General features: G+C 39.6%; 2 protein-coding genes across 6 annotated transcripts in view; one reads left to right on the top strand and one right to left on the bottom strand.

Moving 5' to 3' along the window:
• LOC118022777 (WD repeat-containing protein 87-like) overlaps nt 1–17,209 on the top strand; it is a 22,921-nt gene extending 5,712 nt beyond the window's left edge. Inside the window, exons 2-10 of the mRNA XM_035023578.1 lie at nt 6,350–6,517; nt 6,928–9,788; nt 10,292–10,627; nt 10,843–12,079; nt 12,797–13,117; nt 13,637–13,913; nt 14,181–14,723; nt 15,474–16,152; nt 16,438–17,209. Coding sequence (XP_034879469.1) covers nt 6,350–6,517; nt 6,928–9,788; nt 10,292–10,627; nt 10,843–12,079; nt 12,797–13,117; nt 13,637–13,913; nt 14,181–14,723; nt 15,474–16,152; nt 16,438–17,209 — 7,194 coding nt within the window. The remainder of the gene's footprint in view (nt 1–6,349; nt 6,518–6,927; nt 9,789–10,291; nt 10,628–10,842; nt 12,080–12,796; nt 13,118–13,636; nt 13,914–14,180; nt 14,724–15,473; nt 16,153–16,437) is intronic.
• A 24,583-nt stretch (nt 17,210–41,792) lies between these two features.
• Nucleotides 41,793–109,820, bottom strand: LOC118022795 (zinc finger protein 573). Of its 5 annotated transcripts, XM_035023607.1 has the most exons (7): nt 108,816–109,820; nt 99,819–99,900; nt 90,811–90,899; nt 89,398–89,530; nt 88,195–88,293; nt 68,304–69,974; nt 41,793–43,335 (listed from the first exon to the last, which is right to left on the bottom strand). In XM_035023607.1, exons 1-7 carry the CDS (start codon nt 108,945–108,947, stop codon nt 41,873–41,875), a joined length of 3,669 nt encoding a protein of 1,222 aa, XP_034879498.1. In that variant the 5' UTR covers nt 108,948–109,820; the 3' UTR covers nt 41,793–41,872. The 5 variants fall into 5 exon arrangements, with proteins under 5 accessions (XP_034879498.1, XP_034879493.1, XP_034879494.1 ...); XM_035023602.1 differs by lacking the exon at nt 41,793–43,335 and having other exon boundaries at nt 67,858–69,974; nt 88,195–88,290; nt 108,816–109,429; XM_035023603.1 differs by lacking the exons at nt 41,793–43,335; nt 89,398–89,530; nt 99,819–99,900; nt 108,816–109,820 and having other exon boundaries at nt 67,858–69,974; nt 88,195–88,290; nt 90,811–90,897.
• Between the last annotated feature and the right edge of the window lie 4,236 nt (nt 109,821–114,056).

Consider the following 114,056-nt stretch of genomic DNA (forward strand, 5'->3'; position numbering starts at 1 on the left):
ACAGCGAGAGAGGGAACACAAGCAGGGGGAGTGGGAGAGGGAGAAGCAGGCTCCCCGCAGAGCAGGGAGCCTGATGCAGGACTCTATCCCAGGACCCTGGGATCATGACCTGAGCCGAAGGCAGTCGCTTAACCAACTGAGCCATCCAGGCGCCCCTGTTAGCCTATTTTTAATTGAGGTTATTTGTCTTTTTATTGTTCAGTTGTAACAGTTCTTCACATACTCTAGGTAGTGTACCCTTACCAAAGAGATGATTTGCAAATATTTTCTCCCATTTTTAGGTTGTCTTTTTACTTTTTTTTATTGTAAGGAAAATGTATAGCAAAACATCTGGAAGGTAGTGGGGGTGGAAGATCTGGAAAAACTTAATCACCAAACAAGCTGCCTAAACATGGCTTCCTGCTGTGGAGGAGAGATTTGGCCCTTATCTTTCCCACATTTCCTGATTCAAAGAAACCTGCTCTTAGCAGGGCTGGGCCTACGGATTTTCCAGACTGTTCTCTTCTTGGTAATTTGGGAAAGGTTGTACAGTTCTCAGGCTTTCAAGATACAAAAGACAGTATGGAGAAGGAAAGGATGTTACAGCCCTTTGGTCTGGTGTCATCCCCAGCCCCAACTCTCAGTATTTGTTGATGCCAAAGAGATGACCCCATGGAATTGGGGCAAATTAGGCAGCAGTACATTGAGCAATGAGGCTGTGTTGATGAGGAAATGAGCAATATCACACTTGCTGTAGAAGCTGACCAGGATGTAGGAGAGATGCTGAGGAATTTGTGGGAAGAGGTAAATTGGAGCCTGTAGTCCATCTGTTCCCAGCATGTCAGTAGCTGAGCCTTTCCTTGGTCGGGGTCTCAAAGGATGACCCTTTCACTATATGTAAGAAGACATAGATAGCCTGCTGGCTTCAGAAGCCCTTCTGACTTGAGGTGTGGCACTTGTTTCTACACCTGTGGTCTCCAGGAAGCAGCTACCTGTCTTTTTTTACTTTTTTGATAGTGTCTTTTGATCTACAAATTTTTTGATGAAGTCCAATTTATCTTTATTGTTTCTTTTGGTTGTTTGTGGTTTAAAGGTCATCTCTATGAAACCATTGTTTACTCCAAGGTCAGATTTATACCTATGTTTTCTTCTAAAAGGTTTCAGAGGGGCACCTGGGTGGCTCAGTCATTAAGCGTCTGCCTTTGGCTCAGGTCATTGATCCCAGGGTCCTGGGATCGAGCCCCGCATCGGGCTCTCTGCTCCGCGGAAAGTCTGCTTCTCCCTCTCCCACTCCCCTTGCTTGTGTTCCCTCTCTCGCTGTGTATCTCTCTCTATCAAATAAATAAATAAAATCTTAAAAAAATAAAAGGTTTTAGAGTTTTAGTTCTTACCTTTAGGTACTCTGGGGCTAATTTTTGTATATGGTGTGAGATAGGGATCCAAATTCATTTTTTTCCATTTCTGCCTATTCACCTTTGATCTTATTCTGATGTTTCACTCTTTCCTGAATTCTTGCATTTTTGCTTTGTGACCTTCCATCTTAGAGGCAATTAATTTTTTCCCATTCATGACAAAATACTTAGTTATAAGTTTTATCTAATCCATTGTAGCAGTTTTCTACTGAATGCTCTTCATATATTCATTTTTTGTTTACTCTTTTCCTTCATAGTTCTTTTTGGATTAATATAGTACTATTTCCTTTTTTTTTTTTTTTGCACATCATTGTCTGAGTTAGAACATTAGCAGCTCTGCTTCCTCTACTTTTGCCCCCCAGTTTCTTCCAGTTGTAGTTACAAGTAGGAGTATAGATTCTCACCTGGTGGTGGGTCTCTCACCTTTAGGAAATTTTATTTTCTTGGTGTTTTTTTAGATGTGCCTCTGTTTGTCCCTCTTTCTGCTCATAATTCTCTCCATAGTTTCTTATTTCCAATTCTTTTGTCATAATTGCCACTGATTTCACTGCTTTTCTCAGCCCTTACATGTAATTTGTTATCTATAGATTATACTTATCTCCTGGTTCTACTGAAGTTGTGTTTGCAAAGATCTTTTCGTTCTCCTTATTGCTTTTAGGTGATTTTCAGAACAGAAGGCCTTGGAAATAATGATACTTTAACGTTTCTAGGTTTTTACATTTTAGATTTGTCCTTATTAACAGCATGCAACTATATTTTATTCATTTAAAAGATCTAACTGAAAATTTGTCTTCTAATGGGTTTAGTCTGTATTTGTTATTATCATGACATATTTAGACTTGTTTCTCTCATTCTATTTCTATTTATCATACCTCTTTTTTTCTTGTTATGTTTCATCATAGAAGGAAATACATATTGTATTTCCTTTATTCTTATGTATACATATGTATGTATATGTATTTCCTTTATTCTTATCCCTTCCTTCAACTGGCTAAATCATACATTCTGTTTGTTTCTTTCTTTTTGGTAGTTTCCTTAGAATTTTTTTCAATTTTAAAATCTAATTTGCTTTATTAAGCAAGTCATGAATTGAGCAGCATCCCTTCTAGCAAGTAGAGGGTAGATTTCTTCCTTAGCACTTTTTTTCTAAGTAAGCTCAACAACCAATGTGGGGCTTGAACTCACAACCTTGAGATCAAGAGCTGCATGCTCTACTGACTGAGCCTGCCAGGGGCCCCTATCCCTTAGCCTCTTTTTTGTTTTGAGAGAGAGGGAGAGAGTGCAGTGGGAAGGGACAGAGGGAGAAGGAGAGAAAGAATCTCAAGAAGGTTCCATGCTCAGTGTAGAGCCCAGAGCCTGACATGGGGCTTGATCTCACGACCCTGACATGACCTGAGCCAAAATCAAGAGTCCAATACTTAACCTACTGAGCCACCCAGGTGCCCCTAGGATTTTTTTTAAGAGACTGTGCATGCACACAAGCAAGTGGGGGAGGGGCAAAAAGAGAGAGAGAGAATCCCAAGCAGGCTCCACACCCAGTGCAGAGCCTGAGGTGGGGCTCGATCTCATGGCCCTGAGATCATGACCTGAGCCAAAATGAAGTCAGGCATTTAACTGACTGAGCCATCCAAGTGACCCAACCCCTAGAATTTTTAATATACACATATAACAGGATATTAAATGTGAATTTCAGTATGCTGGGAATTTCATTAGAGAACAACAAATGTCAGATAAATTATGCAGAGCATGCTAAGAGTGTGGAAGAGATTTTTGTGACCCTTAGCTCATTGGCATCTCAGGTCTAGATTTTATATGATGATTTCTTTAGAGAGAATTGGTATGCTCTGTGGTGTATCTCCTTCCCTCTTGCTCCTTTTCCTTCTCTCTCTCCCCCCACCCCAATAAATAAAAAATCTTAAAAAAAAAAAAAAAGAAGTTCCCTTTTACTCCTTCTCAGGAATCTCCCAATCTCTCAGCCCCAGGTAATGACTGATTTGCTCTGTCCCTATGGGTTAGATGACTCTTTTCTAGAATTTTATAAAATTGGAATCATATAGTATGTGCTCTTTGGTGTCTGGCTTCTCCTCACTATAATGTTTTTGAGATTCATCCATGTTTTTGCAAGTGTCAGTAGTTCATTGTCACTCCGATCTTTCTGAAATAAGAGAGTTTCTTCTGTTTCTAATACGCTCTCTTTTCCTGTTGTTCCCTCTCTCAGTTCCCTTGATTTCCAGTCTAACATCAGATGTTGTGATTAAGTCATTTTTACCTTCCACAGGTTCTGTAATCCATGATGTCTATAAAGAACTGGAACATTACAAAGATGTCACCTTCACCGAGACTTATTCCTCAGTGGAAGGACTTGAAATTCCTCATAAATAATACCCTGAAGGATATAAAGGTGATGTGTATAAGAGATATGCACATAGTGGGCTTGTACTAAATATCCCTGCCAAGGCAGCCTGTGGCATGGGTAACATGTGAGCATGTTCTTTGGAAGAGCCCTCCCATACCCATAAACAACTCTTCCTTCTAGATTCAGATGGTAACAATTATAATTAAAAGACATTCTGCTGCAAAAAACCCCAAAAAACAAAACAAAACAAAAAAACCAAAACAGAAAACGGACTCACATGGATTAAACAAGCAGGAGGTGCCTTTGTCTTACATGTTGTCAAGGACCCATGTTCTTTTTCTTTCTTTTCACACCATCCTTAATATTTTAGTTTATCAGGGTGCCTGGGTGGCTCAGTCATTGAGCGTCTGCCTTTGGCTCAGGTCATGATCTCAGCCCGCATCGGGCTCCTTGCTCTGCGGGAAGCCTGCTTCTCCCTCTCCCGCTCCCCCTGCTTGTGTTCCCTCTCTCGCTGTCTCTCTCTCTGTCAAAAAAAAAAAAAAAAAAATCTTTAAAAAAAATTTAAAAAAATATTTTAGTTTATCATCTTAAGGTTACAAGATAGTTCCTGCACTTCCAGGTACCAGCTTTATTGCAAGTAGGTAGAAGAGAGGAAAAGGCCAGAAAGTACAGAGCTGTGCCAGCCTTGGAGTACCACAGTGCCACTCTATATTGCCAGAATCTCTCGGTCCATGATCATCCTAAACAAGATCTGAGTTTTATTGGGATGGAAGGAGGGGGATGAGGAAGGAGGGGGATTGATATAGAGTTGGCAATAGTACTTCCAGGCACAGATACATGGCTTGGGTTTAAGATAGTCTTAGTCTTTTATTTTATTTTTTATTTTTTATTTTTTTATTATTTTTTTATTTTTAGAGATTTTATTTATTTATTTGAGAAAGAGAATGAGAGAGAGCACATGAGAGTGGGGAGGGTCAGAGGGAGAAGCAGACTCCCCGCCGAGCAGGGAGCCCGATGCGGGACTCGATCCAGGGACTCCAGGATCATGACCTGAGCCGAAGACAGTCGCTTAACCAACTGAGCCACCCAGGCGCCCTAGTCTTAGTCTTTTAGAGTCTTCCTGAGAAAAGCATTGATACTGTTGAGTAAGTGAGCGAACTGTGTGTGCATAAAGTCTGGAAAGGAGAAGAGGAATGATGATTAATGGAATAAAGGGTATGTAAATGACTTTTCAGATTCAATGAAGAGGGATGGGAGATTAAGAGCTCAGATACCAGTGTCCTTTCTCTCAACTCTGCTGCCGTCACTGAACCAGCAATGACAGTGGAAGTTCTCTGTATTCTGTATTCTCTCAGTATACACAAAGATCTGAATATGAGAAATAGAAAGAGAAGAGAGATTGTAACTTGCAGATAATGGCCTCAGTATAGTCTCAAATCCTTTGTGGATGCAGAGAAACTCGGAGAGTTAGAGTCATGGAGCACTGTTCAAGACACAGTGTAGCACAAGCATCTGCTGAGATGAGGGACCTCAAAAGTAGATTTTACGAGCCTCAGTTTTGGCTAATTAGTATGAGGAAGTTCATGTATTTACATCCTAGATATATACTATGTCACAAGAAGATAGTGTGTGTTGTACATATTCTACTGTGTATCATGTTAAAAGGCATATATCTCCCTTAATACAACACACACACACACACACACACACACACACACACACACACCCCCCCACTGGGTCAGAACACAGAATGTTAGAGCTGAAGCACAGTTAACTCCATGTTGTGAATAGCACACATTTTCCTTGGATGCAAATAAGAATAGTGAAAGGTGCATGCCAAAGGGTCTAGCTCTAATGCCCACATGGTGGGCATTCTATGTCTGTGAAGTATGAGTTTCCCATAGGCAGTCATAGGCAGTGTATCATGAAGTGTGATGGTGACAGGACTGGTCCTTTGTCTATAGGCAGGAGCTTTGAAGAGTTGTTCCAACTGTGACAGGTGGGAGATATTTGCCAAGGTTGGATTCCTCTGTCATACTCATATAGGATTGTATTCCTTTCTTTTGAAGTACTTATTTGTTTTGTACAGACAGACATTTGTTAGTTGTTTATATAATGCCTGTTTCCCCCACTGGACTCTTATCTTCTGAAAACTAAGGCCATGTCTCTTTTACTCAGCATCATATCCCTATGTTCCCATAGAACATATCAGCCTTTCTCAAATTTTCCTCATCTAAACCATGGAAAACAAAATTATTTGAGGGGCTATTTTCTTACTTCTCTTAAGGATGGTACATAACTAGTAGCATTCTAGATGCATAGGGGAGAAATTAATGCCTTATGTAAAATTGATACTTTAGGATATTAGGGCTTACTTCTTATGGAAACTTGGTTGAGAAAGGCTGGGAGGTACTTTGAATTAAGATGTGGGTGAGGGTGAGGGAGAGATGACTCCCCCAAATAGTACTTTCCAGTAGTAGGGTGAATAAATGTTGGTTAGCTAAAAAACAACAGATGTCCACTAATCCTCAATAAATATTTACCAAATGAATGAGTGAGTGGGTACTCAGGCCTTTTAGCTCAGGCCACTCTTCTCTCTCAGGCTGATGAAAAACCAAAGAATGATGTGATTGTATTGAGTGACTGGCCTAAGACTCTATACCAGGAGCCTCACCATCCCCAGAGCAAGCCTTTCATCTCTTTCTATGCCATCGATGTCAACTATTTTGTGTCCTTAAACTGGGTGGAACCACATTCAAAACAAATACAGGTAAAGCTACCTCATTTTTTTTTCCTTCTTAATTCACTTTACAAGCATCATACCTCAACTGCCCTCATATCAGGATGATGAGATTGATTCTGAGTTAGCTCATTTTAATATCCATCTCCATAACCCAGTCTGACCTGGATGCAGTGATCTTTTTTCACCTCTAGTCATCAGGTCCAGAGAATTCATATTCCCCAGAAAGCAGACTGAAGGCCAAAGAAAGAGCCTTAATCCTTGTGTTTCTATTACATACCCGAATCCCAGTACCAGGAAACTCCCCAAATCAAGCTGTTCAGTCTTTCCTTAGTCTTACAGGAGGGAACAGGTATCTAAACATTCAACCCTTCCTACCCCTCACTCTTGGGAGATAATCTGCCTCCATGGTCAGGTTTTCATTTCTCATCCTCTTCCAGGCAGTACTTTGGGTACAGAAGAAAGATACAGAAATGGGAGGAATGATAGAGAAGATGAAGTTTCCTGTGATGGATCAAGTGCCACCCATTGAAGCAATGGTCCACACAGGTTCCTACCACATGTTAATTGCTTACTGTGGTGACATGTGCCTGCGGCTCTTCAGAGATCACCATCAAGCATTCATATCTCTGGGCACAGTGCCCTGTCGTTTCTCCATCAGCTGCCTCTGCTATGACTCAGAAGCTGAGATACTGCTCTCTGGTACCCCGGGGGCTGTGGTTACCTGGCTTATCTTACCAAACGGCAGGGGCCTCCAGATGGCACAAACAGTGCTCATGTCTGATCATGAGTTTGTACAGGGCTTTTCCCTGAACGGCCCCCAGGGCTCCCTCCTGGCTCTTTGTGAGAATAAGGTAAGGGTCTTCACCCACCAGGGTCAGGGCCAGCTCAAAGAGGTAAAAAAGTTCACTCCCACAGCCAGTGGCTCTTCTATCACCTGTTCCTTCACTTGTGTCTCTCAGGGCTATTTCTATGCTGGAAACAAGGATGGAGAGATCCATGCTTGGGATCTAGACCAGGGTAACTTCCTCCACAGCTTCCAAGCCCATTCTTCATCAGTGATATGTGTTTACAGCCGGCCAGAGACCTACACCTTACTAACAGCAGGCCGAGAAGGCATTATAAGGGAATGGAATCTTGCCTTTGGGAACTTGCTGCGGCAGCTGGATATTGATGAGGATTTGCAGCAACTGCAGTTTATTGATAACACCACTTTTTTCTGCCAGACTACCCACACTTTCTCATTGCACCACCTACCATATTTTTATAGCCTCTTCAATGTCTGTGGTTCTGCTCCTGAGCAGGTGCAGCGGGTCTGCTGTGGCCGTAATTGGACTCGGATCCTGTGTGCTACTAAGGATGGTTTATTGCGCTTCTTGTCTCCAGTAACAGGAGATCTCCTGGTTATCACCTGGCCTCTACTTGTCATGGATAAGGCCGTAGCTTGGGCCTATGACTCAGACAAAGAAGAGCTCTTTGTGGCAACAGGCAGTTCAGAGGTGCTGGTGTTTGATGCAACGCGCTCTCCTTGCATGGCCAAGTATCTGGTATGCACTTCAGTAAACTCTGGGGATAAAGTAAGGTGCCTGGCCTATGGGCAGTCCCATTTGGGTATGGGCCTAGTAGGATTGATGTTCTGTGGGCATGACAGTGGCATTGTGAGAATCCTCTCCCACTATAGCTGTGCTCGAATAGAAAAGACTGTTCACTCTGGGGCAGTTTTGGCACTGTCTACCCTAGAAGGTCCTCAGGAAATCTCCTTACTCTGTTCCTATGGCATGGATAATACTATACACCTGACAGAAGCTGTGCTTCAGAAAAACAAGGTAATCCTGCAGCCCATAAGCAAAATTCTCTGTGCTTGCCCCCTAACACACGTGATCCTCTTGCCAGGTTCTGTGGGTGCCATCACTGAGAACCACTGCTGGCGTCTCTGGCACTACCAAGATTTTCTGAAATCTTCAGAATCAAAACAAAGGTCTGTTAGAGACAAAGAGACAAAATGCCTGCACCAGTGTGACATCACTTCATTTGATGTCTGCTCTTCCCTGAAACTTTTTGTCACAGGGGGCACTGATGGCTCAGTCCGGATCTGGGATTTCCATGGTAGACTCATAACTGAGTTGGATTCAGCATTGCATTTTGGCCCACTCTGCTTTGCCAATAATCGGGGTGACCTGCTTTTGACTTTCAACCAGAGTCTTTACCTGGTATCCTGCTTAAAATTGCTCCCTCCTGCTCAGCTGATTCACCTAGCTATCCTAAGCAGTGCAGACGATATACAAGAAGTCCCTAAACCCTTCCTGCCTAGCTTCTTCTTTTCTTTTGAAAGAGTATTTGTACCCAAATTTGTCTACCTTGGACAAGGGCTGCAGCAATTACAGGGACTAGAGGCCCTTGTTAACAAACGGGTCATTGCCTTTGACAATACTGTGCCGCATGTTGTAGAGGAAGAGAGACATATGTCCACTCTGATTCATGTGGAACCCAAATCACACTTTTGGGAGGATAAGAATATTGCTTTTGACCCCAAGCATAATCATCCCCAACACTTGGTTCCTGCTCAGTTACAGCTTGCTGGCTGGGATGGATTGAACCCCTACCATATATTATGTTGCTCCTTTGGTAAAGGGCGGCAATGGCCCTTTGCTCCTGATGGCTACATCCCCAACTCAGTTATCCGTGCCCGCCTTTGGCCTGATGGCACCCCAATCTTCTTACGCTATGATCTGTACCAAGATAAAGACTGGGACATGACCAAACTCATCAGATGCCAGACACTGTCACCTATGCCTGTACTAGAAGAGAACATCTCAATGAGAAGAGAGAGGGATAAATCCAAGAAGTGGAAACGAACTTTCTATGATGTTCTAGTAAGCATAATGAACCGAAATTGGACAGGAAGAACATTTGATGAAGGAATTATAAATAATTTAATCGAGGCCATCCTCAACCTCACAATTTACTGTTCTATAGATCAATACAAGACATATATTAGTGTCCTGGCACAAATTTTTGCCACTTACCAGGTATCTCCAAGATTGTGCTCTGAGGCTGCCTGTCGCCTAATGGAAGATACAGTTCATCCCAATCCATGCATCCGTGAGCTAGCCTGGGAGGGGTTGGAGAGGCTAGGTGTCCTGAGCCATCTCTTTGCTGTGCCACTGGCTATGGGATTGATGGACAGTGATGAAAATGTGAGGGCTAAGGCCTTATACCTTATGATAAGAGTCACAGGCATCCAAACTAAGACTATGCTGGTAGGCCTGCTGAAGAAACGAGACACGTTTCAAGAAATGCAGTAAGTTGGGTAGTGGCTTTCCCCCTTCTGTTTCTTCTAGTTCCTAACCTTTTTCTCTTATTCTCTTTTTATACAACTTATTCCCTTTTTACACAACTGTCTTTCTATTCTTCCCCCCACACACACTATGTTCTTTTTTTTCTATTTGCTTTTTTTCTCCGGTACCTACCCCTCTTCTTCTAACCATTGATTAGCCTGCCCTTCCGTCACTTCTTCACTTCCTTAAGACTCCTCAAGACTCAAGTCCACAAATCTTCCAACCAAAAAAGCATCTTGTATCTGGCAATTCTATTCCTTGCTATATTTGATTATTTCTTTTTACCCATCCTTTACTTCAGACTACTCTGTCCTAATGGCTACTTTATCCCTGTCTCTTCAATTGTAATTTCTCCTTCTCCTCCTCCCTGTCTCTCTCCTTTCCTTCACTCCTCCTTCTCCTCCTTCATCAAATCTTGTTTTATCACTGGCTTGGTGTCATCCTTCTTTCCTCTTGACTTTTGTAGGCAGGAATTTATTGGAGAAACCTCTCTGGACCAGCTGCTGGGGATCCAAGCTAAAGATATCCAGTGCCTGCTTACTCAGGTGGAGCAGCAGCTAAATGAAAACCTGACTTTGTCATATAGAGACCAACAACCTACTTTTTTTTTAGACATATCAATGGCTGGTAAACCTGAGACCCTTGTCAAACAAATAGTCATACCTGAAGAGATCACCAAACCAAAGAAAAGAAAGACATATGTTCAAGCAAAAAGAAGAGAGTTTAGTATGTATGGGGTAATATATGGGGTATATTTGGGTCCCACCTCAGGGTACCAAAAGACAGGGTCAGTAAGGCCAGGGTATCCAAAATGATACCAGTGGGAACATAATTACATAAAGAGATTCTTTTCCACAGAAAATAACCTTCCTGGGAAAGAAACACATATACCACAACAAATACCAATGTCTTATTTCTTTAGGATATGAAAGCTGGGATAAAATGGCAAGCATTTCTGTACCATAAAGCCTCAGTCCCCTTTGCCTTTGTACCTTTTATGGCTGTTCATTGGACTAGATATTACAAAGGATATCACTCAGAACTTTTTTTTCTTTACTATTTTTCTCCCAATATCTCTGCAGTTAAAAAGGACCTGAGAGTTTCCAGAAAGCTAAGACAGACAGAGTTTATAAAATTTAGCTCTATGTTGGTGCCTTCAAAGGATGAAGATGAACAAAGAGAGGCCAGGCAATCAGAGCAGATTGACACCAGGGATGTTACCTTAGAGCCTAAACTGCGATTAAGTACTTTCAGCCCAGCCAAATCTCAAGAGGATGCTGAGTCAGAGGAGGTTGTGATGGAAGCCACAGAAGGGAGAGGCCACATGGAGGTGACAGAGGTTATGAAGGCCATAGATCAAGGTGGCATGAAAGATTATGGAGAGGTGTCCCCTCAGGTGGAAAGACACGAAGGAGAAGGAGGAGGCCACATGGAGGTCACAGAGGTTATGAAGGCCATAGATCAATGTGGCATGAAAGATTATGGAGAGGTGTTCCCTCAGGTGGAAAGACACGAAGGAGAAGGAGGAGGCCACATGGAGGTCACAGAGGTTATGAAGGCCATAGGTCAACGTGGCATGAAAGATTATGGAGAGGTGTTCCCTCAGGTGGAAAGACACGAAGGAGAAGGAGGAAGCCACATGGAGGTCATAGAGGTTATGAAGGCCATAGATCAACGTGGCATGAAAGATTATGGAGAGGTGTTCCCTCAGGTGGAAAGACAAGAACTTATGAGTAGGCTTTGGAAAAGGGCACTGGAAAAAAGCCATGAAAAAGTAGCTGCGAAGTTGAAACAGGAAAAAGACTTGAAGGATATTTCAAAGACAACTGCAGAAGAGCCCGAGAAAAAAGTCATGCAGATTACTGAGCAAGAAAAATATACAAGGAAGAAACATGGAAAGAGTGACCGAGGTTTGGCTGGTATGCCTGGACGCGTGGGTAGATCAGATACCAGGTCTTGGCGGGATGACATTTGCTATCTTGTCACCTCAAGGATAGCAAATTCCCATCCAGGAATGTTAAGAGATCTGGGTCAAGAATTGGTGGACTTGGCTCAGGTGATGCTTGGTCCCCAAGAGCCCAACTGGGAACTCTTCCAAGAGATCTGCCCCCTTCTAAAGGACTCATCAGAATTGGATGAACAAGTGGTAGAAGAACCATCCATTATAACTGAAAAGGTGGATATAGAGGTTGTGGAGGAAGAAGGGACAGAATTGAGAGGACAAAGGGGCAAAAAAGCATTAAAGAAGGACAAGGCATTTTCTCAAATGAAGAAAACGAAAGTTGCTTTCTTAGATAAACTAGCCTTAGAGAAAAGGAAATTTAAAAAAGAAGAAAGGAAACTGGCCAAGCAAGAAGGGAAAACATCTGAGGAAGAAAGGAAACTGAGTATGCCAAAGAAGAAATTAATGCAGGGAAAGGAGAAACTGACCCATCAGGAAGAAAAAATAGCTTGGGAAGAAAAAATAGTGGCTTCCCCACAAGAGAAATTAACCCAGGAAGAGTGGAAGTTAGTCTTAGGAGAAAAGAAAGAGACCAGAAAAGGGGGGAAACTAAAGGAAAGAAAAAGAGTGACCTGGAAGGAGGGGAGGAGAGCAGGGGTAAGTGGGACTTGGAGAAGGGGTAAGTGGGACTTGGAGAAGATTATGATGGCCCATGGAGAAGGCATGTGGCCCCAGGAAGAGGGGTTGCCTCTCTGGGGAGAGAGGCAATTGTCCCAGGAAGAGGAAGAGCTGGGTGAGGAAGAGGAGGAACTGGGTGAGAAAGAAGAGGAGCTGGGTGAGGAAGAGAAGGAGCTGGGTGAGGAAGAGAAGGAGCTGGGTGAGAAAGAGAAGCAGCTGGGAGAGGAAGAGGAGGAGCTGGGTGAGAAAGAGGAGCAGCTGGGTGAGGAAGAGGAGGAGCTGGGTGAGAAAGAGAAGCAGCTGGGAGAGGAAGAGGAGGAGCTGGGTGAGAAAGAGGAGGAACCTTGTGAGGAAGAGGAGGAACTGGGTGAGAAAGAGGAGGAGCTGAGAGTGGAAGAGGAGGAGCCGGTTGAGGAAGAGAAGAAGCCAGGTGTGGAAGAAGAGAAACTGGCCTGGGATGCAGAGGAACTAATCCTGCACTTAAAGAAACAAGTTAAAGGGAGGAAGAAAAAGTCCCACAAAAAGAAGAAACACATCCAGGGTATAGAGAAACATGTTGAGGAAGAGATCCAGGAAAGGGGGAAATTGGCCCAGGAAGAGGAACATTTGTCTAGTGAAGAGGAAGGACTGTCTGTGGAAGAAGGAAAACAGGCATCAGAAAGGGGCAGCTTGGTAGAGCAAGAAATTAAATTGACTCCAGAAAAGAAGAAATGGTTAGGAAAGGAGATAAAAGAGGCCTATAAAAAGAAACAAATCCAAGAAAAGAAAAAACAAATTGGGAAACAAGAGAAAGAACACCAGACTAAGAAAGAAGAGAAAGAAGCCAAGGACAGATGGTTAGCCTGGAAAAGAAAGAAACTGGGCCTAGAAGAAGAGGAAAAGCTTGTGGAAAAGGAGAGAAGGGCCCAGAAAGAGGAGGAAACAACCAAGAAAAAGAGGCAATGGGCCTGGGAAAAAAAGAAAGCTGACTTAGGAGAGGAGGAACAGGCTAGGGAAATGGAGAAGTGGTCACAGGAAGAAAAGAAACAGGCCTGGAAAGAAAAGAGACAGGATCAGAAAGAGGAGAAAATGGCTCAAAAAGTGGAGAAACAGACTGAGGGGGAAAAAAAACGGGCCAGAGAAAAAATGAAACTGATCCCAGAAGAGGAAAAAAAGATAGAGGAAATTGAGACAGTGTTCCCCCCAAAAGAGAAACAAGCTAAGAAAGAGGAGAAATGGGTTGGGAAAGATAAGAAATCCATTGATGAAAAAGAACAGATCCATGAAAAAGAGCAACTAGCCCTAAAAGAGCAGAAACAGGCCCAGGAAGAGAGAATATGGCATCAGAAAGAGGAAAAAGAGAGCGATCAAAGAAAACAATGGGCCTGGGAAAAAGAGAAGTTGTCTGTAGAAGAGGAGGAACACGCTGGTGAAATGCAGAAAACGTCCCAGGAGAAAGCACTGACAAAAAGACTGACCCAGAAAGACAGTAAACTGGCCAAGGAAGAGAGGTGTATTGATAAGAAAGAAAAGGCAATAGCCAGGGAGGGAATTGGCATAACTAAGACAAAGAAAAAAACTGAGGAAGAGAAAGAAATTATGAAAGAAGAGGAATTGTCCCAGGAAGAGAGGGAACTGGCCTATGACATTAGGACCAAGGAGATGGGTGTTGCCAAGAAAAAAAGGAAACGAACCAAAGAGGAGAGAATACAGGCAATGAGGAAACTGAATATGGAGAAAGGGATTCGTTCCAAAGAAAAAGAGGCTAGTTCCAGGTTAAAAGATATAAGGAAGAGAGAGAGTTACTTGTTGAGGATCCTACCTAAAATAGTTAGAGAAAGAAGTATAGTACCACTGGAAGAAACAGAAATACCTGAGGAAGAAAGATCATCTATGATGGGGAAGAGTGGAATGGATGGCCAGAGGTGGGAAGTTTTTAAGGAAGAGAGAGAAATAATGAAACAAGAGAAGGAGCTGGATCAGGAAGAGAGAAAAGTAGAAGATGACAGACTGGCCACCAAAGAGAAAACACTGACTGATAGAGACAGCTTGGAGGAGAACCAAAGGTTATTAGAGAAGGTCCAGGGAAAGATACTATTAGATAAAGTCCAGGTAGAAAGTATATTAAAGGAAGTCCAGGAACAAAATCTGTTAGGAAAAAAGCAGCTAAAGAAACTTCTAAGGAGAATTGAGAAGAATAAATCAGAAAAAACTCAGCTAAAGTACTTATTAGAGAATATCAGAGATATCCTGTTTGAAGGCTTATCTGAGAGTTTGATTGAGGAGGAAATAAAAGAAGGTCCAACAACGAAGGGGAAAGAGGAGGAGGGCATCACTGAGGAAGGAGAAGAGGAAGAAATTTTGCCCAGGAGAGAGAAAGGGAAATATTTGATTAGGAAGAAGAAAAAGAAGGCAAGCCTGAGTGAAGAGGAATTGGAGGAGAACTTGGATAAGAAGCATAAGAAAGAGAGTTCAACCCAAAGAAGGAAAAAGGAAAAGAGGTTGACTCAAGAGAAAGAGAGGCTGAGTAAGAAGAAAAAGGAGAGCCCACATGAGGAGGAGGAGAGCTTGACTGAGGAGGAGGAGGAGGAGAGCCTGAGTGAGGACAAGGAGGAGAGCCTGAGTGAGGAGGAGGAGAGCCTGAGAGAGGAGGAGGAGAAGAGCCTGAGTGAGGAGGAGGAGAGCCTAACTGAGGAGGAGGAGAAGAGCCTGAGTGAGGAGGAAGAGGAGGAAATGGAGAAGATAGAGAAAAGAGAGGAGGAGGAGGAGGAAAAGGAGGAAAGGCAGAAGGACGAGGAGAGCAGACTTATGGAGGTGATACGCTCAGAAGAGAGAGAGTTGAAAACAGAGCTCTCCAAGGAAGAAGTGAGCTTATCGAAGCTAGCAATAGAAGATGAGGCTCTTGCTGAGAAAAGGGAAGGTACAATTAGAAGGGAAATTCCTTTTAAGAAAGAAAGATTGCTTGATGGAAAGCGAGATCCCACACGTACGGATAAGGTCATGTGGCCAACAGTTCTGAAGAGCCCTTTCAAAACACCACTCCCAGTAGCCTTGGAAAAAGAGAGAATGCCCCTGGAAGTGTTGAGAGTTCATCTGGATTTGGAAGGACAGGAAAATCAACTTCTTGGAGCATACCCTATGACAAGTTCTTGGGGAAGACAAGAGGATATGCTCTTGGAGAAAGCGAGGGGTTTGAGAATAGGCTTAGAGACCCAGATTCCAGAAGGCCTCCACAGGCCAGAGTCCCACTTCTCAGATATTATCATGAAATCACAGAAACCTGAACGTTGGCCCAAAGGTGACAGGTGGAAGTGGTTCTTTAAGTACCATGATTCTCCAGTGAGAAAAACTGAAGGCCAGGTCCCAGGGCCAGCCCCAGCCCCAGCCCCATCCCTTACTCCTATACCAGCTGAAAGGCCATGCTACTCAGAAGCAAGCTTCTCAGATGAGGACTGGATTAACAATGCCTTAATAAGACTGGAAGCAGGAGAGCAGCTTTCCAGGGACAGTTTCCATAGACTGCACCAGCTCCTCAGAGACTTCACTTCAAAGGGATACATGAAATGGATGCATCTGTGCAATCTTAAAGCCATTGCTAAACACCTAAGGCAGAACCTCGAGGTAAGTCACACAGACATATCGCAACAACATAAGAATGCTTTGAGTCCAGTGCACTTAAAAGTGATCCCTCCAATTAGGAGAAAAGAAAAAGAGAGCCGGCTAGAGCCATTCCCTATTGTTGAACCAGTGTTACCATCAGCTACCAGGAGGTCTCAAACCCCAGAAGCTCTCAATTGGCATCTCTTAGCTGAGTCCTACAGGAAGAAGCAGGCACAACAATTATCCTCTGCTGTTAAGGAGATACCGCACCTTTATCCAATCGGAAAAGATGCTCCTCCAACTGTCTATCCCTCTGTTGATAAAAAATCCCTGGACTTAATATTCCAGAAGGACTTCCAGGCCTTGAGGGATAAGGGAGAGCTCCTCAAATTTCACAAGGCAAAGAGGGACACACTGTCCATACCTTCACCGGTGTTACCATCAACCACCAAGAGGATTCGAGTCCCAAAGGCTATAAATTGGCATCTTTTAGGAGAACCTTACAGGAGTGCACGGGTAAGGCAACTATCCAATGCTCTCAAAGAGATGGAAATGAAACATTTCTATCCTGCTGCAAGAGAGATTTTCACAGGTGCCCATGCCTCTGTGGACAAACAAACTCTAGCACTGATGTTTCAGAAGGATCTGAGGGCTTTTAAGGGAAAAGACAGACCCCTCACATTGCCCAAGTTGAAGAAGGCACAGCCCATCTCTAAAAAAAAGGAAGAGGTGCCTCAATGGGAGACATTTGTGGCACTGTACCATGTTTTGCAGATGATGCAACAACAATATGCAAAAGACAGCACTGCTTGGATGGAACAGTTTTACCAACTCATGGATCTGTACAAATTTAAGTCCCCTCAAATCCAGAGGCTTCTACTAGAGTTGCTGCAGAAAGAGGAACTCCAACCCCAAGAGATCATGTACAAAAAGGCCCTGAAAACTCAGGAGCTGGTACCTGGTGAACGGTTGTTCTGTGGCTTGTTTTGGGGTCATTCCCATGCCCCTGCAAGTCCTCTCAAGTTCCATAACATTGTACCTTTGCCTGGGAAGAGCAGGGTGCATACTATCCAACCTGTGGGTATCGCCCAGTATGGATTCCTAGAACTTGCCTGGAAAAACCTACCACAAGTCAATTCTTACTTTATTGACAAGCCGCCCAACATCCCTACTCCTACTCTATGATTTGGCCTAACATTAGGACTTTGGGGTCTTGGTGGGAAATAAATCTGGCAATGGATTTTAAGCCTCCTTCCCTTTTCCCCACTTCAAGGTGCGGCTAGACAAGGACTTGTACTCATTTAGTTCCAGAAACTTGCTACCTTGTGCTGAATAAAATGACATTTCTCATTTGTAACAATATTTTGGCTTATTTCTCTTCCTCCCCAAGCCTAGAATCCCCATGAGAAGACAGATAACCTTTGTCCTAACAGGGCCAATTGCTTTTTCAGTCAGTGGGGTACGTCCTTTGGATGGTAGGGGCCAGCATTTGATCTTTTTTTTTTTTGATCAACTTTTGATAGAAAAGTCTGTCCATGGGCTCTTTTCTTTGGTTTGTATTTCCTTCCTCAAAGGTTCCTAGGGGGAGAATGGTACAGTGGGGCTTTTATTTATTTAGCATTAATCTGAGAGGAAGCAGAGAAGACCCATAATTTTGCCCCTTCACAAACTTTGATCTAAAATTCCTGGACGTCTCTAAACCTCAGTGTTCTCATCTACATAATGCGAAAATAGAATGAAATAATGATGGAATGCCAATTTTGAATTTGGAAGAACTCTCATTCCAGTTCTTTTTTCTGCCATTTATTAGCTCTTTAATCTTAGCTTTTGGTTTCCTCAAAGTAAAATGGTGATAATGATGCCTACCTCAGTGAAACACTTAACACAATTCCTGGAATATAGTTCTCTTTTTCTAATGGGTAGCTATTTTAATGGGAGATGTAGCTATCTTAAGTGTGTAGATGAAAATAGGAGGTCTAGGATTCAAATAGGATTTGAATCCCTGCCTTTAAAAAAAAATTTTTTTTTAATTTGTTTATTTCAGAGACAGAGACAGACAGAGATAGTAACAGAGATCAAGAGTGAGTGGGGAGGAGAGGGAGAAGCAAGCTCCCTACTGAGCAGGGAGCCCAACATGGGGCTCAATCCCAGGACCTGAGCCAAAGGCAGACACTTGACCGACTGAGCCACCCAAGCGCCCCGAATCCCTGCCTTTCAATTTGACATGTAATCTTGAGCCAGTGATTTCACCTCTCTAAGCCTCAGGTTTTGTTTTTTTGTTTTTGTTTTTTTTAAATTTTTCAATTGTTTACTTTATTCTAATTCTCAGTTTTATCATGTGCAAATGAGGCTCATTGAGAGGCCCAAATGAGATTCTGAGTATGCCTATTTTAGTGTACTGGGAACATAGGAAAGGAACTGAAGGCTAGAGGAGGGGCCTGGGACCTCAAGGGAGTTTGAGGGTACCTTGGGAGAGGGAACAGAGCTCAAGGAGAGAGTCTGCAAGAGCAAGGGAGAAGCTAGAGCTTGAAGGAGGTGTTTGGAAGCCCAAGAGAAGATCTTGGGCATCAGAAATCAGACTCCTGAGGGAGGTGACAAATTCTGAGGAAAAAGTTTTGGTAGCCCAGGAGATCAGAAGCTTGGGAATATGGAGAAGAAACTCTGGAGCAGGAGACAGATTTCAGGGGAGAGGTCTGAGAGCCAAAGGGAATAGATGGAGTTGACAATGTACAGAAGCTAATAAGTTCTGGGAAAGACCCCATGCTCAGCAAAGGCATAAGAGAGAAGAGCAGAAGAAGCAGATTTTGTGGTTAGAGGAGCCAGGGAGCCCTTGAAAGGAGGAGCCAGAGCTTAGGCGAGATGCCTGGAAGCTTAAGAGAAAAGCCAAAGTGCAAGGCAGAAGGGTTTAGGAGAAAAGGGAAGAACCATAACTTTGAGAAGCTGCAAGCTTCCAGGGAAGGAGCAAGAACACAGAGAAGCAGTCTGCAAGGTCAGAATAAGTTGAGTAAGTCTAAAGATTTAAAACATACACCTATATGAGTTAATTCCCTCATGTAAAATAATAAGAAAAAATATATATACACATACACATACACATACACATATAAAGTCTTTGCCTCTGGTTCCTGCTAATATTTGGTCTTGGACCTGTTTGTGACACAGAACTCCTAAATCCCTTGGAATCTCCTGGGAGATAGGAGTGTCTTTTGTTCTAATATGGTGACTGTTGGTGGACTCCTAGAAAGGGCTGGTCACTAGAAAGACCAAGCCATGTATAAAAGCTTGGAACATTCAGCCACGTCTCCCATCCTCTAAATAAGGGCTGGAGAAAGAGTTAATGATCCATCATGCCTACATGATGAAGCCTCCATAAAAAAATTCCCAAAAGTATGGGGCTCAGGGAGATTACCAGGTTGGTGAACACATTTATATGCCAGAGGCTGGTGCACCCCAACTCCATGGGACAGAAGCTCCTGCACTTAGGACCCTTACACACCTCACCCTATGTATCTCTTTATCTGACTGTTCATATGAATGCTTTAAAATATCCTTTGTAATAAACCAGCAATAGTAAGTAAACTGTTTTCTTTTGTTGTGTGAGCTGTTCTAGCAAATTATTGAATCTGAGGAGGGGATTGTGGGAGCCTGCAAATTCTATCGAAGTCAGACAGTTCTGGGTAACCTGGGTACCAACTACCTCTGATTAGGGTCTGAAGTGGAGGGCAGTCTTCTGGGACTGAGCCCTTAACCTGTGGGATCTGTGCTGACTCTAGTTAGTGTCATAATTGAATTGAATTACAGGACACCAAATTCATATTTGAGAATTGGTCTGTGTGGGGAAAAAAACCCCACACATCTAATGTCAAACATGTTGTCAGTGTGAGTAAAGAAAAACATATTGAGTTTTTCCTATACAACACCCCCCCCATAAAATATCTCCTCAAATATTCTATTTCCAGAAGAGGGAAAAACAAGATGAAAGGTATTAAATGTTTAGTTTAAAGAGCTGGAAAGGGCCATATGGAAATACTTTACCTTAGCCTGGGTGGTTGTTACAGGGGTGTATACAATTGTTAAAATTTGGTGAAGAAACTGAGCTTGACTTATTTTTATCAACAGATACAATTTAAAAAATTATTTTAAAATGTGGTAAATGATACATAACAAAATTTGCTATTTTGGCCATTTTTAAGTGTACAGTTTAGTGCATTAAGTACATTCACATTGTTGTGCAACCATCAACAGCATCTGTCCAGAGAAGATTTTTCATCTCGCAAAACTAAAACTCTGTTCCCATTATATAATAACTTCCCATTTTCTCTACTCCCCAACTCCTGGCACCTACCATTCTACTTTTTGTCTCTATGAATCTAAGTACCTCATATGAGTGGAAACTTAAAGTATTTGTCCTTTTGTGGCTTATTTCACTTAGCATAGTGTCTATGTCTTCAGGGTTCATCTGTTGTAGCATGTGTCAGAATGTACTTCCTTTTTAAGATGGAATAATATTCCATTGTATGTATATACCACATCTTATCTATCCATTTATCTGTTGATGGGCACTTGGGTTGCTTCCACCTTTTGGCTTTTATGAGTAATGCTGCTATGAACATGGGTGTATAAATATCTCTTCAAAATCTTATTTTTTTTTTTTTGGTATATGCTCAGAAGTGGAATTGCTGGCTCATATGGTACTTCTACTTTTATTTATTTAAAGGAATTGTCAATTGGTATAATCTTAAAAATACCATTAGGGTTCATTCTAGTGATCGTTTTCTGACTTTATGCAGTAATCTAAATGTATTTCACAAACTTTGAAATAAAGTATAAGGCTCCTTATGTGTATTTTGTTTTTATTGTTTCATTGAGGTGTAATTAACATGCAATAAAAGGTACAGATATTAAACTTTCAGTTCACCAAGTTTTGACAATTGTATACACCCCTATAACAACCACCCAGGCTAAGGTACAGTATTTCCACATAGCCCTTTCCAGTTTTGTGTCCATTTCCAGTCATTTCTCCAACTCCCTCCTTCAAGGTAACCACTCTTATTGCCTTTAGTTTTTCCTGTTCTTACACTTCATATAAATGGATTCATAAAGTATGTAGACTCCTGTTTGGGGCTTATTTTGCTCAATACGTTTGAGATGCATCTATATTGCGCATATCAGTAGTTTGTTCTTTAATTATTGTATGAACATACCATGATTTGTTTATTCTCATGTTGATGGATATTTGAATTATCTCCAGGTAGAGGTATTATGAGTGAGGCTGTTATGAACATTCTTGGACAATACTGTGGATATGTTTTCATTTCTCTTGGGTACACACTTCAGGATGGAATTTAGGTTGTTTTTTTTTTTTTTTTTTAAGATTTTATTCATTTATTTGAGAGTGAGAGCATGAGAGGGGGGAGGGTCAGAGGGAGAAGCAAACTCCCACTGAGCAGGGAGCCCAATGTGGGGCTCAATCCCGGAACTCCAGGATCATGACCTGAGCCAAAGGCAGCCACTTAACCGACTGAGCCACCCATGCACCCCAAGGAATTTAGGTTCTTAAGAATATTTTCCCAAAGGGCACCTGGGTGGTTCAGTTGATTAAGCATCAGACTCTTGATTGCGGCTCAGGTCATGATCTCAGGGTCTTGGGATCGAGCCCTGAGTCGGGTTCTGCACTCAGTGTGGAATCTGCTTCTCTCCCTCTCCCTCTGCTCTTCCCCTCGCTCTTTCTCTCAAATAAACAAATAAATCTTAAAAAAAAAAAAAAGGAATATTTTCCCAAAGAGGTTGTATCACTTTATACTCCCACAGGCCATATATGAGCATTCCAGTTGGGCTATATACTTGCCAACATTTCATGTGGTCACATTCTTTTATTTCTAGTGGGCATAGATAATTTTAGTGGGCACAGGTATTTCATTGTGACTTAATGCTGATAAATTGTGTTGACCCCTTTTTCTAGTGCTTATTGACCATTTATGTATCATTTATGAAGTGTCCAAGTCATTTGTCCCCCACTCCCTTTAAATTGGGTTTATTTTTATTTAAAGATGTTCTTGTCTATTGCCAGTGTTTTTTGATGAGCAGATATTTTATATTTTGATGAAGTTCAACATATCATTTTTTCCACTTTTTTTTTTTAAAGATTTTATTTATTTGATAGAGAGAGACATAGCGAGAGAGGGAACACAAGCAGGGGGGCTGGTAGAGGGAGAAGCAGACTCCCCGCTGAGCAAGAAGCCGGATGTGGGACTCCATCCTGGGACTCTGGGATCATGACCTGAGCTGAAGGCAGATTCTTAATGACTGAGCCACACAGGCACCCTCATTTCTCCTTTTATGGTTAGTGCATATGGTTAGTGTGTCCTGTTCAAGAAAACTTTCCTTTCTCCAACCAAAGTGATGTCCATCTATGTTTTCTTCTAGACACTTTATGGTTCAGGGTTTAACATTTAGGTCTTTGATCTATCTCAAATTAATTTTTGTGTATGGTGGAAGTAGACACCAAGTTTCAATCTTTTTTCCATAGAAATAGCTAAATTGTTCCAAATAACATTTGCTAAAACTTTCCTTTCTCATTGAATTGCACTGGTTCTGTCAAAAATTGACTATTTATTTCAGGGCTCTGTATTCTGTCCCATTGATATATATTTGTCTGTCCTTACATCAGTGGCACATTACCTTGATTACTGTAGAGAGTGGTAAGATCCAGTAATGTCCTCCAATTTTGCTTTTCATTTAAATAATATTTTGTCTCTTCTAGATCCTTTGCATTTCCATATAAATTTTCAAATCAACTAGTAATTTCTTCAAGGAAGGCTGCTCGAAGTTTTGAAAGGGGCTGCATTAATTTTATGGATCTATTTAGAAAGAATGGACATTTTAAGAATATCAAACCTACCAATGAACATGGCATCTCTCCACTTGTTTAGGTCTCCCTTAATTTATCCTAACAATAGTCAGTTAGTTTTCAAAATAGGGATCATGCACACCTTTTAGGCAGGTTTAAGCCCAAGAATTTGATGATTCTGATGTCATGGTAAATGGTATTGTTCATTTCATTTGCCAATTGTTTGTTGGGAGAATACAGAAATTCAATAGAATTTTGTATACTAACCTTATATCCTGTGAAGTTGATAAACTCACTAATATTTTAAAAATATTCCATAGAGTTCTCTTCAAATGCAAACATGTTATTTGCAAATAAAAGTTTTATATCCATAAGCAGAGAATACCTGCTATCAGTCAAGGCAGAGAGACCAATTTGGAGATTTGTCTTATACCCTTGTCCTATCAGTTTTGTTTACTTAGCTATTTAGCTTTTTAAGATCTAAATCCTTCAATTTGTAATTGCTTTAAAAACATTCTACTTCATCTTTTCTCGTATTTATTCTTTTTATTACAGTGTCACACTGATTAGGACCTTTAATACAATGCTGAATACAAGTGGTGAGAACAGGCATCCTTACCTTATTCCCAACCTTAAGGGGAAGTGTTCCAAAGTTCACCATTAAATATGATGTTAGCTGTATGTTTTTCCTACATTCTTTTTATCAAGCTGAGGAAATGCATGCTATTTTTAGTGTGCTGAAAACTTCTATTATGAGCATGCTGAATTTTTGTTGGTAAACTTTAACAGAAAAGTTGTGAAGATCGCATAGATTGTTGCCATAAATCCCACACCAGGTTTCCCCTACTGTTATCTTACATTATTATGGTACACTTGTCACAATTAATGAACCAATGCTGACACATTATAAAGTATTAATCTGATAACTTTATTCAGATTTAGTTTTTTACTTAATGTCCTTTTTTCTGTTCTAGGATCCCATCTAGTACACCATGTTACATTTAGTTGTCATATTCCCATAGGTTCTTCTGGCTGTGACAGTTTATCAAACTTTCCTTGCTTCTCATGACATTGGAAGTTTTGAGGTATACTAGTTAGGAATTTTGTAGAATGTCCCTCAAATGAGACTGATCTTTTTCTCATAATCATGGGTTAATGGGTTTTTGGGAGGAAGACCATGGAAGCAAAGCACCATTTTCACCAAATCATATCAAGTATAATACTACAAACATAAATTTTCACTGATGAAGTTAACTTGATCACCTAGCTGAGGTAGCATGTCAGATTTCTCCGTTGTAGGGCACCTGGGTGGCTCAGTTGGTTAAGCGACTGCCTTTGGCTCAGGTCATGATCCCGGAGTCCCTGGATCGAGTCCCGCATCGGGCTCCCTGCTCGGCAGGGAGTCTGCTTCTCCCTCTGACCCTCCCCCCTCTCATGTGCTCTCTCTCATTCTCTCTCTCACAAATAAATAAATAAAAGAATCTTTAAAAAAAAAAAAGTTACTCTTTTTTCCCCTTTCCATACTGTGTTCTTTGGAATGAAGTCATTATGCACAACCCACATGCAAGGATTGGAGAGTTATAATGCACCTCCTTAAGGGTGGAGAATCTACATACATTATTTGGACTTCTACTGCATAGGAGATTTGTTTATTCTCCCCCATTTATTTATTAAATCGTTTATTTATATCATGTATTTCTGGATATTTACTTTATATGCTGGGTTATAATCCAACATGATGTTATGTATTTTGTTGCTTAAATTGTTCAGTGCTAACTATTAGGAGATTTTTCAGTTGGCTCCTGTATCCTTTTGACTCACCCCCATCACTGTGGGCTTTTTAAAAATTGAGATGTTGGGGCCCCGGGTGACTCAGTCAGTTGGGCTTCCAACTCTTGGTTTCAGCTCAGGTTGTGATCTCATAGGTCGTGAGATAAAGCCCCACATTGGGCTCCATGTTCAGCGGGGAGTCTGCTTGAAGATTCTCTCCCTCTGCCCCTCCCCCCATTTGTGCATGTGCTCTAAAATACATAAAATTTGAGGTGTAATTGACATATAACATTGTATTAGTTTTAGGTGTACAATGATTTATGTATATATTGTGAAATGATTACCAAATCGGTGTAATTAATATCCATCACCACACATAATTACAAAATTTCTTCCAGTGATGAGAACTTTAAAGATTTATTCTCTTAGCAACTTTCAAATATACAATAATGTCAACTATAGTTACCATGCTGCACATTACTTCCCCACAGCTTACTTATAACTGGAAGTTTGTACCTTTTGACCACCTTCATCCATTTCACCCACTCCTGACTCCTTGCCTTTGACATCCACCAATTTATTCTGAGTTTGTTTTTTTTTTTAGATTCCACATATAAGTGAAAACACACAGTATTTGTCTTTCTCCAACTTCTTTCATTTAGCATAGTGCCCTCAAAGTCTATCCATGTTGTTGCACATGGCAGTATTTCCTTCTTTGTGGCTGAATAATATCCCTCTGTGTGTATATGTATGTGTGTGTGTAAACATTTTCTTTATCCATTCATCTGTGGATGGACATAGGTTGTTTCCATGCCTTGGCTACTACAATAATACTGCAGTGACCATGGGAGTGCAGTTATCTTTTCAAGATAATGACTTTGTTTCCTTTGGTTAAATACCCAGAAATGGAATTGCTGGATCTTATGGTAGTTTTTAACTTTTTGAGGAACTCTTTACTGTTTTCCATAGGGGCTTCACCAATTTACATTTCCAACAACAGTGCACAGTCCACACTCATAGGGTTATTTCCCCAACACTTGTTATTTCTTGTCTTGATAATAGCCATACTAACAGGTGTGACAGGATATCTCATTATAGTTTTGATTTGCATGACCCTGATGATTAATGATGTTGAGCACCTTTCCATGCATTTATTGGCCAATTATATATCTTTTTTGGAAAAAAATGTCTATTCAATTCCTCGGTCCACTTTTTAAATTGAATTTTTTCCTATTGAGTTGTGAGTTCTTTGCATAATTTGGATATTACACCCTTAGAAATATATAATTTGCAAATGTTTTCTCCCATTCTGTAGATTGCGTTTTCATTTTGTTGGTTTCCTTTGCTGTGCAGCTTTTTTGTTTGATACATCCCACTTGTTTAGTTTTGCATTTGTTGCCTTTGCTTTTGTGTCAAATCCAAAAAATCGCCAAGACTAATGCCAAGAAGCGTATCTCCTATGTTTTCTTCTAGGAGTTTTATGGTTTCAAGTCTTATGTCAAGTCTTTCATCCATTTTGAGTTGATTCTGGGTAGAGTATAGGATCATGATTCAGCTTCATTCTTTTGCATTTGGCTGTCCAGTTTCCCCAGCATCATTAAAGAAACCATCCTTTCCCCATTGGATATTCTTGGCTCCTTTGTCATAAATTGAACATAGAGCATGGGATTATTTCTGGGCTCCATTCCAGTCATCTATGTGTCTATTTTAATACCAATACCATACTGTTTTGATGGCTGTAGCTTTGTAATAGTTTGAAATCAGGAAGTGTGAAGCCTCAAACTTTGTTCTTTCTTAAGATTGCTTTGGCTATTCAGTCTCTTGTGATTCAATACACATTTTAGGATTCTTTGTTCTATTTCTTTGAGAGATGCCATTAGAATTTTTAAAGGGATTGCACTGAATTTGTAGATTACCTTGGGTAGTATGGACATTTAAACAATATTAATTCTTTTAATAAATGAGCACAGAATATCTTTCATTTGTGTCTTCAATTCTTTCATCACTGTTTTATACTTTACAATATACAGGTCTTTCACCTCCTTGGTTAAATTTATTCCTAGGTGTTTTCTTTTTCATGCAATTGCAAATGGGATTGTTTTCTTAATTTCTTTCAGTTCATTATTCACATATACAAACACAATTGATTTTTGTATATTGATTTTGTATCCTGCAACTTTACTAATTTCATTTATTCTAACAGATTTTTGGTGGGGTCTTTAGGGTTTACATGTCATTTGCAAATAGAGACAGTTTTACTTCCTCCTTCCCAATTTGATGACTTTTATTTCTTTTTCTTGCTTACTGATTCTAACCTAGGACTTCCAATACTATGTTGAATAAAAGTGGTGAGTGTGGGCGCCTTTGTCTTGTTTCTGATCTTAGAGAAAAAGCTTTCAGTTTTTCACTGTTCGGTACAATGTTACCTGTGGGTTTGTCATATATGGCTTTTATTAAGTTGAGGTACTTTCCCTATATGCCCACTTTGTTCAGAATTTTTATCATGAATGAATATTGACTTTCATCAAATGCTTTTTCTGAATCTACTGAGGTGATCATATGATTTTTATTCTTCATTTTGTTAGTGTGGTGTATCACATTGATTTGTAGATGGTGAACCATCCTTTCAATCTGGAATAAATCCCATTTGATCACCAGGTATGATCCTTTTAACGTATTGCTGAATTTGATTTGCTAATATTGTATTGAGGATTTTTGCGTCCGTGTTCATTAGGGATATTTGCCTATAATTTTCTTTTCTTGTAGTATCCTTGTCTGGTTTTGGTATCAGGGTAACACTGGCCTTGTAAAATAAGCTTGGAAGTACTCCCTCCTCTTCTATGTTTTGGAGGAGTTTGAGAAGGTGTTAGTTCTTTAAATGTTTGGCAACAATCTTTTTTTTTTTTTTATTGTGTCATCTGAGGATTCATGTGTTTCTTCAGTACTGGGAAATTCTCAATTGTTAACATTCTTCTTACCTCCTCTCCTCCTTCACTCTATGGATTCTCTGGAATTCTGATTACAAGTAAGTTGGCACTTCTCATTCAATGATATTGCCTCATGGCCTCTCATAGTTTCTATCTCTATACATCTAAATTTTCTTCTCTTTAACTTCCTCTAATTGTTAAATTACTCATCCTCCCTCCCTGCCCAGGTCTATCAAACCAGTTAACTGCTTTAAGGTCTGTCATTTTTCAAACGTGTCTAGTGTGTGTGTGTGTGTGTGTGTGTGTGTGTGTGTGTGTGTTTTAAGATTTTATTTATTTATTTGAGAGAGAGAGCACAAGCTGGGGGAGGGACAGAGGGAAAGGGAGAAGCAGACTCCCCACTGAGCAGAGAGCCCAACACAGGGCTCAATCCCAGGATCCTGAGATCATGACCTGAGCCGAAGGCAGACGCTCAACCGACTGAACCACCCAGGTGCTCCACGGTCTAGTGTTTTTAATAGTATTTGCTTTCCCTGTTTTTTTTTTTTTTTTTAATCGATTTCAATTATCATTTTAACAACAGTTACAGTATAATCTCCAAGCAGTAGTTCTATTTCCTGACAGAAGTAAGAATGGCCTGGAAGTGTTGGGAAATGAATGGATAACAAAGCTGTAGAAAAAGCGAGTGGATTTTTGCCCCCTCAGGCCCAAGAGGGAGTGCCACCAACATTATATGTAGAGAGGTTAAGAGCAAAAATTATTATATTTGGGGGCACCTGGGTGGCTCAGTTGTTAAGTCTTGGTTAAATTTATTCCTAGGTATTTTCTTTTTCATGCAATTGCAAATGGGATTGTTTTCTTAATTTCTTTCAGTTCATTATTCATGTATACAAACACAATTGATTTTTGTTTGTTTAAATAAATAAATAAAATCTTTAAAAAAAATTATTATACTTGGAATACCAAGAAAGTAAATTCAGTCTCTTACTCAGTCAGATTAAGCTATACTCAAGAAATTCTTGGTCCTGATGTGGATCCCCAGAATATTTCCTTGTTATAAGGGAAGCTGTGAGTCTCCTCTGTGAAAACTTTGAGGGAGAATGAATATGGCATATGCATGAAGGAGAGAACATGGCTAATTTCTGTCTCCACTCCAGAAAGAGACTGCAGTCCCTGGTGCTGAAGGAAGGGCTGTTATCCAGACTTGCTCAACATATTTGGACTAGAGAGGGGCTTTTTCAAATAAGTCAGTTTGCGAGATAGAAGTCAAGACTATTCTCTCATGAACCTAAAAATGTATATATTTTTTACAGTATGCACTGTCAAGGTTTCTGAAGAGGCTGAGATTTTACCCTATGTGATGGCTATTGAGCTAGCCTATTACTGTTCCATGGAAGCTGGCAGAAGACACGAGATTTCTGGTTGAAAACAAAGGACTTTACTCATGGCACACCAAGAAACTTGAGCTTCTTGTTTGTGTCAGTTCTCCATGCCCCCAAAGTCCCAGAGGCAGGAAGCAGGTGGCTCTAGACAGATGCCTACCCACAAGGTGGTGGGTTATGTTACAGGTGAGGAACACTGATCCTAAAGAGCACGCTACTTTCTAACAGCCTATGAGCAAGCCTCTTTGTCTAGAGTGAGACATTTCCTTATGTCTCAAACTTACTTGCTGCAAGCACACCCCTGAGAATGTCCTGATAAAAGGTAGTTAGAGATCTGTGGTTTTCGTATACACAGTGTAAGTTTGCTAGCACCGCTGTAACAAAATATCACTGACTGGGTGGCTTAAACAACAGAAATTAATTTTCTCACAGTTCTGAAAACTAGAAGTCCAAGATCAAGGTGCCAGAGTTGATTCGTTCTGATGACACTCTCTCTCTGGCTTGCAGATGGCTGCCTTCTTGCTGTGTGTTCACATGGTCATTTCTGTGTCCAAATGTCTTGTTATAAAAACATCACAGAGATTGGGTTAGAGCTCACCCCAAGGGTCCTTATTTTAACTTAATCACCTATTTTTTTTTAAAGAAGAGAGAGAGAGAGGCAAAGGGAGGGGGAGAAGCAAGGCAGCAGGGAGCCTGACGTGGGGCTCAATCCCAGGACCCTGGGATCATGACCTGAGCTGAAGGCAGACACTTAACCAGCTGAGCCACCCAGGCACCCCTTAAAGTCCTCTTTAAAGGCCTTATCTCCAAATACAGTCACATTCTAAGGTAGTGAGGGTTAGGGCTTCGTGATTTTAAAAAATTTTTTTGGCAGAGGGGGAGCACAGTTCAGCCCAAAACACTCAGCAATAATATGCAGAGTTGTTCAGGGTCCAAGACAGATTCTCACCCAACATGCACATGCATGGGAACAGTGCAATGAATTTTTCTAAGCTAAACAATCTTTTGTAACCAGCACCCAGATTAAGAGTAACATCATTACCAGCACCTTCAAGGTTCCCTTTCATGATTTCCTCCAGTCACTACCTTTGAAGGAAACCTCTGTCCTAATTTATTAGAGCATAAATTAGTTTCCCAATCTGTACTGTTAGAAAACATAATTGAAATTATATATTACATAGTCTGGTATCTGGTTTCTTTTTCTCAACAACATTCTTCTTTGGGGGATTCATATACAATGCTGACTAGTTTTAGATGATTGTCATTGCTGTATATTATTCTATTGTGTAAATATACCAGAATTTATCCATTCTACGGTTTGTTGGTTTTTTTTTATAAAGATTTTATTTATTTGACAGAGAGAAAGACAGCCAGAGAGGGAACACAAGCAGGGGGAGTGGGAGAGGGAGAAGCAGGCTTCCCGCTGAGCAGGGAACCCGATGCGGGGCTCTATCCCAGGACCCTGGGCCCATGACCTGAGCCGAAGGCAGACGCTTAACGACTGAGCCACCCAGGTGCCCCAATCCATTCTACGGTTGATGCGCATTCAGGTACTTTCCAACTTTAGACTCTAATATAAGGGGCTACTATGAATATTCTAGTATATCACCTTTGATAAATATATGTATGCTTTCATGGACTTCTGCAACTCATGTCTGCCTGCCTCAAAGATCTGCACAAAAAAGGAACCTTAAGGAATGATCAGGTATCATGATTCTGAAACCTGATTCTGAAAAAATATCAGGTGAATTACTGATTTTACTTTTGCAAATCTGCTATATTTGTATTTTTCAAGGACTGGTGTTATGGATGGAATGTTTTGTGCCCCCAGCCCCAAATTCATATGTTGAAGCCCTTACTGCAATGTGATGGTATCTGGAGATGGGGCCTTTGAGAGGTAATTAGAATTAGATGGGGGTCATGAGGGTGGGGTCCTCATAATGAGACTAGTGCCCTCATAAGAGATACCAGAGAGCTTGCTCTGCCATGTGAGAACATAGCAAGAAGGTGGCCGTCTGCAACCTAAGGAGAAAGTACTTAGCCTGAAACCAGATTGACTGGCACCTTGATCATGGACTTCTAGCCTCCAAAACTGAGAAAATGAATTTGTTGTTTCAAGCCAGTCCACAGTATTTTGTTATAGTAGCCTAAGCAGATTAACACAATTAGGAACATTTATTTTCTTTCATGAGACTTCCTATCTAGCCTTGTTCCACAAAGTAACTAGCGGCTCCAGCCAGACAGGTAGTGTATTTCCCTATCACATAAAAGTCTGGAGAAACTATATGAATATGACAAATATGTGATGTCCATATGCAGGCAATAGCATAGAGAAAGGGAAGAAAAGGAGTAAAGGATCTGAGCAAATGCTTTCAAGAAAGTTACCCAGAAACTGCTAGAAAATTCCAGTGTCAGCCTGTTGATTATAATTTGTTCTGTGGCTACACCCAGCAGCAATAAATGAAGTCCCTCATCTGAATGGTCATTACACCAAATAACAACTGGAATATTACCTCAAAGGAGGAATATAATGAATTCCACACAGGTTATAAGTAAGACTGCTTACTATGGGAGCCAAAGATACAGTTTTGGTTTTTTTTGTTTTTTTTTTTTTTAAGATTTTATTTATTTGCGAGAGAGAGAATGAGAGACAGAGAGCATGAGAGGGAGGAGGGTCAGAGGGAGAAGCAGACTCCCTGCTGAGCAGGGAGCCTGTTGTGGGACTCGATCCCGGGACTCCAGAATCATGACCTGAGCCGAAGGCAGTCGCTTAACCAACTGAGCCACCCAGGCACCCCAAAGATACAGTTTTAAGTTTGGCTAAATGCAACTAAGCACAGTGGGACTCAGTGATTTCCTGGAGACTATTACTGGTAGAAAGACTTACTGAATTCAACCAAGATCCTGGAATTGAGGACATACAGGTTCACTTCCAGAGCATCTGAAAAAAACCTAGTCATCTTCTTCCATTTCCCTCCCCAGTTTCACATCTCATCACACAACACCCAAACTTTGGTTTCTAATGTTGTTCTCTAGCTTATATAAGGAGAGAGGTTGATTCCCTGTTTCAGGGCAAAATTGAAAGCAAACAGGCAAAAGGACAGGTCTAAATACATTTTCAAAAAACGTAATGCTTTCAAGGAAGTCATGGACAGTGCTAAAGAAAAAGGAGTCAATGTAATGGGACCGCTTCAGGTGAAGTTCCATTTTAGTACAAAATGACAATATTTTATTATTTTATTTTATAAGATTTTATTTATTTGAAAGAGAGAGAGAACGAGTGGGGCGGAGCAGAGGGAGAGGGAGAAGCGGACTCCCTGCCAAGCAGGGAGCCCCATGCGGAGCTTGAACCCAGAACCCTGGGATTATGACCTGAGGCGAAGGCAGAGGTTTCCTTTTAACCAACTGAGCCACCCAGGCACCTCAACAATATTTTAATAATCAGGCATAAAATGATAACATTAAAATGAGAGGGTTAGAGAAAAGTTAATATAAAAATGTATAAAATAGTTATGATATAAACATGTATAGTAAGTTACATGTATTGTACTGTTCACATCAATAAGTTAGAGTGTTAATACAAACAGGTACTTTTTTGTTCTCATCAGTTGTCTATTAATTAGTTAATATCTGAGGAGTGAATGCCCCAGACTGCAAGTTTAATTTGGTTTTGTTTAGCCAAGAGACTTGATTAATTTTTTTAAAGATTTATTTATTTAGGGCACCTGGGTGGCTCAGTTGGTTAAGCAAATGCCTTCGGCTCGGGTCATGATCTCAGGGTCCTGGGAATGAGCCCCGCATCGGGCTCCCTGCTCTGCGGGAAGCCTGCTTCTCCCTTTCCCACTCCCCCTGCTTGTGTTCCTTCTCTGTCTCTCTCTCTAATAAATGAATAAAATCTTTAAAAAAAAGATTTATTTATTTGAGAGAGAGAGAGAGAGCATGTGAGCAAGTGGGGGGCATAGCAGAGGGAGAGAGAGAATCTTGAGCAGAGTCCCCGCTGAGTGCGGAGCCCAAGATGGGGCTTGATCCCACAACCCTGAGATCACGACCTGAGCTGAAACCAAGAGTTGGATGCTTAACTGACTGAGCCATCCTGTGGCGCCTCTTGATTACTTTTTTTTAAAGTAGACTCTATGCCCCATATGGGACTTGAACTCATGACCCTGAGATCAAGAGTTGCATGCTCTACTGACTGAGCCAGCCAGGTGCCCTATCATCAGTTGTCTGTTAAGAAAGTGAAGATAACCATTTCTTTTCTTTTTTTTTTTTTTAAAGATTTTATTTATTTATTTGACAGAGAGAGACACAGCGAGAGAGGGAACACAAGCAGGGGGAGTGGGAGAGGGAGAAGCAGGCTCCCCGCAGAGCAGGGAGCCCGATGCGGGACTCGATCCCAGGACCCTGGGATCATGACCTGAGCTGAAGGCAGTCGCTTAACCAACTGAGCCACCCAGGCGCCCCAAGATAACCATTTCTAATTGTGTTAATCTGTGTAAATAGGGAGGGAAATAGAGGAATTCCAAGCAGGCATGAAAGCAATAAGAATTGTACTAAGAAAAAAAAAGAAAAAAAAAAAAAAGAATTATACTAAGAAAAGGAAAAATGGATCAACACTGATGACCATTCAGAATAACCACACAGAAGGAAGTCCAAAAGGTCATCAGTATGAGGCACGTCACAAACAATAACTAAATAGATATAGGATTCAATAGCATTCCAAAAAAAAAAAAAAACTGCCAACATCCTTAAGAGAATATATAACAACAGGATAAATCATTCATCTCTCAGGAGTTGAAATATCTATCAATTATTTTAAAAGAACTATTACTTTTAATAAGAAGCAAAACATTTAAAAAAGCAAACTGGCACATTTAATATAATAGTGGGGAAAAATCACACAAAATTTTAGTTAATAAGAACTGATTATGCTGGGGCGCCTAGGTGGCTCAGCCGTTAAGCGTCTGCCTTCGGCTCAGGTCATGATCCCCGGGTCCTGGGATCGAGCCCTGCATTGGGCTCCCTGCTCAGCGGGAAGCCTGCTTCTCCCTCTCCCACTCCCCCTGCTTGTGTTCCCTCTCTCACTGTCTCTCTCTCGGTCAAATAAATAAATAATACCTTAAAAAAAAAAAAGAACTGATTATGCCTTAAATATCCTACAAGTTAATCAATCTTTATTATTAAAAGAGACCCAAACTTTAAGCTGGTATAAGTTCAAATTGGAATGTTATAATGTTATTATGTTAAGTGCTATCCTCCATGGTAATCACAGAGAAAATAGCTTTAGAATACAAAAAAAATAAGTGACAAGGAAATTAAAATACTTATTGCAAAATAGCAATTAAACACAAAAGAAGACAATAATGCAGAAAATGAGGGACAAACTATAAGGCAAATAGAAAACAAATAGCAAAATGATATAAATAAGTCTTTTATTAGTTATTACTTTAAATATAAATGGAGTAAAAGCTACAATCAAAGACGGTTTGGCAGAATGAATAAAAAGATTATTGAACAAGAGACTTACTTTAGACTTACCAGAGACACAAACAAGTTGAAAGTGAAAGGCTGGAAAAAAGTATTCCATGCAAACAGTAACCGAAAGAAAGCAGGGATGCTAGAAATAAACTAGTCACAAAAATACAAGTAGTGTATGATTCTATTTACCAAGAACTGTTCAAATCTTAGAGACAGAAAGTAGAATGATGGCTGCCATGGATTAGGGGGAGATGGGAATAAGGAGTTATTGTTTAATGGTTACAGAATTTCAGTTTTGCAGGATGGTGAGTTCTAGAGATAGATGGTGTGATGACTGTACAACAATATGAATGTACTTAATACCACTAACTGTACACTTAAAAATTTATGTTAAGACAGTAAGTTTTATTGTCTTAACATAAATTTTATATTATGTGTACTTTACCATGGTTTGAAAATGTATTATCAGATGAAAAAAGAAAAAAGACCTAAAGGAGTTCAGGATCACATGGACTCTGACCAGTCCCAATAATCTGACCAAGAAACAACTAGGTGATCATTTAGATCCTGCTACCTTGTCTGTCAGGTAAGAATGCTGAAACTATAAACTATAAAACTTTTCCCTGGGGCGCCTGGGTGGCTCAGTCGTTAAGCGCCTGCCTTCGGCTCAGGTCATGATCCCAGGGTCCTGGGATCGAGCCCCGCATCGGGCTCCCTGCTCAGCGGGGACTCTACTTCTCCCTCTCCCACTCCCCCTGCTTGTGTTCCCTCTCTCGCTGTGTCTCTCTCTGTCAAATAAATAAAATCTTTAAAAAAAAACAAAAAAAACTTTTCCCAATGAGAAAAAAGACCAAGGAAAAAAAACTGGGAAGGTATTAGAATATAAATAAAAATACATAAGAATAGAGAAAAAATAATCAAATCTATTGTTTGATTACAGTATGTTTGAAAACAAATTACTGTAAATTCACTAAGTTTTATGAATGTTTCAATCTTTTGTGAATGTTGTCTCAACATTTACAGATTTGGGGTGATTTTTAAAAACATTAAATTTCTGATTTTCAGCAGATGTTAAGAGAACTTACATTTGCAACTGATCACTATATAATTAAAGACACTTCATTTGTTAAATCTAAGATTTGCTTTATTAGCAATATAAATAGAGCAATTATTTAGAGAAATGCTGAATAATGTTTAATGAAATGCTGATAGATTAAAAGAGTGGAAACTGGCTTTAAGCAAAGGCAAAGCTATTTCAATGAAAGTAAATAATCCATATAAGTATTAAGAAAAGGAATTTTCATTTTGACTTTCAGATAACTGATTATTTAGAAAAGTAAATAGTCTAATAAAATTATGAATAGAAATAAGAATATTTGGTAGGGGCACCTGGGTGGCTCAGTTGGTTAAGCGACTGCCTTCGGCTCAGGTCATGATCCTGGAGTCCCAGGATCGAGTCCCGCATCGGGCTCCCTGCTCAGCAGGGAGTCTGCTTCTCCCTCTGACCCTCCTCCCTCTCATGCTCTCTGTCTCTCATTCTCTCTCTCGCAAATAAATAAAATCTTAAAAAAAAAAAAGAATATTTGGTAGGACCAAAAACTTACTATATCGGGGTGCCTGGGTGGCTCAGTTGGTTGAGCGACTGCCTTCAGCTCAGGTCATGATCCCAGGGTCCTGGGATCGAGTCCCGCATCGGGCTCCCTGCTCTGCGGGGAGCCTGCTTCTCCCTCTCCTACTCCCCCTGCTTGTGTTCCCTCTCTCGCTGTGTCTCTCTCTGTCAAATAAATAAATAAAATCTTAAAAAAAAAAAAAAAAAACTTACTATATCAAAATTTAAAATATTTGTATGAGGGGTACTGAACACAGTAAAAAACATCATTAATCAACATAAATCTAGGAAAAAAGCAAAGGGTTTGGATACTGAGTATTTTTTAAGGCATCAGGAGAAAAAAATAAATAAATGGGTAAAAGAACTAGAAAAATCACAATAAGTAGCATGGCTGGCTAATAAAAATATGTGGAAAATATTCAACTCACTAGTAATTAGAAAAACTAAAAACTGGGGTACCTGGGTGGCTCAGCTGGTAAGCGTCAGACTCTGGATATCACCTCAGGTCATGACTTCAGGGTCCTGTGATTGAGCCTGGCCTCAGGCTCTGCGCTCAGTGGGGATTCTGCTTAAGATCCTCTCCCTCTACTTCTGCTCCTCCCATTCCCCCATGTTCTCTCTCCCTCTCTAAAATAAATAATCTTAAAAAGAACCCTAAAAACTAAACCACATACTAGAAGGAGAAACGTAAGACATACTTCACCTTTGACTTGAGTTGTCAGATGTCAGACATCAAAAATAAAGAAGTTAGCAATACATACCAAGGCTGAAAATGTATGCAACCTATGCCTTGGTAAAACTAGTAACACTAGTATATAGGAGCAAAGCTATTCACTTTTTTTTTCCACGATGAAAAATTGTCGGGGCGCCTGGGTGGCTCAGATGGTTAAGCATCTGCCTTCAGCTCGGGTCATGATCCCAGGGTCCTGGGTTCGAGCCCCACATCAGGCTCCCTGCTCTGCAGGAAGCCTGCTTCTCCCTCTCCTGCTCTCCCTGCTTGTGTTTTCTCTCTGGCTGTCTCTCTCTTTGTCAAATAAACAAAATCTTTAAAAAAAAAAAAATGTCAACAATTGTATCATGGTCAAAAGGCAAGATTTAAATTCATTGAGGTATATGTACATAAAGATTGGGCTAAAAGATATTTCAGTTTGTAGAAAAATAGAGCTGTACATTCAGAAAAACAAAGATAATTGTGGTACATAATGTGAGCTGTCTGCCATCCAATCATCACTAATAACATGAAATAATGACTGATAATTCCAACCTTAGAGTCACTCCCCTTGGATTTGGCAACATTTCCTGGAAATGTTCATAGGCATTAGGAATGGGGATTCCCTGGTAACATTTTACTTATTTAAGATTTATTTATTTATTTGAGAGAGAGAGAGAGGGCACACTCGAGCGCAAGTGTGGGGGAGGGACAGAGGGAGAGAGACAGCCAGCGGATGCAGGGCTTGGTCTCAGGACCCAAGAGTCAGAAAATTAACCGACTGCACCACCGAGGCACCCCCCGGTAACATTTTAAAATGTTCTTTACCACAGATCTCTAATCGTGTTTGGTTGATAATAAGCTTTTCATTGTTCAAAGGTAGAGATTTAGTATTCAGTATTTCATTAACTTATTTAAGCATAGTAACTTTTTAAGAAGTACTATTAAGTACTAATGGTGTGCCTGGGGGCATAATTTTCAAAACGCTGGGTAGAGATATGTCTCTATATTCAACATGCATATACAGTAACCTGGAGAAGTAACATGCTGCCCTATCGCAATGACATATTTTACTATACAACTCAAATTACTGTCTTGTGTTATATTTAATTCTCAAACCTAAACTTGTATGGGACAATGGTGTTAACTGTCAGATGATGAATGACTGAATAGGATACTGGATTCCCCATCTGCAATAAATAGACATAGAAGTGTTCATTATAAGGGACAATCACAGTGACATCATAGATGATTAGTTGACACTGGGTGTGATTTTCCACAATCATTCTTATTTGGAAGGTATTGATTCTTTTATAGGATTGAACACTAATTGTGGAAAAAGAGAGTATTTCATCAAAACTAGTATGATTTGATGCTGGCACTTTCTTGACAATGTCAGAAAATACAGAGGAAGTTATTTTAAATGACTAACTTAAGACATTTATCTGCCTGGAAGGAAATGAAAGTAGTTATCAATTGTAAATAGCATCCTGATTTAGAAAATGGTAAAATGTGGCAGTGGGGGCAAGTTTCCATTTAGTACTGAAGAAATCAGTTATCTATAATTCAACTCATTCCTAAAGTTAAATAAAGATTAGAAAAACTAATGAACCTAGATCACAGGTTGGCCAACTGTTTCTTAAAAGGCCAGTAGTTAAGAGCAAATAGTAAATATTTTCAGCTTATGGGGCATACGGTCTATGTTACAACTAGTCAATTCTGCTTTTGAAATGAGAAAGCACCTTTAGATAATATGTAAATGAACAAGTATGGCTGTTTGAATAAAACTTTATTTAGAAAAATAGGTGGTTGGCCCACAACCTGTCATTTGTTGCTTTTTTCTAATCTTGAAAGTACCAGATCAATTGTTTTGTCATTCATCAAGATTTATAATGAAACCACAAATTAACTCTTAGATATTCTAAATTAATGCTTTTTAGTTTCATATTTCTTTTGGTAGATCCTTTGTTTCAATTGGTATGTAATGTATTTAGATTTTCTATGCTTAATTTCACATGGAAAACTCATTTTGCTTTTGATTTTTAGGACCTATTAGAGATTTGTTATAATTATATAATCCATGTAGCAATGAGCTAGAAAGACTCTGTTAGAAATAATTCCTTAACTCTTACCTGAATATGTGCCATAGTGCTGTTTTTATTTTTATTTTTAGATTATTTATTTATTTGACAGAGAGAGTGCATGCACACACAAGTAGGCATAGTGGCAGAGGGAGAGGGAGAAGCAGGCTCCCTGCTGAGCAGAGAGCCAGACGTGGGGCTCGATCCCGGGATTATGATCTGAGCTGAAGGCAGATGCTTAACTGACTGAGCCACCCAGGTGCCCCCATAGTGCTGTTTTTAAAAGAAAAAGGTTATTTTCTTTTCATTTTCAAAAATTTAAATTAGGGGTGCCTGGGTAGCTCAGTCGTTAAGCGTCTGCCTTTGGCTCAGGTCATGATCCCAGAGTCCTGGGATTGAGCCCCGCATCAGGCTTCCTGCTCAGCAGGAGGCCTGCTTCTCCCTCTCCTACTCCCCCTGCTTGTGTTCCCTCTCTCGCTGTCCGCTGTCAAATAAATAAAATCTTTAAATTAATTAAAAAGTGTCTGATATCAACTTAGGTTGATTTTGAGAAATTACATTTTTCCTAGGAATATAATACATTCTCTCTAGATTTCTAAATATGCTGGAATAAATTGAAGTATTTTCTTATAATTTAAAATTCTTCTTCCATATTTATGATTATATCCCCTTTCTTACTAATGATACTATAATATAATCATTCTTATTTTTACCTTGAGCAGATTTACCAAAGCCTATTTGATGTTAATATACTTCTAACAGGGATGCCTGGGTGGCTCAGTCAGTTAAGCGTCTGCCTTCAGCTCGGGTCATGGTCCCAGGGCTCTGGGATCAAGCCCCGTATCAGGCTCCCTGCTCAGCGGGGAGCCTGCTTCTTCTGCCTGCTACTCCCCCTGCTTGTGCTCTCTCTCTGTCAAATAAATAAATAGTATCTTAAAAAAAAAAAAAAAGAAATATCCACATTTCAAAAAAAAAAAGATACTTCTAACAGAAAAAAAATTTAAAGTTAAAAAACATTGTTTCAAGACTTCAGTTTCATTTCTAAATCACTAAACTCTACTTCTAGATGTATTCATTGCTTTTCCCAGAAAAAACCCAAAGCTGTTAGAATTTGATTAATAATCAATAAGCTCTAGTAATTTTAGTTTTAGTAATTGCTTTTTTATATTGGCTTAGAATTTATGTCATTTTTAATTTCTAGCTTTGTAGAATTCTTATTCATTATTTTATCAATGCCTACTAAGTAGCAGACAATTGATACAATCTGGAGATAAAGCTGAGAACAGAAAGTTCTAGTCTTCATTTTTAGTTTTCTCCATGTATTGAAGAGTATTAAATTTCCAATGAGTATAACACTGATAACATACCGAAGTTCTGGTGTATAAGCATTTCATTATCATTCCTTTCTGAATAGGACCTGATTCAATTTTCTATTTAATTCAGAACTTGTACATGAGATGATCAATTTGTAAAAGGAGGTGATAAAATATTACCATACAAATTAATAACTATAAAATGGATCTCTACAATGGAGAGATCTAGCAGTCACCACTATAACCAGTGTTAACATCCAGCATCATTAGTAGTGGGAAAACTCAACATTGTATGCTTTTTAATGTTCACAACACTGACTCAATGAAACCTCTTATTTTAACTTTGAATTTAAACTATTACAGATAGAAGAAAGGATAAATGACCCACAAGGAAATAATTTTAAAAACCCAGAAGGTGGGGCCATTCAGTAAGACAACTTTCTTGTACTCTACAAAAATCCAAAGTACTGAAAAAATGGTGGGGATGTTACTCTAAAACAGGAACTGGCAAATTTTTTTGTAAAGAACCAGAGGGGATTATGCTAAGTTAAGTAAGTCAAGCAGAGAAAGACAATTATCATATGGTTTCACTCATATGTGGAACATAAGCAATAGCACGGAGGACCATAGGGGAAGGGAGGGAAAGCCAAAGGGGGAGAATCAGAGAAGGAGATGAACCATGAGAGACCATGGACCCCGGGAAACAATCTGAGGGATTCAGAGGGGAGGAGAGTGGGGGGAGGGGGTAATAGGGTGATGGGTATTGAGGAGGGCATGTGCTCTTATGAGCACTTGGTGGTATACTTAAGTAATGAATCACTGAACACTACATCAAAAACTAATTATGTACTATACAGTGGTTAACTGAACATTAAAAAAGAAAAAGAACCAGACAGTAAATATTTTAGGCTTTGTGAGCCATACAGCATCCATTGCAACTATTAAGCTCTGCCAGAGAAGTATGAAAGCATCCACAGTATGTAAACGAATGTGTTAGTCCTCCAATAAAACTCATGTTTTAAATCCTCATGACTTTCATATTCTACTAGATTTTGCCCAGAAAAAAAATTACTTAAAATTCAAAAAGGCATAAATAATTACATAAGTAATAAAGCTTTTCTAAGTTCATTACACTCATATTGACTTGATCTCTTAATAGTTCTCTAATAATACAAATAATAATATTTAAAATAGTATCTAAAAAATAGTATCTAATACTTACTGAACAGAGACTATGTTTAAGGTGGCTTTCCAAGTTTTCTACATTCCAAAAACAGCACTATAATGCAAGTACTATTATCACCATTTACAAATGACTCCCATAGGGATATAATATCTTGCCCGATGTCATACAGGCTGTAAAGAATCAAATGGCAATCACTATGGTTCTTGCATACTCGTTAGGTCAACAGGGGTTTTCTGTGGTATGAATTTCCTCAAATTTAACAATAACTAGGGCTGGAGAGCTTTTATAAATAAAGCATAAAAAACAAGGGCATTTCCACATTCTCTAAATTTTTCTCCATTATTAATATTCTGACAATCCATAAGTAGAGAAATGCTAATAAAGGCTTCTCTATATTATATAAAAATACATTATAAATTTCTTAATATGAACATTTGAATCATAATGAAAAAATTCCAAACATTATTTACATTTTGAGTTCTCACTAGTATAAATTTAATGCCTTATAAGAACTGAATCATATCTAAAATCATTCCCACATCCCTTTCATTCACACTGTTTCTCAGTGTTATAAAGTTGATGTACTATGCATTCTCTACTGCATATATATGCCTTTCCACAGTCCTTATATTCATAAGCCTTCTCTCCAGTATGAATTCTCTGATGTACTTTAAGACTTGAACTAAGCCTAAAAGACTTCTCACATGTGTTACATTCAAAAGGCTTCTCACCACTGTGAATACTCTGGTGTCGAGTAAGTCGTCCATACACACTAAAAGCCTTCCCACATTCCTTACATTCATAGGGCTTCTCACCAGTATGAAATCTATGATGTACAATTAGTTGATGGCCGCTACTAAAAGCCTTCCCACACTCTTTACATTCATGGGGTTTCTCACCAGTATGAATTCTATGATGCACTCTAAGGCTTTCAATATGACTAAAGGCCTTCCAACATTCCTTACATTCATATGGTTTCTCACCTGTATGAATTCTCTCATGCCTAACAAGGTTTGAGGTGCGACTAAAGGCCTTCCCACATTCTTTACATTCATAGGGTTTCTCACCAGTATGAATTCTGTGATGCATTCTTAGGCTTCCACCATGGATAAAGGCCTTCCCACATTCTTTACATTTATAGGGTTTCTCACCAGTATGAATTCTCTCATGTTGAATAAGTGATGAAGCATGACTAAAGGCCTTCCCACATTCATTACATTCATAGGGTTTTATGCCAATATGCAATCTCTGATGTGGAATGAGCTGATAACCACAACTAAATGTCATTCCACATTCCTTACATTCATAGGGCTTCTCCCCAGTATGAATTCTCTCATGTTGAACAAGATTTGAGGCACGACTAAAGGCCTTCCCACATTCCTTACATTTGTAGGGTTTCTCCCCAGTATGAATTCTATGATGTACTCTAAGATCTATACCACGGCTAAAGGTCATCCCACACTCATGGCATTCATAAGGTTTTTCACCTGTATGAATTCTGTCATGTTGCACAAGATGAGAGGCTTGACTAAAAGCCTTCCCACATTCCTTACATTCATAGGGTTTCTCACCAGTATGAATTCTATGATGTATTCTAAGTCTTCCACCCTGACTAAAGGCCTTCCCACATTCATTACATACATAGGATTTCTCACCAGTATGAACTCTCCCATGTTGAGTAAGATGTGAGGCACGACTAAAGGCCTTCCCACATTCTTCACATTCATAGGGTTTCTCACCAGTATGAATTCTCTGATGAACTCTAAGGTCTATCCTACGACTAAATGTCGTTCCACATTCCTCACATTTATAAGGTTTTTCACCAGTATGAATTCTCTGATGTTGCAGAAGGTTGGATGCACGATTAAAGGATTTTCCACATTGCTCACATTCATAGGGTTTCTCACCAGTATGAATTCTCTGATGTACTGTAAGGTCTGTATGTCGACTAAAGGCCTTCCCACATTTGTCACATTCATAGGGTTTCTCTCTAGTATGAATTTTCTGATGTAGAGTAAAAGATGAATGTTTTTTATAAATGTGTACTTTGTCACAGCTGATTATTTCATATCTTGACTCCAAATCTAAAAGAAAGGAGAAAAACATTTTGTTTTCCTGGACAAAATAAGTGACTGTTTTATAGTACATTTCTTTAAAAATTAAAAAACATTAAAAAAATAAAAAACATGACCCATTAGAGATGAATATTTTAGAGAACTCTAAAATCAGCTGTACAGTTTGCCATAGTTACGGATAGTGTCTCCATAACTCATTACATGTTACTATAATTTAATGTATTCTCTCCAGTATCAGTTTCCATATAAAATATAAATATATTAAAAACTATTTTTTATACTGGATCTTTTAATCTGCAATTAAATCTTTTAATCTGCAATTAAAATTTCCCCCTAAAATATAAATATTGTGGTCATTCCCTCCAATGCATAGCCATGTGTGCATTTCTTTGATCTCATTTTAAATAAAATAATGAGAGTTCTTGTTTATTTATCTTCACTGAGCTTTTTCTTATTAAGTACACATTCTACAAATGTTCCATCTGTTTTATTCCTTCATATCTTTTCTCAGGTCCTCTCTCACTTTCCCTTTTAACCAAGATTGACCATTCTATTAACTCCTATAAGTCTGTCAATGAATTTTCAGACAGGGACTAGGTATACACCCTAATGAAAATCACAGGGAATTCTGAGCATTTGGGTACTTTGAGGAAAAGTGAAATTGAACTATACAGTAAAGGAATCTGGAAAAAGAGTTTCAGGAAATATGTGAAAAAGAATGAACAGATGTAGCCTGCAGAATAACAACCAATATGAAGGAATATCTTGATTAAATTTATATGTGCTGAACAAGTGGGAAGACACTTGGGGGCAAGAAATACTACCTTGTGAGTAGAGTATGGTATGTGCTAAACTCTGAGATAATACAAACACTTTCTCTCCAAAAACAAGTAACAATAGGAATTAGTAACAATATCAGAAAACCAAAATACATTTGATAGGAAATGGAAATATCCTCTCCAGAATAAATACTGGGCAAGTATGGAAATAAAAAACTGAAAGGGTACAACAGAGAAAATAAGTACATACCTGAATTTGGGGCATTCAGTTTGAGCATTCAGAGAATTCAAAGACTTTAGTAATTATTTCCATTAAAAGGGAAGAAATAAATGAGTTCAAAGGAGCCAATTCCAAAACTTAAAAAAAAAAAGTAAAGAAAAAAAAACAAAACAAATTAAGAGCACAATGTAATGAGTTGAAAAGTGTAGTCTTAACAAGTAAACTAAAGAGCTGGTGCTTTAAAAATCAAGAAGTCAACATTAGCCAAACCAACAAAGAGTGGTAAAAATAAAAAAATAAGAAAGAAATGATTAAGGGGAGGGGCGCCTGGGTGGCTCAGTCGTTAAGTGCCTGCCTTCGGCTCAGGTCATGATCTCAGGGTGCTGGGATCGAGCCCCACATCGGGCTCCCTGCTCAGCGGGAAGCCTGCTTCTCCCTCTCCCACTCCCCCTGCTTGTGTTCCCTCTCTCGCTGTCTCTCTCTGTCAAATAAATAAAATCTTAAAAAAAAAGAAACGATTAAGGGGGAAATGCAAAACTAAAATGAATTTTATTGATATTATGAATACTTTGAATACATCACTAATACTTCTAGAAAAATTCATCAAAATTCCTCAAAAAAATCACTAAGAAGAGAAAGCTTAAACAGACCAAGTGCAATAGAATAGAAAATGTTGTAAAAAAAAAAAAAAGTTATAATGAGTATTCTTTAACTCCTAAATTATCATTTCTAAATATCAATGTCATTTATATAGATCCAGCATGGTTAAACAGTTTGGAACAGGGCAAAAAAGGTAAGCTTAGAAATCTTATGCCAAAAAGAATGAAAGAAATGAAAATGTCAGACTTACAGAAGTGTGACTGACCAACACTGTGAAAATAGTAGTATAAAAATGACTGTAATAAATATAAATATAATAAAAAAATGAGTCTACAATGATACGAGAAAATAAATGAAAGATAATTTCACCATTAAATAACTCTTTAATTGAAGAAGTTCTAGTTCTATCATAATGGTTTAAGTCCCTTATAGTCGTCTCCCTCACTGACTGATATCAACTAAAAATGCTTGGCAAAATAAAAAAACCCAAACACCTGAGGTCAGTAATTAGACTAAACCAAAGAAGGTATCTCTGGAAGGGTGACTTGCTGGCTCAGTAGATAGAGCAAGCGACTCTTAATCTCAGGGTTGTGAGTTCAAGCCCCATGGATGTGGAGCCTACTTAAAAAAAAATTAAGTTAAAAAAAGAGCAGAGCAGAGGACTGTGGAGAGGAGTGAAAACTTTAAAAAGTAAACTACACTAGGGGCGCCTGGGTGGCTCAGTCGGTTAAGCGGCTGCTTTCGGCTCAGGTCATGGTCCTGGGGTCCTGGGATCGAGCCCCACGTCGGGCTCCCAGCTCCGCAGGAAGCCTGCTTCTCCCTCTCCCCCTGCCTGCTTGTGCTCTCTCTCTCTGTGTCAAATAAATAAATAAAATCTTTTTTTTTTAAGATTTTATTTATTATTTGACAGAAAATGAGAGAGAGAGAGCACATGAGAGGGGGGAGGGGCAGAGGGAGAAGCAGGCTCCCCGCCGAGCAGAGAGCCCGATGCGGGACTCGATCCAGGGACTCCGGGATCATGACCTGAGCCGAAAGCAGTCGCTTAACCAACTGAGCCACCCAGGCGCCCCAATAAATAAAATCTTAAAAAAAAAAAAAGTAAACTACACTAGGGTGAGTTTCTTGCTATTTTCTCTATCACTCACAATCTTGCCACAAGGGAGGGGCCCAGTTAAATTGGGGCAAAAAATGGGCTGTAAAAGCCTGGACATATTTCTTACTGCAAGAATCATGGCAAAGAACACTACCAAATTGGAAAGAAAGGGAGGAACTCTCGAGGGGGAACATTCTGAAAAAGAGATTCCCTAGTTTCAGATACAAACCAGTTCAAAGCTTAGCCTAAACCTGAATCATATGTGCATGAGGAGGACACAAAGCATTGTAAGCAAAACGTTAGAGAACTAAACTGAGAATTAAACTACTGCCCACAAACAGCAGGACAGAATGTACAGTCTAAGTTTTACTGCTTTGATTACTTGCTAAAATATAATAGCAATACTCTACTTTCAATAATGGAAAGAAAAACCAGACAGAAGATCAATAAGGAAACAAAGGACTTAAACAGTCTAAACAAACTGGACCTAAGAGACATACATGTGTATTCAACATACAACAGAATACATGTTCTTCTCAAGTACACATGGAACATTCTCCAAGATAGACCACATAGACCCAAGTCAACTATCAATAAGATTTAAGACTGAAATGAGTGTCTTTTCCAATCACAAAGGAACAAAATTAGAAATCAGAAGGAAAACTAGAAAATACACAAACATGTGGGAATTAAATACATACATTTAAATAACCAATGGGACAACAAAGAAATTACAGGGAAATTAGAAAGTATCTTGATAAATAAAAATGAAAACAGAACATACCAAACTTATGGATGCAGCAAAACCAGTGCTTTCAGTCTTTTACCACTGAGTATGAGGTTAGCTGTGGAATAACAAAAATGGCCTTCATTATGGTGAGGCAGTTTCCTTCTATTCCTGGTTTCTTGAGTGTTTTATCGTAAAAAGTATTACATTTTGTTAAATGGTTTTTCTACATTGAGATAATCGTGTGGCTTTCCTCCCCTTCATTCTGTTAATGTGTATTGCATTGCTTTTTATACATTGCATCATCTTTGCATTCCAGAAATAAATATAACCCTTTTCATGTGCTGCTGAATTGTTTGCTAGTATTTTTGTTGAGAACTTTTGCCTCAATATGCATCAGGAACACTGACCTGTGGTTTTCTTCTTGTACTGGATTTGCCGGGCTTTGGTATCAGGGTAATGCTGGCCTCAGAGTAAGTCTGCGAGTGTTCCTTCCTCTTCAATGTTTTGGAAAAGTTTGAGGGGAATTGGTGTTAATTCTTTGTTTAGCAGGGTTTTTTGTTAGTTTTTTTTTTCTTTCCAAGTTTTTATTTAAATTCCACTTATTTAACATACAGTGTAATATTAGTTTCAGGTGTAGACTTTAGTGATTCAACACTTATATACAACACCCAGTGCTCATCACAAGTGCCCTTCTTAATACCCATCACCTATTTAACCCATCCCCCCCAACTACTCCCCTCCAGTAACCATCAGTTTGTTCTCCATAGTTAAGAGTCTATTTTTTGGTTTTCCTTTCCTTTCTCCTCTATGTTCGTTTGTTTTGTTTAAATTTCACATATGAGTGAAATCATATGGTATGTCTTTCTCTGACTTATTTCACTTAGCGTAATACCCTCTAGCTCCATCTATGTCGTTGCAAATGGCAAGATTTCGTTCTTTTTGATGGCTGAGTAATATTCCATTGTAGACACACACACACACCCATCTTTTTAAAAAAATTTTTTTATTGTTATGTTAATCCCCATACATTACATCATTAGTTTTAGATGTAGTGTTCCATGATTCATTGTTTGTGCCACCCCACATCTTCTTTATTCATTCATCAGTCGATGGACATTTGAGCTCTTTCCATAATTTGGCTACTGCTGATAATGCTGCTATAAACATCACGTTGCATGTATACCTTCGAATTAGTATGTTTGTATCCCCTGGGTAAATACCTAGTAGTGCAATTGCTGGATTGCAGGGTAGTGCTATTTTTAACTTTTTGAGGAACCTCCATACTGTTTTCCACAGTGGCTTCACCAGTTTGCATTCCCACCAACAGTGTAAGAGGGTTCTCCTTTCTCCACATCCTCGTCAACACCTGCTATTTCCTGTGTTAATTTTAGCCAACTGACAGGTGTAGTTCTGTATTTCCCTGATGATGAGTGATGTTGAGCATCTCTGCATGTGTCTATTCATTTTTGATTACTGATTCAATCTCTGTACTAGTGTGTCTGTTTAGATTTTCTATTAAGTCAGGATCTCATTGGATTCCCCAGCTTGTTGGCATACAATTGTTTACAGTCTCTTCTTTCATTTCTGATTTTAGCTGAGTCTTTTCTCCCTTTTCTTAGTCAATCTAGCTAACGTTTTCTCACTTTGGTTGATCTTTCTAAAGGCAACTCTTGGTTTCATTGATTTTTTTCCTATTGTTTTTCTATTCTCTACTGTGTTTATCTCTGCTCTATTCTTTATTATTTTCTTTCTTCTACTATCTCTTAGGTTAGTTCATTCTTTTTTTTTTACCTAGTTCCTTGAAGTAATGAAGTTAGGTTGTTGATTTGAGAATTTTCTTTCTAATATATGCATTTACAGCTATAAACCTCCTTCTTAGTAGTGTTTTCAAAGCATCCCTTAAGTTTTGGTATGTAGTAAGTTTTGAAATTGGAAAATATGAATCCCACTTTTTTCTTTTTCAATATTTTTTTTTACTATTCCAAATCCCTTGCATACCCATATGAATTTTATGATCAGAATGTGAATTTCTACAAATAAGCTGATGGGATTTGGGGTAGTACTGCCATCTTAACAATATTAAGTGTTCTGATTTTAAGAAAATGCTATGTGAAATGAAAAAACAACATAAATCAGAGTTAGAAAAACTGACAAATGAAGTGATAGAGTTCAGGAATAGAGATAAAGAAAAAATGATCTCAGAATACTAACCTATAAAGAAAAAAACTCCCAATAGATTAATATTAGGATAAAATTTTTTTAAATAAAAATTAAGAAATATATAAAAAGTATATGAGAGGAAGTGAATAACTAATCACTTAATAGTTATTTTATCTAGATTTCTGTATAAGTCTCATAATTAATAAAAAAGTTTAATTTTTGAAAATAAAGGATATAAAAAATTTAACCAAATCATAGCTCTACAAATAATCTTGGAAAACAATTACAACTTTTTTTTTTTTTAAGATTTTATTTATTTATTTGAGAGAGAATGAGAGAGAGCACATGAGAGGGGGGAGGGTCAGAGGGAGAAGCAGACTCCCTGCTGAGCAGAGAGCCCGATGCGGGACTCGATCCAGGGACTCCAGGATCATGACCTGAGCCGAAGGCAGTCGCTTAACCAACTGAGCCACCCAGGCGCCCCAACAATTACAACTCTTTTTTTTTTTTTTTTAAGGTTTTATTTATTTATTTGACAGAGAGAGAGATAGTAAGAGAGGGAACACAAGCAGGGGGAGTGGGAGAGGGAGAAGCGGGCCTCCCGCGGAGCAGGGAGCCCGATGCGGGGCTCGATCCCAGAACCCTGGGATCATGACCTGAGCCGAAGGCAGACGCTTAACGACTGAGCCACCCAGGCACCCCAACAATTACAACTCTTAATGAATCATGACACCTTACATTTGATCCCCCATAACATAATGACTTTGCTTTGTTAGTCACTCTTCAATAACTCTGCTCTGATCTACCTGCTGCTCCTGAACACACAACACTCATGTTCCCCTTCAGGCCTTTGCATTTGTTGTTTGCTCTTCTTGGAATGTTCTTCCTCTTACACTCAAATGGCCTGGGACCTTACCCTGCACATCCTACCTCCTCAGGAAAATGTTCCTGACCATCTTACCTTACCGAAATTTGTCCTGTCCTTAGTTTCCTTTATATTTCATCATGTGAGGTTATTTACCTACTTATTTGTTTATATGTTTATTTTATGTTTTCCCTAATATACTATAAACTCCATTTTATTAGCCAGATTTAGAAATGTATTTATTTTTAGACAGTGAAACCACATATACAAATCTAAGTGCACAAGAGGATCTGGAGAGCAGCTGAGTCCAAAATACAGATAAAATGGTGCATGAGGAAGAACGAAAGTGCCCATTACCGAACTGGGAGGGAAATATGAGAAGAGTAACAAAAGGGAGTAGTTAATGAGGTGAAGATGAAATTCACTGGGTAGCTCATGTACAGCATATATTTCCCCTCTAGATCACAGGTATTTTCTCTAATGTTAATGGAGTTTTCCAACCAACATTTCAAGTGTGTGTCTCCTCCTTGACCACTTAGCTTTTACCTACCCAGATATATTCCCATAGCTTGACTTGCTCATACTTACCTGTACACCATCTTCTTGTGTCTTCCCTCACAACCATCCAGGGATCTTTTCCTTGCTCCAATAATGTAATCACATCTGGCTTAGAAATGGAATGTCCTGCTTACAAAGAAAAAAAAAATGCCACATGATGTAGAACAAAATGTTGCTTGGTTAAAATTATAATAATAAACTAAAGGTCAAAATGATATTGAATAAGATTTTTGAGAAGAGAGGGTAAAGGAACTAAAGAACAAGAAATCAAATATAATAAGGGTTTTTTTGTTTTTTAAAATACCCTCATAAATCCTCTTTTTCTTGAGAGTATGCATAATACCATAGTTTAAAATACAAAATGTGGAGCCTTGGTTCAATTCTTGTCTTTGACCTTCCAGCTATGTCTGACCTTGGGAAAGTCACTTAAACCCAGTGCTTCAGTATTCTCACTTGAAAAATGTGAACAGGGCTGTTAGGAGGATCAAACAAGTTGATATATATATATATATATATATATATATATATATGTAAAGTGCTCAGAGTATTGTCTATTACATACTAAGAACAGTAACATTTTTACTGATATTGTTGTTTTACGAAGAGTACACAAGAAGAGCTAGCTATAAGATATTCATTCCATTTTAATGTAATGTTCATAGATTACAACTTCCAATCACAAAACAGAATTTCTTATGAAATGAAATGTGTATGTCTCAGTTTTCAATGAGTTCCATTTATCTAATCCACTGCTATTTAAACTATAGAGGCTCTTTTAGGGCAATAAGAGCAATTCAGGACCCTGTGTCAAGCTGATTAACCTTCAAGTAGATAATAAAATTGAGTATCTATAGACATTCTGAGCATAAAGAAATAGGAAACGTGAACCCTTTAACAATGGTTATATAATAAGCACTAGAGAATTCTAAACAAGACCTTATTCATAAAGGAAGGGAGGCAACTTAAGACCAGAGGGGGTATGAATATCACTGAAGGACAGGGAAGATAAAGATGTTGTAGGGGCCAAGGGCAGACCATCCCAAAATGTGCTACTTTGGCTTTTTTTTTTTTTTAAAGATTTTATTTTATTTTTTTGACAGAGAGAGAGACAGCGAGAGAGGGAACACAAGCAGGGGGAGTGGGAGAGGGAGAGCAGGCTTCCTGCTGAGCAGGGAGTCTGATGCAGGGCTCGATCCCAGGACCCTGAGATCATGACCTGAACCAAAGGCAGACACTTAATGACTGAGCCACCCAGGTGCTCCGGCTTTTTTTTTTTTTTTTTTTTTAAGATTTTATTTATTTATTTGACAGAGAGAGAGATAGAGAGCAGGAACACAAGCAGGGGGAGTGGGAGAGCGAGAAGCAGGCTTCCTGCCGAGCAGGGAGCCCAATGTGGGACTCGATCCCAGGACCCTGGGATCATGACCTGAGCCAAAGGCAGACGCTTAATGACTGAGCCACCCAGGCGCCCTTTTTTTTTTTTTTTAAGATTTATTTGAGAGAGAGAGTGAGCACGTGCAAGTTGGGGAGGGGCAGAAGGAGAGGGAGAGAAACTCAACTAGACTCCCCATTGAGCACGGAGCCTGACATGGGGCTCGATCTCATGACACTGAGATCATGACCTGAGCCAAATCCAAGAGTCAGGTGCTCAACTGACTGAGCCACCCAGCACTCCAGCATATTGACTATTTTTTTTTTTTTTTTTAAGATTTATTTATTTGACAGAGAGAGAGTGAGCACACAAGCAGGGGGAGCAGGAGAGGGAGAAGCAGGCTCTCTGCTGAGCAGGGAGCCCAACGTGGGGCTCGATCCCAGGACTCTGAGATCATGATCTGAGCCGAAGACAGACACTTAACTGACTGAGCCACCCCCCCCTTTATTGATTATTTTAAATTAAAAGTTCAATGCAGGGGCGACTGGCTAGCTCAGTTGGTAGAGCATGAAACTCAATCTCATGGCCATGAGTTCAAGTCCCACACTGGGCATGGAACCTACTTAAAAAAATAAAAAGTTAAATGCAAGAAGAACACTATGATCTCCACTTTGTCTTCAGAAAGCAGGAAATAAATCTCCTAATGGAAGGTACCCTCCCTGTATCAGGAGATAAAGAGACATCCTTATAACAAATATAGAGAACTTAAAGCTGAGAAGGCTATGTTAACTACCCTTGTTACTTTTTACTAATTTACTACCACAGCCCAAATTCCAGTTAAGATTACTTACTAATTGGGGTGCCTGGGTGGCTCAGTCATTAAGCGTCTGCCTTCGGCTCAGGTCGTGATCCCAGAGTCCTGGGATTGAGCTCCACATCGGGCTCCCCGCACCGCGGGGAAGCCTGCTTCTCCCTCTCCTACTCACCCTGCTTGTGTTCCCTCTCTCACTATGTCTCTCTCTGTCAAATAATAAATAAAATCTTTAAAAAAAAAAAAAAAAAGATTACTTACTAATTGAAATTCTGAACATAAGTTTTCTTTGTCCTGTCAATTCTTCATAGATTTGTTGTCTCCTTGTCTTAAAAAGTATAAAAACTGCCTGATTTCTTCATTTGAGGACTCTGTGTACACATAAACTTTTTTTCCTCCTGTTACTCTGTCTCATGTCAGTTTAATTCTTAGACCAGCTAGAAGAATCCTGAAAGGTAAAGAAAAATCCTTCTTCCCCAACAATATTTAATGGAGGGGCAATTTCCAAACTGACAAAGCTCAAACCATTTCTTTGGGAAAAAATAACAAAAAAATATAACTAGTTCCCTAAAAGCAGCCCTAAAAATCACAGTGGAAAAAAAATACATATCTTAAAGAACAGACTCTAAATTATCCTAAATCATTAGACGCTGATAAACATACCCAATGAAACCAAGTTATCATAGTTCTCCATCATCACATCCCGGTACAAGTTCTTCTGAAGAGAGTCAAGATATTCCCACTCCTGCTGAGAGAAGTCTATGGCCACATCCCTGAATGTCATAGATCTCTGAAATGGCAAACCCATGTATTACTAGAGAAATTAGAGCAATATTTTGTTGAAGATGGAAGGAGAGGAGATAAAGACTGCATTGCATGAAGAAAGCAATATAGCAAGTATGTAGGCTAAAAATCTGTAACACAGGAGGGGACTGAAGCAGAATATGTACATATTTTTGAGGAAGCCTGCCAGAATAGACAAAATATTCCTAAATATTTGAATCACTTGAGACTAGATAAAATAATAACCACTGACTATTAAATAGTGAATTCAACCATGTTTGACTGTTATCTGTAACATAAACTCTCAGTAAACATGGGTTGCTGAAGAAAATTTTTGCTTTTTAGAGAAGAGAAAATTTAATCAAATAATTTTCAAAATGTAGTAGGAAGCCTCAATTTTAGAAAATAAGGTTTATATAAAATTAAGAATTCCCTCAAGCATTAAATACTTCATTATGTGGAATCTTACCATAAATATTTTTTCTCGTTTTGACAAACCCATGTACTTTCTGGCACATGACATAATTTATGGATATGTTGGATTTAATCATTTATACAGGTAGGATGTATCATATTTATGAGGTCTTCCCCAATTCTGTGATTCTGTGTTCACCTACTACTTATGATAACATATAATTTTCTTGTTGCCATCTACCATCTGTCATTGAACACCTAGCTTATGCTGAGTATGGTAGGTAGCTTCTACTTAGGTTACCAATGATCATCTTCTGGTATTTATGCCTTTGTGTACTCTCCTTCACATGTGTATGAGCTGAACTGACTGATTTGCTTTTAATAAATAGAATATGACTAAAGCGATGAAATGTTACTTCTGACAGATTACGAAAGACTATGATTTCCACATTGCCTGCCCTCTTTTGATATCTCACCTGCTTAACCAAGAGTGGCCTCCAGTCAACAGCCCATGAGCAACTGGATCCTGTCAAAGCCCAGGTGAGTGAGCTTGGAAGCAGATACACCCAATGTTGGCCTTAAGATGACTTCAGGCCTCACCAAGACCTTGATAGCCTTGTAAGAGATCCAGACAGGAGAGCAAGCTAAGCCATGCCCAGATTACCAAACCACTGAAACTGTGAGATAAATGTTTACTGCTTTGAGCTGCTAAGTGTTGGGGTAATCTGTTATACAACAATAGATAACTAATACATTGAGTTAAAGAATACTGAAGAAGGATGATGAATTATACAGATATCACCTAAATTCAGTATGTCTCATCCAACAACAGAAGAGTCTTCATATTTATCTCAGAGATTTCCTCCCAAAGTCTATGACTCAGTTTGCAAATCACAATTATATACTAATTCACACAAATTATGAGATTTTACTCTACACTGAGACTTAAGTCATTCAATACCAAATTTCTATCCTATCTACCTGTAAATCTCAAGTCTGGAAAATTTCAAAGTCTTCTCATGGATGGTCGAATACAACCATTGTATCCATCTGTCCACACTATAGAACAACCTCACGTAACATAAATCTTTAAAGGACATATCTCCTCCACTACTCCATCACTGCCCTTGATAAAAGAATGCACACTTAAGGCAGGTTGAATAATTTCACAGTAATAACATAAACACTAGTTAGTTTACAACAGGTCACAGAGAGGATGCTGGGTCATCTAGTATCACATTTCACTGGAACAAAAGATGGGAAGAAGGTTATTGGACAGGACTTCTGCTGGTAGTAAACTTCAAAAAAATTAATGAAAATACTCACATGATCTAAAAAAACCACACATATTTCAAGAAGGAGAGAAACACCAACTTACATGGGCCATGGTTTTAGACCTGCAAGAGCGGATCAGTCCTCACGATTCCTCTAACAGAAAAGCACAGATCCAGAAAGCCAGAGCTGGGAGAAGAGAAAGACCTTGAGACCAATTTTGCTTTAGTGTTCCCAACAGGACATAAATTAATGTTAGGATCTTCCACTCCAGGTTCCAAACCTATTATCCATCACACATAATTTGGGGGAGATTAGGATTCTAGATAAGGCCATTTCCTTCCCCAAATCCCAGGGGTCTCTGATGAACAAAGTCATAGAACAGAAGCATATCTGCATTAAAATCAGACCTACAAATGTCAGCAGAAGTTCTCTGGCCACTGCATCACTTTGGTGAGACAGATGCAGACCCAAGAATGGGCAGTGCAGTCTTATTTTGATCCTCTCCCTTCTCATCATCTGAGACTGAAAAGAGCCTACATGATTTTAGTGAGAAACTCTTTTGTGGCTTTGGAACTGAGTGAAGTTGGTTAAGACACTGGAGATGGAACATCAGTGTTCAGTATGTTAAGTCTTTAGCAAATCTTACTAAATATATGACAAACCATCATTGTACCACAATACAAAGTAGATATCAAATGTGAAGTTGGGAAAAATACTTAAGGATATGAGAAATATTCCAGATATACTGTCAAGAATAATTAGATTGACCAATATAATAAAAAAAAAAACACCCTAAGAATATATCAATCAGTGTAGAGAAAAACTGGCAGAGAAACGGACAATTGAAATCAATAGATAAAAAAGCCTGGAAGGTTATGGGACCATCCAACAACAGTGTTTTTCTTTTTAATTTTGATCTTGATTTTTCTTTTGTTATGTATGTATGTATGTATGTATGAATTTATTAAGATTTATTTATTTGAGAGAGAAAGAAAGAGCAAGCACACAGTGGGAAGGGGGAGAGGGAGAAAATCAAGCAGACTCCCTGCTGAGCACAGAGCCCGACTCGGGGCTTCATCTCAGGACCCTAAGATTATAACCTGAGCTGAAATCAAGAGTCAGATGCTTAATTGACTGAGCCACCAAGGCACCCCTTTCTTGATTTTTTTTTTAAAGCGTACTTCATAATTACTATAATGACCATAGATTAACTTGAAATATATGTTTTTTCTTTATTTATTAACAGGAAGATATCCAAAAAGGAGAATTCAAGAAAGTCCTTTGTTATCTAAAGTTAGTCTATTTTACTGAACAGCTTATCTTCTGTTTCCTTTGGATCCCACTATCTGAACTCATGCTATCATTTCTTCTCAGGTATGATGGAGTTCTGTCTAGAAGAAATAGGAAGCAGTCTCTGTATAATGTCTTGTATGAACTGATGATGCTCTCATATAGCTTTATTTGAAGTCTTCTTGACAGAAGGGTTTATTTGGTTTCTAAACCTGTCAGCTAAGCCATCATGTCCCCCAGACAGCAACTGAATTGATATCCTATTAGTTTTACATCTAACAAAATTAGAAGGAAAACTGTGAGTATAAAAGTCACAGCACAAAATACACTTATTACCATAGATATTCCATAAAATTGGTATATTTTGTTTATATCCTGACGCTGTAGATATACTGGTGTGTCTTTCCTGTATTCACAAAATAGGTCACCTAAATCTCTCCAGTGGTCTTCACCACACACTGCCTTACAATTATTTCTATTCAGATTTTACCTCATTTTAGATAATAAGCGTTTTCCAGGAAGCCAACTATGGCTATCCAGGATTGTAATACTCCAAAGCCAAAAATTTCTAGGTTTAGCATATTGTAGGCACTTAAAAAAGTCTGATATTTTTTAACCACAAAATTCCACATCTGGGAAATTTTTAAAGGAAATAACTAGAAATCTGTAGGGCATGTGCACAAGGATGTTCATCGGACAATAATTTTTGATAACCAAAAATTAAAAACATAACTTTCTCACAGAAGCCAACAGGTTAAACATATTACGGTCTGCAATATGGTATTGTGGCTTCATTAATAATCCATATGAAATGATGGAAAACAATATTAACTCAGTGAAGAAGACAGGTTTTAAATGATATGCATAATGTAGGAGGTGATATTCTGTTGACATTAAGAACACAGGCTCTATTGTCAGACTTATAGGAATTGAAAATGAGTTTTAAGCTGTGAGGGTTAATATTACCTCAGTGCCTCTGTTTATTACAAACTCAGCAAAGAAAGGTTAAGAGTATTACCTACCACATGTGACTGTTTTGAAGAATAAACAAGACAATCTATATAAACATTAAAAAGTATAAGATGGCTGATATAAATTATTTATCACTACTGAAAGTGAAAGTCATTACATGACCCTTAATCCATTATTATACATGGAAATTAATTCTGCTGCATTATGTTTTTCTCATAGAAAATTTGTGCTACTTGGGCTTTCTCTTTACTTTTAAAAATTTCAGTTCCTATCTTTGAAAAAATATAATTCTTCTTGATAAAATCATTAGTAATGAGAGAGAGAGAGACAGAGAGATTACCAGACAGGAAAAGACAGTATGTCCCTTTCCTCACTCCCCAGCAGCTATATAAACACACACAAGCGTATTTATGATGCTGAATGGAGTTCTTCTTGCTCTCTATGGCTGCTGAGGACTGATAAAGGGTATATATTAAATATATATATATTATCTATATCTACACCTATAATCAGGATGTGATAAAATGCAATCTTAACAAATGAGTAAATCTTATTCTGCGTAATAGGGGGATTTATATTACACTCTTTATTTTCTGTTATAAAAACTATCTTTGGGAATATTATTTGTACTTTGCAGACACCTAGAATTAGAATTTAGTGCTATTTTCTCAGAAAGTAACCTTAAATCTGTAAATTATTAATTATAATCAGCACAGGAGTTTTGACTTGCTCTGATTCTGACCTGGACCAGTTCACAGGCAACACAGTAGTCTCCTGTATCAATGCCAAGCTTACTGCAGACACCCGATGGGCACAGTGCACTACAGCACAGAACTCCTGGGCTCAAGTGATCCTCCTGCCTTAGCCTCCCAAGTAGCAGGAACTACAGGCACATGCCACTGCCTAAATTATTAATTATGAAAGGATGTATTATTTAGTAATTTGGTGCCACAATAAGATTTTGAGCAACATTCCTAATATCTAAAAGGTGAAAATTGAATGTTCTTCAAAGAAGGAGATCCCTGGCATTTCCTCCTCCCTAACGAACAGAGGTACAAGAAAACCCATGAATGGGTTAGATTTCTTTTTCAAACTAAGAGTAGAACTCTGACTCTTTTATTTCACCAATTATGTTTTGCCAAAACAAAGCCACACAGAAATGTTCACACATAAATTGGAAACACATACACCAAATATTAAAAGTGATTATTTTTAGGCAGTGAGATATTGTTCTTAAATTTCTTAGGACATTAATTTCTTTTGCAATAAGTCTGCATTAATTCCATTATAATAAATACAACAAAAAGATATTCAAAAGTATTTAAAATGTTTTAAGTCACTGTTATGGCAGAGGCTATATTTTCATCATTTTAAAAAATCTGTACTGGGATGCCTGGATGGCTCAGTTGGCTAAGCGTCTGCCTTTGGCTCAGGTCATGATTCCAGGGTCCTGGGATTGAGTCCTGCACCGGGCTCCTTGCTCAGTGGGAAGCCTGCTTCTCCCTCTGCCTGCCCCTCCCCCTGCTTGTGCTCTCTCTGACAAATAAAATCTTAAAAAAAATAAAAATTTAAAAAATCTGTACATACTAGGCCTACCATGAGAAATCAGTGATTGAAACAACTACCACTTACCTGTTCTTTAATAGCCTTTAGTTGTACTACACAGAAATAATCAGATACATTTTACTATAAAGATTTTTCCATTAACAGAAGGGAAATGGCCTTTGCAGGTTAATGAGAATATGTATGTAAAATAGGCAGAAAAGTTTTTTGAGTACACAGAAGCTGTCCAATAAATATGACTACATACCTTCCATTCTTCTCTGAATAACCAATTAAAATATCATTTTGGATACAATCCTCCCAAAAGGGTTTTACAAAATTTTATTTTTAAAAATGAACTTCACATATAATTTAAATTTTTCTTTTTTCTAGGTTTTATTTATTTATTTGAGAGAGAGAGCACGCACGCATAACAGCAGGGGGTGGGGCAGAGGGAGAGGAAGAAGCTGACCCTCTGCTGAGCAGGGAGCCTGACATGGGACTCAATCCCAGGACCCTGAGATCATGACCTGGGCTGCCACTTAACCAACTGAGCCACCCAGGCACCCCTAAAATTTTCTTGAATACTATCTCCACAAATATTAATGGTTTCATTAGATAACAGTCTCTTTCCCATTAATGACTAATTTTTATAAACAGAAATTGTATCATCTGCATAATAATCTCTCATTGATGTCATGGGCTTTGTCAACCATTCCCATTATCTTGATCACTAATTTTGTGCAAAACTGTACCAACGCATAACAATTTTTGATGCTAGATAAAACCAGGTGTAAATTTTTTGAATTACATACACCCTTGGAAAATGAAAGTTTCCAAATATATGCAGCAATTATCTACACCCATAAATAAAAAGGACCCTTGTTAAGAAATTCTGGTCTTGAACACTTGAATTCTGGCTCAGTCCCTTAAATTGTAAACACACGTCACAACCTCATATTTTCATTTCTTCTTAACTACAGAAACCTGAAGGGGAATAATCAGTCACTACGGTGCTGAGCATTTATGTTCTACCCTCCATGGCTACATCCGCTGTGACCTCATACATATTAACCATAATGAAGAAAGACCGTTCACATGTGGTTCCTTCCTTTGGGGCTAAGAGAATGCTGACATTCTCAAGTATGTAAATGAATCCCAGAAAACTCCCAAGAAGGACAGTCCCGGGAAGGAATACCATTCTTGGAGTCTCCCTATCCACACGTTCCTAGAAGCCTGTCTCAGGGGTAATTCATGATCTAAAACTCCCATCCTAACAGCTGGTCTATACCTTCTTACCAAAATCCTCCATGGAGGGCTCAGTATATGGTTTCCCGCCAGGTGGTAATCATACGTGGCTGACAGGAAGGTGGAGAAAGCGGCAGCGAACCCAGAGCCACCGGTCCCAGAGCCACTCACCACAGAGCCACCACAACCGAAGCTCAGACGAAGCACACGCACCTTACGTCTCCGTCATACGAGGGCAACCACGCACCCCTCCTAGTCTTACCTCTGCACCCCAGCTCCGCCTCCCACAAACACACACGCTTCCCGTCTTTCTCACAGGGACGCAAGCACCCTCCTCTGCGGCTCGAGCGCCCACAGGCCTGAGGGGACCGGCACCCGCGCCCCCGGCTCCCACTCTCACCGCCACTCGCCGTCCACGCGGGCTCCACGCTACGTCCGCACAGCCTTTTCCGCGGCGACCCACAAGGACGTCTTCCTCACACTGGGGCCACTCACGCGCGGCGCCCAACAGGAGACACACAAAAAGAGCCCGAGGTCCCAGTCACCACGCGCACCGTGGGACCCGGAGCGCAGGGTCGTAAAAGTCCCGAAGTAAAGCGGCCAGCCCCGCTCCCGAGCCCCGGAGACTTCTGGGAGTGGCCGCGCGGCCTGGGCGTGCGCAAGCGCAAATCACCGACCTGCTGGAGGCCGGGACCTGAGGCGAAGGGCGCATGCGGCGGCTGTCCTCGCCGCGTGAAGGCGAGTCCGGCTGGTCCCGGACCGGGGAGTTCTGAGAAGGGGACTGCGGAGCTCTTCTCTTCGGAGGCCTCAGGCGTGTGTGTGAGGGCCCGCCCTGTAGAATCAGCGATGTGGCCCCGAAGACCATGGTGTGCCTGCTTGGGTGGAGCCCCTGAACGTGGGATGCTGAGTCTGTTGTGTCCCCTGAAATAAAGACAGCCTGTTCAGTAATGTATGCAAATGTTAACTTTTATACTATAGGAAAAGGTCTAGCGTGTCCAACGAAGTGTTAAGTAAATGACTAACTAACGTTACATTCTTCATTCCATTGCGTTCTTCAATGGGTTCATGGGTGGTTCAGTGGTAGAATTCTCGCCTGCCATTGCGGTCTTCATCCTTAGAAACATTAAAGATGGACTGAATAATTAGAAGTGGCAAAAAAAAAACGATCTGAAGAAATATCTTGTAAATATTTTTATTATTTTGGTTTAGGCTACAGGTTTTCTAAACATAAGCAAGGGGAGAAATCAAAGAGACAGAGAGAGAGAACCTTCACATAATCGTTATTTGTAAATCTTAATGGTTATGTATAAATATCAAAAATATTTGAATAGTATAAGTAAATAAAGCAAAAATAAAAACATCTATGAATTTGGGGGAAATATTTATAACAGATTAAATGGACAAACAGGTATTAATTTAATGTCTCTCTCACTTAAAATATTGGTCAATACCCTAAGAGAAAAAGGAAGACTAAAAGATTAATCATTCACAGGGGCGCCTGGGTGGCTCAGATGGTTAAGCGTCTGCCTTTGGCTCAGGTCATGATCCCAGGGTCCTGGGATCGAGTCCCACATCAGGCTCCCTGCTAGGCGGGGAGCCTGCTTCTTCCTCTGCCTCTACCTCTCTCTCTCTCTCTGACTCTCATGAATAAATAAATAAAACATTAAAAAAAAAAGTATTAGCGCTTTAAAAAAAATTAATCATTCACAAATACCAATAAAGTAGTCAAAAAAGATAGTGAAGCCACAACCTAAGAACTTCTTGATCATGTAGGGGAGGAAAAATAATTTTCCTTCTACCTTTCTGAGCAGCTGGCTGAGACCCCCCGTAATAAAAGACAAGATTAACAGCAGAAAAACAGCTTATCGGGCGCCTGGGTGGCTCAGTTGGTTAAGCGACTGCCTTCAGCTCAGGTCATGATCCCACGGTCCTGGGATCGAGTCCTGCATCGGGCTCCCTGCTCTGCGGGGAGCCTGCTTCTCCCTCTCCCACTCCCCCTGCTTGTGTTCCCTCTCTCGCTGTGTCTCTCTCTGTCAAATAAATAAATAAAATCTTTAAAAGAAAGAAAGAAAGAAAAACAGCTTATCATGGTGGGCAGCAGGTATCACCTGCGAGAAACCTAAAACAAAAATAACTCAAATTGGTGGCTTAGAATTCCAGATTATATAGCATCTTCAACAAAGAACAGTAAGTTTATAGAGAAATGACAGGACAAAGAAAGCAGTTTTAGGCTTCCAAGAGCAGCAAACTGTGGGAAGGTAAATATACAAGAGGAAACAAATGGAGTAGGGTTTGTTTGCAGATTCCTCTGATGCCCTCTCTGGGGTGAGAAAAGTCTCCTGCAAAATAATTTTTTTGCCCTTAGGCAGAAAAGGGGTTCTTTCTGGGTTTGTAGCTTCTTAATTGCCTTCAGCTCAAAGTAACTTTTATGTCAAAGAGGCCTATTTGGAGGTGACATATTCTGGTTTCCTTCAATCACTTCTCTCCTCCGTTAAATCAGTTCTTAGATTTATTGCTCATGAATCTCCTGAGTAATCCTAAACATCTACCATTTCTAAAACCGTTCTCAGCAGCCTCTTTCTCTTCATTTTCTTTATATTTTTTCATAGGCTACCACATTCTCTTCATTAGCATCATTGGACTCCTCTTTATATATCAGAAAAATATCATTACCTACTGAGCAGGGAGCCCAATGCAACCCCTTTAATCACAATTTTTAAAAAAATGTTATAACTGACCCTAAAAATTCCAGAATGTGTAACTCTTTCTTAAGGATGGGCTACACAGATTGACTTGCTTCTGAAAATGGGGGGACAAAGGGGAAAAAAGAAAGATTTCAATAAAAGAAGGCCAAACTAAAAATAAAGCAGAGGTGCCTGACTGGCTGGGTAGGTAGAGTGTGTGACTCGATCTGAGGGTGGTGAGTTGGAGCCACATGCTGGGTATAGAGATTAATTTAAAAAAAAAAAAGGCAGAAAGAAGGAAATAAAGATGAAGGCAGAAAATAATTCAACAGAAAATAAAAAATAAAATATTTATAAAATGTGCAAACTGTTCCTACTATATAACCTGTATATATCTTACCATTTACTGTGTGAACTGCTAATATAATGTCTAATTTGTTCAATTAAAAATAAAAGGGGGGCACCTGGGTGGCTCAGTCGGTTAAGCGTCTGCCTTCAGCTCAGGTCATGATCTCAGGGTGGAGATCTAGGATGGAGCCCTGAGTCAGGCTCCCTGCTCAGTGGGGAGTCTGTTTCTCCTTCTCCCTCTGCCTCTCCCCTCCACTCATGTTTTCTTTCTCTCAAATGAATAAATAAAAATCTTAAAAAAAAAAAAAAACCTGAAAAAAAATTAAAGGAAAAAGTATCAAGGAACTACATAATAGCAACTTTTAAGGGAGGATTGAAGTGGAAACTTTTTTTTATTTTTTAATTCACTGGTGTTTGAGATCTGCTTAATGTAGACACTCAAGGCCTGTGCAGAGTGGGGAGTGCCCAGGAATTAGACAGGCAGGCAAGGTGGGTGGGTTGCAGGCTCACACCTGGCCCCAGGAGGGGGCGCCATGTGGTGGGGGCTGGCCCAGGCATGCCAAGGGGAGTACCAGAAGGGTGGCCCAGGCAGGCAGACCTACCAGAGGACCTGTAGGTTTGACCCTGAAAAGGTATCTAAGTCAGGTGCTGAGTGCCCAGGGCCAAAGCCTAGCCCAGAGAGGAAGGGTTGGGGCCTGGCTGGGGGCTAGCAGAGCCTAGGGGCCTCCCCGAGCTGGGCTGGAACTCAAGGCATGTCTGCCAGTTGGACTCAGGCAGCTCCTGGAGACAGACATGGAGGTAGAGGTTCTCTTCCAGGAGGTCCAAACACAAGCTGATCTGGTCCAACACCAAGCTGATGGCAGCATCTACTGCTTACCTGAAGCCATCATCCTTGCCTTTTCCTCTCCCCTGCACAGGCTTGCCCAGATCCGGGTTGGGGTGACATCTGGTTGGGGAGCCGAAAGGGCCTTACAACCATTGATAGGGTGCCTTTTACACCGACAGCCACCACCTGGCAGTAGGTGGAGGTGCCAGGTTGAATTTGAAGCTTTTTTTTTTTAGAGAGAGAGAATACACACGCGGGTACAGGATAAGAGGGGCAGGGGGTAAGGGAGAGAGAATCTTAAGTAGGCTCCACACCCAGTGAGGAGCCCCACTTGGGGCTCATCTCAGGACACTGAGATCATGACCTGAGCCAAAATCAAGAGTCCAGCTTAACCACCTGGGCCACCCAGGTGTCCCTGAAATTGAAGAATTCTAACAAATGTCAGGTGTGTGGAAAACTGTAAGTATTAATTAAATTTGGACTTTCTTAAGTTAAAATGCTTGTTATATTTCTATATTAACAGCCTGCAGAATCAAACAAGAGTAAAAATTTTTTGAAGTGATAAAAGAAAAAAAATGGATCAAGAAAGAATAGGTAAATGTGAAAGAAAACAAGAAATTAAGAGAAAAACAGAAAGAACATTAGGCAACTAAAAATGATTCATGTTTGTCAATAATCATTGGTAAATTAAATGGATTAATTCCATTAAACATCAATTTAAAAATTAAGGTCTCAATTTCATTATTGAGCCTCCACTGCACAAAATAAAACTTTGGGTTTTTTTCCTCCTGTTAAAAAAAATTAAGGGTTGGGGAATGGGTTAGCCTGGTGATGGGTATTAAAGAGGGCACCTATTGAATGGAGCACTGGGTGTTATACGCAAACAGTGAATCATGGAACACTGCATCAAAAAAAAATTAATTAAAAAAAATTAAAATAGGGGCACCTCGCTGGCTCAGTAGGTGGAGCGTGCTACTCTTGATCTTGGGGTTGTGAGTTTAAGCCCCACTTTGGGTGTGGAGATTACTTAAAAAATACAATCTTTAAAAAAATAAATAAAAATAAAAATCTGGGTGTAGGTGTTAAAAGGGTCACATCTAGGGGCGCCTGGGTGGCTCAGTCATTAAGCGTCTGCCTTCGGCTCAGGTCATGATCCCACGGTCCTGGGATCGAGCCCCGCATCGGGCTCCCTGCTCTGCAGGAAGCCTGCTTCTCCCTCTCCCACTCCCCCTGCTTGTATTCTCTCTCTCGTTGTCTCTCTGTCAAATAAATAAATAAAATCTTTTAAAAAAAAAAGGGTCACATCTAAAGCTTAAGGAGAGAGTGGCAATGAAAAAGATGATAAAAATTATATACCAGTTAAATACTTATAAAAGAAAGTTAACATAATTTTGGAGCAGACAAGATTAATATGGAAGGACGACTGGTGAATGTGGGCTGGACTTGACCTACTTACTGCTAATCAGGAGGATGAGGCAGAAGTGATTGCCAAGGCTAGATTATAGGATCACTTCTGAAAAAAGCCAATTATCCTGTCACAAGGACACTCAAGCAGCACATGGAGAGGTCCCCCTGGAGAGGAAATAACTTGCCGGGATGAACTTATCAGCCACAAAATGAAGCCATCTTCGAAAGCAGATCCTCCAACCCCCATCTATCTCTTTGAGATCTTCAATCCATGAGATACCTGGTGCCAGAACTCCTTCGCATATCTGCTCCTAAATTCCTGATCCACAGAAACTGTGAGAAGCAGACATACTTACTCAGATTTTCAGGTGGCCTGGAATGCAGCAAGAGAGAGGCTTCAGTTTTGAAGGGTGCAGTTTCAAAGAATTTGTGGATATATTTCTTAAAACACAACCACTGGTCCTCTGAGTATAAATTGGGGTTTTTTTTTGTCGGTTGTTTTGTTTTTAAAGATTTTATTTATTTATTTGACAGAGAGAGAGGGAACACAAGCAGGGGAGTGGGAGAGGGAGAAGCAGGCTTCCTGAGGAGCAGGGAGCCCGATGCGGAGCTCGATCCCAAGGCCCTGGGATCATGACCTGAGCTGAAGGCAGACCAGGATTTCCTCATGTAAATCAGGTCCACTGTGGATGAGGATGGCTTTCTCCTGACACTCTTTCTCTGTGCCAGAAGCCAATGTGAGTGAGCCACCTGGACCCGATCCTTCAGATGACTGAAATCTCATGAAAAACCCAATCCAGAAGTACTCAGCCAAGTCACTCCTGAATTTCTGACCCACAGAAACTGAGAGCTGTTGTGATGAGCCATCAAGATTTGGGGTAATTTGTAACACAGCCACTGATTATTATGGAAGGCTTTTAGCCATTCATTAAATTAACAAAATTTAAAAAAAGATTTTATTTTATTTATTTGACAGAGAGAGTGAGTGAGAGTGCACAAGCAGGGAGAGCGACAGAGGGAGAGGGAGAAGTCCTCTCTGCTCAGCCGGAAGTCTCAAGACTTCCGGCTGAGCAGAGAGGCTGACGTGGGGCTCAATCCCAGGACCCTGGGATCATGACCGGAGCCGAAGGCAGATGCTTAACTGACTGAGCCACCCAGGCACCCCTAAACTAACAAACTTAATTGAAAATTCCATGCATGTTTTGGCATGAAAAAATTGAGGTTCCCATTTTTTTGTCTTAATTTGTCATTATTTTTTTAAAAAGTTTAATTCCAGTACAGTCAACATACAGTGTTATATTAGCTTCAGGTGTACAATATAGTGATTCAACAATTCTATACATTACTCAGTGCTCATCATGATAAATGTTCTCTTAATCCCCTTCACCTATTTCCCTCATCCCCCCAGCCCCCAGAGTGGTAACCATCAGTTCGTTTTCTATAGTTAAGAGTCTTTTTTTTTTGGTTTGTCTATTTTTTCTTTGTTCATTTGTTTTGTTTCCTAAATTCCATGTATGAGTGAAATCATATGGTATTTGTCTTTCTCTGCCTGACTTATTTCACTTAGCATTATACCCTCTAGCTCAATCCACATCATTGCAAACAGCAAGATTTCATTCTTTTTTATGGCAAATATATATATATATATTTCACATCTTTATCCATTCATTTATTGATGGGCACTTGGGCTGCTTCCATAATTCGGCTATTGTAAATAATGCTACAATAAATATAGGGTGCATACACCTTTTCAAATTAGTGTTGTTGTATCCTTTTGGTAAATATCCAGTAGTGGAATTACTGGATCCTGTGATAATTCTATTTTTAATTTTTTCAGGAACCTCCATACTGTTTTGTTTTGTTTTTCCAGTGGCTGCACCAGTTTGCATTCCCACCAACAGTGCAAGAGGGTTCCTTTTTCTCCACATCCTTGCCAACACTGTTTCTTGTGTTGTTAATTTTAGCCATTCTGACAGGTGTGAGGTGATATCTCACTGTGGTTTTGATTTGCATTTTCCTGATGATGAGTGATGTTGAGCATCTTTGGCCTTCTTATGTCTTCTTTGGAGAAATGTTTGTTCATGTCTTCTGCCCATTTTTTAATTGGATTGTTTTTTTGGTGTTGAGTTGTGTAAATTTTTTGTATTTTTTGGATGCTAACCCTTTATTGGATTTGTCATTTGCAAATATATTCTCCAATTCTGTAGGTTGTTTCCTTTGCTGTGCAGAAGCTTTTTATTTTGATGTAGTCCCAGTAGTTTATTTTTGCTTTTGTTTCCCTTCCCTCAGGGGACCTATCTAGAAAAATGTTGCTATGGCCGATGTCAGAGAAATTACTGCCTGTGCTTTCTTCTAGGATTTTTACGGTTTTGGGTCTCACATTTAAGTCTTTAATCCATTTTGAGTTTATTTTTAGTGTCTAGTGTAAGAAAGTGGTCCTGTTTTCCCAGCATCATTTGTTGAAGAGACTTTTTCCCATTGCATGTTTTTGGCTCCTCTGTTGAAGATTAATTGACCATATAGCTGTGGGTTTATTTCTGGGCTCTATATTCTGTAACATTGGTCCGTGTGCCTATTTTTATGCCAGTACCACACTGTTTTGATTACTACAGCTTTGTAGTATATCTTGAAGTCTGGGATCATGATACTTCCAGTTTTATTCTTCTTTTTCAAGATTGCTTTGGCTATTCAGGGTTTAATTTGCTATTGTTTAAAGTCAAACATTCCATTAAAAGGGGAGTGACACTGACATCTTCATAAAGTGATAAGAACTACATTATGAATTCTCTCACCTGGTGAAGACATACGTATAAAGACTAATATTCAATAATTTCTCACCAGTGTGAACTGCCTGATGTTAAAAAAGTCTGGGCCATGCCTAAAGGCATTGTCACATTCCTATGTTCTTAGAATGCATTCCCTGATGTACTTTAAGGGCTGAACCATATCTGAAGGCTTTCCCACACTTTTTACACACATAGGGTTTTTCACCAGTATGAATTCTCTCATGTTGAACAAGGTTTGAAGCACGACTAAAGGCCTTCCCACATTCCTTACAGTCATAGGGTTTCCCACCAGTATGAATTTTCTGATGTTGTGTAAGATATCCATACATTTTAAAGGACTTCCCACATTTCTTACATTCATAGGGTTTCTTATCAGCATGAATACTCTGATGTGCGGTAAGGTGTGAACTACGTCTAAAGGTCTTCCCACATTCCTTACATTTAAAAGGTTTCTCGTCAGTATGAATACTCTGGTGTAGGGTAAGGTTTCTATAGAAAGTAAAGGTTTTCCTACATATCTTACACTCATAGGGTTTCACACCAGTATGGATTTTCTGATGTTGACTAAGATATCCATGCAAGCTAAAGGTCTTTCCACACTCTTTACATTCATAGGGTTTCTCACCAGTATGAGTTTTCTGATGTTGAACAAGATTTGAGGCGGTACTATAGGCCTTCCCACATTCTTTACATTCAAAAAGTTTCTTACCAGTATGAATACTCTGATGTCGAGTAAGATTTCTATATAAAGTAAAGGTTTTTTTACACTCCTTACATTCAAAGTGTTTCACACCAGTATGAATTTTCTGATGTTGATGAAGGTATCCATATAAGCTAAAAGCCTTTCCACATTCCTTACATTCATGGGGCTTCTCACCAGTGTGAGTTTTCTGATGTTGAAAAAGTTTTGAGGCAGTACTATAGGCCTTCCCACACTGCCTACATTCAAAAAGTTTCTCACCAGTGTGAATACGCTGATGTCGAGTAAGATTTCTATACAAGGTAAAGGTTTTCTTACATTCCTTACATTCATATGGTTTCCCGCCTTTATGAATTCTCTGATGTAGAATAAGGTATGAGGCAGTGGTATAGCCCTTCCCACATTCTTTACATTCATATGGTTTTTTACCAGTATGAACACTCTGATGTACAGTAAGCTGATGACCTCTTTTAAAGGCCTTCCCACATTTCTCACATACATAAGGTTTCTCATCGGTATGGATTTGCCTATGTTCAACAAGGTTTGAGCGCCTACTAAAAGCCTTCCCACATTCTTGACATTTATAGGGTTTCTCACCGGTATGAATTCTTTGATGAATTCTAAGGTGTCCACCTTGACTAAAGGCCTTCCCACATTCCTGACATTCATAAGGCCTCCCTCCAGTGTGGATTCTCTCATGCTGAACAATGTGTGAGGCATAAATAAAGGCCTTCCCACATTCCCTACATTCATAGGTTTTCTCACCAGTGTGAAATCTCTGATGTACAGTAAGTTGATAACCACTTTTAAAGTTCTTCCCGCATTCTGTACATTCATAGGGTTTCTCACCAGTATGAAATCTCTGATGTAGGGTAAGTTGATAGCCACTACGAAAGTTCTTCCCACAGTCCTTGCATTCATAGGGTCTTCCACCAATATGAAACCTGTGATGTAGAATAAATTGATAGCCACTACTAAATTTCTTCTGACATTTCTTACATTCATAGAGTTTCTCGCTGTTGTATGTGCTCTGATGTTGTGTAGAAGATATATCTTTCTCATAAGTGGGCATTTCTACATAGCTGATTACCTCACAATGTAAATCCAAATCTGAAACAAAAGAAGAAAACAAAAAAATATTTGTATTTCTTATACTAGAGAACATGGAACTTCTACGACAGAAATATGAACCAATAATCATAATAAATGAAGGGCTTATTGAATTGTAAAATATGGTTATGAATTTTTTTTTTTTTAAAGATTTTATTTATTTATTTGAGAGAGAGAGAATGAGAGAGAGCACATGAGAGAGGGGAGGGTCAAAGGGAGAACCAGACTCCCCGCCGAGCAGGGAGCCCGATGCGGGACTCGATCCAAGGACTCCAGGATCATGACCTGAGCCGAAGGCAGTCGTTTAACCAACTGAGCCACCCAGGCGCCCGGTTATGAAATTTTTGAAAGGCCAAGAGTTCAGAGATGTATGTGAAATTATGTGAGATAGTGAAGTTACTGAAATTTAGGTGTGGGCCAGAATCTTTGGCAAGCTTGTTATAAATCTGATATCCTGGTTCTGTCAGAGACCAACTAAGTTAGAATTAAGAGGGAAAAAACCTTGGCATCTTTATTTTGAATCTTTCTACCACTGATTTAAATGCAGATCAAAGGTTAAGAATTTATCCTAAGTTTCTCTAGTGTTTCTCTTTACTCTTGGAATGTCCAAACACCGACTCCTTTGCCCCATCTCCTTTCACAGTCTTTTTTTTAAAAAGATTTTATTTGACAGAGAGAGCGAGAGCACAAGCAGGGGGAACAGTAGAGGGAGAGGGAGAAGCAGGCTCCCCGCTGAGCAGGGAGCTTGATGTGGGATTCCATCCCAGAACCCCGGATCACGACCTGAGCCGAAGGCAGACCCTTAACCATCTGAGCCACTGAGGTGCCCCCTTTCACATTCTCTCTTTTCAGCACTTAGGATATGGTACAATCTTCTCTTTCACTTGATGCTTTCCAAAGACTGTTTCATATGACAAGACTCCTTGGACCTGGGCACTTTGTAAGCTGATCCTTCTCATCCTTTAGTCTCAGGATAAATGTCCTATCCCTTAGAAAGGCTGCACCTGCTAACTCTAAGCATATCCATGTCTCTCTTTTTATGTTCTAGCACTTCATTACTTCCACCATCCCTTTGTTTCCAATTATGGTATCATTAGTTTCCTTATTTGATATTCTACTTACATTTCCCTAAACTTCCCCAAGAGCAGACTCTACAATCCTTCTTTTTTCCTTTTTTTTTTTTTTTAAGAATTTATTTATTTCTTTGACAGAGAGATAGAGAGAGCACAAGTAGGCAGAGTGGCAGGCAGAGGCAGGGGGAGAAGCAGACTCCCCGCTGAGCGGGGAGCCTGACGCAGGACTCAATCCCAGGACCCTGGGATCATGACCTAAGCCAAAGGCAGATGCTTAACTGACTGAGTCACCCAGGCACCCAGTCCCTCTTTTTTTTCATCACTGAATTATAAGGTTCTGATATATCAAGGTGCTAAATAATTGTTCTTACTTATCTTCAGTTGAGTTTTATTATTCCTTCTCCATTCTAAATATGCTAACTCTGTGTTGGTTCATATCCTTTTCATATCCTTTCTTCCTTTTCTTTATTTTCAAGGCCAGCCATCCTTGTACTTCCCAGTATTGTGATGCCTTTTCAGACAATCACAGATATGTACTTGAATGAAATAAGAAATTCCTTCCATTTGGAGATGCTGGAGAGAATCAAGAAATTAAAATGTGGGGTAAAGTCCTGGGATACCAGAGTGCCTGGGACTGTTAAAAGGAAATATCAGATATAAGCTGGAAGATGGCAATCCAGATTCAGGAAAAGACTCAGGAGTATCACTGCAGAATGAGGGGAGGTATGAGTCAAGGGCAAAGAGTATATGACTCAATTGGGGGATGTGTGTAACAGGTGACATGATACATTCTCTGACCTCAAAAAATAACACTGAAAATAACAGCAACATTAGAAAACAAAAAGCACTTCATCTAAAAAATTAAAAGCTCTCTGCTAATTAAATGCACCAGCAGAGGCAGATTGGATACCCACACAAACTTTGACTTGGACGTCAAGACTAATGATGACCCATATACATCAGGAAGATGTGAAAAGATTTATTACTTGTATAACAAGGCTTCCTAGAAAGAGCAGAGTGGTTCCCAAATAGGTCTGAAGAGGACTTTAGAGATTTGGAAGAGAATGACTTGGGGTTTTTTTTTGGTAGTTAGGGTGTGGGGCAGGGCTAAGGTTTCCTGGGCATGAGGTTTGCATGGTTTAAACTTTCCACAGGCACCAAAGTAGGCAGCTCTCAGGCTTTTTATCTGCTTACCCAAAAGTCGGGTAGAGACATGGGGCTTGAAAGCTGTCAGCAGTCAAAAATCAAAAATAGAGTCGGTATCTTTATTATACTGAGGAAATAAACAGTGAAACTAGAGAAATATAACCAGGCAAAAAATGAAAATACTACATTTCAGAAGGTACAATATTTAACCATAGTGCCCAGAGAAAAGTTGTCACCTCAACACAAATTAAATAAACAATTTATGAAAATGTTTAGAAAAAATATCAAAGTAAGCCAAAAGAAAGCAGAAAGTATAAAGATAAAAAACCAAGAATGTAGGGGCACCTGAGTGGCTCAGTCGTTAAGCGTCTGCCTTCGGCTCAGGTCATGATCCCGGGGTCCTGGGATCGAGCCCCGCATTGGGCTCCCTGCTCGGTGGGAGGCCTGCTTCTCCCTCCTCCACTCCCCCTGCTTGTGTTCCCTCTCTCGCTGTCTCTCTGTCAAATAAATAAATAAAATCTTAAAAAAACACAAAAAAACCCAGAATGTAATGAGTTTAGAAAAAGAAAACCAACACATAAATTAAAAAAGATATCTCTTGAGGGTGGCCTGGGTGGCTCAGCTGGTTAGCGTCCAACTCTGGATTTTGGCTCAGGTCATGATCTCAGGGTTGTAAGATCAAGCCCTGTGTTGGGCTCGGAGCTGGGCGTGAAGCCTGCTTAAAATTCTCCCTCCCGCTCCCTTTCCCCCCACCCCCACTCTCTAAGAAAACAAAAAAACCCAAAAAACAAAACAGAAAAACAAAAAGGTATCTCTTGGGGAAAAAAAAATCAACATATGAATGTACACTAGCTAAACTAATCAAGAAAAGAGGGGAGAACAAACAAAAAATTAAGATATTATAAAAGTGAAAGACAAACATAAGAAAATATTGATCAAAATCAATCCTACAAAGGACAAAAATCTGAAACAGGTTAATTTTCAGGAAATAGAAAAAATGTCAAGGGCGCCTGGGTGGCTCAGTTGGTTAAGCGACTGCCTTCAGCTCAGGTCATGATTCTGGAGTCCCGGGATCGAGGCCCGCATCGGGCTCCCTGCTCAGCGGGGGGTCTGCTTCTCCCTCTGATCCTCCCCCGCTCATGCTCTCTGTCTCCCATTCTCTCTCTCAGATAAATAAATAAAATCTTTAAAAAAAAAAAAAGAAAAAATGTCAAAAAGGCTAGTAGCAATAAGCACCCTGATCATTTACATTGTCATCTCTAAATACCTACTATTATGATCAGGGAACCCTTAAAGAAATGTTTAATTCCAAGAACGGGACAGGGAAGATACAAGATAATTCTCACAAATCTTGGGCCAAACACGTAAGGAAAATTTAAAAGATTTACGTTTTAGTTAAAAAACACATGCTTCTGAGTATTAACTTGTGTTTGGCCAATATTGTGAAAAAAAAGAAAAAATGATTATGTTGATTAAACATATTAAGTAAATGAAAGATAGATAATGGAGGAATCAAACTGTTAGCTTAATCGAGTTTTAACATTCCAAAACTAACAGTGCAATTCAATACATGTGTCTCTTGATAGAATACACATAATCACCTACGTGATGTACTTCAGCCAAAAATATTTAATGTGAATCTCTCAGGGCAGAAAATAATTCCCAATCTACAAAAATACAAAGAGTAGAGAATAAACAAATTGTATCATGGACAGTATTGAAATAAGTTCAAAAGATGGCAAATTTTGCAATTTAAGTGGCCTTGTCTCTTCAAAGTGTTAGTATCATAAATAAAGGGAATGTGTTAAATTAAGAGGGATTTCAGTGTATAATAACCAGATGGAATGCACAGTCTTGCATTGGGATACTGATTTGAACAAATCAAATTGGGCCAAATGGAGTAATAGGAATAGAATTTGGGTTTTGAAGATGCAATAAAATAAAAATGTCATAGAAACAGTAAGTAGGGGCGCCTGGGTGGCTCAGTTGGTTAAGCGACTGCCTTCGGCTCAGGTCATGATCCTGGAGTCCCGGGATCGAGTCCCGCATCGGGCTTCCTGCTCGGCAGGGAGTCTGCTTCTCCCTCTGACCCTCCTCCCTCTCATGCTCTCTGTCTCTCATTCTCTCTGTCTCAAATAAATTAAAAAAAAAAAAAAAAAAAGAAACAGTAAGTAGAAAAATCACTGATAAAGAAATCAGGTTATAAAACAGTAAGACTATGGTGTCCCTTTGGTAAAAAGAAAAACATGTAGAGGCGTGTGTGTACTATATCCACTAAGGTGTTATAGTGGTAGGAATAAGATATTTTAATATTTATTTATTTATTTGACAGAGAGAGAGAGACAGCAAGAGAGGGAACACAAGCAGGGGGAATGGGAGAGGGAGAAGCAGGCTTCTTGCTGAGGAGGGAGCCCGATGTGGGACCCGATCCCAGGACCCTGGGATCATGACCTGAATCAAAGGCAGACACTTAACAACTGAGCCACCCAGGCGCCCCAAGATATTTTAATATTTAAAAAAAATCTTACCTGTCTCTATTTTCTAATTTTCTACAAAGCACATGGAAGATTGTTTAATAAGGGTTACTAATTTTGTGTTCATCTATTAACACAGCACGAAATAAACCAAATATCGACACAATCCAAAGTCTGAGTGGAACATTTAATAAAAAAAATTAAATGTTTAATAATAAACATTTAATAAAGGATCTAGAACTTTGTGGCTATAAGCCAAATATTGCAGAATTCAGTTCCTTTTCAGTCACAGACAAATTACTTATAGAAATAGACCATAGGGCGCCTGGGTGGCTCAGTTGGTTAAGTGACTGCCTTCGGCTCAGGTCATGATCCCGGAGTCCCTGGATCGAGTCCCGCATCGGGCTCCCTGCTCAGCAGAGAGTCTGCTTCTCCCTCTGACCCTCCCCCCTCTCATGTGGTCTCTCTCTCTCATTCTCTCTCTCTCAAATAAATAAACAAAATCTTAAAAAAAAAAAAATAGACCAGAAACTGGGCTACAAAGCAAGTCTCAACAAATTTCAAAGGATCAAAATCATACAGATTATGTTGCCCGATCACAGGTTATGCTAGAAATCAATATGACAAAACCAACTAGATTATCAACATATATTGGGAAATTAAAAAGTGCTTGTAGTTGATCAATACACTACACAAACTGTACCCTATGATATAATAATTACAAACCTTAAAAAACAATGTTTTGACTGAAAGTTAAAGACAAAAGGAACTGCACGTAAGCACTACCAAGTTAGTAAATTTGTTTCTCGTGGGGATGGATGATGGATGGTGGGAGCCAGTTTTCTCACTGTCTGAGAAAAAAAGTAACAGATAAACAGGACAAGAAGGCTAGAATGCACCCTGAAATATGGGATGGGAGTTGGAGACGTCAGTATGAGCTCATGTTTAGCTTCATGTAGATATAGACAGATAGATACTAAAACAATTACAGTTACATGTCCATATACATGTATACACGCATTTATTAGGTTAGGTGGTGTAGAGGGCCCAGAGGCACGGGCATACCAACAGCAATGAGTATACCTAGCACCCCGATGTTGGTTTCTAAATACTATTTTCCAATAAAAGGAACCAGGGCTCTTAGGAGAAATGGCTGATTCTAGGACCAGGGAAGGGGAAAGAACAAAATGAATCTGAAAATCGTATCAGGAAAGAAATCCTCAAAAACCAAAAGGATAGGGATATTAATGGACACAGGAACCAATCCAAAAGAGCTATCAGTGTCCAAAGCAAAATAAAGAACATAACATGTAATTAGAACTCCAAGTATAAAATAAATATGAATGAGTCCACACTGAAATAAAGGGGGAGGAGACAAATCTTTTATACAGAATTCCAGATAAAATATATAGATTTTCTACCCTACAGAAGCTTAATCCCCAATCCTGCACCCCTACCCACAGGATGAGCTACACTTAGTGAGCTGCTTCTAAAGAATGGAGTATGAGGGGCGCCTGGGTGGCCCAGTCATTAAGCGTCTGCCTTCGGCTCAGGTCACGATCCCAAGGTCCTGGGATCAAGCCCCACATTGGGCTCCCTGCTCAGCGGGAAGCCTGCTTCTCCCTCTCAAACTCCCCCTGCTTGTGTTCCTTCTCTCACTGTGTCTCTCTCTGTCAAATAAATAAATAAAATCTTAAAAAAGTAAAAATAGAGAGTGGAGTATGGAAAAGGAAAATAGTAACTTCGGAGTGGAGAAAAGTTAACATCACCAGTGACGTCACATGGATATCATGTACCCCTCATATGATGTGATGAAAAGGACATTTCACTTCTGTTGCAGTCTTTCTAAAAAACCCCTATCTCCAGTCTAATCATGAGAAAAACAACAGACCCAGATTAGGGGGTATTCTGAAGGATACCTGGCAGGGAAATTCCAGAAAGACAAGGAAAAATGAAAAACTGTCACAAACCAGGAGACACTGGGAGACATGACAAATTAATGCAATGTGCTACCCTAACTGGAAGGATCCTGGAAGAGAAAAATGACATTAATGGAAAAACCTGTGAAATATACAAATGAAGCCAAGAGTTTAGTTAATACCAATGTTATTTTCTTAGTTTTGACAAATGCATCTTAATGATGTAAGATGTTAACAATGGTAGAAATCAGGAGAGGTATAGACAGGAAGTCTATTATCTTAGTAATTTTCCATAAATCTAGAATCAATCTAAAATGAAGTTTACTAAAAAAAATAACCACACACAACCTCTGTAGTATTCTGGGCAAAAATGTTTAACCTTATTCTAATTATAAGAAAACTTCAAACCTAGAACGCAGACATTCCATAAAAAAACGAAACTGGACACTACAAAATAACCAAACTCAAAGTGAAAAAAAAGGCAGGATAACAGTAAGATAAAAATCCTAACACCCAAATGCAGTGCAGTGTATGAATCTGGAATGAATCCTGGAAATAAATCTTACAAATGGTGTTTTTTGGAAAAAGTTCAAAAATTTAAATATGGATTCTATATTAGATGGTAAGGCTGAATTGCTATGATAATAATAGTGTGACTATAGGGACGCCTGGGTGGCTCAGTCGGTTAAGCGGCTGCCTTCGGCTCAGGTCATGATCTCAGGGTCTTGGGATCGAGTCCCGCATCAGGCTCCCTGCTCTGTGGGGAGCCTGCTTCTCCCTCTCCCTCTGCTTGTGCTCTCTCTGTCAAATAAATAAAATCTTAAAAAAAAAAAAATAGTGTGACTATATAGAAAAAAGCCTTTATTCTTAGGAGAGGCACACAGAAGTGTTTGAGAGGTGAAATTTAATGATTAACTGCTACTTACCATCAAGTGAGCCAAGAAGGAAGGTGCATATATAGAGAGAAAAAGGCAAAATGTTAATAACCAAAGTTAAATCTATGTGAAGGGTAATTAACTACATATGTATTTTTAATATTATCATTTGGCTTGGTAATTTTTAAAGACAAAAAGCTGGGAGAAAGAAAGAAAATAGTGAATCTAACAGTATTTTCTAAATTTCCATAGAGAAATTATTTTGAACCAAATTATAACATCTGCATCCATTTATATCTAATATAGTTAAAGTAGAAAAAATTTATGTAACAGATTTAAATACATATGAGAAAAGAAAACCTGAAAATTGACGATCTAAACATTTATTGCAAGAAGCTAGAAAGAGAGCAACAAAATGAAAACAGATTAGAAAGATAAAAGTACTTTTAAAAGATAGTGCCCACAAATTACACAGAAGATCCACAATGCCAAATATTGTATTTTAAAGCAATGTTACTAATGTGATTCTCTCAAAACTAATAAAAGCAAAAGGAGACAGCAACAGTATTCAATGCAGGAATTCCAGCTAACAGGGACCTCACTTTTGGGCCATCTACACCTCACAAACGGAGTAAAATGACATCATGAGAAAATGCCATTTGTTAATAACCTGGATGAAACACATACATCTCTACAAAACAGCCTCTACAAAATCAACAGACAGAAAACTTCAAAATCTAGCATTACATAATCTGAGTGAGTTTTAATATTTTAAAAATTTTGTTTTTTAAGTAATCTCTATCCCCAACGTGGGGCTCAAATCCATGACCCTGAGGTCAAGAGTCACATGCTCTACTGACTGAGCCAGCCAGGCGCCCCAAACCAAGTAAGTTTTTTTTTTTTTTTTTTTAAAGATTTTATTTATTTATTTGAGAGAGAGAATGAGAGAGAGAGCACATGAGAGGGGGGAGGGTCAGAGGGAGAAGCAGGCTCCCCGCCGAGCAGGGAGCCCGATGCGGGACTCGATCCCGGGACTCCAGGATCACGACCTGAGCCGAAGGCAGTCGCTTAACCAACTGAGCCACCCAGGCGCCCAAACCAAGTAAGTTTAAAAAAAACACTACAGGGGTGCCTGGGTGGCTCAGTCAGTTAAGTGTCTGACTTCAGCTCAGGTCACGATCTTGGGGTCTGGGATTGAGCCCCACTTGGGCTCCCCACTCAGTGGGGAGTCCGGTTGTCCCTCCACCCCTCCCCCTGCTCGTGTTCTCTCTCTTTCTCTCCCTGAAATAAATCAATAAAATCTTAAAAAAAAAAAGTGACTGGGCGACTGGGTGGCTTAGTCATTAAGCGTCTGCCTTCGGCTCAGGTCATGATCCCAGGGTCCTGGGATCAAGCCCCGCATCGGGCTCCCTGCTCCGCGGGAAGCCTGCTTCTCCCTCTCCCACTCCCCCTGCTTGTGTTCCCTCTCTCACTGTGTCTCTGTCAAATAAATAAATAAAATCTTAAAAAAAAAAAAAGTGAGGGCGCCTGGGTGGCTCAGTTGGTTAAGCGACTGCCTTCGGCTCAGGTCATGATCCTGGAGTCCCTGGATCGAGTCCTGCATTGGGCTCCCTGCTCTGCAGGGAGTCTGCTTCTCCCTCTTCCACTCCCCGTTTGTGTTCCCTCTCTCGCTGTGTCTTTCTCTGTCAAATAAATAAAATCTTAAAAAAAAAAAAAAAAAAGTGACTCTTATTTCGGCTCAGGTCATGACCTCAGGGTTGTGAGACTGAGCTCTGTGTGGGGCTCACACGCTAGGTATGGAGCCTGCTTGAGATTCTCTTTCTCCCTCTCCCTCTGCCCCTCCCTTCCCCACCTCTGTCTCAAAAAAAACCCCAAAAAACCAAAACTACAATGGTAACTGAAGGCCCAGATGGTTTTTCTGGCATATTTCTTCAAAACTCTGAAAGCGGGGAGAAAGCATACATTCTCCTCAACATATTCATAAAGCCAATGTAACTGTTATATCCAACCTTAAAAAGGATAATAAAAAAGGAAGGTTACAGGCTAATCTCATTCACGAAACCTAAATAAAATATTAAAAATTCCAATCTAACAATATTGAAAAGGGATAATATATCAACACACCATGACCAGAACTAGACTTCAGAATTCAGTCAATAAATAGAATTCAACATAGAAAGAGAACAATGGAGAAAAAGAATCATATGATTATGTCAATAAATGTAGAAAGAATAATTCCTGAGAAAAATCTTAGCAATTATGTAAAGCAGAACCTCTTCTCTGTGAAAAATATTATATAAACCTTTAAAAACACACTTTTTAAAAAAAAGATTTTATTTATTTGAGAGAGAGCAAGAGCAAGCAGGGAGAGGGAGTGGGATAATCAAACTCTGCACTGAGCGCAGAGCCCGACTTGGAGCTTGATCTCAGGACCCTGAGACCATGACCTGAGCTGAAATCAAGAGTCTGACACTCAATGGACTGCGCCACCCAGGTGCCCCAAAAACGCACCCTTGGGGAGCCTGGCTGGCTCAGTCAAAAGAGCATGCAACTCTTGATTCTGGGTTGTGAGTTTGAGCCCCATTGGGTGTAGAGATTACATACACACATACATACATACATACATAAACTTTTATTTTTTATTTTTATTTTTTATTTTTTTATTTTTTTTAAAGATTTTATTTATTTATTTGAGAGAGAGAATGAGAGAGCACATGAGAGGGGGGAGGGTCAGAGGGAGAAGCAGGCTCCCCGCTGAGCAGGGAGCCTGATGCGGGACTCGATCCCGGGACTCCAGGATCATGACCTGAGCCGAAGGCAGTTGCTTAACCAACTGAGCCACCCAGGCGCCCCCATACATAAACTTTTAAAAAAATAAGAAAACACACCCTCATTCTTAGGAGATGTTTGGTGAATGATTCATGGGTCAAGTCATGATACCTAAGACATGCCTTCAAATACCTCAATAAATGTGGTATAGAGAGAAATAAAGAAGATATGGCAAAATCTTATCAGTTGGTGATCTATGTAAATGTCATTTTCATTGTGAGGCTCTTTCAATAGTGTTGAATTTTACTTTTTTTTTTTTTTTTAAGCAGGCTCCATGCCCAACATGGGGCTTGAACTCATGACCCTGAGATCAAGAGTTGTGTGCTCTACCAATTGAGCCAGCTAGGCACCCCTAATTTTACTATTTTTTTAAAAGATTTTATTTATTTGTCAGAGAGAGAGAGAGCACAAGCAGGGGAAGCTGCAGACAGAGGGAGAAGCAGGCTCCCTGCTGAGCAAGGAGCCCAATGCGGGACTCGATCCCAGAACCCTGGGATCATGACCTGGGCTGAAGGCAGACACTTAACCGACTGAGCCACCCAGGCGTCCCTACCTTAATTTTACTATTAAAGAGCAAGAAGAACCAACCGCCTTTCCTGGGCAAGTGTGGGGGTTTTCTTACAGATATCGGGAACTTTTGGTATCTTGACTTTAAGATAAACTAGGATGTGGATTTTATCTAGATTTACTACTTTTTCATTCCTTTGTCCTTTTTGAAGGAAATATTAGGAGAGAAGTCACAGAAGGCCATAACTGCTTTTACCCATAGAGCTAATGCTCCATAACTTGTTCCAGATCATTGAAAATGAAGGAAAACTTTCTAATTCTCTTGTAATTTTTATGAAAAAAATATTAATATCTAAACCTGATAAACGACATTAAAAGAAAATATGGGCCAAAATAACTTACGAATATCAAGAGAAAACATATAAAATATTAACAAAGAAGAATCCAAGCAAACAGGAGCTCAGGGATACTTCCACAACATAAAACACACACACACATCCTTAGTTCTAAAGCCGGTTTGTTAGGTGGGGAAACGCTACAGGCATTTCTGCCAAGATCAAGAACAAATCAAGGAAGCTGACTGTCTCTGCAACTATTCAAGACTGTACTAAAGATATTAGCCATTCAATTAGACAAGATAAATCAGAGGTAGAAAAGGAGGTAAAGAAGAAATAAAATTATCAAAAAAAAATAAGATTATCACTATATCATAGATGGTGTAATAGTATATCAGGATATAAAATCAACTTACTAAAATCAAGGGTACCAATCTAAAACCAAAATTAAGAAAGAAATGCCATTTACAATCATACCAAAAAGAATAAAATATGTAGGAATAAATTGAAAAAAGAAGCGGGGCGCCTGGGTGGCTCAGCTGGTTAAGCGACTGCCTTCGGCTCAGGTCATGATCCTGGAGTCCCAGGATCGAGTCCCGCATCGGGCTCCCTGCTCGGCAGGGAGTCTGCTTCTCCCTCTGACCCCCCCCCCTCATGTGCTCTCTCTCTCTCTCTCTCTCATTCTCTCTGTCTCAAATAAATAAATAAAATCTTTAAAAAAAAAAAAGAAAAAAGAAAAAAGAAGCTAAGATCTATACACTGACAATTTCAAAATATTGTGGAAAGACATTAAATACCTAAATAAAAGGAGAGACCTCTCAGGTTCATGAAAGACAATGCTTTTAAGATTGTGATGTTCCGGAAACTGATCAACAGATGCAATGCGATCCATATCAAAATGTCAACTGCTTTTGTTGCTGAAAATGATCATATGGAAATATAGGAGACTCCAAACAGCCAAAATAATCTTAAAGGAAAAAAAAGAGAACAAAGTACAGTACTCATACTTCCTGATTTCAGAACTTACTACAATGCTACAATAAATCAAGACAGTATGGTGCTGGCATAAAGACAGATACATACATCAATGGAATATAATTCAGAGTCCAGAAATAAAATCTCCATTTATGATCAATTCATTCCTGGAAAGGGAGCCAACAAAATTCAATGGAGTCTTTTTAGCAGCAGTGAAGGAATAAGTGGATATTCATGTACAAAAGAATGAAGTTGGAACCTTACACTTTATAACACACATGAAAATTAACTCAAAGTGATCAAAGGCCTAAATGTCAGAGCTAAAACTAGTAACTTCTTAGAAAAATACATAACAGTAAATTCTTGAGACCTTGGATTACACAATGATTTCCTAAGTATGATACCAAAATCAAAACAACAAAAGAAATCATAAAGTGTAATAGAATATTATTCAGCCAGAATAAAAGAATGAAGTTGATATTATATTGATGAATCTCAAAAACACTATGAAAGAAGCCATTCACAAAAGGCTACATGTTGTATGATTCTATGTATATAAAATACTCCTGATAGTCAAATCTATAGAAAGTAGACTAGTGGTTACCAGAGGCTGAGAGTAGGGTATAGAGAGTGACTACTAATAGTTTTCAGATTTCTTTTTGGGGTGATAGAATTACATACTGGTGATGGTTGCACAAAATTGTGATTATATTAAAAAACACTGACTTGTTCCCTTTATTTTTTCAGATTTATTCATTCATTTATTTGAGAGAGAGAGAGCGTGCACGAGCAGGGAGAGGGGCAGAGGGAAAGAATCTCGAGCTGACTCCCTGCTGAGTGTGGAGCCCTACACTATATAGGGCTCCATATCACTATGCTGAAATCATGACTTGAACTAATATCACTTGATCTTAGCCAAAAGGCTGAGAAGTGATGACTTGAGCCAATATCAAGAGTTGGATGGATGCTCAACCAACTGAGCCACCCAGGTGCCCCCTTGACTTGTTCAATTTAAAAGAATGATTTTAGGGGTGCCTGGGTAGCTCAGTCGGTTGGGTGTCTGCCTTCAGCTAGGGTCATGGTCCCGGGGTCCTGGGATCGAGCCCCACGTCGGGCTCCTTGCTTGGTGGGGAGCCTGGCTTCTCCCTCTCCCTCTGTCTGCTGTTTCCCCTGCTTGTACTTGCGTTCTGCCTCTCATCTCTCTCTCTGTGTGTCAAATAAATGAATAAAATCTTAAAAAAAAAAAAAAAGAATGATTTTATGTTATGTAAATTATGTATCAATAAACCTGTTGAAAAAATTAAGTCTTCCTATTGGAAAACCATAACTAGGTAAAGGACAAAACGGTAGAAAAAAGGTAATTTATAACAGTAAAGAACATGATGAAGTATTTAGGGAAAATTAATAAACAGTATAAAGATCTCAGTTCTTCCTAAATTAATCTGTAAATTTAGTGCAATTCAAATAAAATACCAATAAGCTTTCCATGGAGTTAGAAAAGTTAATAATAGAGTTTACATGGAAAAACATTCAAAAATAGGCAGAAAAACATTGAAAATCTAAAAGGGGTGACTAGCCTTAACAAACACTAAAATGCGCTACAATATAACTGTAATAAAAGCAATGTGGTAGTGGTGCATGGATCCACAAATAGAAGAGAAAACCCAGAAATAGACCCAAGAATATATGGAAATTTATTATATGATGAAGGTGACATTTCATTCTTTTAAAGATTTTATTTATTTGACAGAGAGACACAGTGAGAGAAGAAACACAAGCAGGGGGAGTGGGAGAGGGAGAAGCAGGCTTCCTGCTGAGCAGGGAGCCCAATGAGGGGCTTGATCCCAGGACCCTGGGATCATGACCTGAGCCGAAGGCAGACACCTAACAATTGAGCCACCCAGGTGTCCCAAAGGTGGCATTTCAAATGAAGGGAGCAAAGATGGATGTTTAAATGAATGGTGTTGGGACAACTGGGGTAGCCATGTGGGAAAAGATTTCATTAGATCCATACCTTACTTTATACATAAGAATAAACTCCAAATGGATTAGGGATTTAAATGTAAAATATAAAATCATACATGTGATAGAAGAAAAGATGTATATTTATCTTTAACCTTGAGATAGCTTCTAACCAAGACACAAAATTCAGAGATAATAAGAATGATGAATTTGACTATATTAAAAAATAAACTGCCATGGGACGCTTGGGTGGCTCAGTCGGCTAAGCATCTGCCTTCAGCTCAGGTCATGATCCCAGGGTCCTGGGATCGAGTCCCTCATTGGGCTCCCTGCTCAGCGGGAAGCCTGCTTCTCCCTCTGCCTCTGTCGCTCTCCCTGCTTGTGCTGTCTCTTTCTCTCTGACAAATAAATAAAATCTTAAAAAAAATAAAAATAAAAAAAATAATAAACTGCCATAATCAAAATAACAAAAAAAAATTGAGAAACTGGGAGAAAATATTTACAACATACACTTCAGACAAAAGGCTAATACTCCTAATATATAAAAACACTCTTAAAAATTGAGGGATGGGGCGCCTCGGTGGCACAGTTGGTTAAGCGGCTGCCTTCGGCTCAGGTCATGATCCCAGTGTTCTGGGATCGAGCCCCCCATCAGGCTCCCTGCTCAGTGGGGAGTCTGCTTCTCCCTCTGCCCTTCACCCTGCTTGTGCTCTCTCTCACTTGCTCACTCTCTCTCAAATAAATAAATAAAATCTTTAAAAAAAAATTGAGGAACAAATGACAAAAAGCCAGATAGAAAAATGGGGGAGATACACAACCCCAATACTCATGAAATAGAGAGAATTGGCTCTTAAACATATGAAAAAAATTTTCACTCACAGAGAAAATGCAAATTGAAACAACGAGATACCATTTCTCACCTATCAGGTTTGTAAAAAATTAAAAGTATAACAGTACATTCTGTTGTTTTTATTGAAGAGTATTTCTCTTTTTAAAAAAATATTTATTTATTTGACAGAGAAAGAGATAGCATAAGCAGGGAGAGTGTCAAGCAGCGGGAGAAGCACGCTCCCCACTGAGCAAGGAACCCAATGCGGGACTTGACTCCAGGACCCTGAACAGAAGGCAAATGTTTAACCGACTGAGCCACCCAGGTGGCCCCCAAGCCTCAAAATTCTTACCTAATTTCCATGAATTTTCCACTGTTGTATCTTGATCTTCACCCAATCCTAATCACATTGAAAGACTGGCCTGAAACCAAACTTCCAATTGTCAGTAACATCCATCCTTGCATTTCCTCCTTTGAAATACTACCAAAGCTCTTTATAGGTGGTGTTTTCCTTTACCACAGTAAGCAATAAGCTCAGTTCTGTCTGATATTTAGGGAGCCAGCATTCGATAGTGAAAACAGATTACGTATACAAGACTGTCCAGAAAGCTGTCTTGCCAAAATATATATTATATAATATATATTTAAATCTTAAAATATATTTATATATTTAAACTTTATATAGTAAATATATTTAAATTATATGTAAATATTTATGTATATATTTATATATTATATGATATAATATCATTATATATAGATAATCTAAATCTCATTATGCTTCTTGATCCCACTACTTATTTAGAGGATACAGAGAGGGGCGCCGGGGTGGCTCAGTCGTTAAGCGACTGCCTTCTGCTCAGGTCATGATTCCAGGGTCCTGGGATTGAGCCCCGAATCGGGCTCCCTGCTCCGCGGGACGCCTGCTTCTCCCTCTCCCACTCCCCCCTGCTTGTGTTCCCTCTCTTGCTGTCTCTCTCTCTGTCAAATAAATAAATAAAATCTTTAGAGCATACAGAGAAGTCAGAAAACAAGTTTAAGTAAATCTCAAAATGGCATCAGCAAAACAGAATGGAGGATGTTCCTTCAGCAAATAAATGGTTAAGAACAAAAGAGATGAAGAGGAAACTTAAGAGATTAAAGAAGATTTTAAAAGCATATAAAGAGAAATACGTCAATCAGAGAAAGACATGTATCATATGACCTCACTGATATGAGGAATTCCTAATCTCAGGAAACAAACTGAGGGTTGCTGGAGTGGTGGGGGGGTGGAGGGATGGGGCGGCTGGGTGATAGACATTGGGGAGGGAATGTGCTACGGTGAGTGCTGTGAATTGTGCAAGACTGTTGAATCACAGACCTGTACCTCTGAAACAAATAATACGTTATATGTTAAAAAAAAAAAGAAGAAGGTAGCAGGAGGGGAAAAATGAAGGGGGGAAATCAGAGGGGGAGACGAACCATGAGAGACAATGGACTCTGAAAAACAAACAGGGTTCTAGAGGGGAGGGGGGTGGGAGGATGGGTTAGCCTGGTGATGGGTATTAAAGAGGGCACGTTCTGCATGGAGCACTGGGTGTTATACATAAACAATGAATCATGGAACACTACATCAAAAACTAATGATGTAATGTATGGTGATTAACATAACAATAAAAAATTTTTTTTAAAGCATATAAAGACATTGGAGGGAGAAAAAAGGGAAGGAACTGATTTCCATTAAAATCAGAAGAGTGGTTACACTTAGCAGGGGGAGAAGATTGTGATTGGGTGTGGACATGTGAAGGGCTTCAGGGTGGACTAAAAAGCTTTCCTCATTTGGAAAGACTGGCTGAAACGTATAAAATAAGTTTTTGCATTATTATTAAAACCTTTCTGTGACTTGAAATTATTTCAGAATAAGAAGAAAAAAAGGTTTAATTCCTAACGTGGGTGTTTAACGCATTTAACTCATTGAGCTAGACATGTGCTTAATGCGGCTCTCTGTATTTGACTAACATTTTTTTAAAAATGATTTAAAATTAAAAATTTAAAAACAGATAACATAATTGATTCTAATACTTATTATTCCTTTTTTTTTTTTTTAAAGATTTTATTTATTTGACAGAGAGAGACACAGCGAGAGAGGGAACACAAGCAGGGCAGGTGGGAGAGGGAGAAGCCGGCTTCCCGCTGAGCAGGGAGCCCAACGCAGGGCTCGATCCTAGGACCTTGGGATCATGACCTGAGCCAAAGGCAGACGCTTAACGACTGAGCCACCCAGGCACCCCAATACTTATTATTCCTAATGATTCAAATCTAATAAAACCTCATATGAGCTGATTCCTCCTAACAGTTGTGGCTGCGTTACTTATTACTCTCTCCTGAGGCCTTCTATTCTGGTCTACGATGGTGCTCCTCAAACTCACAAAGCTCTCTCTGGCCCCCTTCCCTCCAGTCTCCTCATCCCTTTCTCCCTGCCCCAGCCACTCCTGAGCCTTCCAAGCTGTTCATTTAGGTTGGAACATTCTTCCCAGACAAACACATGTCCTGGGCCCTTATGTCAGGTCCCCTCTCAAATGTTACCACCTCAGAAAAGTCATCCGCAACTACCTTATCTAAAATGGCCCCATTTCTGCTTACTTTCCATCATTCCATTGCCTAATATTATTTATCTATTTAGCTGTTTACTGTTTTTTTTTTTTAAAGATTTTATTTATTTATTTGAGAGAGAGAGAATGAGAGACAGAGAGCACGAGAGGGAAGAGGGCAGAGGGAGCAGACCCCCCGCTGAGCAGGGAGCCCGATGCGGGACTTGATCCCAGGACTCCAGGATCATGACCCGAGCCGAAGGCAGTCGCCTAACCAACTGAGCCACCCAGGCGCCCTTAGCTGTTTACTGTTATCCTCACTCTAGTACAATGTAAATTCCACGAGAGCAGGGACCTTATAAGTCTTGTTCACTATCACTGCATTGATATATGTGTGTGTGTGCAAAAGGGGAGATAGAGAACAGTTGTATCCAATGTACAGATAACAAATTGCACGAATGAAAAATGAGATTCCCGGTCACTGAAAATGGGTTTGAAATATCAGGAAAGAAGATGAATGGCAAATGGTGTAAAGTTGAAGTTTCTTCTACAGCTCATGTTGAGACCTTGATTTCCTCCCCACGTCACAAGCCCATGCTCTTGGCATCACCAAGTCTTGGTACCTTGGAGGGCTTTACAAATACCACAGAGATGTACTCCTTCCCCTTACCACATAGGCTGCTACCAGCCCTGATGGCTTCTCTTTGCCTTCCTTGCCCTCCTTACCTGTGTACTGTCTTTGTGTTTCTTCCCTCAAAATCATCCAGGGCTCTTTTCCTTGCTCCAATAAGTCAACCACATCTGGCTTAGAAATGGAATGTCCTGCTTAAAAGAAAAAAAAATGCCACATGGTACAGAAATAAAAACAGAACTCACAAAATCTTTAGTTTTGCTTAAATTTGCCATGAAATCAAGGTTAAATGTTAATGATACAGACTTCAGATAATAGAAGGATGAGATGATTTAAGGAACCAGGCAGGTATGATGAAATTTTATTCTAATTTAAACTCATATAGACTCTTCCTCTTAAGAGAAAATTGAACAAAGTGACTGAAAAGGTTAACAATGTTTGAGGACACTCATTGGAGCTAAGGGCGTGTGCACAAATTCTTTCTCCTCTAATGTTTACCAACCTTGTGACTTTGAGGAAACCATTTCAACACACTGCTCCCCAATGTTGGCAAATAAAATCGGTATGATAATACTATTATTGCGTGGTTATTTGATGATTAAATTTGTATGCATGTATATATATTCCTCTCCCCCCTGCTTCCCAGGAAGAGTATCATAATTGGGACAGAATGCCAATTAAAATTATTTTATTTCCTTAAGAGGAAAACAAGAAGCATCTTCATTCACTTATAAAATATTCATTCAGTTATAAATGTCATGCTCATGAATTTTAACTTTTGACCATAAATCATATAAAATTGGTTGCAGGAAATGAAATGTGTACCCTTCAGTTTTAAATGAATATTGTTTATCCAGTCCACCACTACAGAAGTTCTAGAGCTCTTCTCACAGCTACAGCCAATCACAAATCTTCATCTAAATATTGCCCTGCAGGTGGATCAGAGGATGACCCAGCAAATCCACAGCAATATTCAGCCTGAACACAATGGGAAACAAGGCTTCTTGGACAACAGCTATATATGGAATAAATATAAGGAATTTTTGTCCAGCCCCATGGGAAGTAAGGAAGGGAGGCAATGACAGGAAGGGTGAGAGGCAGATGTGAATATCGCCAAAAGAGGAAATGACCATGGTTGGTGGCAGAGGCACTCACAAACTGACAGACCTCAAGCCTCCCTCTGGGAACAAGAAAAAGAAATTCAGCTTACATCTTGAAAGACAGCTTTGAAATTCCCTGTGTTGAAAGTCAACATACCACAGAGCACATTCTAAATTTCTCGTGGCAAATGAACTTACCCAATGAGACCAAGTTTCTATAGTTCTCCAACATCACATCCCTGTACAAGTCCCTCTGAATAGGGTCCAGGTATTCCCACTCCTGCCGAGAGAAGTCTATGGCCACATCCCTGAATGTCACTAATTCCTGAAACTGCAAACCCATGTAGTATGAAATTGGAAAACATTTTCAAGATGGTAAAGACAGGAGATTACAGGAATGAATTAAAGAAAGGGAGTGATATAGTACAAATGGACTAGAAAATCAAAGCTAAATGTCTACATATTCCTGAAGAATCCTATTGCTACAGACAAGTCTTTGTAGGTTGTGGGCCATCACAAAAACTCAGACCTACTGGGGAACGGATAAGATTAAAGTTTTTTTCCTATTCAATAAAGTATAATGCACAGTCATGTAGTCAGCTAGCTGCATGATGTATAAATTCTCAAAAAAACACCAGGTTCTAAATTATTTTTCCTTCAGAGGTAAACGAAGATGGGATTTGCCTCCCATATTGAATATAAAAATTTCTGTATTAAGTAAAAGCTTTTGAAAAAAGTTGACATTTCTATAGGCATTCAGTTCATCCTTTGTCAGAACACATCATAAACATTTTTCTTTGTTTTGACAAATAAATTCTGGATGTCACAATCCATTTTATTATAGATATCTCAGACTTAATCCATTCCTGACATTTATATACCTGGTTGGACAAAATTTCAAAGGTCTTCATCAATTCTAGAAATTAACACATTTACACTCCTTAGGACAAATTCTCATTCATTGTCATCTTTCATCAGTTACTCAAATTTTTGTTTCTAACTGTATACTGATGAAGGATGGGAGCCATAATCAAATAGATGTCACCCAAATTCATCAGATCACATTCAACCACAAAATAGATATATTTGTCTCTCAATAATTCCTTAGAAAGATGCATGACCCAAATGTTTCCAATCATTCTACAATGCTCAAGAACATGAGATACCATCATATACTAAGACTAAGACCAACTGATACCAATATCCATCTCATCTGCCTAGAAAATTCAGGTCTGTGGAGAATTTGAAAGTCTACCTGTGGTAATTAAATGGGACCAACACCTCTAACTCATCAAACCAGAGACCTATAAAGGAAACTCAAATATTTCCTTCATGGGACTTCACTCCTTTACTGCTCTATCATAGCCTTTGATTGAAGACTAAGCATAGAAGTGGATTGAGTAAATTGGATGATAAATAAAAAACTGGATAACAAACACTCATTAGGAGGAAACTGAGCTATTTTCTATCACTTTTTTTTATTTTAGAACAAACTGTAGAGCAGATAACTGAAAGAGGCCCTCTTAAGTAGGAAGCTTTGGGTTAATTAATCAAAAAACCCACATAGACTAAAATCATAATATTGCAAGAAGATAGGAATAACCAACTTACACAGGTCATGGTTTTAGAAATATAAGACCTGATCAGTGCTCCTTGGTGTTCCTCCATTGAAAACAATTCAAATTCCAGAGAATCCAGAGCTGAGAGAAGAAAAAAAGTTTTAGTGTTCCCAATATGACTTAATTTAACAAAATCTTTTTGTTCCTCCATTCTTCTAAAATTAGCCCCCACTATTGCACACACAATTTAGGGAAAAATAGAAGATGGATCTAAGGTCTCTCCCAAGTCCCAGGACACCAGACTACACAAAGGTCGTTGTAGAATAAGTCACTTCTCGCAGTGAAGCCAGATCCAAACACAGGAGCAGGAGATCTGGACAAGCTCCCATGTTGGGAAGCCTGATCTAGTCCTGAGATTGGGCTGCTCAGTCTTTCCATGAGTGGATCCACCTGCCTTCACTCCCACCTTCCAAGGCTGAAAGAGGCCTCACCATCCAAACCAGAGGTGCTTTTATGGCCTCATGGTCCATTGAAGTTGGTCAATATATGGGAAATGAACACAAAGAAGGAATTGCTTAGGCCTACATTCTGTGTTTTGAGTCCAGCCAAGCTGACTACTTAAATACTAAATATTCAGGCAACAGAATATAAAGCAGCCATTAAATGCTAAAAAGGAAAATATATTTAAGGACATGGACGATATTACACCAATAGAAAAATAAGATAAAAAATAGGAGTACAACATGATTAGATCATTAAAAAAGAGACAGACATTGGGGGACAGGGAATAGGATATCAACTGATGGAAAGGTTTGGTAATTTATCCATTTTATTACATTACACAATCCTATGTTACCATCCCTTTTTTTATAGGCGTAATCTTGGTTTTCTTTTTGTTTTAAATATACTTCATAATTATTTTAACAGTGGCCATACATTAACTTAAAATATATATATATACACAAATGTATGTGTTAGAAGAAGCTATTCTCCAAAAAGTACAGACTTCATTTAATTTAAATTAAATTAAAATTTTTAAAGATTTTATTTATTTATTTGACAGAGAAAGAGCGCAATAGGCAGAGCAGTAGACAGAGTGGGAGGAAGAAGCAGGCTCTCCGCTGAGCAGAGAGCCCAATGTGGGGCTCAATCCCAGGACCCTGGGATTATGACCTGAGCCAAAGGCAGACGCTTAACCAACTGAGCCACCCAGGCGACCCGAGATTTCATTTAATTTTAAAACACCTTCTTCTTGAGCTTGGAAAAAAGCTGAGTACTCTAAAGTCTTCTTGACCCCAAGGAGGTTTTTTTCTTGACATTTAGCCACAATGTCTTCCAGACAACTGCCCGATCAACTTATCCTATTAGTCTCATTTTGCATCTAAACATCAGTTGAGGGAAGAAATTAGAAGGCAAAAGTTTACACAATAAATCCCACTTATCTCCAGAGAGATTCCATGGGCTCAGTATAATTTGTTCATACTTTACAGTAATGGCCAGAATCCAACCAATGTCACTTTCCCATGAATTCCCAAGGTAGGTCATCTAACTCTCTTTAGTGGTCTTTACTATACACTGATCTATACTTATTCTTAATCGTAGTTTATATGCCGCTGGATTATTGGCATTTAAATGTAACATCTAAAGGGGCACCCAGGTGGCTTATTAGGTTAAGCGTCTGACTCTAGATTTCAGCTCAGGTCATGATCTCCAGGTCGTGAGACTGAGCCCTGTGTCACAGGCTCTGTGCTGAGTGTGGAGCCTGCTTAAGATTCTTTCTTCCTACGCACACCTCCCCCAACTCCATTCAGTACATTTGCTCTCTTTAAAAGAAAAAGGGAGGGGGGGAAGGAAGGGCTACATATGTATAGTCATTTAATCAACTCAAATGCTAGTATCACAGGGTCAGACAATATTGTAGGCCCTTAAAATGTCTAATTTCTTTTTTTTTTTTTAAGATTTTATTTATTTATTTGACAGAGAGATAGAGAGCACAAGTAGGCAGAGCGGCAGGCAGAGGGAGAGGGAGAAGCAGACTCCCCGCTGAGCAGGGAGCCTGATGCGGGGCTCGATCCCAGGACTCTGGGGATCATGACCTGAGCTGAAAGCAGACGCTTAACCGACTGAGCCACTCAGGCGCCCCAAAATGTCTAATTTCTTATATGAAAGTCCACTATTAAAAATTAAGGAAATAAAAAGAGGTATAAAAGTTATATGCATAATATTTTTCAGAGAATTTTTCTATAACAAAAAACTGAAAACATGTTAACAGTAGGCAACATGTTAAAAGAATTATGTTGGGGGCACCTGGGTGGCTCAGTCTGTTAAGCAGCAGACTCTTGATTTCCACTCAGGTCATGATCTCAGGGTTGTGAGATCGAGCCCTGCCTTGAGCCCCAGAGATGGGCTCTGCATTCAGTGAGGAGTCTCTTTGAGATTTCTCTCCCTCTCCCTCTGCATTCCCCCCCACCACCGGTGCTCTCTCTCTCAAATCAATCAATCAATCTTTAAAAAAACAGAATTATGTTGTAATACATTCTGGCATACTATGCTATTATTAATAATTATGATATTGGTTCACACAAACAAGTGAAGAAAAGATACTTGTGATGAATTACTGAGTGAGGCAGGTAGCTTTTAAAAATAATCAATATTTGGGAGGTGGTCTCTTGCTATAATGAATACAGACTGTTGTCAGACCTTTAGGACATGAATTTCAGATTGAAACTCTGATGTTTACGAACATGCCAGTCCCTTGAAGTCTCATTGGTAAACTGGGAAAGAATATCAAATAGCATATAAAATAGTCTGAAGATTAAGTAATCTATATAAAATACTTAATAAAATAATTGCTTAAGTTATTTATTATTATTTAAAGTGGAGAAACTTCAGGGCACCTAGGTGGCTCAGTGAGTTAAGCATCTGTCTGCTTTTGGCTCAGATCATGATCCTGGAGTCCCAGGATCAAGCCCTGCTCAGCAGGGAGTCTGCTTCTCCCTCTGACCCTCCCCCTTCTTGTCTTCTCTCTCTTTCTCTAAAATAAATAAATAAAACCTTAAAAAAAATAAAGTGGAGAACCTTCCAAGTTCCTTAATTTACTGTTTTAAAAGAAACACAATTCTGCTAATTCATTTTTCTTACAATAAAATTTAAGTTCCTTAGGCCTACATTCTTATAACGCTAATTTAAAAATGTCAAAGCCTGGCTTTAAGCATGTAATTCTCCTCAATAAACAAATATTAACAAAAAAGATTCTCCAACACTTTAGGAGAAAATATGCCCATCCCCTGCCCTAGGCAGTTCAGAAAAATCATTTCAACATCCTAGAGGAGTTCAGAGAATCTGATGATCAGGTACCAAATTAAGAATTTAGTGAGTGTCTAAATACTGTTTTTTGGAACAAGGTGGAGATTTATCTGATTATTCGTAACTTTTACTACCTATTCCATGTTTCTGTTTACATAAATCTATCATTGGAAATGTTTATACAACAGATACTTGGAATAACCCAGACATCAGATCTTTTCTATATTCTCTGAAATGACATTTAATCTAATTTTTAAAAATCGATTTTATTTTTTTTCAAAGATTTATTTATTTGAAAGAGAGAGAGAGAGAGCACGAGCAGGAGGGTCAGACGGAGAGGAAGAGGAAATCTCAAGCCGACTCTAAGCTGAGCGCAGAGCCTGATGCAGGGCTCAATCTCATGACCCTGATATCAAGAACTGAGCCAAAACTAAGAGCCACCCAGGTGCCCCTAAAAAATTGATTTTAAAATGCTATGTTGGGGTGCCTAGGTTCCTCAGTCAGTTAAGTGCCTGCCTTTGGCTCAGGTCATGATCCCAGGGTCCTGGGATCTAATCCCACATTCAGTGGGGAGTCTATTCTCCCCACTTCTCCCTCTCCCTCTGCCTGCAGCTCCCCTTGCTTGTGCTCTCTCTCTCTCTCTTATAAATAAATAAAATCTTTAGAAAAAATGCTATGTTAGCAGAAATGTTATCATTTTCTGGTAATTGATTTTAACTGACAAATCTATGTTCCTAAGAGGTGAAAATACTCAGAAAGGTTTTTCGAGTAAGGGGATTAAGGGCCTTCTCTTTACATGCATAGAGACAATAATGAAACGCGGGATTTCTTTTACAAATTAAGAGTTGGAAATTCTTTTGTCACCTTATGTGATCAAATACGGTTATTTTATATTACAGAATCAAGACCAAAAATATATGCTTACAGATAAAAACTGGAAAAATCTATATCAAAATATAATTGGTGATTAATGGCAGTGGGGGGGGCAGGGAGGAAGAGACTATGGATAATTTTATCTTTCTTGTTCATTAATTCTTTAGGTTACTAGATTTTCCTGCAATGGTCAGATATAATTCCTACCTGGAAATATGGCACCAATATTACACAAAATATTTTTTAAAGTAAAATTATAGGGAGATCTTTCCACTCATAAACTGTAAACTCTAACTCTGAATTGAAAGGACAATGTTGTTGAAATAAATTTCACCTACCATTTCTTGGACAATCCTTGAGTAATATCATCAGTATAATTCAAAAGTGGGTATGCAAGCTGGCACAGTCACTCTGGAAAACAGTATGGAGGTTCCTCAAGATGTTAAAAATAGAGCTACCCTACGACCCAGCAATTGCACTAGTAGGTATTTACCCTAAAGATACAGATGTAGTGTAAAGAAGGGCCAAATCCACCCCAATGTTCATAGCAGCAATGTCCACAATAGCCAAACTGTGGAAGGAGCCAACATGCCCTTCAACAGACGAATGGATAAAGAAGATTATATATATATAATGGTCCATATAAACAATGGAATATTATTCAGCCATCAGAAAGGATGAATACCCACCATCTGCATCAACATGGATGGAACTGGAGGGGATTATGCTAAGTGAAGTAAGTCAAGCAGAGAAAGACAATTATCCTATGGTTTCACTCATATGTGGGACATAAGCAATAGCACGGAGGACCAAAGGGGAAGTGAGGGAAATCTGAAGGGGTAGAAATCAGGGAGGGAGATGAACCATGAGAGACTATGGACCCCAAGAAACAAACTGAGGGTTTCAGAGGAGAGGGTGGTGGGAGAGGGTAACAGGGTGATGGGTATTAAGGAGGGCACGTGTTGTGATCAGCACTGGATGTTATACATAAATAATGAGTCACTGAACACTACATCAAAAACTAATGATGTACTATACAGTGGCTAACTGAATATAATAAAAAAAAAGTTTCATTATCAAGATTTTTCTGTGAATGAACATAATTCAGGTAAGTGGAATTAGCAGATTGAATACATGTGTAAAAAGCAGACAGAAAACAGTTTTTATACAGTAGATTCTCAATAAATGTAGATATAGATGTCTCCTTTACACATATGTAATTAAAATACCATTTTGGATACAAACCTTGTAAAATATTTTACATAACCCTATAGTATTAAATGAGATTCATATCTAATTTTAAAGTGCTTTTGAATAATACTTCTCATATTTGTGAATATTGCTTCACATTACATTATGTATTTTTCCTTCTTATGAAGAATCTTTTAAAGATTTATTTATTTGAGAGAGAGAGCACATGTGAGTATGTTGGGAGGAAGAGCAGAAGGAGGGGGAGAGAGAAAGAATCTCAAGCAGACTCCCCAGTGAGTGCGGAGCCTGACATGGAGCTCCATCCCACGACCCTGAGATCATGATCTGAGCTGAAACCAAGAGTCGGATGCTTAACCAAGAGCCACCCAGGTGCCCCATGAAGAATCTTTGTAAGCATAATTTCACTAGCTGCATGTTATTTTATCTCATGTATGTATGTAGTATGTGGTGGGATTTACTCAACTATTTCTGTAATCTTGAACACTTTATACAAGATTGTATCCATTATTACCATTTTGTTTCCAAACCAACATTTCTGAGTATTTTTGGTCATAGTCACCTTTGATAATCAGTAAATACACACTTCTGCATACTGTTTCAAATGATCTATGGGCCCCTGGAAGCTCACAAGAGCAATCAAAGAACGGAAGATTAAGAACCCCTGTTTTTAACCAGTTGAGCCTGTGGATAATTTTCTTACCTTGCAAATAACCATCAATTACCTTCGTATTTCCATTATTACTATTGGACCCTGAAGGGGAATCACCTAGAATCACAACAGTTAATATTTATTGAACAATCCTATGTTCCAGGCTCTGTTGTCATGAGCTTTACATTTTTATCCTTGTTATATCCCTATGAAATATGTACTATTATAATGTACATCTGAGCACTGTGGAACACAGAGGCTGTGTGAATACACCAAGCTCATACAGCTAGGAAGTGGCAGAGCCAAGATTCAAACCAAATATCGGATATCCGGGCCCATCCTCTTCAATATCACACCACACTGCCTCTCACAATTCACCCAATGATATACCTGAAAAAAACTCAGGCTGCCAGGCCAAAAATAACACCGGACTAGTACTACTGGTCATAACTTAGAGATCACCTGAACATATTCCTCCCCTTGTTGACACGGATCTCTATCCTCAAATACCCAGTTACAGTCCCACTTCCAAAAGCTTCACAAAGCAGATGCCTTTGTCATTTGTTGACTGTTAGGCCTCTGCAGAATATCAGAAATATGTGGTATGTAATTCCACATAAACCCACGCTGCTTTGCTTAATCACCATCTAAAATAAAGACCAACTGGGGTACCTGGTTGGCTCAGCCAGTGAAGTGTCTGCCTTCGGCTCAGGTCATGATCCCGGAGTTCTGGGATCGAGCTCTGCATCGGACTCCCTGCTCAGTGGGGAGTCTGCTTCTCCCTCTGCCCCTCACCCCACTCTTGTGCTCTCTCTCTCTCTCTCATAAATAAAAAATAAAAATAAAATAAATAAAGACCAACTGTATAATTCAAATGATTTGCCAATTGAATATATGACCATTACCTGGAGAAGACAGAGAAAATCAGAGCCACGTGAAGGATTTATCTCAATGACTTCTACCCATTAACTGGGGATGGAAGGTGTAAAGACGGTCTCTACCTAGTATATACTTCAGGCAAAGAAAATCAAATGTTCTCATGTCCAAATAAAAGTTTTGTGAACACGGAAACTCACCTGAAGTTTGATTTTCTGGCATTTACCTAAGAGAAATAAAAACTTAGACCCACCCAAAGACTTTCACAGGAATGTTCTTAGCAGCTTTAATTATAATAATGCAAACTGGAACAACCAAAATGTCAACAGGAGAAAGGATGACTACATTATGATATATCCATATAATGGAATACTATTCAACTATATTTTGGATTGAACTGATATATGCAACAACATGGATGAATCTCAAAATAATTATGCTGAATACAAGAAACAAGACAGACCATATACTGTTGGATTCTATCTGTATGCAAATCTAGAAAGGGTAAACTAATTTATGTTAACAGACAGCAGATCAGTAACTGCCTGGAAGCACAGTGGGAGGGGACGGGGGGGGTTGGGAGGGAAGGATTACCGAAGCTTTTGGGGGTGATGGATCTGTTCATTATTTGGGTTGTAGTGATGGTTTCATGGATAAATACACATTTCACAATGAATCCACTTGTACCTATGTACAGTGGTGGATGTTAACCAGACTTACTGTAGTGATCATTTCACAATGTATACAAATAAATCATTATGCTGTATACCTGAAACTAATATACAGATGTTCCTTGACTTATGATGGCGTTATATCCTGATAAACCCATCATAAGCTGAAAATCTCATAAATCAAAAATGCATTTAATACACCTAACCTACTGAACATTGCTGTTAGCTTAGCCTAACTTAATCATACTCTGGACACTTACATTAGCCTACATTTGGGCAAAATTATCTAACACAAAGCCTACATTATAATAAAGTGTTGAATATCTCATGTAATTTATTGAATACTATGCTGAAATTGAAAAACAGAATGATTGCTTTCATGCCATCATAAAGTTGAAAAATTAAGTGGGGAACCATTTGTAATGTTATACGTCAATTATATCTCAATTTAAAAAATCAAATATAGGGGGCGCCTGGGTGGCTCAGTTGGTTAAGCGACTGCCTTCGGCTCAGGTCATGATCCTGGAGTCCCTGGATCGAGTCCCGCATTGGGCTCCCTGCTCAGCAAGGAGCCTGCTTCTCCCTCTGACCCTCCCCCCTCTCATGTGCTCTCTCTCTCTCATTCTCTCTGTCTCAAATAAATAAATAAATAATCTTTTAAAAAAAAAATCAAATATAGGGTGCCTGGGTGGCTCAGTGTGTTAAGCATCTGACTCTGGATTTCGGCTCAGGTCATGATCTCAGGGTCCTGGGATGGAGTCCCAAGTCAGGCTCTCTGCTCAGCAGGGAGTCGCTTCTCCCTCTCTCTTTCCCTCTACCCCTCCCTACCCCCCACCCACTTGAGCTCTCTCTTTCTCTCAAATAAATAAAATCTTAAAAGTAAAAAAAAAAACAAACAAACAGTATTATATTTAAAAAAAGAAATTCCTTACTAAAACCCATGATCCATATATTTGCAAGTTCTAAATCACATGTCTATTCAATTTTAAAAGCCTCACAAAGCATTAATCTCAATCCACACTAAGACAGAGACCATTTATTACCAGGCTTTGTCACCTGTACCTAGAAAACTCCTGTCTATGACAATGTCAGAATCTTTCCATGTTTGGCCAAATGGGATCCTCATCTCTAATTCATCAGCTATAACCCTGACATGGGAAGCTCAAATGATTTCTTTACAAGACTTTATTTTTTCATTCTTTCATCACTGCTCTTAAAGTAAGTTGGGCACATAAGAGATAATGCATATTCTAGCCAGTATATACATAAACACAGATTGGAAGAGCCTAGGTCACAGAAGGAGAACACGAGGTTATCTGCAACGATTGTTCACTGGTATAGGGAACCAATAATTGATTGGGGTGTTTCCTGGTAGTAAGTTTCCAGGATAATTAATGAAAACATTTATATCACAAGAATGAAATGAAATGTAATGAAAACATTTATTTCAACAAGAAGGGAACACCAACTTACATATGTCATGGTTTGATATCTGCAAAAACTGATCAGTCTTCCTTGGGGTTTCTCTACTGGAGAAAAACAAGAGAATCCAGAACTGGGAAGGAAAAAGAGACCCTGTGAGAGCAAGCATGCTTTAGTGTTACTATATAAGAAATTAAATGTTTTGCTTCTCCATTCCATTTTACTTAATACCTCCCACCATACAAACACACCCAATTACAAAAGAAGGATTTTAGATAAATTGAAACTCTTCCCCTAATCCCCAGAAATGCAGATACTTCAGCAGACAGCTTTCTGGCCAGTCCTCCATTTTGGGGAAGCTGTTCAGCACCTGAGACTGGGCTGCTCAGTCCTGCCCTGAACCCATTCTCCTCCCTTCATTCACAGCTTTCAGGATTGAAAAGGACCTACATCAGCCAAACCACACCTTACTTCCTGGCTTTGGGATCAGTGAGGATGAACAGGTTAGAAAGGGTGTACAGATTAGGGGCACCTGCGTGGCTCAGTCAGTTGGGTGTCAGGCTCTTGATTTCAGCTCAGGTCATGATCTCAGGGTCCTGGGATGGAGCCTCGCAGCCGGCTCCCTGCTCAGTGGGGAGTCTTGCTTGTCTCCTTCTCCCCCTGCCCCTCCCCCTACTCTCTCTCAAATGATAAGTCGTTTAAAAAAGAAAAGAAAAGAAAGGGTGTACAGGTTAGAAAAGCCATAGAATTGGTCAGGCAGGGTTCAACATTCTGATTCCAGAAAAACTGACTGCTGAATACATTACATACAAAATGTGAAGGGAAAATAATGAAGACATGGAAAATACTCCAGAAATACTGTCAGAAAAATCAGATTATGAAACCATAGCTACACCATACTATTTGTAAAATATATGCATATCTCAATATTGAAAGGCTGACAAATCATCAGGCTCCAGTAGACAGAAAAAGTCCAGAAAGCTATACACTCATACAGTGCTTTTCTTTTTCTCTTGATTTTTTTTTCTTGGAAAGTAATAATAATTGCCTACACACAAGAGACAGGTTTCTTTACATAGACATTTGAAGAGAAGATTTCCTTTGACATAGGCATTTCATTGTACTGATGAATGAAGAAAGGTGAAGCTCACATGGCTAATCTTAGCCAAAGTGTATTTGTGTGTGTGTGTGTGTGTGTGTATGTGTTCCAGAATATTGTTATGCAATCTGAGTCATAAAATCTCAAAATTTCACCAGGGATCAAGTAACTAGATACTTAGAAAACAAAGCTGATGGAAAATACCTAAAGCAATCTCAAGAAGGTCATGCCTCAATAACCAGTTTTTAGAGATAATATACTGTTGCATTAGACTTGACCCTAAAACTTACATATTTCTTTTTTTTTTTAAGATTTTATTTATTTATTTATTTGAGAGAGAGAGAATGAGAGACAGAGAGCACGAGAGGGAAGAGGGCAGAGGGAGAAGCAGACTCCCTGCCGAGCAGGGAGCCCGATGCGGGACTCGATCCTGGGATTCCAGGATCATGACCTGAGCCGAAGGCAGTCGCTTAACCAACTGAGCCACCCAGGCGCCCAAAACTTACATATTTCTTTGAGATATAATTGACATACAACATTATATTAGTTTCAGGTATATAGCATGATTCGGTATTTGTATATATTGCAAAATGATCACCACAGTTTAGTTAATATCCATCATCATACATAGTTACATTTTTTTCTTGTGATGAGAACTCTGAAGATCTACTTTCTTAGCAATTTTCAAATATACAATACAGTATTATTATTATAACAGTATTATTAACTATAGTCACCATGCTGGGCATTACATACCCATGACTCATTTAAAACTGAAAGCTTGAGGGCGCCTGGGTGGCTCAGTTGGTTAAGCGACTGCCTTCGGCTCAGGTCATGATCCTGGAGTCCCGGGATCAAGTCCCACATCGGGCTCCCTGCTCAGCAGGGAGTCTGCTTGCTTCTCCCTCTGACCCTCCCCCCCCTCATGCTCTCTCTCTCTCAAATAAATAAATAAAATCTTTAAAACAACAACAACAACAACAAAAACCTGAAAGCTTGAACTTTTTGCCCACCTTCATGCATTTCACCCACCCCCCACCTCTGGCAACCACCAATCTTTTCTCTGTATCTGAGTTCAGGTTTTGTTTTTTTTTTTTGAGGGGGTGGAGGATTAGATTCCTCATATAAGTGTGATCATACAGTATTGCTACTTGTCTTTCTCTAACTTATTTCATTTAGGGTAACATCCACCCATGTTGTTGCAAATGGCAAAATCTTCTTTTGAATGGCTGTATAATATTTCTCTGTATATATGGCACATATTTTTCTTTTGATCTTGATGAGAATTTCAGTATATGAAGTTACTGATTCAATGGCCATATCTTAAATTAAAATGTATATGCATATGAACCTTTGTTATGTTTTAAGTGGAAGTTGTTTTCCAAAATGTGCAAAGTTCATTCTTTTAAACAGTATTTACTTGGTCTTGGAGAAGTACATTAAATTTGGATTGTTTTGCTAAATTGTTCTTGTTTTCTTCAGCTACCAGTAATACAACACTCTCTGATTTTTATGTATGCTCACCACTGGATTACTGCCTAAAAGATGGGTAAAGTCTCGGAGAATAGTCTTACGTATATTGATGTTGAGTTTTCTTCACAGAGCTATTTCCCACCCTGTTAGTCACATCCTCCAGAAAGCTGCTGAATTATTCTATTAGTTTCACTTACATCAACATCATGAGAATAAAACAGGTAATGTAGGAGTTACCATGTGATCCAGCAACTCCACCCCTACATATATACCCAAGGATAGAAAATACACCTTCACTCAAAAAAAAAAAAAAAAAATCCAAAACAACTTGTATACAAGTGTTTGTATTTATAACAGACAAAAAGTGGAAGAAACCCAAATGTCCATAAACGGATAAATAAAATGTGGTATATGCACGCAAGGGAATATTATGCAGCCACAAAAATCAGGGTTATTTTATACAAGTTACAACGTGGATGAATCTTTTTTTTTTTCCTAAAGATTTTATTTATTCATTTGAGACACAGAGATACAGAGAGAGAGAGAGCATGAGCAGTGGGAGAGGCAGAGGGAGAGGGAGAAGCAGACTCCCTGCTAAGCCAGGAGCCCGATGTGGGGCTCGATCCCAGGACCCTGGGATCATGACCTGAGCTGAAGGCAGACGCTTAACCATCTGAGCCACCCAGGCACCCCAACAACGTAGATGAATCTTGAAGACATCATGCTAAGTGAAATAAGCTAGTCACAAAAGGACAAATATTGTATGATTCCTCTTACATGAGATTCTTAGAATAATCAAATCCATAGAGACAGAAAGTGGATGCCAGGGACTGGGGTGGAGGGTAGAAGGGGGATGACAAGTGTTTAATGGGTAGAGTTTCAGTTGGGGAAGATGAAGAAGTTCTGAAGATGACTGGTGGTGATGGTTGCAGAACAATGTGAATATACTTAATGCTAGTTAACTGTACACTTAAAAATGATTAAATGTTGGGGCACCTGGGTGGCTCAGTTGGCTAAGTGTCTGACTCTTGATTTCAGCTCAGGTCACAATCTCAGGGTTGTGAGATGAAGCCCCACATCAGGCTCCACTGGGCGTGGAGCCTGCTTAAGATTCTCTCTCCCCATTCCCCCCTCTAAAAAAAGGTTAAACTGTGAAATTTTGTTATGTATAATTTACCACGTAAAAAAACAAATGCAGTACTTACACATAATTAATAGTGGTGCATTAATAGTGGTACTGGTTATACAACCCTGTGACTATATTAAAAAGTACTAAATTATATACTTTAAAAAGATATATTTTATAGTAAAGAATTATATTAATAAAAAAGGTAAAAATTTGGGGCGCCTAGGTGGCTCAGTTGGTTAAGCGACTGCCTTCGGCTCAGGTCGTGATCCTGGAGTCCCTGGATCAAGTCCCGCATCGGGCTCCCTGCTTGGCGGGGAGTCTGCTTCTCCCTCTGACCCTTCTCCCTCTCATGCTCTCTGTCTCTCATTCTCTCTCTCAAATAAATAAATAAAATCTTTAAAAAAAAAAAAAGGTAAAAATTTATACATAAATTCCTTACCATCACAGTGCTTTTTTAGGTCAGCATAATTTGACAGTAAGGTGACAGTGGTAGCTACTGTCAGAATAACATCACTCCCTTATAAAATCACAAGTCGCATTATCTGAATCTCCCTAGCGGCCTCTGATGCATTTATTCCCATTCAGTGTTTACCTTACTTACTAAAAGAAACATAAAAGTAACAACCATGTCGGGGCGCCTGGGTGGCTCAGTCGTTAAGCGTCTGCCTTCGGCTCAGGTCATGATCTCAGGCTCCTGGGATCGAGCCCCGCTTCGGGCTCCCTGCTCGGCAGGAAGCCTGCTTCTCCCTCTCCCACTCCCCCTGCTTGTGTTCCCTCTCTCGCTGTGTCTCTGTCAAATAAATAAATAAAATCTTAAAAAAAAAAAAAAGTAACAACCATGTCATTTGAGTCTTTTTTATCAACCCAAATACTAAGATTGCATGATTAGGCATATCATAAGCACTTAGTAAGAGTCTGATTGTTTTATCCCAAATTCTACTCCTAGGAATTTATATTAATTAAATATCTACACAAAAATCTACCAGTAGGTAACAGGTTAATTAATTCAGTTCTACTATATGATGGCATATAGACCATTATTAATCATGATACTGGTCCAGGCTAATAAGTATACATAATGTAGGAATGGCATCCTGTTGAATTTTTTTTTTAAGATTTTATTTATTTATTTGGACAGAAAGAGAGACAGCGAGAGAGGGAACACAAACAGGGGGAGTGGGAGAGGGAGAAGCAGGAATCCCACTGAGCAGGGAGCCCGATGTGGGGCTCGATCCCAGGACCCTGGGATCATGACCTGGGTTGAAGGCAGACCTTAATGGCTGAGCTACCCAGGCGCCCAGGCATTCTGTTGAATTTAAGACGAAATCTGTATTCAGATTTTCTAAATGTGGAAATGTTCTTAGAGTCCCTGAGATTTGATTACCTTGGTTTTTCATCAGTAAAATCCAGAGTATGAAGTTCACTTACTAAATATTAATATTTTAGAGAAAGATAATCTCTATAAAAACTTAAGAGTATGCTATAATACTATATTAATGTTAGCTATTTTACTGAAGAACATTTGATGTTCTCTAATTGATTACTACAAAAGAAGCAATTCTAAAATCTCCTTTCTAGAGTAAAGTTGTGCTTCTCAGCTCTACTCTTATAACACGCACAAAAAAATTGAGGATCTTGGCTTGAGAATGCATTTTTTTTAAAAGATTTTATTTATTTATTTGAGAGAGAGAGTGAGAGAGAGCATGAGAGGCGAGAGTGTCAGAGAGGGAAGCAGACTCCCCGCTGAGCTGGGAGCCCGACACGGGACTCAATCCCAGGACTCTGGGATCATGACCTGAGCCAAAGGCAGTCGCCCAACCAACTGAGCCACCCAGGCACCCCAAGAATGCATTTCTTCTGAATAAAATATTAAGACTATCTAGGAAAGAAATTTGCCTTTCCCCTAACTGCAGCAGCAAAAAAAGACACTTTTTTGAATCATAATTTGCTCAATGAATCTGATCTGATCAGGTGTCTCATAAAGCGAGAACATTAATGAGAAGCTCAATACCTTTAATCTGTGAAAGAAATGTGAATAAGTAAAATTATTAGTTCTTTTCTCTTAGTACAATCCATACTTGGAAATGTTTTTTGGAAGACACCTAAAAAATCAGTTATTATTGCAAAATTTTGTAAAACCAATCTTAAATCTCTTTTTAAAAATTTAACCCTGGGGGTGCCTGGCTGGCTCAGTTGGTAGAGAATGGGACTTTTTTTTTTTTTTAGAGAGACAGAGGAGAGAGAAGAGAGAGCAGGAACAGGAGGAGGGGTGAAGAGAGAGAGAGAGCAAATCCCAAGCAGACTCCATGCTCAATGCAGAGCCCTACAGAGAGCTCAATCTCACGACCCTGAGATCATGACCTGAGCTGAAATCAATAGTCCGATGCTTAACTGAGCCACCCAGGGACCCCAAGCACGTAATTCTTGATCTCAGGGTTGTGAGTTTGAGCCCCATGTTGGGGATTTCTTAAAAATAAAAAAAAATCTCTAAAGAAAATCTAACTCTGAAATACCGTCTGTTTGATACTTGCTGCCCTGGTAATTAATTTAATGGTTATTTCTATTATCTAAAAGATGTAAGTATCTGGAAAGTTTTTCAAACCAGAAATTGTCACTTCTCTCTTCCACTCACATGCACATATAATAAAACTCATGGACTGGGCGCCTGGTTGGCTCAGTTGGTTAAGCCACTGCCTTTGGCTCAGGTCATGATCCCAGGGTCCTGGGATCGAGTCCCATGTTGGGCTCCCTGCTCTGCCGGGAGCCTGTTTCTCCCTCTGCCTCTGCCTGCCACTCCTCCTGCTTGTGCTCTGTCTCTCTCTCTGTCAAATAAATAAATAAAGTCTTTTTTTAAAAAAATAATAAAACTCATGGACTCTTTTTGCAAACTCAGATTCTTACTTCTTTATGGTTTGACTCTTACACTTAATGTGATCATACTCTTCAAAACAAAACAATACATATATACTAAATGGAAAAAATATTAATAGCATAACTCTGGGTGATGGGAATGAGAGTAGTTTATATTTCTTTATCAGAAGTTCCTTAGGATACTGCATGTTTTACAACAAGCCTTCATTAATGCCATCACCAGAATATAAGGTATTTCAAAATATTTCAAAGACATTTCAACATATGACTAATGTTAAAATGTCACAGAGAGCAGCTCCGTCAGTTGAGCAACCGAGTCTTGATTTCAGCTCAGGTCGTGATCTCAAGTCGTGAGATCAAGCCCTGGGTAGGGCTCTGCCCTCAGTTCGGAGTCTGCTTGAGATTCTCTCTCCCTTGCCCTCTGTCCATCCCCTACCTCACTCATGCTCGTGCACGCACTCTCTCAATAAATAAATAAAATCTTTTTAAAAAATCATAGAGAAAAAACAGGAACAGGTTGTTCATTCTTGTATTTATGAAACCTGAACTCTACGCATGACATGGGCAATTATTACAAGGGAAACAAATTACACCTAGTCCTTGGATATCCTTTGGTTATATCTCCCCAACACTTTCATTACTAAGATTCTACTGAAAATGAACACAATACAGGTAAGTGGCACTTGCAGATTGCATCATAGAATGTAATAAAGGTAGAAGAGTGTTTGATAGACAATAGATGCTTGATAAATGTAGCTACACCACTACCCTTCCTCAATAAACAGTTAAAATATTTATGATGCACTCCTTGGAAAACTTCTCACAGTAATACCTTCTTAAGTGGGATTCATATTTAATTAAAAATTTTCCAGGGTATTACTGTTGATAAATATGAATATTGCTTAACATTATAGAGTGTACATTTTCTTCTTAAGTCTAACTCTATAAACATAATCTTTTTTTTTTAAAGATTTATTTTAGAGAGAAAGAGCATGTGCATGAATGGGGGAGGGACAGAGGGAGAAGAAAAGAATCCCAAACTGACTCCCCCCTGAGTCGGGAGCTGTACTAGGGGCTCCATCTTACCACCCCCAGATAATGAGCCAAAACCAAGAGTGGGACGCTTAACCGACTGAGCCACCCAGATACCCCTGTATAAACATAATCTTATCAGCTGCATAATAGTCAACCATATGGGTTAATCATTAAACATTTCCATAACCCTGAACATTAATTTTTCACATCATCAAAAACAGGAAAATTGGGCGCCTGGGTGGCTCAGTTGGTTAAGCGACTGCCTTCGGCTCAGGTCATGATCCTGGAGTCCCGGGATCGAGTCCCGCATCGGGCTCCCTGCTCGGCAGGGAGTCTGCTTCTCCCTCCCACCCTCCTCCCTCTCATGTGCTCTCTCTCTCTCATTCTCTCTGTCTCAAGTAAATAAATAAAATCTTTAAAAAAAAACAAAACAGGAAAATTGTCCTAGATTCTAGACCAAAAACTCTGAATCTTTTTGGTCTACAATAACAGAATACACAGGAGGATGTATTGATAACCAAATGAACATGAGAATGTTAACGAGGTTTACCTCAGTAGTACCCAACATCCACTGGGAAGAAACCAGATCACAATTAGGACATTTCTGACAAAGGAAAGCATGCCCTAAAACCAGTAATTTTATGAAAGAAAAACTAGCCCAAACACTGATTTTTTTGGATATAACAATTCTTTCCTCCTCATCAGGGTCCTTCTTTGGGGGAATGGCAGGACCAGGTAGGGAGTCATACATAGGACGCCAGGTTTTCCTTGGAGTACAGAATGATTTCGTTGTACAACATTCTCTAGGTCCACCCCTGCCCTGCTCACACACACACAAACAGACGGAAGTGGGACAGCGTGTAATCTGTGCAAGGTTTACAGCAAATTCCTGCGGTCAGATCTCTGGGAACGCCATGGTTCTGAGACACGTGGCTGCCCCTCAGAGCCCCCAAGTAAAGAATTTCCAAGGCGTTCCCAACCTCGAACTTCGTTCTTACGACCGTTCCCCGGTAGCAGCCTCAAGTAGCTGTGAGGAGAGAAGATGAAGGAAGCAGCAGGGAACCTAGAGCCATGGGACCATGACACAACAGAGCCACAACAATCGCCGCACAGGTAAAAGACACGCAACCAAATGCACATCTCACGCGCACAGCTACGCACCTGTCTCACCCTCACTCCACAAGCGTACCCACTGTAACGGGGGCACATCTCGCCGCGCGCGCGCCACCGCCCCCCCCCACCTGTCCCTATAGACACACACCACCCTCCTCTATGGTGCTTGAACCGCAGGCCTGAGATCACGGTAACAACCGGCCGCCCCTACTACCGGCTTCCACGCTTTAAAGACTTCCTCCCCCACCCCGGATTAACTTGGTTGTCCCTCGGAGTCCAGCCTGTCCGCACCCCGCGCCGCTTACATCCTGAGATGGGTTCAACTCACCGTGCGCAGCGCGAGAACCGCGCGAAAATGGAAGGGAAGCCAAACATCCGCTGTGACCGCTGCCCTCTGGGAAATGTAGTTCGAACCTGAATGTCCGTGGCCGCGGTGGCTTGTGGGAAAAGGAGCCCGCATCCCAGAAGCCTCGCTAGAGCGCGAGTTGGTCGCCGGGACGTCCCTGCACGGGCACCCCGAGAGTTGTCGCTCTGAGGAGTGCGGCACGCGAGGACTGGTAACGCTGGAGGGGAAACAGGGCGCGGTGCGCGCGTCCTGGTGGTCCAGGTCAGGCTAGAAGGCAGGGAAGGGCAGTCCGGAACGGCGGCTGCCGAAACCTCAGGCCTGTGGGTGCAGAGCCGCAAGGTAGGGTCACTGGTGCGGCCCCTGGACCATGGCGGGGACTCTGGTGCAGTGTTCCCTGAGGTAGCTGCAGCCTGGTGATACCATACAGGAAAGTAACTTTTGGTACTGCCAAGAATGGGCTGGTTTTCTCAAGACACCGTGTTAGCTACATTTAATAATGGTGAGTAGGAGGAAAGTAATATTAATTTAATATTTTACATTAGGATATATTCAACGCTGACTGAGTAATTAAATGTAAAAGTGATCTGGTGATACTCTTGTATATGTTTGGTAATATTGGTTTAGGAATAGCTTTTCCAAGCATAATCGAAGAGAGAAATGTTATATAAATACTAAGATTTGACTGGATAATTATTTGTCAGACCCCCGATTTAGTTCTCCTTCAATATTGTGTTGGGTATTCTCGTCTTTTGCCTCTCCATACAAACTTTAGTATCATTCTGTCGATATCCACAAAATAACTAGCAAGGATTTTGTTGTTTAATGTTTTTATGATGAAAGGCTGTTGAGTTTTGTTAAATAATTTTCTGATCAGTTGATATGATCGCGGGTTTTTCTTTTTTCAGCTCTAACCCTGTTTTTATACAAGAATCCTGTTGATATAGAGGAAGTGTAGGGGTGGGGAAGAATTTTAGGTCCTAGTCTCTCAGTTTGCCTGAGACCCTGAGCTGTGACCTGCACAAGTTCTTCTCAGGTCCTTTCCTCCCTCAACCAGGTAGGTGACACAGGAGGGCTAGAGGGGGCTGGGTATTTCCCTTCCTCCACATTGGTTATTCTCTGGTAAATTAGTTTCCCTTGAGGGCAGGTGGACAACAGACTATCTAAAATATTTCAAAATGGTTATTTTCCCCTCCCCCTGCTAGAAGCATGAGGAGAATTTCTTCTTATCTTTATTCTGAGAAAGTGGTGATGTTCTTAGAGGTCAAACTCAAGAAAGTGGGGGCCTGTAGGAGTTTTTAACTCTCAAGCTGGTCCCCACTCAGTTTCCAGCAGTTCATCAATTCCTACCAGTCCCTGACTCTAGCAGCTTCTCCTTCAGGTTATCTGTGATTCTCTCTCCAGTTCTCAGACCATTTGTTTGCCCTGTGACCTCAATTCTCTGAGGGCAATAAAAAGAATTATTAATTTTCAGTTTGCTTATTAGCTTTTTTTCTTGCTTTGAGGACAGTAGTGATCACTTACAAGCTCTTTCCATTTTGGAGCAAAAAAGCAGAAGCCCTTCTGATTTTGTAATAGTAACTTCTTTGATGTGTAATATACATACCTAAGAGCACATACAGCCTAAGTACCGCTGGATGGATTTTCAGAAACTGAACACATCCATTTATTTAACTAGTATCCAGATCAAGAAACAGGACATTACCAGCATCCCAAAGTATGTCTTCATGCTCTCTTCTGTTTTCTTTCTCATTCTCCAAGAATGATCACTATCCAAATTTCTAAGAGCAAAGATTGATTTGGCAATCTTTTTATTATTTTATTTTATTTTATTTATTTATTTGACAGAGATAGAGATAGCGAGAGCAGGAACACAAGCAGGGTGAGTGGGAGAGGGAGAAGCAGGCTTCCCGCGAAGCAAGGAGCCCGATGCGGGGCTCGATCCCAGGACCCTAGGATCATGACCTGAGCCGAAGGCAGACGCTTAACAGACTGAGCCACCCAGGTGCCCTGGCAATCTTTTAATTTATATCAATGGAATTACACAGTATATATTCTTGTATCTGACTTCTCTTGCCCAACATTGTTTGTGTGATTCACCAGTTGCATGTTGTTGCATGTAGTTCTAGGTTATTTATTGATGTAGGAAGTGTTGGGGTTTGGAGCTGATGGCCAAGAAAGAATTCTTGAGATATCTTTGGTGTAAAAAGGTGGTTTTATTAAAGCATAGGCACCCATGGGCAGAAAGAGCTGCACTGGGGTTATGAGGAGTGACTGATTATATACTTTCAAGTTGGGAGGGGGTCAGGGATAGCATAAGTCTCTAAGGAATTTTGGAAGCAAGGTTTCCAGAACCTTGAGGAGGCTGGCTATTGTTAGGAAAAGGTCATTTCTTATTGTCTAATAAAACCTTAGTCATGAGACCATTCAGATGTATGTCAGTGAGCCATATGCTTGAGAGATGATTGCCAACATATATCTTGGGGGTAGAGATAAAGGAAGTTTCCAAAGGAATTTTTATATGTTAAATAAGATTTACTGGATCCTGAGGCACTGGACTAAGATTGCCTTTTGCCCTTAGCAAAGTGTCAACATCGAGGCAGCTGAGCACCTAGAGGTAGATCACTCTACCTGTTTCAAGGTCTTGTCAGTGGCAGTAAAAAAAAAAAACAAAACTTGTTTCTCCTCTGGATAAGGTTGCAAATTAGCAAACCCAGGTGGCCTAGTCACAGGGACCAACTTAAAACCCACAGTGTCTTTTTTAGCAACATTTAAAAAGTCTCTTGCCCTTAACAGACACATGAAAAGAGGCTCAACATCACTCATCATCAAGGAAATACAAATCAAAACTACAATGAGGTATCACCTGACACCAGTCAGAATGGCTAAAGTCAACAACAGGTGTTGGCAAAATGTGGAGAAAGGGGAACCCTCTTACACTGTTGGTGGGAATGCAAACTGGTGCAGCCACTCTGGAAAACAGTATGGAGATTCCTCAGAAAGTTAAAAATAGAATTACCCTATGATCCAGCAATTGCACTATTAGGTATTTACCCAAGGGATACAAAAATGCTGATTTGAAGAAATACATGCACCTGATGTTTGTAACAGCATTATCAACAATAGCCAAATTATAGAAATAGCCCACGTGTCCATCGACTGATGAATGGATAAAGAAGATGTGGCTTATATATATAGGGGCACCTGGGTGGCTCAGTCAGTTGGGTGTCTGCCTTCGGCTTGGGTTGTGATCCTGGCGACCTGGGATCGAGCCCCGCCCCGGGCTCCCTGCTTAGTGGAGAGTCTGCTTCTGCCTCTCCCTCTGCCCCTCCCCCTGCTCATGCTCTCTCTCTCTCTCTCAAATAAATAAAATCTTTCAAAGAAGAAAATGTGGTTTACATATGTGTGTGTGTATATAATGGAATATTATTCAGCCATAACGAATGAAGTCTTGCTGTTTGCAATGACGCGGATGGAGCTAGAGTATTATGCTAAGGGAAGTAAGTCAGTCAGAGAAAGACAAATACCATATCATTTCACTCATGTGGAATTTAAGAAACAAAACAGATGAACATGGGGGGAAAAGGAGACGCAAATCAGGAAACAGACTCTTAACTATAGAGAACAAACTGAAGGTTACTGAAGGGAAGGTGGGTGTTGGGATGAGTTAAATAGGTGATGTGTATTAAGAAGGGCACTTGTGATGAGCACTGGGTGTTGTAAGTGATGAATCACTAAATTCTACATCTGAAACATATTACACTGTATGTTAACTAACTGGAATTTAAATAAAATCTTGGGGAAAAAAAAGGTCTCCTGCCTTTTGTTTCAGGAAATTTGAGCTACTTACACTGGACTTTCTTCCCTACTATGGTAGTTATTAATGAATAAAATCTTTCTTTACCACCTGTAAGTAGCATCCTGCTTTGCTTTTCTTTGACAAGACCTAACTTTTTTCTGAGCACCACTTGTATCAGTGTTATGAGTAAATGTAAATGAACACTAACCAAACAAAATAGTACTGTTGTAATTTGGGTAAGGGTGTCATTTAAATTCAGTAATTATATACATACAGAGATATGCGGTTATTGATCTTGTATTTTAAGTCTAAGGGGACAAATGTAATTAAATGCATTACTTGAGAGGAGAATAAGAGTATTGAAAACCTTGTATTTTGCTAAGTATGACAATTCCTGGAGCAGTGACTAAAAGAACTTACCAACTAGTAAAGGGAAAAATTGGAATAATAATAATTTTAAAAATCCAACATAAAGGAGAGAAAAAGGAAACATGCAACACAGAGTGAAATATAAAATGGCATATTTAAATCAAAATATTTCAGTAGCTACATTAAGTGTAAATGGTATAAATGCTGCTTTTAAGAGACAGATGTTACAGGTGGATTTAAAAGTCTTGCATAGGGGCGCCTGGATGGCTCAGTCGTTAAGCGTCTGCCTTCGGCTCAGGTCATGGTCACAGGGTCCTGGGATTGAGCCCCGCATCCGGCTCCCTGCTCTGCGGGAAGCCTGCTTCTTCTCCTACTCCCCCTGCTTGTGTTCCCTCTCTCGCTGTCTCTCTCTCTCTGTCAAATAAATAAATAAATCTTTAAAAAAAAAAATAAAAGTCTTGCATACAGGATCTTTCCACTGCCTTGTTCTGCCGCCTCTACCCACACAGGCCTAAGCCCTGTCTGCTCTGGCACTGAGATCCCACATTTTGGGCAGCCCTGGGCCTTGCCTAGCAGAACATCATGCCTCCAGAGCTCCACTAAAGGCTCCTCAGGTCGGCAGATGGCTGAGTTCCAGTGGAAAGCATGGAACCTCTAAGGCCTCCGTGAAGTGTAGTCCAGTGCTCCAAGAATAAGGGGACAACCAGAGCTGGGTCGTCAGTCCCTCTCTGCCACAAGACTGAGCCTGAAGCAAAGAACTCCCACCCAGCCTGAAGTGAAATGCTTCATAGGTTTCAGCAACTTGACTATTCAAGCTCAGAAGAACATATTCCATGAAATGTTTAGTTGCAGCAGCATAGCCTTCTGGAAAATGTCCAGGCTATGAGTCCCAAAACAGTGGAACTGAGACGCTTTCTGCCACATCTACTGTGGGAATGAAGACCATTCTCAGCAATCACACTGTCGCCATTCCAGAAAAGTCAACATCACTCTGAAGGGATGCACTGTTGCTTTGATACAGCAAGCTACAACAGTTAAAAACAAGGATATCAAAATAT

Source organism: Mirounga leonina, unplaced genomic scaffold (genome assembly GCF_011800145.1).
Source record: "Mirounga leonina isolate KUSES-001 unplaced genomic scaffold, KU_Mleo_1.0 Mir_177, whole genome shotgun sequence".
NCBI lineage: Eukaryota > Metazoa > Chordata > Mammalia > Carnivora > Phocidae > Mirounga > Mirounga leonina.

What these genes read in the sequence shown, in the direction of transcription:
- LOC118022795 (XM_035023607.1), bottom strand. Translation starts at nt 108,947, where the DNA reads ATGCGGGCTCCTTTTCCCACAAGCCACCGCGGCCACGGACATTCAGGT. An exon ending in CGGTTCTCGCGCTGCGCACG is followed by an intron (nt 99,901 to 108,815) that starts GTGAGTTGAACC and finishes TTTCCTTCCCAG; the next exon opens with TTCTGGATTCTCTTGTTTTT. An exon ending in TTTCTAAAACCATGACCTGT is followed by an intron (nt 89,531 to 90,810) that starts GTAAGTTGGTTA and finishes ATGGGTTTGCAG; the next exon opens with TTTCAGGAATTAGTGACATT.